The sequence below is a fragment of the Mesoplodon bidens genome (assembly GCF_964165515.1).
Source record: "Mesoplodon bidens genome assembly, chromosome: 5".
Lineage (NCBI taxonomy): Eukaryota > Metazoa > Chordata > Mammalia > Artiodactyla > Ziphiidae > Mesoplodon > Mesoplodon bidens.
This window is the reverse complement of record NC_138161.1, coordinates 131,851,634-131,995,812: the sequence shown is the minus strand read 5'-3', so window position 1 is coordinate 131,995,812 and position 144,179 is coordinate 131,851,634. Positions and strand designations below refer to the sequence as shown.

General features: G+C 38.7%; 1 protein-coding gene across 3 annotated transcripts; it reads left to right on the top strand.

Annotated features, from left to right (window-relative positions):
* Positions 1 to 54,826: 54,826 nt before the first annotated feature.
* AGTR1 (angiotensin II receptor type 1) lies at positions 54,827 to 100,051 on the top strand. Of its 3 annotated transcripts, none has more exons than XM_081234795.1 (4): positions 54,827 to 55,030; positions 64,416 to 64,500; positions 83,340 to 83,486; positions 98,065 to 100,051. In XM_081234795.1, the coding sequence occupies exon 4, from the start codon at positions 98,111 to 98,113 to the stop codon at positions 99,188 to 99,190; it is 1,080 nt and encodes a 359-aa protein (XP_081090921.1). In that variant the 5' UTR covers positions 54,827 to 55,030; positions 64,416 to 64,500; positions 83,340 to 83,486; positions 98,065 to 98,110; the 3' UTR covers positions 99,191 to 100,051. The 3 variants fall into 3 exon arrangements, with proteins under 3 accessions (XP_081090921.1, XP_081090923.1, XP_081090922.1); XM_081234796.1 differs by lacking the exon at positions 54,827 to 55,030 and adding an exon at positions 55,040 to 55,357; XM_081234797.1 differs by lacking the exon at positions 83,340 to 83,486.
* Positions 100,052 to 144,179: the final 44,128 nt, after the last annotated feature.

Below are 144,179 nucleotides of genomic sequence, written 5' to 3'. Positions count from 1 at the left end.
TGTAAAAGCTGTGCTATTTGTGTTCCAACAACTTACAAAGCTTTCAGGTCACTAGGTCTCTAATCTGTATAGGACTCGCCCAAGAGTCACGGTTAGGGATGCTTGAACCAGAAGATAAAGCTGAGTGGCAATTACAGTGTTTTACTCAAAAAGACTTTCTCTCTCATTCAATGTCTGGATACAGGTGCCTTTTTCTTCGGGGCAAGGGCTTCCCAAAGGAGAATCCTCAGCCACCATGAACAAAGGCTTCTGGTGAGTTTGTCCAATTTGTAACATGTTCCCAAAAGAGTCTCAGAATTTAGCTCTGGAGGTTGGAAGGAAAGAATGTATGTGAGCTGAAATTCTGGTAATCACTATTTTTTTCCTTCCCCACCATTATTGTAATTGATCTTCATCCACTTGTGGTCCCTAAATTTTAACTTCAAAAGTCATCTTTTCCCTCGTGTGTCAAGTAAATCAATGATCATTGCACGCCATCACCTTGACTTTTAAAAGAATTCCTTGCTGAACTGATTTTATAAAAAGAAAGACTAATTTATTGTAGTACAATTCACCCCTTACTTTGTTTCCCACTCAACTATTCCCATGATCCATTTTCTAAAAGTGGCAGCCCCATGCACATGTTCTCTACTGCTGCTTTGAACCCCAAGTGGCAAAAATAGGTACATAGTAAATGACTAAAAGACATATTTGTACTCTGGGGAAATGTGTGAAAGTTGCATGCTGTAAATAGTTCATATTTTCTAGAAGAGTACATTCCTATCAAAAAGATAAGTTCATTCAGATATAGCCCCCATTAATTTTCATGTTTTTGAAGCAGATACTATCGTTTTCCCTGTTCCAGCTAAGAGATAAAGCATCCTTCCAGGAAGAGGCAGGGACTAGGCAAATAAAACAGCTGTGTCAAATGGTTGGATACCAAGATATCTCAGGTACTGATATTTCCTTTATAACAAAGTTGGCAATATGTTATAGGCACCCTCAGAATTTTGGAGATTGGATAGCCAAATAGCAGAGGGGTCTGGGGGAGTGAGAAAAAGACATTTTCTCAGCCTGAATATGTGGCAAAGCCCCACAGGCCTGACAGACCTGTCCACAGTCTTCTCAGAAAATACAGAACCCAATCTGTTGCACCATTGAGGCCCCTGCCACCCTGAGGTCAGGCACCCACTCAGCATTCTGGGAGAGGAAGCTGAGGGCTAGAATGACTGAGCAAAGATTGCACAGGCACTTTCATGGGGCCTCAGTGTACCCGCATGGACACAGAGGTGCTCGCACACATAGTATTTGACAATTGCACGCATATGATTCTAGGTGAGCATGCTTCACTTGAAAAGACAGAGACATCAGTCTTCTCCCACTGTGCCTTCTTTCATTCCTCCATTTCACTTCCCCTTTCTCCTTTCACTCCTTCTACTTCCTCCTTGCCTGCTTTCCCTTCAGGCATGCCTCCCCCTCCCCTTTCTTCCATAGTCCCTCTCACATTTTCCCTCTTTAGCTTCTGACAGGGCTGTAGAGGCAACGTCCCGAGTATGTGGGAACTCTTCTCTGGGCTTCCTACATTCATTCCACAGCTAATAAAAGTTTCTCGAAACCAAGGATGTTGTTGGAATACAGTCCCCTCATGAATAGCACAATTACTGCCTTGAGTCAAAGGCAGAGCGTAGAGGAGAAATTAGGTGTCCTGGGTCATCCATGGTCCCTTACAGACACAAAGTCACCCTGCCTCCCTCGGGCTCTCATCTCATGCTTTCCCCAGGCCTCGGACCATTCCCTGTGGATGGCACCAAGCCTCAGGAAGTCTCCTCAGATCTTAAAATCTAACCTGGTCCCAGAGCCACACTATGATTTCACACATTTCCATTATTGCTTTATCCCTGTGTCAACACAACATATTTTTCATCAGCCTCTTGCTGTTTTAATTGGCATTTCAAGGAAGAGAAAGATGTATAGGGGGTTCCGATTGGAGAACAGGTAATTTAGTTCAATATTGCCAGGGGTAAGATGAGCCTCAAATGTTAATTTGTCACTCGCATAAACTACTAAAATTATTCTACTGAAACAGTTATTCAAATGTTTAAAAAATATGTTATAAATGAATCTATAAACACCTGAACCCTGCACCTCTTCTCACATATATAAAAGGAATGCAAGATTTTTTAAATGCCTCTTTTTGCTTTAGTTTTTTTAGGCATTGAACTGCATGTTCTTTTATGGATCATTCTTATTTCTCTTCTGAGAATAGGAAAATGGAAGACACTTTAAGGGATTTTTTTCAATTAAAATGAGTTGCAGAAAACTAAGAAATGTAACACTTCATTAGCAAGCATTTAATTTCCTAAGCTTTTTATTTTTAAGGAAATTTAAAAACCGTATGCTCTCTGGTACCATTTGTGTTTTTCAACTGAAGTATACATTATAACCTGGAACAGGGAACTTTTGATAAATATGATGTATTAACAAAAGACTTCAACCAGAATTAGTAACTGTGATTTCTGCCATTTAATGCTGATGAGTATAAGCTGTTTTTGCTTGAAGAAGCAAGAAGAATGATTAAAAAGCATGTATTAGAAACTGCACACACTATTGATGTAATGTTTTAGTGTGAAAATGGTGGATGTCTAACTACAGTTACTTATTTAAGGTACCTCTAGGTAAGGAAAAAGAAAATGTTTATTTTTAATATATTTTTTAAGTAATATTTATAACAATGCCCTCTATATTATAAAAGCTTACCCAATCACAAAACAGTTCGCTTTTAGACAGCAGCTTTAGAGATTATACTATGATACTGGCAGTTCTAATGCATTCAGAACGGCTGGAGATAGGTAACAATGCTTTAATAAGCTGCCAGATTTCATGTTATATACTTTTCATGTTATATATTACATGTTATATATATATATATATATATATATATATATATATATATATATATATATATATATTCAAAATTCTTACAGGATTCAAGTCCAGTCAAAATATAAAGCCACTCAGGAACAAAATTTAATTTTTTCATGATGATGGTTCAAAAATCATTTGAAGATCTGGTAGTTTGTGGGTTATTGCTACGTACAGCCATTCTCATGGTACAATACATGCATTTCAAGTCTATCTGCTGGGGCTTCCCTGGTGGCGCAGTGGTTGAGAGTCCGCCTGCCGATGCGGGGGACACGGGTTCGTGCCCCGGTCCGGGAAGATCCCACATGCCGCGGAGCAGCTGGGCCCATGAGCCACGGCCGCTGCACCTGTGCGTCCGGAGCCTGTGCTCCGCAACGGGAGAGGCCACAACAGTGAGAGGCCCGCGTACCGCAAAAGAAAACAAAACAAAACAAAAAAACCCCCAAAGATTTCAAGTCTATCTGCTGGGCATTTTACAGAGTACAATCTGTTTGAATTCTGCACAAAGGGAAGTTTAACATAAATTCAAATTCTGCAACACGCTATCTCCTGGCTTTTGGATGTCAAGCCATTGTCCCAACATTAAGCATCTAAGAAACAGCCCCACAAGAAAAATAAAGACTATTAATAAATGTCAAAGACTGTAGTGCAGTATCCTGGAACTAAATTAATATCTCTGCATTCTCTCCTAAAGAGAACAATATAAACTCTATCCTTTTTTTCTCACTTCCTTTTCTTTCTTCTGGTCTTTAGACCAGACCAAAATTCTAGTATATTCTATCTGCATTTTGATCTTTGAATGTGACATCTAAGTATTAACAACTTTTTGTACATGACATTATATTCACTTATAATTGCACATATAATCACCACATGTTAACCAGCATAACTCCTGATCGAAGTAAGCCACTTATACATGATTTCGAAAGTTTCCTGAACTACTTCATCGAGGCCCCTTTCAAATAAGCCTTTCAAAATTACTTTTAATTAAAAAAAAAAAATCTAGAGCTCCTCTCCAGGTCGTGCTAGTCACAGTTCAGCATTTTTTCTCTTTTTTTCTTTTTCTTTTTAATTACCAGGAGAATGCCTATCTTCTATCAACTCATTCATAGTCTATTACCAATGCTAAAGATTTTAAAATACACATTCCTGAAAAATTCACAGGTCTTTTACTCAATGTTTCCTGCCTTTATTTCCTTTAAATAAAATATTTTCCATTTCACAAGTCTAAGCAAATATAATGAGCAATTTGGGACAAAGGGTGACAATTTAGAGACAGAGTATATGCATTTTACATGCTGACTACAAAAAAGATGGAAATTTCAGCTGAGCTCTTTATCTGCCACTTACCGTTCTTAGAATAATGGCTGATAATGACAGAAATCACACTGGCTAATAGCACTATTAACATCTTCCATGTTAGCTTACACTCTTGCTATACATGAGTTCCTTTTGTAAATTTTTAAAGTTCTATCTGGATTTTCTATGAAAAAAAAAAGAAACATGACAATTTGGGGAATTTAATTCATAAGCCACAAACATTCACCAGCTTGCAAGATGCCCTCCATCTTTAGTGTTCCATTGTTAAAACCAGAAGATTTGTCTTTGTATTCAAACCATAATTTTGTTTTTCACAATTCTTTGAACTTGATCTATAAAAATCTCTTATGGATCTAGTGGGTCATTAAGTGGTACAATAATCATTAGATGTATTTATCTTTCTGAACCAATGTGAGGCCAAGACACAGGGTGATAGTGATGTATATGTCTTTCCAGAGGCTGCAATTTCACAGACTCTCTGGGCATTATTTTCTAGTATTGACGTGAATACATATGCTTTTTTTTTTTTTTTTTGGCCGCATGGCTTGTGGGATCCTAGCTCCCCAACCAGGGATTGAACCCAGGCCCCTGGCAGTGAAAGCACGGAGTCCCAATCACCAGACCGCCTGGGAATTCCCCAGAGGATCCTTTTATTTATTTATTATTTTTTAATAGATTTTTATTGGAGTATAATTGCTTCACAATACTGTGTTAGTTTCTGTTTTACAACAAAGTGAAATCAGCCATATGCAGAAGGAGGGGATACACATGCATTTTTATTAAAGATACAAAACCATCATGAACAAAATGCCCTAAGTAAAATGTTGTAGTTTTTGTTTACTTGTTTGTTGTGTTTTGTTTTTGTGACTTTAAAAGAACACAATTAACTTAGAGAAAGAACACCAACTGGAAAATCCACAATTAGTTATGTAGCTCTTTTCCCTGAAGAATCTTTGCACAATTTATTTTGGCTTGTTTCTGTTTCTTATGATGAATCAAAGGGCCTTTGCAGAGAGAAAAAAACAAAACACCTAGGTCTTTTGAGCTAAGATGATTACAGCTGAAAAGACTGGATACATTTCTTGAAGATGGGGTAAGTTAAGAACACAGTTGTCATAGCTTGACTAGAAAGGGATTTTGCTGCCTAAAAGATACGGCATGTTTGCTTTCTGTAATTGTGGACACAAATAATCCATTTGCAGCAACATTTCTCAATTTATTGTTTATAAACCAGCTTCAATTTAAATCAACAGAATAAGTTCCAACAGCGCATTTGTTACTTAGTGATTGGGAGCTCAGACTGTATTTTACCATAGATGAAATGTTATGAATATTGTGTAGGCAGCTAGGCAAGGCCACAAAACTTCTTTCATATTTTCCATCATTTTGATGTGCTTATCAAGCACCAATCAGTCACAACGTAAGAAACTGGGGATGCTAATATAATAGAGAAGGCCCACCTCCCCAAGATGCTCCAGTTAAAAGAAGAGTAAAATAGCAAACGAACCCCTTCCTCCAAGAAGTGCAAGTCTCTGTAAGACTGTGACGTGGTTAGCTGTCATATCTGTTTACTAGCTATAGAAATAGCCTAGTTTGCCATTTACTGGGCCTGTCAGCACTATACAAGTCTTGATTTTGTTGGTTCTATTTTTGTTTTTAATTTGGAGCATAGGTGGAAACTCCCTGGATCTAGATTTTCAGCATAAATGCAGAACATGCAAGCAGGACCGCAGGTTCCTCCTAAACTTTTGGGTTGTGAGAAAGAGGTGTGAATTGGGAGATTGGGATTGATATATATATATTAATATGTATAAAATGGATAACTAATAAGAACCTGCTGCATAAAAAAATGAATTAAATTAAATTTTTTAAAAAAAGAAAAAAAGAAAGAGGTGTGAGAAAAGTTACCACAGTGATGTCACTCGATTTTCTAACTTGATGTAACAGTAAGATTTCATTAATATTTTAAGTCATATTTCAAATTATCATAATTCATAGTTGTATAAAATATGGTCAGTTCCAGGAGTCCTCACAGAACAAGTACCCTGTTTTTACTCTGCATGGTATGGTCTGTGATATGGGGGTTACACCTTGGACGTCACATGAGGGAAGGAGTTGGTTTTGAAAGAGGAGGAAGAGGAAATGATAGCAAGGGTCGGAGGGGAGGAAAGGTTTGTGCCCTGAAGCCTGACTGGCTTGATTCGGCAAGTGTTCTCACTTAGGCCTCTGCCCAGTAAGCTGAAACTAAGGTCAGGCTCTCATTCTGGAGGGTCCAACATGCTGGGAAACCTGGGCCTGATGAAAGTGATAGGAAAACATGCAACAGGATGATAAACTTGTAAGTTCAACACCACTTACATGCTTAAGAGCCTCTTTATTCAGTCAATTTAGTTTTGTTTGGAGAGAGTCCAATGTTCAAATCAGTATAATAAAACGTTAAAGAAAGGGTATTTATAAAAATAAGAGAAATTTGAAAATGTGATTTTTAAAGAGCTATCCCTAGAAAAGTACTGATTTGTGACCTAAACCTTTTCTTTAAGCCTTGATTGTAACTGGTACTCTTTTGTGTATCTCCTTTTCTCTTTTCAGTAAATCTTGGATTTTTATCATTTTGGTATGGCATTCTGTTTTTCAAAGCTTCATCATTTCTCTACTTTAAAGTAAAAGAATGTGTATGTGGCTTTCTCTACATAATCCCAGTGACATTTTAAAAAATCCTTTTATAATTCCCTCTACTTAAACCTGATGCTTTTATCAGTGCCTCTCGGAAATGTTCAGGGGGGTTATTGCTATGAAAACCTATGCAGAAACTTTTATGTTCTTGTCTACCAGTACCCAGAGATCCTTTTTCTCCTAAATGTTTCACAGCATATGGCTACTGACAGCACATTCCTTTTGAATTTAGTGTCTGGGATGATTACCTTACATTTCTATATATTGAATTACAGATACCACTTCTTTACATACTCTCTTTCTAGTCAGCCAATTCCCTCAGTTTTATGGCATCCTTTACACCTAGCTTCCCCCACCATCATTTTATGTCATTTGCACACTTCATCATGTCAATTCACGTTTCATTTTGCAAGTGACTGCTCCATTTATATATTTTAATTGTCTTTAGTGCTTCATGTGAGGTTCTACAAGATCCTTTTATAAAGCAGAAGTTAAAATTTTAACTAGGTGAAACTTTTATTTTTTAAATCTTTTCAGTATTTTTCATTACAATAAAAATATACACCAAGTCTCCTGAAAGTGTTAGCTTTGGGGTCTGTGACTCTTTTAACACCTTTTAATGAGTAGGTACATTTTTGGCAACTAAACTTTAGATTTTTGTCCAAGACAATGCTGCTTTAGGGAGTAACCATTGTATTTGGAACATGGCATTTACCTAATTGTATTTGGAATCCCAAAAAAACAAATTACATAAATCACTGTAACTTTCCTGTGCAGCATTTTCTGATAAAATTATTAGTATTCAATTTCCCCTGTATTTTAAAATAGTTCTTAATTATGACATTTTCCTCATTAAAATCAAGTATAATTCTATAGTGATATGGATTTATTAGACTTTTATCATCTGGACATTCTAAACCAGGGCACGAAAATGTTTAAATTGCATTTTTTCCAATTTCTAAATTCCTTTGTACTTATGTCCTTATTTTATTCTGTGATTACATTTCTAAGTTACACAATTAAAAGGTAACACTAGGAGATCCTCATTAGACTGTGGACTCCTAGAGGGAAGAGATTTCATCTTATTTATCTTTGTAACTCTGGTACCCTTTTGGAGAATAGCCCTGCTAGCAATATAAAACAGATTTATCAAACTGATTTTTTAATGCATTCATTTTTTTCCCAAACAGTTTTAGTGCATTCTTAATTTCCTATTAAATTCACTGCCATCCTCAGGTTTTTCTCATTCTGTTCTCCTACTGCATTTTGTATAATATTCTCCATTGTAGAATCAAACGTATTTTACTATTTTAAATTAAATTTTATTGTACAATATATACTCAAAGTAGAAAAGTTAGGAAATACAAAACCAAAATGTCTCTGAATTCCTCACCCAGAGACAGACATGCTGACTTAAGTGAATATAACGCAAGCCTTTTCCCCCTGCATACAAATACAACAAATATATGCTGCATGCATGTACAAAAATAGGGATCATATTACCTATGCTACTTTGCAATATCTGGAGCATCTCTATATGTCAATAAAGATACAATTATAGCATCATTTTTAGTAATGGCATTTTGTTCCACTACAGATTTTCATATAAGTTATTCGCTAAAATGTTGTATACTGTCAGCCCATAACTCAGGGCCTACAACTACTTTGACTTTTCCTGCACATAATTTTTAAAATTGGAAAATAGCTTACAAAAATATGGATTTCCAGTTTATTTTGATAAATCAAAAACTCTAGTAAGCCTGAGCCAACACCCCTACAAGAGCAACCATCTGCTAGAGCTGCCTGCATGGTTTACCACACTCCCAATTCACCACCAATCCCTATTGTCCTACACCCAGCCTACTTCACTAATTTCAGTTACCTTTCACTGGCTAATCTCCTCTGAGTAAATAATTCCCTTTCTAGGGGGATTTTTCACTATTACAAAAGCCTTATGATGAAGAACCATTTTTATACATTCATCTTTGCACATTCTTCTGATTTTTTCCCTTAGGATGAGTTCCTAGCTGTGGACCTGCTGAGCTAAAGAATATTTTTAAGTCTTGATTCCTCTCATCAAATTAGTCTCCAAAAAGTTTTTACAGTTGTACACTCCTACCGTCAGATCCTGTGAACACGTTTCAACCCGCTAGCCCTCCTCTCCTCTGTTCACATGGGCCACAGTATTCTACTTATGCTTTATTGATCTGGAAAGGATAAACAAAATGATAATACTGTCAGCAAGGGTGAGGCAGAGGGGGGCCATCCCATACTTGCATAAATCAGTATGTATCTGGCAGATTGCCTGCATTATAAGTATTCACATACTTCTCCCCTATTAGAGGATAGTTGCTAAGACATTGTTAGACATGGAATTTTCAGTCTATTCATTTTCATTAATCATAATACAAAACTACACATTTGCACAGATTCCCTGGCTGTACTTCTATTCTGTTAATCTTCTTACGTAACTGAGGAAACTTAAAGAAGAAGGCTAAGCTAAGGATATTTTGCCTTTTAATCCCTTAGCTGAAACCATATGGTGAGTTTACTTTATGTGAGAAATTCAGTTTGCATGTTATTGTCCTTTGAGGGAAGACTTCCTAATTCCATGGGTCTGGTTGATTTCTACACATCCTAGGCTATTAAAATAGTTCTGACAATGAGAGAGAAAACAATGAGGAAAAAACACTGCAATGTGTTAGATTCTGATTTATTTTCATACAGATTATGGAAGCCCCATAATTAAGCCCAGTCCTAAATTGTCACTTTCTGAGGGACCGCAAATTTATTCTGCATGTCACTACACACACCCCTCTCCCATATTCACCTTCTAGACTTACAGATGATGTTCAATACATATTTGTTAAATCCAATGAATTTCACAATTAAACAAATTAGTTCTCTTAAAAGAAAAAACTTTCCTGGTGTTTTACCCAAGTTTCCCCCTAATGAAATTAGGCCCATAATTGCTCATGTGTTCAATCAATTCTGAATCTCATCACAAGAGAAAAGATTTCAGTTTTGAAATAATAGAAGAAAGGGTGTGTGAGAGATAATGTTCTTTAGTTTTAAAAAAGACTAATAATTCAAATAATTTCAAATAATTGTTCAAGTAATTTCATCAGCTATATCTATAGCTATACACATATATTTTATATACATTTACACACAACCACATATATATATAATCACTTAAGTCATAGATAGAACTATAGTATACTCCCTGCTTTTGCAGACAACACTATTTGTAAAAGATTGTCATAATTAACAAATAAATAGCTCAAAATATTACACATCCATGAAAATTCCTAAAGAGAATAAACTTTCCACGGTCAAAATATATCTTTGGGGGTAATTATATTTCTCCTTCCCCAGTAAATCCTGGAAGCCATGGCAATTTCCAAACATCAAGAGAGACACCGAGGAGACTAGTTTCTTTTCTACCATGAGAAGATACTGATGAAAGATGCTCACATCAGCATATACTGCAGCGTTATCACCAATGAAAGTTTTCTTTTTCCCAAGAAATAATAGAAATAGAGATGAGCTAGGGTTGCTTTATAAATCATATTTTGAATTGTGAATTTTTTCAGGTGACTAAACTGAAGGGTAGAAAATGGGAAGCCATTTGCCATTTAATCCATTTCATTTAAAGGATCACTAGCTATATTTAATGACATCCAAAAGTAAACTCTTCAGAAGCAGAAATACTAGGCTAGGAAGGCAGGCAGTAGAATCAGGAAGGTTATTCTAGTTTTATTTCATTTTGTTGAAGGGCAAAGGAGCTTTTCATTTATAATAAGAAACTGGAGCGAGGGGGAAGATGGCGGAAGAGTAAGACGCGGAGATCACCTTCCTCCCCACAGATACATCAGAAATTCATCTACATGTGGAACAACTCCTACAGAACACCTACTGAACGCTGGCAGAAGACCTCAGACACCCCAAAAGGCACGAAACTCCCCACGTACCTGGCTAGGGCAAAAGAAAAAAGAATAAACAGAGACAAAAGGATAGGGACGGGACCTGCACCAGTGGGAGGGAGCCGTGAAGGAAGAAAGGTTTCCACACACTAGGAAGCCCCTTCGCAGGCGGAGACTGCGGGTGGCGGAGGGGGGAAGCTTCGGAGCTGCGGAGGAGAGCGCAGCCACAGGGGTGCCGAGGGCAAAGCGGAGAGATTCCCGCACAGAGGATCGGTGCCGACTGGCACTCACCAGCCCGAGAGGCTTGTCTGCTCACCCGCCGGGGCGGGCGGGGCCGGGAGCTGACGCTCGGGCTTCGGTCCGAGCGCAGGGAGAGGACTGGGGCTGGCGGCGTGAACACAGTCTGCAGGGGGTTAGTGCACCACGGCTAGCCGGGAGGGAGTCCGGGAAAAGGTCTGGAGCTGCTGAAGAGGAAAGAGACTTTGTCTTCCCTTTTTGTTTCCTGGTGCGCGAGGAGAGGGGATTAAGAGAGCTGCTTAAAGGAGCTGCAGAGACGGGCGTGAGCCACGACTAACAGCACGGACCCCAGAGACGGGCATGAGACGCTGAGACTGCTGCTGCTGCCGCCACCAAGAAGCCTGTGTGCGAGCACAGGTCACTATCCACACCTCCCCTCCTGGGAGCCTGTGCAGCCAGCCACTGCCAGTGCCCCGTGATCCACGAACAACTTACCCGGGAGAACGCACGGCGCCCCTCAGGCTGCTGCAACGTCACGCCGGCGTCTGCCGCCGCACGCTCGCCCCGCCTCCGTGCCCCTCCCTCCCCTCAACCTGAGTGAGCCAGAGTCCCCTAAACAGCTGCTCCTTTAACCCCGTCCTGTCTGAGCGAAGAACAGACACCCTCCTGTGACCTACACGCAGAGGCGGGGCCAAATCTAAAGCTGAGCCCCTGGAGCTGCGCGAACAAAGAAGAGAAAGGGAAATCTCTCCCAGCAGCCTCAGGAGCAGCGGATTAAATCTCCACAATCAAGTTGAGGTACCCTGCATCTGTGGAATACCTGAATAAACAACGAATCACCCCAAATTGAGGAGGTGGACTTTGAGAGGGAGATTTATGATTTTTTCCCCTTTTCCTCTTGTTGTGAGTGTCTATGTGTATGCTTCTGTGTGAGATTTTGTCTGTATAGCTTTGCTTTCACCATTTGTCCTAGGGTTCTATCCGTCCATTTTTTTTTTCTTTTTAAAACAATTTTTTTCTTAATAATTATTTTTTATTTTAATAACTTTATTTTATTTTATCCTTCTTTCTTTCTTTCTTTCTTTCTTTCTTTCTTTCTTTCTTTCTTTCTTTCTTTCTTTCTTTCTTTCTTTCTTTCTTTCTACTTTTTCTCCCTTTTATTCTGAGCTGTGTGGATGAAAGGCTCTTGGTGCTGCAGCCAGGAGTCAGTGCTGTGCCTCTGAGGTGGGAGAGCCAACTTCAGGACACTGGTCCAAAAGAGACCTCCCAGCTCCACGTAATATCAAACAGCGAAAATCTCCCAGAGATCTCCATCTCAACGCCAGCACCCAGCTTCACTCAACGACCAGCAAGCTACAGTGCTGGACACCCTATGCCAAACAACTAGCAAGACAGGAACACAACCCCACCCATTAGCAGACAGGCTGCCTAAAATCATAATAAGGCCACAGACACCCCAAAACACACCACCAGACGTGGACCTGAGCACCAGAAAGACAAGATTCAGCCTCATCCACCAGAACACAGGCACTAGTCCCCTCTACCAGGAAGCCTACACAACCCACTGAACTGACTTTAGCCACTGGGGACAGACACCAAAAAAAAAAAACGGGAACTATGAACCTGCAGCCTGCAAAAAGGAGACCCCAAACACAGTAAGATAAGCAAAATGAGAAGACAGAAAAACACACAGCAGATGAAGGAGCAAGATAAAAACGCACAACACCTAACAAATGAAGAGGAAATAAGCAATCTACCTGAAAAAGTATTCAGAATAATGATAGTAAAGATGATTCAAAATCCTGGAAATAGAATAGACAGAATGCAAGAAACATTTAACAAGGACCCAGAAGAACTAAAGATGAAAGAAGCAATGATGAACAACACAATAAATGAAATTAAAAATACTCTAGAATGGATCAACATTAGAATAACTGAGGCAGAAGAAGGGATAATTGACCCAGAAGATGAAATAGTGGAAATAACCACGGCAGAGCAGAATAAAGGAAAAAGAATGAAAAGAACTGAGGACAGTCTCAGAGGCCTCTGGGACAACATTAAATGCACCAACATTTGAATTATAGGGGTTCCAGAAGAAGAAGAGAAAAAGAAAGGGACTGAGAAAATATTTGAAGAGATTATAGTTGAAAACTTCCCTAATATGGGAAGGGAAATAGTTAATCAAGTCCAGGAAGCACAGAGAGTCCCATACAGGATAAATGCAAGGAGAAACATGCCAAGACACATATTAATCAAACTGTCAAAAATTAAATACAAATAAAACATATTAAAAGCAGTAAGGGAAAAACAACAAATAACACACAAGGGAATCCCCATAAGGTTAACAGCTGATCTTTCAGCAGAAACTCTGCAAGCCACAAGGGAGTGGCAGGACATATTTAAAGTAATGAAGGAGAAAAACCTACAACCAAGATTACTCTACCCAGCAAGAATCTCATTCAGATTTGATGGAGAAATCAAAACATTTACAGACAAGCAGAAGCTGAGACAGTTCAGCACCACCAAACCAGCTTTACAACAAATGCTAAAGGAACTTCTCTAGGCAAGAAACACAAAAGGAGGAAAAGACCTACAATAACAAACCCAAAATTATTAAGAAAATGGGAATAGGAACATACCTATCAATAATTACCATAAATGTAAATGGATTAAAGGCTCCCACCAGGGCTTCCCTGGTGGCGCAGTGGTTGAGAGTCCGCCTGCCGATGCAGGGGACACTGGTTCATGCCCCGGTCTGGGAAGATCCCACATGCCGCGGAGCGGCTGGGCCCGTGAGCCATGGCCGCTGAGCCTGCGCGTCCAGAGCCTGTGCTCCGCAACGGGAGAGGCCACAACAGTGAGAGGCCCACGTACCGCAAAAAAAAAAAAAAAGGCTCCCACCAAAAGACACAGATTGGCTGAATGGATACAAAAACAAGACTGATATATATGCTGTCTACAAGAGACCCACTTCAGACCTAGAGACACATACAGACTGAAAGTAAGGGGATGGAAAAAGATATTCCATGCAAATGGAAATCAAAAGAAAGCTGGAGTAGCAATTCTCATATCAGACAAAATAGACTTTAAAATAAAGACTATTAGAAGAGACAAAGAAGGACACTACATAATGATCAAGGGATCAATCCAAGAAGAAGATATAACAATTGTAAATATTTATGCACCCAGCATAGGAGCACCTCAATACATAAGGCAAATACTAACAGCCATAAAAGGGGAAATCGACAGTAACACATTCATAGTAGGGGACTTTTAACACCCCACTTTCACCAATGGACAGATCATCCAAAATGAAAATAAATAAGGAAACACAAGCTTTAAATGATACATTAAACAAGATGGACTTAATTGATATTTATAGGACATTCCATCCAAAAACAACAGAATACACATTTTTCTCAAGTGCTCATGGAACATTCTCCAGGATAGATCATATCTTGGGTCACAAATCTTGCCTTGGTAAATTTAGAGAAAATTGAAATCGTATCAAGTATCTTTTCCGACCACAATGCTATGAGACTAGATATCAATTACAGGAAAAGATCTGTAAAAAATACAAACACATGGAGGCTAAACAATACCCTGCTTAATAACAAAGTGATCACTGAAGAAATCAAAGAGGAAATCAAAAAATACCTAGAAACAAATGATAATGGAGACATGACGACCCAAAACCTATTGGATGGAGCAAAAGCAGTTCTAAAAGGGAAGTTTATAGCAATAAAATCCTACCTTAAGAAACAGGAAACATCTTGAATAAACAGTCTAACCTTGCACCTAAAGCAATTAGAGAAAGAAGAACAAAAACATCCCAAAGTTAGCAGAAGGAAAGAAATCATAAAGATCAGATTAGAAATAAATGAAAAAGAAATGAAGGAAATGATAACAAAGATTAATAAAACTAAAAGCTGGTTCTTTGAGAAGATAAACAAAATTGATAAACCATTAGCCAGACTCATCAAGAAAAAAAGGAAGAAGACTCAAATCAATAGAATTAGAAATGAAAAAGGAGAAGTAACAACTGACACTGCAGAAATACAAAGGATCATGAGAGATTACTACAAGAAACTATAGGCCAATAAAATGGACAACCTGGAAGAAATGGACAAATTCTTAGAAATGCACAACCTGCCAAGACTGAATCAGGAAGAAATAGAAAATATGAACAGACCAATCACAAGCACCGAAATTGAAACTGTGATAAAAAATCTTCCAACAAACAAAAGCCCAGGACCAGATGGCTTCACAGGCGAATTCTATCAAGCATTTAGAGAAGAGCTAACACCTACTATCCTTCTCAAAATCTTCCAAAATATAGCAGAGGGAGGATCACTCCCAAACTCATTCTACGAGGCCACCATCACCCTGATACCAAAACCAGATAAGGATGTCACAAAGAAAGAAAACTACAGGCCAATATCACTGATGAACATAGATGCAAAAATCCTCAACAAAATACTAGCAAACAGAATCCAACAGCACATTAAAAGGATCATACACCATGATCAAGTGGGGTTTATTCCAGGAATGTAAGGATTCTTCAATATACGCAAATCAATCAACATGATACACCATATTAACAAATTGAAGGAGAAAAACCACATGATCATCTCAATAGATGCAGAGAAAGCTTTCGACAAAATTCAACACCCATTTATGATAAAAACCCTGCAGAAAGTAGGCATAAAGGGAACTTTCCTCAACATAATAAAGGCCATATATGACAAACCCACAGCCAACATTGTCCTCAATGGTGAAAAACTGAAGGCATTTCCACTGAGATCAGGGCATGAATGAATCAATGAATTTGGTAAAGTAGCAGGATACAAAATTAATGCACAGAAATCTCTGGCATTCCTATACACTAATGATGAAAAATCTGAAAGTGAAATCAAGAAAATACTCCCATTTACCACTGCAACAAAAAGAATAAAATATCTAGGAATAAACCTACCTAAGGAGACAAAAGACCTGTATGCAAAAAACTATAAGACACTGATGAAAGAAATTAAAGATGATACAAATAGATGGAGAGATACACCATGTTCTTGGATTGGAAGAATCAACATTGTGAAAATGACTCTACTACCCAAAGCAATCTACAGATTCAATGCAATCCCTATCAAACTACCAATGGCATTTTTCACAGAACTAGAACAAAAAATTCCACAATTTGTATGGAAACACAAAAGACCCCGAATGGCCAAAGCAATCTTGAGAATGAAAAATGGAGCTGGAGGAATCAGGCTCCCAGACTCCAGACTATACTACAAAGCTACAGTAATCAAGACAATATGGTACTTGCACAAAAACAGAAATATAGATCAATGGAACAGGGTAGAAAGCCCAGAGATAAACCCATGCACATATGGTCACCTTATCTTTGATAAAGGAGGCAGGAATGTACAGTGGAGAAAGGACAGCCTCTTCAATAAGTGGTGCTGGGAAAACTGGACAGGTACATGTAAAAGTATGAGATTAGAACACTCCCTAACACCATACACAAAAATAAGCTCAAAATGGATTAAAGACCTAAATTTAAGGCCAGAAACTATGAAACTCTTAGAGGAATACATAGGCAGAACACTCTGACATAAATTACAGCAAGATCCTTTTTGACCCACCTCCTAGAGAAATGGAAATAAAAACAAAAATAAACAAATGGGACCTAATGAAACTTAAAAGTTTTGCACAGCAAAGGAAACCATAAGCAAGGCAAAAAGGACAACCCTCAGAATGGGAGAAAATATTTGCAAATGAAGCAACTGACAAAGGATTAACCTCCAAAATTTATAAGCAGCTCATGCAGCTCAATAACAAAAAATCAAACAACCCAATCCAAAAATGGGCAGAAGACCTAAATAGACATTTCTCCAAAGAAGATATACAGATTGCCAACAAGCACATGAAAGAATGCTCAACATCATTAATCATTAGAGAAATGCAAATCAAAACTACAGTGAGATATCATCTCACACCGGTCAGAATGACCATCATCAAAAAATCTAGAAACAATAAATGCTGGAGACGGTGTGGAGAAAAGGTATCACTCTTGCACTGTTGGTGGGAATGTGAATTGGTACAGCCATTATGGAGAATAGTATGGAGGTTCCTCAAAGAACTACAAATACAACTACCATATTGCCCAGCAATCCCACTCCTGGGCATATACCCTGAGAAAACCATAATTCAAAAAGAGTCATGTACCAAAATGTTCATTGCAGCTCTATTTACAATAGCCAGGACATGGAAACAACCTAAGTGTCCATCATCGGAAGAATGGATAAATAAGATGTGGCACATATATACAATGGAATATTACTCAGCCATAAAAGGAAACGAAATTGAGTTATTTGTAGTGAGGTGGATGGACCTAGAGTCTGTCATACAGAGTGAAGTAAGTCAGAAAGAGGAAGACAAATACCATATGCTAACACATATATATGGAATATAAGAAAAAAAAGTCATGAAAAACCTAGGGGTAAGACGGGAATAAAGACACAGACCTATTAGAGAATGGACTTGAGGATATGGGGAGGGGGAAGGGTAAGCTGTGACAAAGTGAGAGAGTGGCATGGACATATATACACTACCAAACGTAAAATAGATAGCTAGTGGGAAGCAGCCACATAGCACAGGGAGATCAGCTCGGTGCTTTGTGACCACCTGGATGGGTGGGATAGTGCGGGTGGGAGGGAGGGAGATGCAAGAGGGAGGAGATATGGGAACATATGTATATGTATAACTGATTCACTTTGTCATAAAGCAGAAACTAACACACCATTGTAAAGCAATTATATTCCAATAAAGATGTAAAAAAATAAAAAATAAAGAAACTGATCCCAAAGTGACAGAAGGTAAAAACTATTCCAGGCTCAAGGAACCCGAGTTGACAATTGATATCTATCCACAATAGCAGCAAACTGTTTCCTTCTATAAACATTCAAGACAGAGCCTCTGACTCTTATGAAGATAGAAACTGTAGAGGTTATTAATTCATCTAATTAATGTGAGAGTTTTATGTAGCCAAATATTAGCAGACCAGGTACTTGATTTTGTGCAAACAGTTCTTAGAGATTATATAATGCACACTTTTCAAAGGACCTGGGACTCACCATGGACCTATTTAATTGAACATTTCCAACACCCACTGTAATTGGGCCTTTTTATTCAAGAGTAGCTCAACTGCATCAGCATTGTCGAACTGCATAAGAACGTCAAGTTCTAAAACTTTTTCCTTGTATTTTTGTATCTTAAATGTGCACACTAGTATATTTTTTTCCTTTAATTTCAGGTGAAAAAATAGACGCAGATAATATCTGTCAAAAAGCTGTGTTTGGTAATTAGGTAGCTATTGCACAGTTGGGTGGTTTAGCTAGCATCCGTATGTAATATTTTTAAAACAATTCTTTATTGGGCTATAGCTGTCTTTGTTACAACACTGTATTTCCTATTGCCTTTTCTTTTTTCTAGAGCCCTTCTTCCTAACTACTAAGATCTCTGGCTGGCTTACTCATGTGGAACACCTTCAGTCTTACTGAAGTAGTAGCTGAATCTGAGAATCAGACATTATCAGTGGGACACAAGACAGGGGCATGACCTTCCAAAGACCACCCATAGTTCTTTGTCAAGCTGCATGTAGAGACATCCATCACTGGAGGTTTGGCATTGTTTCCCCTGGCAGGTGGGAATGGGAGAGAACTGCATATCCTTCAGGTTGAAAACCAGTGCCACACAGAGCCACTGTTGTTGACCATGAATATGTGGTATCCCTCATGTACACTTGCATAGAAAAAGTTGAGAACTACACTTCTAAATTCCACCCACCCAGAGGTATACTTACAGCTCTATTCCTCTTCAAGCACCATGTGCAGTATGTAATGTGTTCAAGAAATACTATTGAATAAATGAGTGAATCAGTGCACAAATGAATGCAAGCTTTTCACATCAACTTGAAACTTGAACATTTGATTGAGCCTAAAGTTCATGAAATCATTGTGGGACAGGTGATTTCACAATAAACACTGCTCCTAAATAAAACAATCTGAGATCTCCATAAGTGAACTAGTAAAATGAACATTAATTCTTTGGCGTCTCAATTAACTCAGGACTCAAATTAATCACAGGTTATAACCTTGTTGGGAGAACAAGATAGCTGTCCTTTCCACCCTTTCTGAAGCCCCTAATTTTTCCAGAGCAAGTGTGGATCCACTGAAGGGAAAATCAATTCAGAAGATGCATAAAAATGACCCTTCAATGGATCACCACTTGTTCTAGAAAACATTAGGGGTTTCAGGAAGGGTGGAAAGGACAACTATCCTTCTACCATCCATGATCCCTCTACCAGCTACCATACTTCTTCAGCTCTAGTTTCAGCCTTTAATTAAGCTGATCAGAGAGAAGTCAACATGGCTAAAGGCAAAAGTGGTTCCTCGTGGCTGAGACAGCTAGCTGTCACCACACTGGATGTTCCTTCCTTCCATAATATAAGTTGTCATTAAGAAGTGGCTGCCCAGCCAGAGACTACATTTTCTGGTCCTCCGTGCATCTAGGTGGGGGCAATGCAACTAGTTCTTGCTAATGGGCTGTCAACAGAAGTAAGCTGTGTCACTTCAGAGATAAAATATTTGAAAAAGTAAATGTGCCTTCTCCTCCCTCCCTCTTTCCTCTTTTGCCAGCTGGACACAAGAGTGACAAAGTCTTAGGGGATGGCAGAACCACAAGATGAAAAGAGTCTGGATCCTTGAATCATTGTATGGGCACAGAAGACAGGCACTTCCAATCAGAAATACACTTACTGGCTCCTTAAGTGAATAAGAAATAAATCTGTGTTCTGTTAAGCCACTGAAACTTGGAGGACTACTTATTACAGCAGCAAGGATTATATTAATAAATACAGTCCCCTACCAACTGCACTTTATGCTTCAGCAATAACAATCTATGTGCAGTCTCCCAGATGGACCATGCAGGTTCATGCCTCCCTGTGTGTATAACGCTGAACCTTCTGCTTATAATACCTCATTTTCTCCACCTACTCTTTCTCCTTTCTGGCCCTTTGTCCTTGATCAAGTTATATTAATCCTTAGAAACCCAGCTCCTATGGTTCAGTGAAGCATTATTCTGTCAATGGGCTCCATTCCTGCCATGTGCTTCCTTAGTTTGTACATAATTCCACTTTTGCACATGTCACAATATTTTAGAATTCTCTGTTTAAAGTATATCAACCATACAATATATATATTTGTCATGTTTCTACACTCTAAAGGTCCTAGTAGGGTGGTGCTACAGAAGAGCACTATATGCTAGGTTGCTATCTAATTAGGACTTTGTTTATTTTAAGTTAGTCTGATTCATGGAGGATCAGAAACAGAATCTGTTAGCCACTGGAAGATGGGGGCAGCAATGAAGGGAAGGAATCCTGGTATGTACTGCTGTTACTGAATAAGTAACACAAGCTTGCAAATAAGAAAACAAGAGATAAAGACACAGAACTACTAGAGCATGGACTTGAGGATATGGGGAGGGGGAAGGGTAAGCTGTGACAAAGTGAGAGAGTGGCATGGACATATATACACTACGAAATGTAAAATAAATAGCTAGTGGGAAGCAGCCACATAGCACAGGGAGATCAGCTCGGTGCTTTGTGACCACCTAGAGGGGTGGGATGGGAGGGTGGGAGTGAGGGAGATGCAAGAGGGAAGAGATATGGGAACATATATATATGTATAACTGATTCACTTTGTTATAAAGCAGAAACTAACACACCATTGTAAAGCAATTATACTCCAATAAAGATGTTTAAAAAAAAGAATGAATGAAAGAAAGAATGCATATGGCTGATTCACTTCAGTGTGCAACAGAAATGAACACGGTATTGTGAAGCAATTATACTCCAATAAAGATCTATTACACACAAAAAAAAGAAAGAAAACGAGAAAATCACGTGCACTTCTATAAATTTCTAAATTTGGCAGAAGTTCAAGGGAAACAGGATCCTGATATAGGGGCAAGGTCTGATTCCCTAGGTTAATAACAATAGTTCAACATAAGGCCTTTATGGCATGCAGTATTTGTATCTTAATATATGTAAATTGTTAATTTAAAAGATGTAATCTTGGCTTTTGCTGGAATTTTTGTAAGGATTAAATGAGGTAATACATGTGAAAGCATCTAGAATAGGACCTGAAAGATAGTGAGTATCCAGTAAATGTTGGGTAAATGTACCTACAGAATGATGTCAATGACTAAAACAATTGCTATTTTTTAAGCCAAATCCACGTGGTTTTATAACCTAAGTGTTGACCTGATTTTTCCTCCTCTTCATCGTTTTTTGAGGCAGGGTTGTAGGATGATACATGAGAGGAGAATAAGAAACATTGTGGATAGTCATAAGACATTACGAGGTGAGGGAGCCTATTTACAAACTTTTCAACATCCTTCATTTGGCGCAAATTTGAAACAAGTTGTTTTTCAATTTAGAAACAGAATCTCTCGTTGAATGTTTCTTTTTAAATTATATTGTATTCTAGTGACTAGTTTTACACTGGTCCCCATAAAATGTACATTATTAAAAAAAATACAAAACCTCATTTGATAAGCCTATTACCTTATGCTCATGGCTGCCAGCTTTATTCTACTGAATTCAAATTTGCCTGTGGCAGTGCTTCGTATCTAATTTGTGACTTTTACAAGGTGAACCTTGCATCATTTTCCTTTGCCTCTGCTTTCATTTATCTAAATGAAAACAGTTTCTCTTAATGCATAGGTTTGCATGATAAGCCATTAATACCACAGATGGGCCCTGAAATGCTCATTAAAAAAAGCATCACAATAAATATTTATTGTTGTTTCACCCAGACGCACAAACCCCACATATCTTTAATATGGCTGGCTACTTGATTTCTCTTTTAATAGAGCTTATTTACTTGATTTCATTTTCTCTAATAATTGTTCCTCCTCTGAGGGTTATTTGAGGGGAAGGGGTGGGGAGAAGGGGTGGAACGAATACTGAAACATGTGGGAGTTAGGCTAGTGGTACATTCAATTGATTAGAAGAATGAAATGAAATGAAGGTCAAGTGTTTTGTGCTTACATGGATGAACTTGTATGGAATTTATCTAACTCAGAAAAATATCTGTGTTAAAACACAGCATTTCACAAACACAGCTTAGGGAAAAACAAACAGACTTCTTAGCTTACTAAATTTCACAGAGAATAATTCTCAATGGGAAAAACCAATCATGGGGGAGCTAGTGGTGTTTTCTTTAGCTTCGATATCATTTATGGTTGGTGTTCAGTGTATTTTTAAATCATATTTACATTCCAAATAACTTCTACTGTGTCACAAGCAATATTTGCACAACTTTGAAAAAAATCCTTAGGACTTATTTAAAACAATACATTTCATTAAACAGCATGAAACTACTTCAAAAATTCCATATTTGTTGGCAGAACCCTGTGAAGGGTACCTCACTAGACACATAGTACCTGAGGGTCCAGAGCCCATGGTTTCACAGAAAAAGCCACACATCAAAGCACCAAGAACACAAAGAGGGGGAAGTCAGTCCAGTGTGGGTATCAGAGGGGCTTTCTTGGATGAGATGGCAATTAAACTGGGCTTAAAGAATGTGGAAGTAGCGGGCAAAAAGGAACCTGGAGAAAAAGAGCTATATAAGAGGGTAAAACATGAACCAAGTTTGCCAGGTACGACAGAGCAACACGTACAAGGGAGACTACAACTAATTCTATATTGCTAGAACATGTTTTAAATTCCTTTCCTTGATGGCATTTAAGGACACTGTTTCCTGGAATTATATTTCTTTTACTACTAGTTCTTAGGCTGGAAGTTACTTGGTTAAATCATGATTTTTTTTTAAGTACATATAATTTCAAGGATGAAAATATGGAAAACTCTTTCTAATGCCCCTTTTTACAGAAGTTTATATATATATATATATATATATATATAATTATATACACATATATAACTTTAAAATATTAAATATTTGACATTAAAATATTTACTACATATATGTACATACATGTATGACTGAGACATCTGATCAATTGTGAAAGCTGTAAAAAGAAAAAGGAGCATACTGAAAAAACAAAGGTTTACTTTAAAAAAAATTAATCATCAAAACTAAGAAAATTTGTTTTTAATTTGGAAGCATTTTACTGAGCTTTTTGTAATTAAGGGAGAACTTGGGGCAAGTGAAGAATCTTTATTTAAAAGAATGATGACTTTAAAGGAAGTTATTTGAAGAGACTGTAAATAAAAGTAAATGTAATCTATTTAAGCTTAGATTTAAGAAATCCCTGGTGCATCATTTGAGCCAAATGAAAATTACCTCCTATAGATTCCTCTAGATATTTCCCTGGAAATGGCATCTCCTGGGAACCAAAAGAGATATGACTAATATTGGGAAAGCATACCCCTGCTACAGAGAAAATTTAGTTTGTATTTCCATGGGGTTTTCCATGCTGATTGTATAAAACTTACTTGTTAACAGAAGAGGTTCATTCCTTATTACCTCATTTTTAATCCACTCAATTTCAGGAGTTATATGCATTTTGCATTTATTCCAATTCTTAGCAAGTGATTTTATGTGGCTCTTCTAATTAAAGCTGCCTAAACTGCAGAAGAAAATAATTTACATTTTGTCAGAGGAGTTGAGCATCTGAAAAGGATTCTAGTTTTATACATGGAGCACAGTGCTAGGACCAGCATTAATCTTGCAAAAGCAGATTTCGAAAATCTCATTTCTCTGAACAGAGTAATGTTGGGTGAGCTCAAAAGTACTCAGAAAATTCTTTTATGATGAATTATAGCAGGCGATCTACTTAACAGACTTCAGTAACCTTTCCTTATGTATAGATATTGATTTCATAATTGGATTGTGAACTCCTTGAAGGTAGGAATTACTGTGGTATCTACCCCTCAGAAACTGACTTTTCCTCTGAAATCCATATTTCCAATTTTTTTAATTGTCAAAAAATGCTGGCTACTGTCCAGCTTTTTTTTTATTAAGACTACCTTTTTAGAGCAGTTTAATGTTTACAGCAAAATTGAGAAGGTACAGAGATTTCTCACATACCTCCTGCTCCCACGCATGTGCTGACTCCCCCATTATCAACATCGCCCACCAGAGGGGTATATTTCATACCAATTGATGAACCTACCTTGACACATCATAGTCACCCGAAGTCCATAGTTTACACCAGGGTTCACTCTTGGTGTTGTAGATTCTATGGGTTTGGACAAATTTATAATAACATGTATCCATCATTATGGTATTATACAAAGTACTTTCACTGTCCTAGAAATCCTCCATGCTCCACCTATTTGTCTCTTCCTTTCCCATCCCCAAACATTGGCAACCACTGATCTTTTTACCATCTCCATAATTTTGCCTGAAAAGAATGTTATATAGTTGGAATCATATAGCATGCAGATGTTTCACACTGGCTTCTTTCATTTACTAATATGCCTTGAAAGTTCTTCCATGACTTTTCATGGCTTGACAGCTCATTTCTTTTTCAGCCCTGAAAAATATTCCAGTGTCTTGATGTACCACAGTTTATTTATCCATTCACCTCTGGAAGAATATCTTGGTTGCTTCCAACTCTGGGCAATTATGAATAAAGCTGCTATAAACATCTGTATGCAGGTTTTTGTGCGGACATAAGTTTTCAAATTCTTCAGGAAAATCCAAGTAGCATCATTGCTGAATCTTATGGTAAGAGTATGTTTAGTTTGGTAAGAAACTACCAAACTGCCTCCCAAAGTGGCTGCACCACTTTGCATTCCCACCAGCAGTGAGTGAGTTCCTGCTGCTCCACATCCTCACCAGCATTTGGTGTTGTCAGTGTCTGGATTTTGGCCATTCTAAAAGGCATGTAGTGGTATCACAATGTTGTCTTAATTTGCATTTCCCTGATGACATATGATGTGGAGCATTTTTTCATATGCTTACCCACCACCTGTATTTCTTTTTGGGTGAGGTATCTATTACGGTCTTTGGCCCATTTTCGATACACATTTGTTTTCTTATTGTTGAGTTTTAAGAGTTTCCAATTTTTTCATTTAAAAAATAAATCTGTAGAGTATTAGTATGAATTAGATGACTAATTCTCAAACACAGAAACTATCAACTGAAGTAAAAGCAATATCCCATAAGAAAGGAATATGCAACACTAAGCAAATATGTATAGCAGTGATTCCTCAGATTCTCCCCTGAAAGGTCTTACAGCCGCTTACTCAGATATCCATACACTGAGGAAAGGGAATATAGATCTTCCTCGACTTATTGTTTGGATTATGTCTTGATAAACCCATCGCAGGTTGAAAATATCATAAGTCAAAAATGCATTTAATACATCAAAACTATCAACGTTATAGCTTAGCCTAGCCTACCTTAAACATGCTCAGAACACTTACATCAGTCTACAGTGGTGCAACATCATTTAACACAAAGCCTATTTTATAATAAAGTATTGAATACCTCATGTAATTTATTGAATATTGTACTGACAGTGAAAAGAGAGAATGGTTATATGGGTACAGAATGGTTGTAAGTGTACTGGTTATTCACCCTGTGATTATGCAGGCTGACAGAGCGGAGGCTTGCTGCCTCTACCCAGCATCTTGAGAGAGTATTGTACAGCAATCACTAGGCTTGGAAGAGATCAAAATTCAAAATTTGAAGTACAGTTTCTACTGAATGTGTATCACATTCACACCATTGTAACGTGGAAAAACCATTAAGTCAAACCACCCTAAGTTGGGAACCATCTATACTTGCTGATTGCAGGGTCCAAGTTAATGCTGATTTAGGCATCTAATGTACCATTATGCTTCCTCTGTTACAGCAGGGACACAGGGGTGTCAAGTGATCACTAGAGTCCTAGTCTACATCTGCCTCACAGAGAGGATCCATTTTGTGGTCATTTTACCACTTCTCAAATAAATAATTGGAATGGATATGCTAAGCATTGGTAGGATCTTTACACTGGTTCTTTGACCTATAGAATCAAGAGTTATTATAGTAAGAAATCCCAAGTAGAAGCCCGCGAGACTACTCTTCTACTCCACCAAGATAGTAAAAGAAAACAAACTTGCGGGCTTCCCTGGTGGCGCAGTGGTTGAGAGTCCGCCTGCCAATGCAGGGGACACGGGTTCGTGCCCCGGTCCAGGAGGATCCCACATGCCGCGGAGTGGCTGAGCCCGTGAGCCATGGCCGCTGAGCCTGCGCGTCTGGAGCCTGTGCTCCTCAACGGGAGAGGACACAACAGTGAGAGGCCCGTGTACCACTAAAAAAAAAAAAAAAAACTTGCAACCCAGGGGAATAGCAGAGATTAGTGCCATCTTCAAGAACCTAAAAGGTGTAGAGGTTGCCATCTCTGCATTATCACTACTTACTTCACCCGTCTGGTTTTGCAGAAACTATATATATCACAGTGGATGACTGTGGACTACCACAAACTTAACCAAGTTATAGCTCCAGTTGCAACTACTGTGCTGAGTATGGATGGTATCTTTATTGGAGGAGATTAACACAGCCTCAGGTACGTGATACGCAGTTACTGAAATGACAAAAAGCATGTTTCCATAACTACTGGAAAGGAGCATGAGAAGCAGTTCTAGTGCATTTGAAATGGAGAGCAGTGCATATTCATGGCTTTGCCCTAGATCTATGTTAATTATCATAATAGTCCACAGGGAACTGTATGATTTGATCATGATACAGAATATCACTTTGGTCCACTATATTGAGGAATCATGTTCATCCAGACCTAATAAGCAAGAAATAGCAAGCACTCTGGTTGCCTTGGTAAGACACACAAGCTTTAGAGGGTAAAAGAAAAATCCTACGATGATCAAGTACCTTCAATACAAGTGAGGTTTTTAGGCATCCAGTGGTCTGAAGCATGCTGGAATATACTCTTTAAAGTGATAAATACCTCCTACCATTAAGGAAAAGGCATGATACTCAGTGGGTCTCTTTGATTTTAGGAAAAGCACATTCCACACTTGGAAATACTACAATGACTCTTACAGAAAGCTGGCTACTTTGAATGGGGACCAGAGTAAAATAGAGCTTTGCAACAGATCTAGGCAATGGCAAAGGAAACACTGTAGGAAGTCTTTGGCATTCTGGCAGAGCTGCAGTGAAGACCTCTAGGTTTCTGGAGCGATGCCAGGTCACTCCATAGCAGAGGAAAATATATCATTCAAAAATATATCATTGGTCCTGCTTCCTACTGGGCCCTGATAGAAACTGAGCATATAACCATGGGACCTCAAGCAACCATGGAGACAGAACTGTCTATCATGAGCTCCTTTCTATCAAAACACTAAAGTCGTAAAGCTGGGAGAGCAGTAGCAATCCCTTATTAAATGGAAGTGGTAGGGTCTGGTGCTAGGGTCTGATTGTGTCCCAAAAAATTCATATGTTGAAAACGTAACCCCCAAAAAGATGGTATTAAGTGGGGCCTTTGGTCATGAGAGTAGAGTCTTCATGAATGGGATCGGTGTTCTTATAAAAGAGACCCCACAGAGACCCCTTGCCCCTCCAACACTGAGCACGTGGAAAGAAGGCTCTGCCTATGAACCAGAAACCAGGCCCTTATCAAACACCGAATCTGTTGGAGCCATGACCCTGGACTTCCCAGCCTCCATACTGTGAGAAAGAAATTTCTGTTGTTTATAAGCCACCCAGTCTATGGTATTTTGTTATAGTGGCCCAAATGGACCGGTTTTGGAATTAAGTTCAGAGGGCAAAAGACAGCTGAAATAACAGGTGTCCCACATCTCATGTCACCTACCATTGTTACACCGACATCACTTCTTTAGCTCACTCCTGTGACCAGCAGATGAAGAAGGAAAAAGCCTGAGATTAATTTATGAATGGATTGGCTTGGTAAATAATACAGGACACTGCACTACAGCCCCATTCAGGGGTGGTCCTGAAAGACAGTGGTGAGGGGAAGTCCTCCCAATGGACAGCACATCTGATCTTTCACTTTGTATGGAGAGGGAAGTAGCCTAAAGTAAGAATCCACACAGATTCATGGCCAGTGTAGAATGGCTTGGGTGGTTGGTCAGAGGCCTGGAAGAAATGAGACTGAAAATCTGAAATGGACCTATGAGAGTGACCACAAAGTGTGAAGATATTCTTATTGCAATTAATGCCCACCAAAGAGCATCCACTATAAAAGAGGTGCTAAACAACCAAGTGGACTCAGTCCATAGATGTCAGCCAGCCTCTGTCCATGGCTATCCCAGTGTTTGCACATTTATCTCAAGAAAAGAGTAGCCATGGTGGCAGAGTTGGAGGTGCCTGGTCCCAAGAGCTTAGTCTCGCTATCGCCAAAGTTGATCTAGCTATTGCCACAAATGACCTCAGCAACAGAGACCAACCCTGAGCTCCCCATCTGGGTACCATCCCTCACTGGAAACATCCAGACACTTGGTGGCAAGTTGATTACATTGAGCCCCTTGTACCCTGGTTTCATGTTGACAAAGAATAATATGTATTTTAGGCATGGGTGCCTTCCTGCCAGCAGTGCCTCAGCCAGCACCACCATCTAAGGCATCATAAAGTAAAGTATCTGCTCTACCTTCATGGAATCTCACGTGACAATATTTTCAACCAAGAGACTCATTTTAAAGCAAAGGAAAGGCTGTGATGAGTAAATGAGAATGTGGTTCAATAATCCTATCACGTACCACACAGTCCAGAAGCTTCCAGTCTGATCAGCAAGGATTTGGCCTCTTGAAGGCACAGCTGAGTACCAGCTTGAATATGACTTCCTGTAAGGATGAGGTACCACCTTTCAGGATGTGACATGCACATTACCCAAAGCCATTACATGGTGCTGTGTCCTCGACTGTTAAATACATGGGTCCGGAAACCAAGAGGTCAAAGTGGGAGTGGACTACTCACCCTTGTTCCCAGTGACCTACTTGAGGAATATGTGCTTCCTGTCCCTGTGACTTTCAGCTCTGTGGGACTAGAGGTCTTGATTCCCAGGAGGGGAGGTTTCCACTAGAAGGATATCCTTAAGCTTAAATCCAGCCCAGTAGAAGCGCTAACCAAAGGGAAGGGGTTCTAGAATGAGTGATAGAGGAGGGAAATGAGAAGGATTAGTTACAGCCTGAGGATCTACTATAGCATCAGGGCTGCTGTCCCAATAATGCTCCTCTTGTAAGTTTTCAGGTTGTAACCAAACAGAATCCTGGAGAAGCTGTGCCTGGAGAGAATAAAGTTAAGGTGAAAGCAAGGGTTTCTGAGGGAGGTAAGAGGAAGTCTGTAGTGGACACTATTGATGACTATCCTCGATTCCCCTTCTGTCTGCTGCACCCCTCTCCCAGTTGTTGTGGGTGTTGGCTGCTAATGGCTCACAGCTGCCCCCTTCTGGGAGCCTCCTGATCCTGGAAACCAGAACACTCCCCAACATACCCAGAGTGGAAGACCTCAGCCAGTGACTGACGGGCAGGTATGCAAAAGGCCACCGCCCCCCTCACTTCAAGGTGAACCATCTCTGTAGTACAACTTGTACTTGAGAGCTTCCTTGAGGAATCAGACTGAAGCTAGTCTCTAAGGCCACATTCTTGCTTAGCTCTTCCCCTGACCCAACCCACTTCCCTCATTACCCTTCTGAAATTGTTCCCCCAGTAAATCACATGAACAAGAATTACTGTCTCTGGCTCTGCTTCCAGAGAACCCAGCTATATAAATTAAATATACACGTACATCAACAAGTCCACACAATTACAAGAACACACACAAATAAAAGGAAGCGTATCAAACACATTAGAGTCACTGCCTTGGGGGGGAAATACGTTTAAAAGTAAATGAATAAATAAACAAAAAAAAAAATAAGAGAGAGAGAGGGCTTGCAGGGACCAATGTAGACACTGTGACACGAATTGAGGGCTGTGATTACCTCTGCTCTATACGTCTGAAATCAAAAATAAATAAGCAAATAAACAGACGGGTAGTTAGAAGGTCCTTTTTAGCAAATTCTATCTCAAACTATGTAAATGCATTCAGGTAAGGTCTCAAATTGTTCTTTCCTCAACGTTTATTATTAGAGTGTTCTTGTACTTCCCAAGAGGTCAACCTAAAAAGATTAAGTAAAATCCCAGATGGTTTTTATGTGTCTGGGCCAACCTTATTTCTAGTATTCTAAACAGGAAATTTGTTAAGAGTGCTTAATTTATTACTTTAACTGGATCTTACTTTTCCTTCTCCCTGCTTGGCCCCCATCTCCCCCTGCCCATTCCCCACGTCTACCCTTTACCATGAATAATCTGAAAATCGTACCATCAACTTCAAAGCTACCAGAAGCATTTCAGCCTGAGTTCTTCTGTTTTGGCAAGCCCTAAAGAGTATGTTACAACATTGCAAACACAAGAACAGAGAAACACAATTTTAGCATAGGAACTGAATAACAGCTTTCCTTCTGAATGTCTTATGTGCTTTTGATAACTCCATAATTCTAGACACAACAATATGTGGCCTGCTTTATCTAATTGAATTTGCCACTATACTTTGCTCTAATTGAATTAGGTTCAACTGGGGCTTCCCTGGTGGCACAGTGGTTGAGAGTCTGCCTGCCAGTGCAGGGGACACGGGTTCACGCCCTGGTCCAGGAAGATCCCACATGCCGCGGAGCGGCTGGGCCCGTGAGCCATGGCTGCTGAGCCTGCGTGTCCGGAGCCTGTGCTCTGCAACAGGAGAGGCCACAACAGTGAGAGGCCCGCGTACAGCAAAAAAAAAAAAAAAAAAAAAACTAATTTAGGTTCAACTAATAAATATTGATTAATGATCACTGCTCTTAGTTGCTACAAAAATCATTTAAGACACAATCCATCTATTCCAGAAGTTTCTAATCAGTGTTGGAGGAGAATCCTTAAATATAGTGGGTCTTTCTTCAAATTTTCAAGGGGAAGTTTTCACACTCCTAATTTCCAAAAGTATTCTCATTTCCACACTTTTAAAATTATCTCCATGCTTTGCCTGGGAAAAAGTTGAAATTATTTTCTGATACAACCTTTCCTTTCAAATCTGCTTTGTAAAAGTTTTATATTATCCATAATTTCTTCCTTGCCCTGAGACAGCAATCTTTTGTTTACCAATTGACTTGCTAAACTACCCAGCAAAGACCTTGACAGATTCTCAACTGTCCATAAGAACACTGCTCTTTCTCTTAATAGCAGAAGTGGGTTGAGAATGTTTGGGATGGCCAAGGATTTCATCAGAAGAAGTCATTAGCCTAAGAAGCCCTTTGGTCGTTTTGGAGACAAAAGTTACTAAATCATTGCTTGGGAATATTGGGAAGGTGTTCTGTGCTCTGCTTCTTTTTCTAGAAATCCAGAGTCCTGCCAGCTCCATAGGTATCTAAGCAACCACACTGTGATGACACCTGGTATCTTCTTTATAAAGCATAGGCATGAAGTTCTGGGATGAGGACAGACCCCAGGACTAGACTCACAGTTGGGCTGCCAACCATCTTACTTGACTTATATTCCCAGTGTGACTTCTGCTCTTCCCAATAGCTCCAGGTGTCCCATGGTGTTTCACCCCTGAATGATACTATACATAGCAGTCTTCTGATGCAATGCCCTTGCCCCTTCCTCTACCTGGTGAACCAGGAAAAGGACTGATTGTCCACTTCCCACATCTCTTATGGTCTCAGAGCTACAAAAGTATTTGTGGGTAAGATACTGGTGTTCCAGAAAAGGTTTTATTCCCACTTAGTCTACATCGGATCAACAGGACTGGCTGTACAGCCCCTCACCAATACATCCTCAGCCCAGACAACTCAGGAAAAAATGCCCAGTGAATAAGAAACACATTCACTTATCCCCCTCACAGCCAGGGGTACTTGTTCCTCCTCGAAATTTCAACACCAACCCCGCACTCTTACCCCCTCTCACATCATCTTTCACTTGCACATGCTTACTTCCTCCACCCTGGGGATAGAAGTGCCCACACAGGGGAATTACTGCCCTCTCAATGTTCATGTGTCATTTTCCATTCACAAGACTTATCTCTAGTCCAAGATTAACCTGCAAAGTCAATTCGCCTTTCTAAGAAATACAGCACATGGTTGAAATTCAGTCTTACAAATCAAGGGGCCTGAAATTAGCTACTTTGTCTTACGTTCACTTTGCTTTATCTCCACAACACCCTCAAGTAAAATGTGTAAATCAAAATACTTTAACTACTAGATATAAGGGCAGTGAAGATCCTGGGATCAGCTTGATCTATACCAAGAGTTCCCAGGACAACTGGTTCACCTCAGAAGCAGCTGACCCCTCCGGAGAGGCCTGGTCCTTCTCTCCTCTCATCAGACACCAGGAGACAGCTGGGAACACTTTGTGGGAGCAGCAAAATCCTTCACGTCCCACATCTTTCCTTTGCTAAACCCCATTATGCACTGGGCTCCTGCCCCCACAGATCCACGCTTCCCCTCAGATCTTCCCGCTATGCCCTATGGAACATCTCTGGAATTATAAACAGAATGTCATCTGTCCTCAGATTCTTGACTGAACATCACATCTCCCGCCTCCCTGTATAGAAACTGGTTTTTCTCATGAGACACCACGCTCTCTGTGGCTTCACAAGGGAAGACAGTGTCACCTCACTTCCCAGTGCCACCTCTACACCTCTATACCTCTAACTTGTGTAGCAAACGTCTGCCTCTTTGAGGCTCTCCCCTGCTGGCAATATCCTCCACACCACCATCTCTCTGTGAAGACATTATAGTATCCCTATTGTTGCATTTCTCCACCCCTAGATCTGATGTCATCCTGGGTAACATCAACATCCACACAAACTACTCAATACTATGTCCTTTTTCCTTGGTCTTCTCATTGCCGGGAACCCAGATATCCAGTTCACTCACAGCCACCTTGGACTCTAAATAGGCACCCCCAAAACTAAATGAAAACATCCTGCTTTGGCACCACAAACTTCACTCCCACCAGCTATCTGCTACAGTTACTCCTTCTCCTGTTCCTTAAACTTCTGGGTTCTCCAGTCCCACAGCCCTTCCACTTTATTCCAGGCTACCAGCCCCTCCATGCTTCATCATTGACCTGTGAAGATTAGCCTCAATATTTTGGTTCTTCAACTATCACTTGCCAATATTTTCAACACCCTTGAACATTATCTCTCCACAGCACCCATGTGGCAAAAAATCAACTTTATTTTTACTATTTTATTCCATTTTTTTAACTTGGGGTAAAACATGGTATATTTATCTTACGTTTGTTTAATCTGCTAGGTTTTTTTCATTTTATTTTTAGATTATTTTTCCATATATTAAATATTAGAATTTTCTTATCCTTGTTCAGTATAAAATGCCGTGTACTTGAAAATGCTGTGCAGAGCAAAAGTCACGCTGGACATATACAAGTAAGATAGTTCAGAGCCAGACTGCAAGTCTAACCAAAGATTCTGAACTATGCACTTCCCTTGCTTCCAGCATGGAGAAAATTAGCTTTTAACCATACATTTATAATATTGTACTTTTTAGCTTCTATAAATGAAGCAGAGAAGTTGGGGGAGAGTGCAAGGTTTGGGTGACAGTCAGCGGAAAGGGAAGTCTTCTGCTTTGTGTCCCTACACTCACCCAGTCAGCCCTCCAGCTACCTACCTCCCCCACAAGTGGTTGTGCAGGTTGAATCTCCAGTCACTCTGCCTTTACTTTCATTCACGTATCTGAAACTTTACATATAAATTCAAAGACCTTATGCATTTTTTGACATAAGGACACCTGGCAGGAGGTGAGTAGGGGCTAGAACTGAGTGTTCATGCTCTGTTCTCTGACCTGTGTGCTCTGGCTTGGAGGAAGAGCGCCTTTTTCTAATTCATACAAAAAAATTATATAAACTACCCTTTTCCCATCCCTTCCAATGCTGAACCTCCAATACAAAAACGTTTAAGAAAAGTTGATCCAGTCAAACTACTGCTCACTTCACAATTCTCCCTCACTTCTCCCCTTCCCCCACTCCTTCCATTCCAGAGAAAAATTAACAAAAGAGCCAACTATGTGTAGTGCCTGCAGTCAGACATACTTGAATTTGATCCCAGCTCAAAGACTTACAGACTAGGACCTTGGACACATTACTTGACCACTTTGAGACTAGGTTTCCTCATTTGTTAAATGAATGGGTATTAAGTTTTTATAAAGATTAAATGAAATAAAGGTAGTGAAGCCCCTAGTACAGTGTATGGCATATGGCAGATACCCAATAAATATTTGCAGTTAGCCAACAAACAAGCAAGATGGATTGATGGATGGACAGATAAGACAAAACATAGTCTTTGGATATCTCCAGTAACTCTGCTTTTAAGAAGTGACATATGATCCACATGACTGGAGTGATAACATTGCAGGAGAGAATCCTAAAAAACCAACAAGGAAGAAATTTTCGATAAATAGCCTTTATTTCTGGAATTTTCTGCATTTATTTTGCCTGGCCAAGGCAGGTTTTTATTACTGCAGGACAAGAAATGATCTCGGAAACTCTCCATCATTCAAGTATCTGAAACTTCACACGCAAATTCAAAGACCTTATGTATTTTTTTAATAAATTAAATAAATTACTAGCATTGTAGGTGGCTCAGTTTTACTGATAACTTGTTTACAGTGACATGCTAGTTCTAAGAAAACACTACTTATCCAATTTATAGACACATACTACATGTGGAAAGTATTGATAAAATGATATGAATTAATTTCAAACAGAACATATCAAAAACAAAAAAATAAATGAGTTAGATTTTTTTTAATGAGAGAAACTTTCCATGTTTTATACTTGTTTCTGTGAAGGGCTTTTATAATTGCTTATTCCTTGAATTTTAAGTGCTGACTAGGTTTATATGATTAAGTTCCTAAAATCAAATACAGCAAAGGCAAGGTAATAAAATGACTTAGCAGAAATTTGTGTTAACTATGAAATAATTATGGCTGCAGTCTCTCCTTCTCTGGTGCACATACATATACACATACACATACACATACATATATACAAACATACATACACAGATGTGTATGTACATACTCAGATATACACCCACACATGGGGAACTAAAGAGAAAATGATTGAAAAAAAGGACTCTACTTTCTAAAGTAACATAATACAACGTTATTATGACTTAAAACACCTCATCAATGAAAAGAGAGTCTACTTCAATCAACAGTCTACAAAATGGCATGCTGATGCAAATATTTATCCCTATTTAATAAAATATGCAAACATAAATCCGTATTTAATAAAAGCAGTCAAAGACAATGTAATGTCTTAAAAGCCCTCAAAAGTTATTAAACAGAAAAAAAGTAGACTAAGTCTTTAAGAACCTTAAAATACTACAAAAACAATCAAATTTCTCTTTTTTAAAAAATTTTTTGACAAGTGTATCTCACTAAGATAGTCAAAGCAGTCTCATGAACAAAGTTATTCCACAAATACCTACTGAGTGCACACTGTGTGCCAGGTACAGTCCTATGTCCTGGGCAAACATCAATGAACCAACAAGTAAAATCCCTGCTCCCATATGGCTTATATTCTAGTGGGAGGAAAATGGGCACTCTTTGTTTGGCTAACTCCTAAGCATTATGAAGAAAACATTGTATAACTCCATTAGAAAACTTTTGTTTTAATATTTTAAATGTTTTTAAAAGAGAGAAAACCTTTTTTTTTTTAAGAAATAGGAATAAGTAAAGGCCCTTGGAGACTTACAGAAAATTAGAGGGGGTTATATAATAGTTTTATCTCATAGAAGAGAAAAAAGAGACAATCTGGAAGATAGTTCCCAAGGAAGACTTTCTGATTCCTCAGCCAAAACAAGTTATGCTCTATTTCCCATCTATTTATGTACCTTGAAACAAAAATTACTTATGGAAGTCATACTATATTGGAGAAATATCGGTTGCCAAAAAGTCTAGCGTCTGGTGTGGGAGACAAAGAAGTAATTGAAAATTAAAATACAATAGGAAATGTCCATAAAAAGTACGTAAAGATCCTGGCCAATCTTAAGTGATCAAAGAAAATCAACAGAGGATTCCTGAGCTGAGTCTTAAAATTTGTAAGGAGGTGAGAACATGTGATGGATTGCTAAAACTTTTAAGAACATCTGGGCCTGAGGATGTTTGCATGATAGTGAAGAGGGTTACAAATGGAGAGGCTTGCAGAAGACTAAATTATGAAGGTCTTTTCATGTCATGCTAAAGATGCTCTAGTTCACTCTGATGTCTCCAAGGAAATACCGAAGGAGAGGAGTCTTATGAAAAAACTTGTTTTGGAAAGTTCCATTTTAGGCAATGCAAAGGATGGAATCTCATCTACTCAAGGGGTGAAACTGGAGGCAAAGAGAGTGGTTTGGGAGCTGTGCTAGCTTCCAAGTGCTGTCAAAACAAATTACCACAAATTAGGCTTAAAAAAACAGAAATTTATTCTCTAACTGTCCTGAAGACTGAAGTCCAAAATCAAGATGTCAGAGCTACACTCTCTCTGAAGGCTCTAAGAAAGGATCCTTTCCTTGTTTCTTCCTAACTTCTGGAGGTTGCCAGCAATCCTGGATGTCCTACGGCTTGTAAATGCATCACTCCATTCTCTGCCTAATCTTCACATGGCGTTCTTTCTGTGTCTTTCTACCCTCACTTGGCATTCTCCTATCTATGTCTGTGTTCAGATTTCCCTCTTCTCGTAAAGACACGGGTCCTTGGATTCGGGTCTACCCTAATCTACTATGAATTAACTTGGTTACATCCATAAAGGACCCTACTTCCAAATAAGGTTATATTCTGAGGTTCTGGGAGAGCATACATTTGGAGGGAATGTTATTCATCTCAGTGCAGGAGCTATTGAAGCATAAATTTGGGGTGGGGGAACTTCCCTGGTGGCGCAGTGGTTAAGAATCTGCCTGCCAATGCAGGGGACACGGGTTCGAGCCCTGGTCCAGGAAGATCCCACATGCTGTGGAGCAACTAAGCCCGTGCGTCATAGCTACTGAGCCTGCGCTCTACAGCCCGCGAGCCACAACTACTGAGACGCTGTGCCCCAACTATTGAAGCCCACACGCCTAGAGCCCATGCTTCACAATAAGAAAAGCCACTGCAATGAGAAGCCTGTGGACTGCAACAGAGTAGCCCCTGCTCACCTCAACTAGAGAAAGCCCACACACAGCAATGAAGACCCAGTGCAGCCAAAAATAAATAAATAAACAAATTTATTTTAAAAAATGGCGGGGGGGGAATATTATTCATCCCAGTACAGGAGCTATTGCAATATCCCGGGCAAAAGATGAGGATAGGCTAAAACTAAGGTAGTGACAAGGAACCAAAAAGGAGGAAATAGGTTCAAGAGCATTTGAGAAGGTTTAATCAATTGAGTTTAATGTCTTATTAGATATGTAGGGTGATTGATTGCGTTGATGGCTCCAATTATTGGCCTTCCTGTACGTATTCTCTTTGACTTGGGCTTTTTTTTAGTCTCCTCCTACTGAGCTTGACTATCTTGTTACTTTTGACAGAGAAGGAGGAATCAAAGATAATGCCCATTGGTTTTGGTGACTAGATACATAGTAGAAAATGTTAGAGAAAATTAGGAACTAGTCTGTGGCTTTACTAATGATATTCCCTCTGTTAGAATGTTATACCCCCTTGATTTTACTTCTAACTGAATGCTCAGGTCCAGCTTAAATACTGCCCTTTCTGAGAAGTATTGTCTGGTGCCCACCCAAACTTGTGTCTCACTCTCCTTAGCATTCTTAATAAATTATTTGTGCCACAACTCACCCTCCCTGCCATCAAACCACTTCTCTGCCTCCTTTATGGAACAGAATTCTTCCAAAGAATACCATACTGTAGGTACCAAATTCTGTATTAATAAGAGTTCAGTAAGAGAAGCAGAAGCACTAGAACATATATTATATATGTGAGTTATTTTATAATTTGACCTTATGTAATTGTGGGAGTTGGTATAAAATTCTCTGTAAAGCTGTTGTCTTCACATCTGATGTTGGAGCTTAAAGTCTACAGGGCAAGCAATTAAGAAGAAGACACATATAAAATGGGGGAGAAAGAGTTATCCTCTCTTGTGGGTTACAGGGAGAGCTGTTACCCACAGGCTCAAACTGGAGCCCACAAGATAGGCTGCAACCCAATCAGACTCTCACTATCTCTGACGCTGATGACATGTGTGTCTTACCAAAAAAAGTGGTGCTCTTCATCGTGGAACTAAACACACACCTCACCTCACCCACAAGTTGAGACAGCTGAGAGAGGATTCAGAGGAAGATGAAGCAGCTGTAGGCCTGGTTACTGTCCCACACCAGCAACTGACAACATGAGCGAGCTGTAATAGCACCTGCATTGACCTTCTGAGCGTAAAAACAATATAGAGGCTGCTTCTTGTCGATCCTCCAAATCTTGCAAAAAATACCGCTTGTGGCCTATCCCAATTGGAAACATATAGTGAAGGAAATTCAGAGAAACGGAGTCTAACAAGTTGATGTATTACAAAACACCATAGTCTACCCCTTGTCAACATGGCGCCCATATGCCTTTAAATCATATTTAACATCCAAAAAACAAAACAATAACAAAGTCAAGCTTCTAGCTAACATGATACAACTATCCCATGTACACCTAAAAAGAGGATATGAAGTCCCCTCATTATCTTTGAGGGATATTCATTCAGCTCCTGATCACGGCAGGGTAAGGTTAGACTTCCCTAATCAGTCAGCTTAAAAGTCCCCAGCCCAAGGGTTTCCTCTCTTAGCACCTGGCAATGGCATATGATACTTCTAGGTCTCTGTGTGCTTCCTCAGAGTGCTGGGCTACACCTCTGCAAGGGTCCCATTGCTGTGAATTTCCTATAATAAATGCACCTCGCCAGGGCCCGATGTAAGCTCAGAGGGTCATTTCCCCTTGTCTGCTCAACAATGAGTTCTTTCAAAATCAACAAGTGATAATGAGGCAATTAAAAATTAAAATTTCCCTAAAATTATATTGTGGATAATATTTTCATGAATGTTCACTATAAAGATCTCAAGCAATTATGAAATTTCCCCCAAACTGAAGAATCTATACCTCTATCAACTCAAAAACTTTGCAAGCTGAGTTCCTGATATTACCTTTCTGCAAACTGAATTTCTTTCTCCCTTTTCAAAATAACTTTTATATGGGAAAAAAGTTTAACTAAATAAGTTACAGTGTTAAACTTTGGAGAGGAATTTACCCAGTGATCAAAAATCTTACCAGTCTGTTTAAAATCCTATTTACCTGTTACTTATTGATTCTCATTTCCTTCTTTTTCACATGCAAAGTACAAGCTACTTTACTAATCTTCACATGTTTAATTGCTCTCTCTGAAGACTAGACTCAGGCCAAAATCTGTCAGTTTTTTTCCTCTATGATTCTGGGACATGGTGCACAGCTGAGAATAAAATGAGAAATTATCATTAAGACAAATAAGGTTATAACGGTCAGTTGAGCCAAGAAATAAGAAGAATTCTAAGTAAGGATAGTTATTAGACTGATTTTTAAATAGCCATGTTCATCCTTGAGTCATCATATGTGAATGTGTTCAAGGAACTTCCTCTTTGCTTAGTTTTGACCAGTATTTCACACATTTTAATAGATGAGCTATTTTAGAATAATATTTTCCTTTCTTAGTAATTACTGTTATTGTATCATTCTATTAATTATGCAATGTAACAAGTATCAATTTTATAACATAAAACCATTTTGATGTCATTACCAATAGTGTTGAAAAATATATTGGTACTATGGTAGTTTCATGTAATTAACCAATTTAATCTTCACAAAATCTTTGAGGTAAGTGCTATTATTATATCTCTTCTACAGATGAGGAAAGTGGGGCCTGGAGAGGTAACTTCCCAATAAGTGTCAGAAACAGTGTAGTTCAAGTCATTCTCAACTGTTGATACTATGTTCTACCATGTAATGATAACACCTTGCATTATGTAATGCTTTGCAGTTTACAAAATGCTATCACATGATCGTCTCACTAAAACCAAGAGAAAATATATCCATTTTCAAGCCGAAATTGCTGAAACTCAGAAAAGTGCATCTTTCCAAAGTCAAATGGCTGAGACATGATAAATCCAGGACAAGAACTCAAGTCTTCTCCCATTCTCTATTCTTTCTTCTCTACTCTACTTTCTATAAAATAGTTTAAAATTATCAACCTGTGAAATGCATGGCAATAGTAAAAATTCTTATTTTCTCATCAAATCACACTGTTTCCTTTAAAATATCTAGAATTTATTTGTTACATTTAGTGCTCATTTTTGTATGTGTGTGAAAGACATTTGTACTCTAAAAATGTACAGGAGTATCAATTGGGGAGTTAAAACTCCTAAGAATAGTATTTTTTTTCCTGATCTATCAAAATTCTTTTAAATTTAATTCACTATTTGATGTGTGCTAAATAATAGAGCACTGGAGAGGGAGTTAGGAAATTTGACTTCTGGTCCTAGTTTTATTAGTAACAAGTGAATTTAAATGAGTTGCTTCCATGCTCTAGGCTTCAACTTCCTCATCTATACAAGGACAGGGCACTCTGAGTTCTGTATAGCTCTCTACAGCTCTAAAAATTTGATAAATCAGTATGTCTTTACAGGAGGACACTTCCTATGTGATTTTCTGAGTCTGTAGTGGGGAAAGAGAGAAATCTATACAAATTTCATTCAACAGGGAAGCTTTAAAGAATGTATGGGTGAATTGTAACATATCACATAGATCGGATATTATCCCACTAAGAGAGGGGAGATGGATGTTGCTAGTAATGCACTGAGATCTTTCTATGTCCCAGATTGTGATAAGTATTTTTATATGCACACTTTCTTGTTACACAGCTCTAAAGAACTTTAATTAATTGATTGGGTACTAATAAACCTGCTCCTTCTATTGTTAATGTTATTTATACTCTATTTCCACTTTGGCATGCTACCTTAGCACTGTTTTTTTCCATGATATGAATTGGTTTCATCTTCTATTTTTTCAAGTCTTGACCACACCCAATTAAAGTATAGCCAAGGCGGGGCTTCCCTTGTGGCGCAGTGGTTGAGAGTCCGCCTGCCAATGCAGGGGACACAGGTTCGTGCCCCGGTCCAGGAAGATCCCACATGCTGCGGAGTGGCTGGGCCTGTGAGCCATGGCTGCTGAGGCTGCGCGTCCAGAGCCTGTGCTCCGCAACAGGAGAGGCCACAACAGTGAGAGGCCCGTGTACCGCAAAAAAAAAAAAAAAAAAAAAAAGTGGGGTATATTAGAAATCCTTGAGTATTAGAGATTTAGAAAACCAGGAATAATTTGACCAGTCACCAACTTGCAGACAAGGCATATGGGCTCCAATTTGTGATCCTGGGTTAGTTCACATGCTGGATATTTCAATTCACTTTGAGGCATACCACCTGTTATTCAATTACACTAGTCAGTCTCTGGTATCTCTTTTTGTATTTGGATTGTGGTTTTCATTTTTAGCAATACTTTTCTTCTTAAACCTGAATAAAATGTGACAAATATTCAGAAAATTTGAACAGACACTGTACCTGAAGAGACACTTGCAATTTCTACTTAATAGAAATTCAAAATTCAGGTATCAGACAGGGTCCCAGTATGAAACAGAATTCACCCCGGGAGGATCAGTAAAGACTTTCAAAAGCCCTATAGAAGGCTGGGAAGGGCTAAGGAACCAAATACAGTAGAGCAAGGTGTTCAGACACAAGCAATAGTGAGAGGCCATTACCAGCCCTAGGACTAAGAAGACCGGGGGAGGAATGGTGGTCCTGGAACTCAGCGAAAACAGAAGCCAAGAAGAATGAGCCTCCCAGAAGGAACTAGACTCAAGAAGGAGTGGAAATATTGCTAGAGACTCAATGTCAAAGCTGGGAAGGAGCCAGGAAGAAATACCCCAACCTTTCACCCCTCAGATCTCCTGGCTTTGCTTCCTGTTAGCCAAACCCAACAAGATGCCTGAACCAGAATCCAAACCTAATCTCCTATAGTTCAAACCCAACCAGAAGCCAACCAGCAAGAAGACCAGGTAAAGCCCTCAGTAGGAGTCAATCTACCAAGGAATAGAGCAGGATAGAGAAGGAGAGAGAATGGATTTAGGAAGTATAGGGGTGTAGATTAATCAACATACCAGAATAGCTAAGTGCCCTTTAGATTTAAGATAGGAATTGGAAAAGTAAATAGGATACTCTTTGGGTTCACTAAGTGAAAACAGCATGAAAAGGAAAAAAAAAACAAATTTATTTCCTAAGAGAGTGGTTGTTTCAAAGCTATCACAAGATGGTCAACTGAAAGCTTATGCTCCTACTACTGGGACTTTTTCTCTGCAACAAGGCATGACCCTGTCTTTTGGAGTGAAGAATAGAAGCATGAAGTTACATTTCTAAAATAATTATACTTGAAAATTATTATTTTAACAGAGTCTGTAACGCAGTTATTCTACTCCAGGTATATACCCTTGAGAAATGTGTATGTAAGTGGAGCCATGCACAAGGATGTTCATTCCAACAATACCCATGATAGCCAAAGTGTCAACCCAAATGTCTACCCACAATAAAATTCATGTGGTAGGTATATTCATACAATGAAATACTCTATCATAATGAAAATGAACAGACTAGAGCTATGCATAGCAACACAGAAACTTCTTACCAACATGTTGAGCAAAAGTAGCAAGATAGAGACAAATACATTAACAGTATGGGTTTATCTATATGAAGCTTAACATCTATATTGTCTAGAAATACATTCATATGTGAAAAAGGTATAAAGATAAACTAGGAAATGACTACCATAAAGGTCAGCATATTGGTGACCTGTAAAAGGAATGTGATAGAAAAGAGACTCACGGGGCCTTCTGACATTGTGGCCATGTTCTATTTTTTGCTTTGGATGGTATATTAGTCTACTAGGGCTGCTATAACAAAATACCACAGTCTCAGTGGCTTAAACAACAGACATCTATTTTCTCACAGTTCTGGAGGCTGGAAGTACAAGATCAAGGTGCCATCATTGATTGAGGCCTTGCTTCCTGGCTTTTAGAGGGCTGGCTTCTCAATGTGTCCTCATATGACCTTTCTTCTGTGCTTGTGGAATAGGAGAGAGTTCTCTTGTGTCTCTTCCTTTTCTCATAAGAATACCAGTCCAATAATTCAGGTCCACTCTCATGATCTCATTTAACCTTTATCACCTTCTTATAGGCCCTATCTCCAAATACAATCACATTGGGTTTAGGCTTTCAACATATGAATTTTGGGAGGACACAATTCAGTCATAACAGATGGTGTTTACATGGATGTTTGCTTTATAGTGGTTTGCCACAGTGTATGTTTATTCTGTATATTCTTCTGTATAACATTTCACAATAAAAATGTTTTTTAAATTATTACCTGAGTTTCTTTTACTTGAAAATTTTGAATTTTGCAATGAGCAGCTTCTTAGTAATTAGATAATTCCTTTCCAGGAAACTTTGAGCTTTGAAATAATTTCCTTTGGTTCCTAATCTTTAATTATAGCACTCACGAAATATAATAAATTAGAAGGAAAAATCCAAAACTTTTTGTTTCTGAAACCTTTTTGGAAAAGACATCTTAGGTGTTTCTCTATTGATGCACACAATTTGTCCCAGAACACATGTCAAGCGTCTGCCTTTAGCAGGAAATACAGCACAGAAAATATAACTGCAGGATTTGAGCTCAAAAGAGAAAAATTAGTGTTTGGAAACATCATTAAATAATAATTAAAATAATGTTAGTGTGCCAAAAATATATATAAAGTTAGATTCTGGGTGACTTTGGACTCAGGGATTTATCAGGGTAAGAGTCAAGGTTAGTGATTAGAAAGTGATGTCCTCAGGGATGCAGCCAGAGAAGTAGAAAGAAAGCAAGTCTAGGGCAGGAGGGAACAGGCTTAATGAAATTAAATGTAACTTAAAATAGAATCCTAATTAGAACTGAGAAATAACTTAGTCAAAGGATAATCGAGTCTTAATAAAACATATTTGATTTCTATTGCTTGAAATTTAGAAAAGTTCCATTATACCTTGGCATTCTTTTTCTTTCATATGCAAGCATGTCGGAGATGTCACTTATCTTAAGTAATGAGAAATATTTAAAGCTTAGTGGGTTTGAGTATTATCCATTTCTGCCAATTTTCTTTAATGTTTTTCTATTTTTAAATGAAAATGTGTTCTGAAGCTATACGAATACTTCCTTTCCCTGTCAAACTCCTTTTTCGAACATATTTTTCTCATGACCTAAAATGTTTCCACATGTATTCTTGTTTTTATGCTTGTTCATTTTTCCTTTTCAGTGACTTTCACTGGAGCCTCCTTGCCCTTCCTGGTTAGCACACATTAAGGACTCATAGAGCTGAAGAGTTTAGGAATTGTTCCATTAGTGGGGAAGAGGGGGAGTGGCTAGCCAAAGGAAACAGTTACTTCTTTGTCAGGTGAGGTAGCATTGTCTCCAAACTCCTGTGGATCTATGGAGGCCCTAGCAAAATTCAAACTGCAGGTAGAATTTGGTTTTTAAACATCCCTGCTTGTGCTCCCTCACTATTTTTAGATTATATCTCCACAACATTCCTCAATTATTTTGAAAGTAGAGGAAAAAAGGATGGAAAAAAGAATGTGGTGAATATTAAAATTATTTCAGCACAGGTTAAATAAACTGTCTCCATTATTTTTCAACTATTTACAAACATCCCTAAGTTTTCGGCAAATTTTTTTCACCCTCAGGAATTATCCATTTGCCTGCTATCTGTCTCATGTCTAGAAAGAACTGAGGGATGGCCATGCCAAGTTAACTGTCCTCCGAATTATGTCAGCAGAGCAGGTCCCTATGCATATATATAGGAATTACCTAATTACAGTTATGTAGCTATGAGTTATAATTCAAGTTTCCTAAAAGATCTTAACAACTAGAATCCAAAACTAAAACTCTAATTTTAAAAGAAATCAATATTCATTTACTTCAGACTTCCAGAATAGAAAACTACAGGTATATGACTCCATTTTAACATAAGCCCTTAAATCAAAAGATCTCTAAATACCAGCAAATAGATAAATGTTTCATTCAAATCTTATTTAAAATACCACCACTAAACTCTCTTGTACGTTGCAAATTCGCTTAGAAGTAGGAAAGGAAGCAGAATACAGTGGAAAGAGAATTGGAGGAAGAATTAGCATGTCTAGGTTCTAATCAGCCATCTGTTAGCTAGATGTCTCTGGATACATTTACCTCTTGATCCTTGGGTTCTTCATTTGTAAAAAGTAGAATGTAACGCCGACTTATATGTCAGACAGGATTTCTTTAAGGATCAAATAGAATTCCTCTTAGCCTTCGTAGAAGCTGTTTTAAAAACACCATTCAGAACAGGGATCACAGAAACGGATATGACGGCTTAGTCCAACTTCAACCGGAGGTAATCTTCCACCTGTGCACAGAACCCTATGTCCTCCTGTCTTCCACAGGATGTTATTCTGCCAATGATCTCTTCTCTCTTAAACCAATAATCTCTCTTCTTTTTCACCTGGTGCCTTTACATTCAAAAAATGATCAAAGTGCCTAAATCCTAAAATAAGGAAACAAAACAAAACAAAAAACCTCTCTAGACATTGCCTTTCCCTTAAAAAATCACCTTAATTCTATCTTTTCTTCCTTGCCAAATTTGCTTTTAAAAAGTCTCTATACTTACTCTATCAACCTCCTAATTATTCCCCAACCTATTTCAATAGGGTTTTTGCCCCTCCACCCTACTAAAACCATTTCTGCTGGCTCATTAACTATCCCCTCTTTGCAAGATTCAGTGATATTTTTAGGGCTCATATGTCTACATCTGACACTTAACACCCTCTTTTTCTTTAAACCAAGGGATGGCAAACCACAGCCCACTCCCTGTTTTTAATATAGCCCATGAGCTTAGATTAGTTTTCCAACTTTTAAATGGTTAAAAAAGTCAGAAAAGAATATTTTTGACACACAAAAATTACATGAAATTCGAATGTCGGTATCCATAAATAAAGGTTTGTTAGAACATAGCTACATCTATTTGCTTGTCTATGGCTGCTTTTTGGCCTCAGAGGCAGAGTTGAGTAGTTACCACAGAGACAGTATAGCCCTAAAAGCCTAAAATATTTACTACCTGGCCCTTTACAGAAAAACTTCACACTTACCTACTTAAACTCCCTCCAGCCAAGGTTTCAGGATGCCTTTCCTGGAAAAGCTCCTTCTTCTCCAATAAGGCCCCCCAAGAGTTGTGAACATCACACAAGACAACATACTCAGAGTACCTAAGACAGCATCTCTCTCACAGTTTGTATTCGAATCAGTGTGAACTGTCTTGTCTGCTGACTCCTTCCCCCTCTATCTATCCCTTAGATGTGTGTTCCTCAAGATTCGACTTTACTTTTTGCCTCTCTTTTCTCTTCACACTCTTTCTCATAAACCTCATTTCCTTCCAGGGCCTCAGGCATCATCTCCATACTCATGACTCCCAAAACTACAAATCCCAGCCCAGCTCTTGCTTTACTTGGATGCCCTTCAAGAAAGCAAGCTGAGTACATCCAAAATTAAATTCACCCTTCCTCTGAAAATATGTTCCCTTTTTGTATTCCTGACCTCAGTTAATAGCACTGCCATCTACCCAGCCTCCCAACCCAGAAATCTCATCCTTTTCTTTCTATTTCTCTCTCAGCCTTCATTTCCAACTAGTCAATGAATCCTTTCCACTGCACTTCAGAAGCTTGTCCCACCATTCACAGATCCATCACTTTAGTTTAAGTCCTCTTTCTTCATTTCTTGTCTGGAATTTCTAACTCAAATCAGCTCGCAGTCTGGTCCCATTTGGATTTATCCTGTACATTTCCATCAGAATCACTTTTCATCTTCTTACATAACAAATGGGATCCCTGCTCAATGACGCCTGTAACTCTTTATCACTCACAGGATGAATCCAAACACTTGAACTTGGCCTTTCACAATCTTTCCCTTACCTCCATTCATTCCTTCTACAAATATTCATTGAGCTTATACTATGTCCCAAGTGTTATGCCAGACTATGGACACAGCAGTGAATAAGATCAGCATGGTCTCTGCTTGCTGGGGGATTCCAATCCAGCAAAAGAAATCAAAATTAAACAAAGTACCACTGCATGTCTCTTAAACCAATATTGGAAAAGGCACACTGTCATAGTGTCGTGACCTCTGTTTAGAATACCATAACTTTCAAGACAGGGCTCAAATACCTTCTCTGAGATGGGAACTTTTGGCAACTTGTGGCTCTCAGAATTAATTCTGTCCTTTTTATTATCTGAGCATACCTCTCTTATTTAAACACAATATTAAACATCCCTGCTACTCTTACCTCATTGGATTGTGGACATCTTATATTCAGGGGTTGTGTCTTATTGATGTCCCCATGCCTAATTCAGTAGTCACTATCGGTGATTTGATTAGTTAGTTGTCTCTCTTCTGTGACTCAAGGCCAAAAACTGGCTTATATCTACACTATAATAATAAGCAATATTTGAAAAAATTAAATAGTAAAAAATATTTAAAAAGACAACATATGTTGCTCATGTATAAATAATATGAATAAAATAGTACTTTATTTGCATAGTTGAGTTATAAATTTTTAAAATTTGACTTTTATGCTTTGTTCATTCAGGAAAAGCCAATTTGCCAACAAAGACATACTTAGTTGTTAATGCTTATTTTATCCTCTAAATTGTTTCTTATTTTAGTGTGTTTGAAGTATATTTTAGTGAAATATAAATCTCTTTGCTAAGAAATATTTGAGAATATTATCCTCACAATAAGATATTTGCTTTATATGAATAATGTATCTACATCCTGTAAACCTTCAAGTCATAAACAATGCAGAAAATAGAAAATGATGGATGGGCTGCAAAAGATTCAAGAGAACAATTATAATAATAACTATTCTAATCTTTAAGATGTGCCAAAGGGGAGATCCAGGAAATTACCAAGCAGTTAACATCAATACTGGGAAAGAAAAGAACAAATAATAATAAAATTGATCAGGAAGTACTCAGGCAAGAACAATTTAATGAGCAACTGGCAGCATGAGTTCATGTAGAAAGATAGTGGAATACAAACCAAACAGAAAGTGACTACAAGCAGAGTCAGCCAAAGAAACCTGAGCGTGTCTATTTAAAATTATACCAATAGCCATGTGAAAAACTGTTTTCAATTAAAGTAATCCTATAAGAATTAGTATAAAATTAACTTTTGACTGATATATTAGAAAAGACAGCATTTAATTTAAAAAACTTGCTGTTCAGAAGATCTCTTCAACTCAACCACGCCTCCACCACTGAACTCCAAATGATGCATAGGATTACCAGTGGCATTTCTTCAATAGTCACACTTCATCTCCCAAAAAACAATTGATCAAACCTTGCTAATAAGTGGTTTTCAAGCCAGCCAAATATGGACTACTTTGTGAATACCTCCAGCATGAAAACTAGTGTAGATGAAATCCTGACAAGATGACAGCTGTTAGCAATCAAGTGGTTGCATGTGAGTGCATACAGTTTTACTTTTTTTTTTTTTTTTTTTTTTTTTGCGATACGTGGACCTCTCACTGTTGTGGCCTCTCCCGTTGCGGAGCACAGGCTCCGGACGCGCAGGCTCAGCGGCCACGGCTCACGGGCCCAGCCACTCCGTGGCATGTGGGATCCTCCCGGACCGGGGCACGAACCCGTGTCCCCTGCATCGGCAAGCGGACTCTCAACCACTGCGCCACCAGGGAAGCCCCAGTTTTACTTTTTTAAACATAATTTGCTTATGTGTAAGGAAGTATTTGGACTGCAGGGTCAACCTGAAGATTCTAAATGGGCCAGGAGAAGCTTTATACATTAGTTGTCTCTAACCAAAGGAGCTCAGATCAGCTATAAACATCTCCCCTCTGTCAAAGACATCCTTTCACTGATCAGGGAGGAGCCTCCTGCTTGGACCAGGAATCACGCAGCTCAATCAGCAGGGCAGGAGTCTGCCCTCAGCCAGCAGGGGTGTTCTCAAGGTGGCCAGGTGCCAGAGAAGCGTCAGCCAAAGTGGACAGCTTGTTATCATGACCTCTGTAGTGAGTAAAGGACTGCCAGCATGATTGTGTGAATGAACTATTTGACAGTAAAGAAGGGACCACTCACCAAAATTGAACCAAAATAAGAAATATGGTGGAAAATATTTGGATTGTATTCTGAAGACAATGGGAATTTAAATAAAACTGGGACAACCTCATCTCCTTATCTTTCCTCAGCCAGTTAAATTCAAACATAATTTTGCAAATGTCACCCATTTTTCTAGAAGTTTTAATGTGAAAGTCTGCTGAGTTCTTTATATGGGTCAAAATATACCCCCTTTGCCATCCTAAATACCTACCTTGTTCTTCCCAGATACTTTATTTCTCAGCACCTCCATTTTTTAGCATTTACCGTATAAAACTTCCTTCTCTTAAAGTTAAATGTTTATGAAATTGATACAACTCTTAGTATATCAGTCCCTATATAGAGTATGATGTATTTATTCAATGTTTATTAACAATGATGTTCACAGATTTGAAACACTCACATATTACAAATTTCCAGTTGGGAATTATATTTGTGTGGTAAATAAAATGTTTCATTCTTTCCTATTATCTATCAACATTTTATTGGTGAATACAGTAACCTTGTTTTTTTTAGAAAGTGAAATTAATTCTATACGAAATTGATCCATCTTCATTTACTACATCTGACTTCATTTCTATCGTTAACAATAGCTTTTCTCCTTTTTCCTCATAAGCATTGAAATAATATTAAAATATATAACTCATAGTTAAAGCAAAATATACCTTGAATGTTTTATTCTTTTAGAGTCTTCCAAGCCTCTACAAATTTTATCACCTTCACCAGCTTATTGGACAATATCTATTGAATAATATCCTTATGCTCTGGTGAGTTATAGAACCTTGCAAATATTCATTCTCCATCTTTATAAATGGGGTGATTAAAAAATAGTAGAAATCCTGTCTGATTAATGATCTATGAAGTTTAGAACTGCTTTTTTTTAAATCAGTTAGGTTTGTAAAACAGAAAATAAGAGGGGTAAAGCAGTTGTTTTTTCACTCTACATATTAGTTTCTGCAGTATACTATATGGACAACTGAAATAAATCACCTCAGATATAGACCCTCATTATAATGCATGGCATTGTAAAACTTAGTTACACTTAATGAGGCGATGTACATGCCCCACTCAAGAATGCTCGACAATTGTTGTTTGGTTGTCATATTCATCTCTTTATATTCCTGTAAAACTATTTAAAGAAGGGATATCAATTTTGGTAAAGTATATTGAGTAAGATAAATCCCTGTCTTATTAAAAGCATTTCTTAGAATAGTGACTGTATTTGAATATTTGGACATTATACATATGTAGAATTATTAGGGTTAATTTTTTTTTTTAAAAAAAGATAACATGTATTGAGTACTAACTACAGACCAGGCACTGTTCTATTTGCTTTACATTAATTAATTTGTTTAACCCTCATCTACTCTGAATTAAGTGCTATTCATACCCACATTTTGCTGATAAGTAAGCTAAAAGATAGAAGATTAAATAACTTGCCCAAGTTCACACAGCTAGTAAACAGGATATTGGAAAACCTTTATTTTAAGGAAAGATCTAGATGTCAGCTGTCTTGGCCAAGCTCCACTGATGTCTCTAGAGACAATGGAAAATGGGCTCCGGTCTCTGAATTCCTAGTTAACATATCTTCCCATAAAATCATGCTACTTTATATATTCAAAAACAGTACAGGTATAGGTGCACTCACAGTGTTGAAGCCATGGGGTCTTCAAGTTTAGTGTCAGCAAAAACTGTCCACAAAAGGTGCCCCCTGATGTTCCTTGATCTCCAAACAGTTCCTGTGCTAAGTTCCCTGCCTTCTTGTTCATTCTGCTAACTTTTTAATGGTGATTTAATTGTTATGTAAAATTTGGATAATATAGACAAACATAAAAATAAAATATAATTTAAAAGTATCCATAATCACTACATTCTACATCATTATTATTATTATTATTATTATTATTATTATTTTTTGAGGTACACGGGCCTCTCACTGTTGTGGCCTCTCCTGTTGCGGAGCACAGGCTCCGGATGCGCAGGCTCAGCGGCCATGGCTCATGGGCCCAGCTGCTCCACGGCATGTGGGATCTTCCCGGACCAGGGCAAGAACCCGTGTCCCCTGAATCGGCAGGCAGACTCTCAACCACTGCTCCACCAGGGAAGCCCCAGTATTCTTCATTCGGAAGAAACCACTGTATACATTTTGGTGAATATACATCTAATTTTTTTTCTACCCATATGCATGTGAATGTGTGTGTATACATGTGTGTGTATGTGTGTGTGTATGTTTTAGTTAATTTGGGTAATAGTGTACATATTGTTCAATAAGCTGATTTTCACTAATTTACATATCACGAATATTTTCCATATCACTAAATATCCTTCTGCATCACTTTCAATGGCTAAGTTCTATTCCAGATGTGCCATAATTTATTTAACTAACTCTTTATTTAGGGGACATTAAGATTTTTTCCAATTATGTACTATCATGCTTAACAATGTAAATAACATCCTTGTACATAAAGCTTTGCATATATCCATGATTATTACTTAGAATAAATTCCTGGTTGATGAGGGTATGCAACAATCCTACAGTATCAAATATATACTTTTTTCTGCTTCTGAGAGTACCAACTTACCTACCACCTTGCAAAAATTGAATTCCGGTGTTATCTTTTTTCTTTAATCTCTGGTGATTTTATAGGTGAAAAATTGCACCTTGTTGCTTTAAATTTCATTTTTCCTACTTTGAAGACTAAACATTTGTTTCATGTTTATTGGGCACTGCACTTCTTTGGCATGTCCTGTCAAATTTTTATTCCAGACTGACAGTCAGAGTTGAGTCTTTCTTAGATGATCTAGAATCCGACATGAGCCAAGCCCTGGCCTCAGCAGCAGTGAGGCTCTGCATTCCTTCTGCCTTTGTTCACCTAGCCTTTCAACAGCCCACTGCCCTTTCCTTCTGTGTTCCCACTTCCAGCTTCATGGTGATGGCACACTCTGATTCTGCCTCACGTGACGCATACAGAGAGGAAAGAGAGGAAAAAAAGCCTACACCTTGGTCCACTGTATCAGAAGACTTCATTTATATCAAAATTTCAAATTTTAAATACCAGAGACAAATTTAATCCTTAGAAAGATATCAAGAAGTTTATCTCTTTTTTCAAAGCGTCAAAAAGCCAGTACACCCCTGACCAGTATGGAAAACTGCCAGTTCCTCACTAAAAATGACTGCCAATTATTAAGCACTTTACTACGTACCAGGCACAGTACCTGAAGCTTTTATATATATATATACACATATATATGTATATATATATACATATATATATATATATATATATATATATATATATATTCTTTCCCTTAATCCTGACAAGAGTTTAGAGAACATTACTACCCTATATATTAAAAAATCCACATCAGAGGGTGGGTAAATTTGTGTATGAGGCTAACAAGCAGCAAAGCTGGGTTCAGCTTAAGTGTTGGGTGTTTAAACCATACTATTACTCAGCTGATTCAGCACAATAATAATGATGCCATTAATTTCTTGGAAACTTGTCCTTCTCATCTGATTGTGTCTGATGATCTAACATCCCAGGGAGTGAACCCCACCCTTTTGAGAAATTTCACCCAAAACAGCTGACTTTGTAACAAACTTCCAGTCTTCAAAACTATTATCATTTCTAAAATCAAGGTGGAATTTAGTACAGGTGTGACCATGGTTAATGATTTCTAGCACTAAATAGGTTTAAAAATATAAAACTCTCCTGATTCTTAAATAATAATCACAGGACCATTTCCTAATATCACTCACAGACTCTGGAATTTGTCACCTACTTTTGACTTTTCTACAAAAAGTCTTGTGATAAATGATTCCAAATATCTGTGATACTATGAGGCAAGTCCTCCAACTTTGTTCTTTTTCAAGATTGTTTTGGCTATTCTGGGTCCCTTGCACTTCCACATGAATTTTAGTATCACCTTGTTAATTTCTTCAAAAGCAGCTTGTTGGGATTTTGATATGGATTGTGTTTGCTCTGTATATTACTTGGAGATTATTGCTATTTTAACAATACTAAATCTTCCAATCCATGAACATGGAATGTCATTCCGTTTGTTTAGGTCTAATTTAATTTCTTTCAACAATGTTTTCTGTTGTCAGAGTACAAGTTTTGCACCCTTTTGTTAAATTTATTCCCAAGTATTTTAATATTTTTGATCTATGGTAAATGCAGTTTTTTCTTTCAGTTTTGGATTGCTCATTGCTGATGTATAGAAATACAACTGATTTTGTATACTGTTCTTGTTTCATGAAGACTTTCTGAACTCATTTATTAGTGCTGATAGCTTTTTATTGATTTCTCAGGATTTTCTAAATATAAGATCATGTCATCTGCACATAAAATAGTTTCACTTCCTTTCTAATCTGGATGCCTTTCATTTCTTTTTCTTGCCCAAGTGCCCCAGCTAGAACCTCTAGTACAATGTTTGATAGATGTGTGGAAAGCAAATAACTTTGTCTTTTTCCTGATCTTAGATGCAAAAACATTATCTTTCAACATTAAGTATGATGTTAGTGAGTTTTCATAGAGAGACTTTACAGTTTGAAGAAGTGCCTTTCTATTCCTAGTTTGCTGAATGATTTTATCATGAAAAAGTGTCAGATTTTGTCAAATCCTTCTCTGATTTATTAAGATGATCCTGTGGTTTTTGTCCTTTATGAATATGGTATGTTATTACATCAATTGATTTTTGGTAAACTAATCTTGCATTACTTGGATAAATCTCACTTGGTCATAGTGTATTATCCTTTTAATATGTTACTGGATTTGATTTGTTAATATTTTGCTGAGGATTTTTATCTACACTCACATGGAAGATCTGTAGTTTTCTTTTCTCCTGACGTCTCATCTGGTTTTGGAATAAGGATGATACTGGCTTCATAGTGTGAGTTGGAAAGTGATACTTCCTCCTTTGTTTTTTTGGAAGAATTTATAAAGAATTATATTAATTCTTCCTTAAATATTTGGTCATACTTTGTTTTCTAACTTTTTCTATTTTTACGTTAAAAAAAATGTAACTCCAAGAGCATGTCCGATAGGAGGAAATAAATGTCCACCCATTCACTCTGTAACAACCCTGAGATTAATCTATGGATCTATGATCCACAATGGTATTGTCAAAGTTTGAGTTACTCCCAGGGAAGAGAAAGAAGTCCCCTAATTAGTCCTTAGACGTTTCCCAAGTAAAAAAAAAAAAAAAAAAATTAGAGGAATGATCTCGGTGTGAATAGCTGCTCCTACAACCGCAGCTCTCTTCCATTTCTCCACTCCCTCCCCCGATGCCGGGTTCTGGGCCTGGTACTCAGATCTAATAAATGACACTGGGGTGACTGTGGCATCATCCCGCTTCCGTCAGCATCTGGAGAGGAAAGGGGGTTGGGCCGAGAGGGTCTCCCGGGCGGGGCGGAGGAGGAGGGAGTTCAAAACACAGCCTCGCCCCTGGAACCCTCGAAGCAGCAACGCCCCTCGCTATAAATTTGTAGCTGCCTTCGTAGAGAATGATTCCAGCGCCTGTCAGCCAAGGGCCCTAGGCAGTGGGCGACAGAGCGCCTGGGCGGACGCAAGACTAGCAGCTCTGCCGGCCCGAGGCGGCGATCCATGGGGAGGAACCCGAGCGGACCCCGGGAGTGAGGGCGCACCCCGCACCAGCGCCACCAGCTCGGCCGGCCGTGGGCGCAGCGTCCCGAGTGGCGGTGAGTGGCGCGGACTGCCCCGCCAGGCTTCGGGGCTGGGGGCGAGGGTAGTCAGTTTCCTGCCGAGGTGTGAACTGCGGGCGCTGTGCCGGGAGGCTCCCGGGGACGAAGGCGAGAGCGAGCTGAGTTCCAACCGGCGCCCACCCCGAGCTGGAGGCCCTTCCCCAAATCAGAGGAGAGGCGTCTGAGTTGGGAAGAAACAATTTGAGCTTGTTTGCCGCATGCCCCAGAAATTTCATTCCGATTTGACACAAGTCTATCGAGTACAAGCAAGGAATCTGCAGAAATGGGATGCAGCCAAGTAAACTTTCTTCCCGACGCTTTTAGGTAACTCTTGTCTTTTAAATGTGACCTGAGTGTATGACTCCGCGGGGCGTCCATTTAAAAGTTGTGCCACTACTAAAAGTGAAGTTGAGTGTCCCCTGCATTCCCTGGCCTCGCACCCAACACAGCTCACCTCCCCCATACCCCTCTCTGCAAACCATATCGGTGGGTCCTTGGCACGGCATGCCGTGCCCACATCGAATTAATTGGGGAGGGGAAAACCCGGGGCTTCTCCACACCCCAATCCCCACAGCTTTGGCCAAGGCACGTTTGTAACTGAGGGGGATTCTAGGAGAAGCTCTTCTGCTTCCAAGACTGAACAGAACCTCTTGCTGGCCCCTTCCCTTCATCCACCCCTCTACCTAGCACCCCATTCTCCAATTCTCTTAAATATCCAGCCCAATCTCTCCAAAGTGCCAGATGGTTCGTCTCCAGAAGCATCTCCTGCCCTGACTTTGGGCCCCCGTTAGAGACCTGGCTATTGAACCCATCTGGGGCCTCTGTACCTAATCTTTGTTTGCTGATGGCTTCATTAAGAATCAAACACTCACTAGTGGCCCTCTGGAGCCCTCTCTTCTTGGTGAACGTTTGGGTGCTCACTTTCCCCTGGGATCACATTTTCGACCTGCTGCATTTACTTCTAGTATCATTCCTGGAAGAGAAAGTAACAATGAGGCAGGGAGGAAATCTGGCACCCTGCTGCTCTGTTTTATAACTTTTTTGAGCAACTTATATCTCCTCTTAAAGGTGTCTCATCCCCAACATGATTCTCTTCGTAGTTACCACCCAAGGATCCTGGGTCTCCAAGGTTTATTCTCCTTAGCATAAGCAGTAACACCTTTATAAGTCTTCTCAAAAAAGGAAACTGTCTGTTTCCCTTGTCCCCTGCAGTGCTTCCCTAGCTCTAAAGGCCCCACCACGTGGATAATCTTTCCTCAGGCTGTGGTGGAATCCACCACCCTTTTGGAAGACAGTGCAGGAGCAGGGAAGCACAGAGAGCTGGGAATGGAGACTCCCACTTAACTGGCCATGTGCTGTTAGAGTTATTTCACAACTCTGAACCTCAAGCCCCCGCCTGTAAGTTTCCCTCCAGTGATAAAATTCCTTGATTCCTTTTGTTTCCTAGTTATTGCTTAAAAAAATAAAAGCCTAAAATAATTACCCTTTTAGCCCATGTCTGTGGTCCTCAAAACTGTCTAAATAGCTCTCCTGGTAAATTATCTGCTCTGGAAAATCATTAGGTCCAAGTGTCCACCCCCCAAATTAGAGTTGGCAGTTCCTACAACCTGGCTTAAGGCTCAGGGAGTGGCCCCAAGTTGCTAGATCTCAACATTTGTTAAAGTTTCATGATTGTTAGTGTCAAGTCTGTTATCTACTCTTTTTCCCCCTTTTTTTCCCCTGACTTCATTCTTCTTTGTGCCCATCATGAGGCCTTGATTTCTAGCTCCGTTCTTCTTTGGTCTTAAACTGAATCAACTGCTCCATCATCCAGCTCCAGCTCGGAAGAAAACTGCTTTTCTTCCACGGATGTCAAAGGAAGACTTGTCTACCTTGAGTTTTATAAAGTGTCTTTCAGTCACTGTTGCTTTGGCAATGCTCTACATCCCAAGAGCTCTGAGCTTCAATCTCTCCTATCACTCTCTTGCCCTGCTTCAGTGTTCAAATTGTGACTTTGTGAATTGTTCAGGTTTCTTGCTTCTTTGTTTTTTTCTTTTCCTACTTTGGGTAAGAATTGTGTGTGTATACCTGTATATAATTTGGTGTGATTTTGCTGCTGCTGCTTATTTCTGTTGTTGTTGTTACTATGACTAATTGCTTGCCCTATGCTAGAGGGAAAATAATGAAAGAAAGTTTAATCTGCTCCTTACCCAAAGCCCAGGTAAAATACTTAGCTGAGAAGGAGTCTGAAACTCACAGTTAAAATGCGTGATGCACGTCTCCCATAGTTTTATCTGTGCTGCCAAACTGTCCTTTTTATGCAGCTGATAGTTGCTGTATTTTGCTCTCAAATTTGTTACAGGGACCAAGATCAAGTCCCATCACACTTAGATGTTTTGGCTGCCTGACACAGGCTCCTGTTCTTCAGTCCCAAGCTCACTAGTTTACTTGGTCCTTTTCCTGCTCAGTCATGACTGAGCAACGCCAGAGATTCTCCCGAGTGGGCTAGCAAATTAAGAAACTTATTTAGAAGTTTGATGTAAATCCAAGTGTTGTGAAAATTAAAAAGCTGTCTTGAAGACAGACTGTGGCAATAAATAAATATAGAGCCAGAGCAACAAAATATGACAAAGTATCCAAGGCTGGGTTAGGAACACTTTTCTCCCATGTTATCTAGCAAATTGGAAAAATCAGCTTTCCAACTCATCACCACTGGAAAGTACTATTATTTTCTTCAAAATGCTTATAAGCTTTCTCTTTCAAAATTGCCTGAAGTCATTGGATTACATGTGTTTCTTTTCACATAAGTGTTTATTAAGACAGTATACTAAAGCTCCCATAAGCAAAAGTAAATTTTGTTCCATTTCCAGCCTTAATTTAGCTATCACTTTACATTTTCTATTCTTCATCATGATATGAATTTTAGCTACTAAGACTCAACTTTTCAGTGGCTTAATACACAAAGCCATCTTAAATCGAGGAGTACCTATAGGGATTTAAGGTACTATTCAAATGATTTGGCAAATGACTACCATTATCCTATTAAAGCTCTAAAATACATCTAAAATAAATCACAGCAAAAAAAATATCTAAAGAGCTATAAATTTGCCAGATGTTTTGTTAGTTGGTAGTTAATGACAAATTTGACAATTAGAAAATGAAATATATATCTATAACAATCATAAAAATGATAAGTGAATCTTAACTGTGGTTGTATTAACATTAAAAGCTTTTCTATCTGATTTTGATTCTTTCTCTTCATAGTAGATGATCACAGAGGGAAAAAGATTCCCTTGAATATGAAACCAAAATTTCTTTCAAAATATTTTACTAACAAAGAATGCACTATATACTGTAAATGCTGTACAACTGCTTTATACTATTGATACATCATTTTTATAGCTCAATTTAGAAGAGTTTATTTTTGTTTGTCTGGTTCCCAAATAGGTGCATCATCTAAATGTCTTAAGTAAAAATAAGTGTCTAGAATCTGCCCGTTATGGTTTGATTTTTCTTCCCATACTCAAAAATATTTTAAATTGTATTGCCAATCTCATATTTAATTACTTTTCTAACACAAGTTGGAAAAATGGGTAAGAAATAGATATGCTTCATTTTTCATAATCTCATTGTGCCTTCACATTCCAAGTCCCAATTCTAGATGTCCTTAAAACTTAAGATCATAGAATTAATAATCATTCAGTTTGGGTCAACTTTTATGGGATTTCTCGTTCATTTTATATACATATATGCTGCTTTGTTCTTCAAATGGTGTTAAAATCTCATTTAGATCAATGAATTAAAGTACTTTGACTAGTGAACTTCAGACTAAGAATACTAGAGAATACACATTTGGTTCTGCACTTTTAAAGAGAGTTAATGATTGCTAATTTCCCCTCTAAGTTTTCTTTGGCTATTTCCCATTTTATATTAATCAAAGCTCCTCTTATCTACCTTGGAAAATGAAGAATTATATCTACGAAATATATCAACAGTAGTAGAAGATACTTAGAGGGAATTCAATGGATCTGAGTGATATTAGGCCCTGAGGCCACACGGAAGTATAAAAATGGTCTTTGCCCTAGAGAGATGTTGGTCAAGCTAAGTACATATTTAGATATGGGTCTCTCTAATCATCTCAATGCCACTGGGGTGGGAAGCCATTTAAAAACAACCCTCCTCCCTCCTACCTTTCAGACTAGGTAGAATGTCTAATGTGGTTACATTGTTTGATTCTAGCCACTTCCATAATAACCACTACAACTTTCCTTTTCCCATGGGGTTATAACTCCTTTGATTGTATGCACCACACCCAATTGCATCCTTGTATTCTGTTACTAAATGCTCCACAAGTCACTTTCTTGCCTGTTTGTTTTTGGCTAAAGCTATGGAAAACATAAAATACATTTTCAGATCCCTATATTGTAGAAGAGAAATGTTAGACAGAAACCACTTCCTATTACACACAATAAAATGACTTAAAATTGATGCTTTAGTCTTACTAATTGAGGGACTAAGTATTAATACTGGTTTTTTAGTCTAAAGCTGTAATGGCAGGGGCAAGGTAGAGAAAAGAGTAAGACAAAGAGAAATGAAAAGGAATAAAAGGTTGAAATATCAAATCAGTGGTTCTTCAGGTTTTAGAGAGCAGGTAAGGCAAGCATATGACAGTCACCTGGGGAGCATTTTAAATCTGTACATATTGTCTACACTTCCCTTTTTCCTCCTTTCCCCATTTCCCCCTATTGAGAACCACCACATCTATTACAAATTAGAACCAATCTTCCATAATTACCTCAAGTGTCCAGGTCCAGAGACTAGCATCTGGGGCATCACCTGGAAGCTTATTAGAAATGCACACTTCCAGACCCCACCCAGACTCACTGAATTAGAATCTGCATTTTAACAAGATCCCCACGTGATTCAAATGCACACTGAATCTAGAGAAGCACAAGTGGACGGTACCTCTGGCTTGTTCAGAATGATTACCTAGAGGTTCTTTCCTTGGCTTTTTAATAAACTAACAATTTTAATAAAGCTAACATTTATTGAGCACATACAATGCGCCAAACAATATTCAGCCTTTAAATACTGTGTTTTATTTAATCCTCACAACATCCCTATATAATACTCACTGCCTTATCCCCATCTTATAGATTGGGATACTGAGTAATAATGAGATAAGTAGCTTACCCAGATGTGGTAACTGGTAGAGTCAAGATTTAAACACAAATGTTGATTACTGTGCTCTGAGCAGCCACCCACACTGTCTGCTCTACACTAGGCTGCCTGCTTTTGAAGGCCAATTAATTATTTGATAATTTATTTAAAGTTATAACTGGGAATCAAGTTCTGTTTCCCTCATAGAATAAAACAAGATGTCCTCCATTTTGGTTAACATTTGCCTGTCATCTTACCTTTAACTGCAATAATGAAGAATTCTAGAAATTCCTTCTTTAGTTGGAAAATAAATATGAAAACTATGACAGCCCATTATTTAAAACTTAAGGTTTGATATATCTATTTTCCCATAACTTACCTGAAATTTACTTTTTTTCTTACCATTTTGTGTTCTGATGAACTTTTTTTTTAAAGTACTTGAATTGAACAAGTCATTTCCTACATATATAAACTGTTCATCTTTCCAACTCAAATTATATATCACTTTCAGCTTTTAACATAAACACTTATTTACCTATAGGCATAGTTTACAAAACTTTAGTTGAATATAGTTACTAATCAGTCAAGGGTGACTTATTTTAAGCCAGCGACTCCCCAAATGATTTAGTCTCTGAAAGATCCCTCCCAATGCATATAGATTGAGAGCTGTCAGTTGGATCTGGTCAAATGTCTGTTGCTTTGACAGGGCCTCACTGATGTTGGTCAAAAGATTGAGGTGAGTCTGGGCTTCCTGTGATCATGTTTGAGAGGAGAGGTGTGTCAACGGGACTGAGCAGCCATGATTTTCTCCGTGATAAAGGGACATCCTTAGGAGACAGAATTTCATCAGCTGCTGCTTAGATCTAGAACTTTCGGCTGTGCTAACAGTACAGCGTCTACCTTGTAAGTTGTGGCTGAGGGCGAAATCAACCCAGCGATGCCATAAAGCCAAGTAGCAAGGGAACTCGTGCCCAGGAGACATCCTGCACGTTAGCAGGCAGAGTTTCTTAGTGCTAATAAATGATAAAGTACTAGTGATTCTCTTATGATCCTTTACAGTCCTGCTTGTCTCACTAGCCCCAAATATCTGTGACTGTGGCTGAATTTAATCTGCACCAGGTTTTTTCCTAAATAAATTGAAAAAAAATCTCACAGCATTTCTTCTAGTAAACTTCATACGTTTACAATTTTATTAGCACACACACTTTTCTTCACTTTTTGACCCAAACTCTTCTTGTTATACAATTCAAATGCATCTTACATGCTTCTAAATTATGTGGGATGCCGCTAGAACAAGAATGTTCCATTAACCCAGCTTTAATAATCTAATTCTCTTTCCATTCAAATGATGTCACTTCACATAAAACACACTGTACCATGATGTCTTCCAGCACTTAACCTTCACACATTTAATTACTGCCACTTTATCAGGAATGGAAAAGAATCTGATATGATTCCTACGTAATGATTTCCTGAATGTGTCCTAGTGTTTGATCTACTGGGTTAACAGAATGGATTTTTGAGAGAAATACAAATCTACTCTTTTAAATTCCCATTACATTAAGCCATATGATGAAATATTATATAGTCATTATATATTTTTATATAAATATATTTTAAAACATTTAGTGACAAGGAAAGATAATCACAAGTAAATATAGCAACATATAAAATATAAATCGAGCGAGAGCCTGTGTGTGTGTATGTGTTTGATAGATTCTTGTCAAGGTGCCATTAAGGTCTTACTTGGGTCACTGGTATTCTAATGAAAATAGTTTAGTTATGTTAGCACTGATTTGTGAGTAAAATCACTGATATATTTTTTAAATGCCTGCATATTTGCGGAACAGATAAAAAACACTAGGAAAAATATATAACAAATCTTAAATGCTTGTGAGGACTATTAAGATCAAGGCTAAGCTCAAAGGTGACTTTTTTCTTTCTCCCCCTTTTTTTTTGCATGTGCTTTCAAAATTTCTTATAATGAACCTCTATTATACTTCATACTTTCTGTTTATCTTGGAATTTCTTTTCCTTTCCTTCCAACTCACTCTAGATTTCAGATCGTAGACGCTACTGTTAACCCTCTGGAGAATGATACTGGCAAGTCAGCCCTGTCTATTTTTTTTGTCCCTAAGGTACACTAGAATCCACAGATTTTACACGAGTGGTATTTTATAGGAAGAATCATCTAATGGGAAAATCTTTGCTATAACAACAAAACCACCAAAAAATTGGGATAAAAATAGATCCTTCTAATGCCAAAATTCTTCTATATCTCCTGTATCACAATGTGATAGTAAAGCTGGTGTACTTTGTTGTTTAAAAAAAAAAAAGCAACCTCTACACAGTCTTCTTGAATAACTCTTTAACTTTAAAAAATTTCCTACTTAAAAAAATCCCTAAATCTATAATGAAAAATATTGATGAATTTGGCTACATTTAAAAAAAATTGAAATGGTTGTATATTAAAAAGCGCCATAAACAAAGTCAAAAGATAAACAGGAACTTGGGAAAGCTATTTGCCACACATTACATGTAAAACTCCAATTTTCAACATGAGCTCTTTAAAATGAGAAACAATGAACAACTCAATGGAAAAATGAGCAAAGGCCATGACTGGGCAAACTAGTAGAAAAATGACTACAAAAAATAAGAAAACAAAAAGAAGCTCAACCTCATTCATAACTAAAAAAATGCAAACCAAAACAAATATATACTTTTCACTTATCAGACAGAAAATAATTTAAGATTTGATACAAGCCAGATTTTTGGTATCATAAATTCATGTAACTTTTATAGAGGACATTTTGTAAGTATCTTTCACAAACTTAGAGTGTATAAACAATTTGCATCAACAATTATATTTGGAACTTATTCTACCGATATAATCATATAAGTACAAAAATGCATATGTATAAATATGATCATTGGGCTTTATTTTAAGCATCGGAAAGGGAAATTGGAAAAAAAAAGAAAAACCTTACAGCCCATAATAGGGGCTGTTTAAATAAATTATCATATTTCAGTGCAATGAATGGAATACTATATAGCTATTAAAATGAATGAGTTAGATTTATGTATACTGATGTAGAAAGTTCTGCTAGCATATTATTAAGTTTAAAAAAAAGGAAGCAAGGCACAGAACATACAATGTATAAAATGAAAAAACATGGATATACACATTTATATGCATGTGTATACATTTTTTAAAGTCCTAGAAGGGTACATAAGAAACAATTAGTAGTAAGTATCTCTGGGAAGTGGATCTGGAGAGACAGAGTTAAGAGACGTGTACTTTTGTTTTATATGTTTCTGTAAGTTGACGCTTATATCACATGCATCTATTACTTCAATGAAAGATTAAAACTGAAAACATCTTTTTAAAAGATTCTTTTTCAAAATTATGGTACAATAACACTTGCATAAGCTCTAGAATCATAGCAAAGTTTAAATGTAAATTCACAAGTAAAAATCTAATCTATTAGGATATTTCTTATATTTAGTAGTTATGTCTACAGAAATGCCTTAGAAGATTCCACTGTTTTTGACCCAGAAACAGTTTTTTTCTCCTTCTCTAGTGCTCATGTAAAAGGGTGTGAGGGAAGATGTCGACTATAAGCAGGGACAGGACCAGGTCAGCCACTCAGCAGAGCCCAAGTCTATATAAGGAAGAATATGTTCTTGATGTCAACCAGATGGCTTCATTACCTTCAAAAACTTTCTTAAGATGTAGTGTTTTTTTATCTCACTACATCTTATGAAAGTTTTTGAAGGTAATGAAGCCATCTGGTTGACATCAAGAACATATTCTTCCTTATAAAGACACAGACCTACTAGAGAATGGACTTGAGGATATGGGGAGGGGGGAGGGTAAGCTGTGACAAAGTGAGAGAGTGGCATGGACATATATACACTACCAAACGTAAAATAGATAGCTAGTGGGAAGCAGCCCCATAGCACAGGGAGATCAGCTAGGTGAGTTGTGACCTCCTAGAGGGGTGGGATAGGGAGGGTGGGAGGGAGGGAGGGAGACGCAAGAGGGAAGAGATATGGGAACATATGTATATGTATAACTGATTCACTTTGTTATAAAGCAGAAACTAACACACCATTGTAAAGCAACTGTACTCCAATAAAGATGTAAAAAAAAAAGATGTAGTGTTAATGCTTATTTTATAAATTAGAAAATTAAAATCTGACCATATTCGGTGAATCACATTAATCTTTTTTTTCTTTCCAGATTTGATACATAATAAATTGGTCTAAAATGGCTGAGGTTTTATCTGAATAAGTCACTGAAGCCGTCCCAGAAGGTCTGCCTCCAGGTAAATGTCTTACACCTATAATGCTGTATCTGTCATCTAACGTGTCAAAAGTGAAGGTAGCACAAAAAGCCACATATGCCATTGTCAGGTGACAGAAACAGAGGAAGCAGAAAAGAATGAAGTTCCAGTCTTACCCCATCCCTTCCAATATACAGCTTAAGAACATATATATTAATATGATTTTCAATATAAACAGTGTCAGAATTACCAAGATATTCATGTATTGATGATAAACCATGTGAGAGATGTGCAAACCCTTGGCGAGGACCTCCTCATGGTCATAGGCGATTGCTCAGAGCAGTGCGTTCCATGCTACGTAGGGCTTTAGTAAGGCCAGGAGGGAAATGACTGTGCGCTCTCATCAGCCACCAAATGGGGAATTGGGGCTCTGTGATGCCCCAGCACTCACTTCTAGAGGTGGGCATATGTCTAAACACCATAAACCTTGAAACTACCTGCTCACCTTCAGAAAACCCGAATGTCTCAGAGTCTCATTCTTACAAAAGTCTCCCTTACTCCAGTGAGATATAGGAAAAGGGGCTCTGAAATTGGATATAGAGGTACCCTTTAATTCCCATGCAGGTTAACCCCCTGGTAGATATGAGTCCTGTGGAGTCACACAGTGGGGCATTACACTCAGAACCTCAGAGGGCAGCTAGAGACTGCTCTGTTGGTCCAACTCCTATCACATAGGCCTGTATGATATTTTTCATAAAAAGACTCCTGGATGTACCCGGTTAGCAGGACTTTTTTCTCCTGATGTAAATTCAGCTCAAAGAACAAGCCCTCAGCTTCCCAAATTAACAGGGGAGACACTCCCTAGTTCCTCCAAGGAGAATGAAAAGAGTAGCTTGTCCCCTTCTGAATATGTTGTGATTGCATTTTATCAAAATAGAAGGTAGATAAGATAGGTGGTGGGTTACATATGTTAGAGGCGACTAGTCTTTTTGATTGACAAGTAGGAAACACTTGCTGGAAGGCACTCCACAGTGGTGTTAGGAAACTATTTAGGACCGCTTTAATCTTGGAGACAAAATAGTAACATTCTACAGAGTTCTGCCACTGGAAACCTTTAGGGGGGTTTTTGTGAGGTGTAGTTAAACCTAGGAAGCTGAGCTGTGCATGTTTTCAGCAAAAATCCAGCTCTGGAAAACGTACATTAAAATCTATTGAATCAGTTAGGAAGACACCAAGACTAGAAGCTTTCTTTTGCACCTAAGAGTACGGATCAGAAGGAACTCTTTGTAACACCCCATCAGCCTTAGAGCAGAAGAATCGGGACAGCAATACGGGGGGCTCCTACTGGAAATGATTCTTAGACCATCCTCTCTTCTCCTGTATTTTGGAAGCCCCTCGGTTTCTGATTAACATTCCCATATTTGTAGCAAAATTTTCCAAATAACTGTGACATTTTGTTTACAAATAAGAAAACACTGAACAAAAACATTGTGTAAAATTTTAAACTTTTTCAAACCTTTAAGGTTCAAATGAATGAGCAAAACATACTTAATTCTAAGACTTTTTTTTTGTTAAAGAACTAATGCCATACCAATTCTGCCACTAACTAGCAACTTTGCCTTTGGTTTCCTGTGAAAGAATCTTCAAGGCCCCATCCCAATCCATGGTCACTATATTGAAATACAAAAAGTGTTTTCCAAGGGCCTTCTGAACTTTGTATTGTCACTTTAAAACTTTCACCAACTTACAACTACAGAACTTTGGTCTCTTATTGATTTAAACAAGTAATGTGTAAACAGCATTTCAGAGCTTGTTTTATTGAACCAAAAATATTTAGGTTGAAATCTACTTATGAAAAATGGGAAAACCTGGTTCAGACATAGAATAAAGAACATGTTCAGTGGCTTAAAATCTTTGGTAACCATTTGCCCCATGTGGCTATTAAAATTAATTATAACAAATGAAATTAAAAACCGAGTTCCTCAGTTGTACTAGCCACATTTCAAGTTCTCAACACACACATGTAGTTAGTGGCTACTGTATTGAATAGCACAGATATAGAACATTTCCATCACTATGGAAAGTTCTATTAGACAATACTATCATAAACAATTAATAATGCAGTGGACTTCCACTGTTACTTGGCAAGAAAGTTTTGTGCTCTTTTATACTTATTTGGAAATTTTAAAATATATTTTAAATTCCAGTTTCCTCAGTTGTCAGTTATCTGGTGTATAGTTAGTTCTCACAAGCCCCTTTTCCTTTTTCCTATTTATTTGCCTGTTAAAATATGTGGAATTAAATGTTTTACTTAAATATTTATTTAAATATTTTATGTACTCTTCTAAAGTTAGAGGTTTTCGTTTCCTTAAAAATTGTGAAAAGTGGTACACACAATTATGTTGAGCTAATACATGGCTGTTGGCTTTTTTACCTGAATCATTGACATCTCCAAGTAAGAAAAACTAGAAAAGATGTAGGATCATTTTTAAGGCCAATATTTTTTCTTTATTGTTGATATTCTGTAAGATTTTATTTTTCCTACAATGATAGATGTGTCTCAATTATACCGACTTAACTAAAGTTGATTTATGTTTTTTCAGCAATTGGAGAGCCAAGCAAAATAACTCTTAGATCAGTTATTTCTTTTTCTCTTTTTTATGGAAATGTGTAATATTTTGATTTCAAAATTGTATGTATCGCAGATAACAATATTTTGTTTATCATTTTAATTAATATAATCACCCCCTTTTACAGTGTATTCTTAAACTTCTTAGTCACGATTTTTCCACTAATACGATCCTGTTATTTAACATCAGTCTCAATTACTTTCCAGTCACTTATACCTAGTAGTTCAATTAAATTTGGTTCCTGGACTAACGGTTGTACGTTACACAAGGCAAGAAATTAAAAACAAATTTATCTTTGAGTTATTGAAGTATCAAGGATTTGAGATAGCTATATAAGTAGCTGTGAAAAAGGCATATAAATATCCAGCCAATAATCCCTTTACAGATTTAATAGTATCATTTTTCAGCGAAAGCGTAAATAATAGAAGTTTGGACCCAGTTTGGAACTGTTAAATATGAATCCGAGTCTTACCAATGAAAAAAAGGCAGAGTAAAGGTTAGCCACTTGTTGAGCTTTTTTTTTCAATAAACCAAAAAATAGCTTTCTTTATAGAATAACAGTTTTACTCCAAATAACCTATTATTCACAAAGTTTATCTACAGTAACATTGTTCCTAGGTTTAAATAATATAGCTAGATATGCTCAACATACAACTATGTAGGAGATTCTAATTTAAATTGGATTACTATTAATACTTTTAACAATTAAAAGAGCTCAGAGAATTAGCCTCTAAATTTAGAGGTTCTGTTTTGCCGGCAGGAAGAACTTTTCACTAGTACCAAAAGTGCTGTCATCCTCTCCCTCCAACTAGCTAGTAATCCCCTTTAAGACCCTTGAGATGATTTGGATATATAGGAGTCATTTTTTTTTTAATTCTAGGAAGATCTAAGATATCTCAGAAATGTAATAGTACAGTACAGACCTGGCAGAAGGTAACCAGTTATCTGGAACTAGGTCTTTGGCATCTTTCCAGATTTGGAACAAAATACTGGACTCTCCCTGGGCATCCGTGAGACAACAGGAGCAATGTCATACCGCAAGTCCAAAATCCAATCAGGAGCAGCCTTGCTTCTCCTCTTATCCAGGCGAAGCCAAGATACTTCTGCACACAGCATGGGCCACCATAAAAAGCAAACAAAGCCACTGTAGATAAAACCAAGCAGTGGGTAAGGCTGTCTTTTGACCTAGAGTCTGAACCCCGGCTCCTCAGTGATGCTCCAGGCCAAAGAGCAAGAACACGATGGGCATTTTGCTGCCTCTTGGTCCCTCCAGTGCAGTCAGTGTACAGAGCAGGAGGATAAAACAACTCAGTATCCCCCTTAACAATGCAAAGAAGGAAATCCAACCTACTTTGGCAGTGTGAAAGCAATGCAAATTTGAGTCACTGATGACCATAGCTTCTTATGTGATATAGAAGTTTATTCTGTAACACTAATGGCCCGGCCATATTTTATTCAACTCTAAACCATTAATGAATGCTCATCTTCATTTTACATAGAACATATTTATCTATACCCAACTGAACAAATAGGGAATGTTGGAAATGGCCCTGAGAAGTATTGGCCCACAATGCATCTGCTTGGTTTGGGGCATTTGAAGTAGTTAGTATAGGCTCCCTCTGGATTTCTGCTAGAATTCTGATTTAATTAGATCAATGAATTAGACACATAGCATCTGAATTAAAGAGTGAGAAATACAATATGAACCAATTAAGTGAAGGAAAAATTTACTATGAATAAAATAATAAATGTCAATAAATTTAAAAATTGATTTTAGTTTCCTTTATATGACAAATGTAACAGACGTAATTTGACATCTTAAAATGAAGAGATCTATGTGTAAGCTATTTTGTGATTTTTGTCTTCTTAGGAGTATGCTTTGATATCTTTAACCTTCATATTTAATTTTTTTTCCTTTTATCAGTTTCTATGGTGTAAACATCCATCAATCCATATTGGTTGACATTATATATATATATATATATATATATATATATATATATATATACACACACACACACATATATATATATATATATACACATATATATATATATATAAAATATATATCTCAAGATAAAGTAATGCTGCAATCCTTCTCAGCAATTTATTCTAACAATTAAGAACCCTTGGGGCTTCCCTGGTGGCGCAGTGGTTGAGAGTCCGCCTGCCAATGCAGGGGACACAGGTTCGTGCCCTGGTCCGGGAAGATCCCACATGCCGCGGAGCGGCTAGGCCCATGAGCCATGGCCGCTGAGCCTGTGCGTCCGGAGCCTGTGCTCCGCAACGGGAGAGGCCACAACAGTGAGAGGCCTGCGTACTGCAAAAAAAAAAAAAAAAAAGGAACCCTTAAGCTAAATAGAATAATTCATTTCACAGGAAACTCTTATTCAATATGTATAATTGGTTTTAGTTAACTTTATTAATGAAATGTTGCAAATCAATTAGGTTTGCAATAATCAGATCGTGAGGACCCAAGAGGGGCCGTTTCCCTCACAAGAGGGGAAGGTGATATACAATTTAGTTGGGAAGCAAATGTAATTAGATTTGATCAGTTGAGTATTCCTGTCCTGATGTGGAATTAGGCACATAACCAAGCCTGAGTTTATAGTTGGAAAGAGGTAGAAAAAACATCATGGCTTAGAAAATGTCTTCATGGTCCTATTGACCACAAACTAACAGCCAAAGTGGGCCTTTGAAACCACAGGTAGTCAGGTTTTCTTCCTCGGACAGGGCTATGTTTACATTTGTTTTTCAAATCTGAATGCCTTTAAGTAGAAGAGTACATGAACTCAACTATTTGTCACTCCTTAATGGGGCTTCACGCATTTATCTAACTGCCTAAATCCTGATGGCATTTCAGTTTGCAACTATTGTGACCTAGAAGTTTATTATTGAACAGGTGTGGGGTAACCCTAAAGTTTCTTTCTTCTGACTCTAAAATAAGAATATCAAAGGAATGTCATGACAGTACAAAAGTCTTCTGAATGAAAGTTATATTAAACACAAGGTATTCCTATTTAGGGCTGCAGTTTGCAACAGATTCTGCTGCTATTCACTCAATAAGTATTTTTATTGGACACCTACATGCCAGTCACTATTTTCAGCATTAAGGACAAAGTGTGAGCAAAGCAGACCAAAATGCCTACCCTCATAGAACTTACGTTCTAGTGCATGTAGACAGAAAAATAAGTAAAGTATATATGTTGGATGGCATGAGTAAGGGCAATAGAACGTGGAAGCAGTGAGGGAGAAGGGTGCAGTTTGTAAAGGGAGTTTAGGGAAAGCCTGCTTAGTAAGAAGGAAGGAACTATGTGGACATCTGGAGGAAGATGACTGTATGGAGAGAGCAGAGCAAATGCAAAGGCCCTGAGGCAGCACTATACTGGCATATTCGAGGCACAGCAAATAGGCCAGTATCCAAAAAGCCAGTATTGAAGGGTATAAACTGACAGGTAGACTAGAGACATATTTAGAATGGATGCTAGAAGAGGGGAACAAATGAAATTTTTAAACTGAAATGGTTTAAATATTGAAAATGCTTTGAAATATAGTGAAATATTTTCACACAAGAGATTTTAAAAAGAAGTCAGGTCCATGATTCAATCCCCAGTGACTGGTTCAGTAGCCATCATGGTCAGGGGCTACGTCTAGAACTCTTATCACTAAAAACCTGCATTTGATGTCAGTTCCTCCTGGACAACCAAATGACTTGTTAGGCACCTGTGGTATACCCCTAAAACACTTTGCCTATCACTGACCTGTAATCCCATGTCTCTGGGCCTGAAAATAAAACTCCCTGTAACAGAGTTAGTGGTGCATGACATTGCCATTAGATTATTTTTAGTGAAAGCTTTGCCCCCTGACACAAATGCACTGATGAACTTAATAATTCCTGGGGCTACCACTGAATGCAAAATGACTTCATATACTGGTTATTCCATTTAAATTATTTTATCTTCAAGTCCAACAAAAAGAAAATTCTAAATAAAAAGATACATTTGGGATTGTATATGCGGCATCCATCCACATATAACTGAAATAAAATTATTTAATGGAAAATTTCAAATTCAGCCACCTCTAAATATGTAAGATAGTCTGAATGAGAAGGAACAATTCTGACTTTGCATTATTTTTTAGTGGTATGTTTTCTCATAATCCCATGCCTTTTTCCTGTCCTGCTATTCTTCAAGATTTCCTAATGAGAATTAGAGAACAGGCATATTTAACAATCTGTATTTGCAGGTTGTAAACAAGAAAATGAAGACTAATAGTTTCTCTCCTGCTAATTTGATTTTCTACAGCTCCTCTCCTACCAGCTTAGGCAAAGGACTTAGTTACTATTTCCAGCAGATCGGGCCAAGGAAAAGACTCATCTGTGATGTCATGCTTCCCCCAAATAGGCCAGCTGCCTTTCAGGCCTCGGTTAGAGACTTCCCCAAAGTAAGAAATGAGAAGTGATCATGAATAGAATGAGGAAAAAAATGCAATTTCCTTTATTCTAGAAAAATAATACTCAGTGGCTGGTTCACAATGCTACAGTAAAACATTTTCATACATTTCTCCTGCACATGTGGAGAGTTATAAGGTATGCACTTAGAAGTAGAAATGCTGATTTGATTTCCAGAGTGGTGGTGATAGAAGAAAGCTTCTGGAAACGGGGTTGTGCTGAGTTGACAGAAAGATAAAGGATTCAGTCCTTAACTGGTAATATGTGACTGGCTCTCTAAACTGAAATATAACCCAAAAAGAAGTTCTTCTGGTATAATTCCAGGTCCCAGGGCTAGTTAATGGTACAAATAGCTATTTATATACAACTATACAGGAATGTATTTCCCAGGACCCCTCTTATCATTGACATCTCATAAAATCAGTCCTGCAAAAGAACTAGAACATTCTGAGAACATACAACACAACTTTAAGGGAGGAAATTTCCTTTTCTCATGCAAAAGCATGAAAGTTGGTTTGAATTGACATGGACTTCTGTCCAGGCGAGGGCCTGTGATTTCAGGAAGCATGTATCTCTTTTGAAACTCTAGTGTGTCCTTGGAAATTGCTGCGTAAAGGCCAAACTGCCAAAGTCTAGTCCTTCTCCTCTGAGTAAAAACCTTTTAGTTGCCTGTCAGTAGCTGGTCTTTGTTCTCCTCAGTGCTTGTTGCAAAATACCGCAACTTTCATTCTAAACCCCAATAGTATTCAGAAGACAAGTTGAGTTAAAATAATGCCTGTAATTTAATAAGTATTCTGTCCCTAATAAAAAGCTAGTTAGTCACAGCTTGCTTCAAATCCCTCTCCCCCAGATTCTTCTCCTGAAAGGAGATACTAGACAGCATTTTAGGGAAAACAAACTTTTGTCAATAGCTAAGGATAAGGTAATAAAAGGGTTGAAAATAGCATTTTAAGCATCATGTTTTTTCTTTAAATTCCCTGAGGTTGAACAGATTCTTAAACTTCATTTTATTAACTGCCCTGAAAATAGTTTGTCTCTAGTTGACTCTTATTCAGGGCAATGTTATATCTCTTAATCTAGTAGAGTCACAAGTTTAAGTCATCATCCTGAGCAAGTAATTGAAATGGTACAATCTTCTCACTCAAAAAAAAATAAAAAATCCAGGAATGAATCATCCTTAAAACTCTCCCAACCTGCAGTCTAGTTTCATGGGTGAAAAGTTTGGGAGACCAGTTTGGGAAGCAACCAGAGCCTGGTAGTTTCATACACTTGATCTTATCACCTTCTCACAACAACACTTAAAAGTAACTAGGATTAAAAAAAAAAAACTTGTTATTTAATATGGTAATAAAGTGTTTTTATGTGGAAAAATAAATAAATAAAATAAAGTATACCTCAGTAAACCTGAAAAAAAAAGTAACTAGGATTATTGCCATTGTATTATACTGCTATTTTTTTAAATGCAGACAAAGAGAATGTAATAGTTAACATCTATTAATTGGACACTTAGTTGGTCAGGCACTGGGTTAGTCACTTTATCTCCATTTTCTTACTTAATTCACAAAAACAAAACAAAACAAAACTACAAGCTAGGTTTTCTTATTGGCTTCATTTTTTCACACAGTGAGTCTAAGGGACCCATCTTGCTAACTAATACCAAGACAAGAACTGGAATTTTGGACTCCAAAGCCCTAGTTCTCATTTCTCTCCCAGATGTAACCCAGCAAATTCTTCAAAGCCTGAGATCTTCCTTTTTTTCAATTAACTCCTACACTAACAGCATTTTTTTATGTATATGTATACAAGCGAACACTGTGCTAATATTTAATTATAGGTTTATACTGATGTTGGATACAAGTATAAGCTAGCATCATTTTGAATAATAGTATAAGAGTCAGGAGATCTGAAATAATGTTCAGGATTGGGTAAAGCAGATATTTTTTTGTCACATTTCAGTGAGAAAATTAATTCATATGCCACCAGCCATACGCAGAAATGCAACAGGAAATGAAAAACTTAACTACTGTAAATAATGTGGTCTGCAATACAAATTATTGCACTGTGAATTCGTTTCCTTCTTCTGTAGAACTGATCATTTGGATTATATAGGCAAGCGGTGTAAGACATTACTAAAATTATCCTTGAATCCTAGCTTTGAGATCTATATGAAACACTAGGCAGTTTGCCTGAGAATACATAGAAAACACTTTTTTAAAGGATTGGGATGGGTTATTTTCCCTTCTGTTCAATATTAGCCTTTGAAATGAACTCAGCTGATCTGCTAAATAACATTTGCAAATTGTTGTGTTTTAATAAAGTGACAGACTGAGAGAGAAGCCACACTAGACCTGCTTATGCTTCTGGAGGCGTTACAGACCAGGAACATTATGCAATAATGCCTTTTAAAAGAAGGGAGCCACTTAGCTTTACACCTTGCCTGGCAACAAATGTAGACACTTACTCCAAACTCGGGGGTAATTAGAATCTATGAAAATCCAGCATCTAAATCCCAAACCCCTGGTGCAATACATACCCAGTAAATTACAGTTTTTTACCTCTAGTATTTTCAACACATCCATTTAAGTATGTGAACATATGAGCGTGTGGTGTTTTAGGAGGCCTGCTCTATAATGCTATGGAAAGGTTTCATCACTATTAATCAGGTATGCAGTAAATGGGATACCTCATTTTTTCGATTTCTGGAAGGCTCAGAGCCTTTGCTGCTGCTGGCAGAAGGCAGACCCAAATGCACTATGCTAATGAAAAATCCCCGGCAAACATGGAACCCAGGGAAAATTTGGGAGACGCAACTTGCAGTCGCTACCACTGGCAGTCATCGCCACTATTACAGCTTTAATCAGGCAAGCCCAGGCTCATGCATTTGTTTATAAAGTTGCAGCAAAGCCTTATAAATTAAGCCTGAAAGAACATTAAGTTTTAGTCTAATCTTGGATCAACAAGAAATTCTTATTTAAAAACCTTCATAAAAATAGTCAAATCGGTGTTTTAAGAACTAAACAGAATTACATTGCTTTAACTTTTCTTTTGTTGCAATAGGAAAATTAATGCTTTAAAAATTAAAGTTAAAACACAGAGATCTTAAAATATGTTGGGGGAAAAACTATTTTACAGAAAATAAATTTGTTCCCTGGATTTGTAACTGGCTGTTGATTTCCGTGTTTCTGAGTGTGAAGGTGTACTGTCTCCTAGACAGAGCAGGGAAGACTTGGTACCCTTCTGAACGAAAGGGTGCCTATTAGCTTTTCTCCTTCATTTCCTAAAGTGCTGTGATTTTTATTCCCTGGTGTTATGTTTTTAAAAGATTTTAAATCTTAAAACATAGAAATAGGTGTTGAAATTGAGAGCTGAAAGTCTCAACCAGTTGGGTATGATTTTTTTAAATAGGTAATACAGACCTCTAGTGGTTGAACGGTTTGAAAGCCTCTGCAAGAAGAGGAAATTGTGCATCAGGTGCTTGCATTTTAAAGAGGGAAAACTGTTTCTATTTACAATTACAATGCAAAATTCACATAGTTCATACAAATCAAAACAAGGTAATACTGTGCAGCAAGGGAAGATGGAGCACTTCCCATCCTTTTAGGTGCTCTCAATTCTCCCAAAACAAGAAGGATCCCTCCCATCAAAGTCCCAGCAAGACGTCTGGATCTGTATTGGTTTTCCTCTGAAAGATTAATGTCCAATTCACTTGTTATATGAATGGAGCTGGCAGATATTTGCGTTATGTAAAAATAGATTTTATTTTCCTTGGCACACAGTTTTGCCTCCATGAGACTCTTCTTCCTCTAAACTCCAAGGGCTCCCCATGAAAATGCAAGAGACTCTCACACAGCCACTTCTAGCCTGTCCTTTCCCAGGTTATCTCCATGGGGACAGCCACACTCCACTGGACTGGGGCTCAGTGTCTAGGGTGTTTCTCCATCTTTGTGAGGGGCAAACTATTGGATCTGTGCACAAGTTCGGTGATTATTAAATGTCTCTCTAGACCAGCGCTTCTCAAACATGAATAGCTACACAAACCACCTGGAGAATCTTGTTGACATTCAGATTCTGACTCGGTAGGTGTGGAATGGGGCCTGCGATGGCTTTACTAGAAAGCTCCCAGGTGATGCTACTGCTGGCATCCAGGACCACAGCCCGGAGCAGCGAGGAGATGCTCTTAACATCTCTAATTTTGTGTGTGTGTGTGTGTGTGTGTGTATGTGTGTGTGGTACGCGGGCCTCACACTGTTGTGGCCTCTCCCTCTGTGGAGCACAGGCTCTGGATGCGCAGGCTCAGCGGCCATGGCTCATGGGCCCAGCCGCTCCGCGGCATGTGGGATCTTCCCAGACTGGGGCACGAACCTGTGTCCCCTGCATCGGCAGGCGGACTCTCAACCACTGCACCACCAGGGAAGCCCCATCTCTAATTTTTTATTACACTTTGTGTTTCACTGATTTCTTCATCTTTCTCTTCTTTTTTACTTCAATGGCACCTCAAAATTTAATTTTTGATATTATATAACTTTTAAAGTTCTCTTTCACTTGACTATGTACAGAAATTTCTGGGAACCTGTTATTCAAGTATTGTAAAGTTGATCTTACATTTTAAGAATGGATTCAGAGTCATCTGTTTAGTTTGGTGAGTTCATGGTGGTTGTGAGCACCTCTCTAGCACTTGAAATAATTAGGCATTTGTAACCACAATTAAATACCTGATTAGCCATACTGGGAGAGTGGGTGAGATCAGGTTTTGTGCATGCTGAAAAACTACTAAGGGCCCAAGGTAACATCCACATCGTAAAATCAGGCAGAAGAAAAAGCACAAGCTGAAACCCTTAAGGGTCAACAGATCAGAGTAAAATACGGGAAAAACATTTCTCAGGCAAAATCCATCATCTAAATAAGTTCCTATCATGGCATGTTATCAAGCTTAATTTTGAAATCCATAATTTTAGAACTTATGTCATGGGGTAGTTTTGAAAAGCCTCCTGCAAACTTTTAACATCCAGTTTCAAATCAAAAATAGTATATTAACAGGCTGTAGCATGGAGAGAGTACATAAATTATCATCATTGCCCTGCATGAACAGTAATTCACAGATTTGGCTCAGACACGACTTAGATGAAATAATTAACTATGTATAGTACTTAACAGTATAAAAGTAATTAATCTAGCTGCCTCATACTGGTTTGGCCTAAATAAACATGTAATAAGAAAAAACCATACGATTTTATTATTTTTTCACTCAACGTTACTACTTTAGTAAGTTGGAATTTTAATATGGCAGAAGAAAGATATCTTTCCCTTAAAAAAATAACACTTTCTTTTCAAATGTTAAAGTACTAACTATAAGCTGAATGAGTTGTTTATAATTGTGCACAGATGTTCTCAATTAATAGTATTATGCATTCTGCTTCGCAGGAATTTGGCGAACATGATTATTTTAAATTATGGTGTAAATAAGAAAAAAAATCGATTTTTTTAAACCACAAATCACATAGACTGTTGAGTTACTACAGTTGTGCGGCGGTGTAGCTTTGGCAAAATGTTTCAGATAAACTTGTTTTTTGCCCCATGGGTTCTGAGAGGAGACAAGTGGCCTTTGGCTTATAGACCCTTCATCAGCAGGTCCACAGGGTAAAGGGCAGGGTCATTAGTTGGTATGAGGGCAAAAAAATAAGGCAAGTATCCCTGTTTGGGCAAGAGAAAAGAGCTCGGGTGACTTCTGCAAGGGAGAAAGAGGTGCACCCCATGCAGGTCGTTTTTTAAAGTCCACTCTCAACGTATGGCTGCTCTTTTGCCTAATCTTTTTTTTTTTAATATTTATCTATTTATTTGGCTGCTCTGGGTCTTAGTTGCAGCACACTGGATCTTCATTGTGGCACATGGGATCTTTAGTTGCCGCATGTGAACTCTTAGCTGCAGCATGTGGGATCTCGTTCCCTGACCAGGGATAGAGCCCAGGTCCCCTGCATTGGGAGTGCAGAGTCTTAGCCACTGGACCACCAAGAAAGTCCCTCCGTTGCCTAATCTTATAGACTATAACATGTTCTATATGACTCCATTGCCTAATCATTATATTATTATCCCTATTTCATAAATAGACAAAGAAGAGGAGGAAGCTAAGTAATTCTTCCAAAATTAAATAGCACACAAGATGTAGGTCAAATTCAAACCCAGAGACTTCCACTTCCAGCCAAGATGGAGTGAGAGAGATTTACTGTCTCACCAAAAACAACTACTAAAATATTATATATATATATATGAATATATATATGAATATATAATGAATATATATATGTATATATATGAATATATATATGATATATATATGAATATATAATGAATATATATATATGAATATATATGAATATATATGTGAATATATATGTGAATATATATATATATATGAGAAACAATGATTTTCAAGACAGTGGACACCAGGCAACAAAGGACAGTAGTCTCTGAGGGATAGGAGACAAATGAAGTGAGCCCCACATCACTGCCTGGAGAAAGCTCCAAGCCATGGCTCAGAAAGGATAATCCAGAAGGAGCTCCCAGGTCTCCCTGAGCTGAGGAGACAGAGCTGGGGGTCCAGAGACCACGGAGCTAGAGTTCACAGAGCAGAGTACCAGACGCTAGAGAGCTTTACAAAGGAAGAGCATGGAAATCTGAAAGGTGCCCCCTGTGTTTCAGTGCACGTGAGTGAGTAATCACCCAGAAGGATTAGAGGGCACACTCCGCAGAGATCATCCAGAGCCGGAAAATAGTTGTTGCTCCCACGAGCCAGAGGGGTAAAACTCCTAATTCATGGGACATCAGGTAGCATATTCAGAAGGGTTTTGCCTCAAGAATAGGAAAACATTAGACTAGATGCTTCTCTGGTCCCACCTAACAAAGCTTAAAAGCCAGATCTGAAGGAATCAAACTGTTTGCAAGTAATTTAACTGCTTCCCAGAACAAAGCTGGAGAATTTATATAGGAATACAAAAACATCCAATATCCAACAAGGTAAAGTTCACAGTGCTTAGCATCCATTCAAAAATTACCAGGCATGCAAAGAAGCAGGAAAATAAAATCCATAAAAAGAAAAAAATCAATTAATAGAAACAGACCTAGTAATGACACAGATGATAGAATTCATTTACAAGGCCATGAGATGACTATAACTGTATTCCATATGTTCAAGAAGCTAGGGCGAAAGTCTGAACATATGGAAGAGACATGGACAATATTCAAAAGTCTGAAATAGAATTTCTGGAGCTGAAAACTCAAACCAAGACTTCAGACACTATGACCATGTTTCTTCCACTGCCCCCACCATATTCTTCCCTGGATCATGAGTTTGATCCCAGTGGCCTCATACTTACTACTTGCTTAATACTGAAATTCCCAGATGAATACTTCCTTTTAAGAGGGGTTTAGCATCTGAAGACAACAGACTTCCTGAAGGGCTCCACATGGGCCCTTTCCCATCCCACTTTGACTCCCCCACCCCCGAGGCCCTTCTCTGGCTCGTGGAAGCAGAGGGCACCACTGTCCATGGACTGACATTCCACTCTGGCATGGACTCCTCAGTAGAGTAGCTGCTAGCAGTCCTCAACATGGCACCTTCTGAATTATAAGAAAGTTTATATTATCAGACCACCATGTTCCATCTCGATTTTCCATCTCATTTGAAAACTCTATAGTTTGAAACAGCATGAAATTTGTTCTCTTCACCCAGAATACAATTAAAATGGAAGTTAGTATTGATACTTTTGAAGCTCCCCACCCTTCCCATCCAAGGCACTATGTATAAAATCATGAACTGTGTTCTTCCAGCCAATGAGGCAATTAACCAAAATGTACATGTTGTCCTTTTACAGAATTCAAAATATGCTCATGAGAATTAAACTATTTTTCCAACCAAGCTAAAAAAAAATCAATTTACTTGTCTAGGAAGTTTTATTAGGGCTAGAATTCCAAGAAATGTATATGCTAGCCAAATATTACTGTTCATCAGAAATGCTCCATATTCACCCAGTATTAATCCTGTGTAATTCCCTCAGTCAATGTACCCACTTAACAGCAGATATATTCTCTCTATGTATTGTGTGTGTGTGTGTTCCTAAACCTGCAGTGAATGAATTTAGAAAAAAAGTATCAAAAACACAAACGTAGCCTTGCAACACAAATATGTAGATAATTTCATGCTTGGAGCATCACAGTTCACTTTAGAAACACTTTACTTGACAATGAAGCTTTCAAGAATAAGTATTTTTCAGCACTTACTGAAAATATTTTAAAATCTCACCTCATCACTAGTTATATAACCAGGGCCATGTGGTCATTGTGGCTCTATGAAATGGCATCAGGCCCTTTCACTACTGATCGTCTTTTGGGCACTAGATGATACTTTTTGAATAGATGTTAAAATAATGTGCAAGAACCAAATATCACAGATTGTGTGCTGTATTCACCCACATGGAGACATCACTTTAGTGAAATGCAACAACAGCTCTAGAAAACATACCGGTATCTTTACCAAAATATAAAAAGGAAAAAGGAAAGATAAGTTGCTGGCAAGATCAAAGAAGCAGGGAGGTGCGGTCCCAGCTGCCATTCTGAGGCAGTTCTCAGACTCTGCACCAGGCTAGTCTCATGAGAGCAGCGGTGGGTAATACCTCATCCCATCATATCTCTTTGTTTTCCCACAACCTGCTACTCCTTGGTCATGGATTATTGTTGAATGTGGAAATGGAATGGGGGATGTCTAACAACAGCCCACTTCAAGTATTTAGTGTATTATAAAAACACTGGAATGGGGGTCTGCAGCATCTTGCTGGGGCTTGAAGTCTGTTTTCTTTTTTTTTTTTTTTTTGCGGTACGCAGGCCTCTCACTGTTGTGGCCTCTCCCGTTGCGGAGCACAGGCTCCAGACGCGCAGGCTCAGCGGCCATTGCTCACGGGCCCAGCCGCTCCGTGGCATGTGGGGTCTTCCCGGACCGGGGCACGAACCCGTGTCCCCTGCATCGGCAGGTGGACTCTCAACCACTGCACCACCAGGGAAGCCCAGGTTCCAGTCTTTTTTGTCAATGGTGTTCAGCAGTTTGTTGTGATCTTGGTGTTTTCGTGAGAAGAGGTGGGCTCAAGTCCTTCCACTCCACCATCTTGTCTCTGCCTCCCCTGGTGTCTCTGAGGACGTACATATATATATTCCTGTATTTCTCTCAAGAAGAAAAGCAATAAATATGACCCCTAAATTTCCTTCTATAGCAGAAATTTCTATGACTTCCTGATCTACACTGAGACAAAGCTACACTCCAAACCTAAATCGAAAGTCCATAGTTACAGAATGACTTTTTCTGTAAAGAGAACATCTTAATTTGTTGATGTAACATGAACCATGTTATTTATCTAGAGAATGGCTTTTAAGCAGATCACTGGCCTACTGAAACAGACTGATTACTAAACATATTTTCTCTGTATTAGAACCTCTTCATATCCAAAATTATTAGCATACTATGTTATTCTCACCAAGTTCTAATGAACGTCACAAATCTGCCTGCTCTATTCTGAGTACAAAAATATTTAGCCTAATTTGTTTTTCCATTATTTTATATAGTAATAAAGTAATATCAAAATGTTATTACCAGAAATAATACAGTGTTTTATAATTATTAGAAAGTGAATCTCATGAAGTCATATTAAAAAACAATTACCACATGTTAAGTCAGATAATTCAAGGAAGAGACTTATATGAATACTAGGGGGGCTGTTGGCAAAGGTATTTTTTTCTCTGAATCCTACGCTTTGAAGGAAATTTTTGCCATTTAATTAGTTTAGGTATGCTTCATCAACCAAAGGTCTATAGGATGGTATTTTTCCCCCTCCAGCTTAAAGTAATCTTAAAATCATCTACACTTTAGGTGTTCATACTTTCACTTCTTTTAAAAATGGATCCTTCCTGGATCCTTTACATTGCTTTATGGGATTAACAACAAATTGTATCACCATACGGTATTGTACTGACAGAGCTCTAACGTCATTCCAATCTATTCCTTGGCCATGTGTAATAATGTGACAACTTATACATATATATATAAATTTATGGGGTATTTCACTTAGTATTTGGTGGGGACATATGAATATATATTGAGAATATATAAAATGATAGTAAAAATAGATAATATTTATTGAGTGTTTAATATATGGCAATCTTTTTTCCCCCATGTTGTATTTAACCCTCATGTTAACAGTAAGTTTTTTTTTTTTTTTACATCTTTATTGGAGTATAATTACTTTACAATGGTGTGTTAGTTTCTGCTTTATAACAAAGTGAATCAGTTATACATATACATATGTTCCCATATCTCCTCCCTCTTGCATCTCCCTCCCTCCCACCCGCCCTATCCCACCCATCCAGGTGGTCACAAAGCACCGAGCTGATCTCCCTGTGCTATGTGGCTGCTTCCCACTAGCTATCTATTTTACGTTTGGTAGCGTATATATGTCCATGCCCCTCTCTCGCTTTGTCACAGCTTACCCTTCCCCCTCCCCATATCCTCAAGTCCATTCTCTAGAGAGAGAAAGACAAATACTGTATGCTAACACATATATATGGAATCTAAGGAAGAAAAATGTCATGAAGAACCCAGGGGTAAGACGGGAATAAAGACACAGACCTAACAGCAAGTTTTTATCCTGTTTTAAAAGATGAGGACACTAAGGCTCAATAAGGATGAGTAAATTAGCCAGTTACAAGATTAGTCAGAGGCTGAGCCAGGATCTTACCTTTGTGACTGCACAGCTTACGGTTTCTTTCCCATGATGCCTGCCAGCCACCAGACTCTGCTAACATTAATTAATGTTCCCTTTTAAAATTCTAAGTACTGAATATATACCTCTTGATATATAGATTAGCTTTCCACTTCAGCCATATATTAAACTTGTTTTTATGGTATATGGTCTGTTCACACTGAATGAGTATAATAAATTATCTTTTGAGGAAATTATTTTAAACATAGAATCTTACAACGTTCTTACAAGGGCGAGGTAGAGGCTTTATCATCTCATTCCCATTGGTCAGAGCAATGTCCAGTGAAGGTTTAATGATTTGCCTAAGGTCTCAATTTCTAGAATGGCAAAGAAAAAGCCGCCAAGTCCTCCACCCCCTAGTTCCAGACTACTGTTTGTTCTCAAGTCTTTTTTCCCCCTCTGTTAAACCCTGCAATCAACTGATTTCTACTCTTCAACTTCTTAAATTATGTTGCCTTTTTACTCACCACTATTGGTTTTATATATTAAGATTCGGCATCAGCATTTACCATATCTTTTACTTCCTAATTCTGAGTGTTTCCATCTGATTGCTTATTTTTGAACCTTATGGGCTTTTTCTTTATTTCAGTTTTATCCCAATTATCCAGGAAAGGCTGCCTGAGTCGTCTGAAAGCTCTGATGTTCTCAATGAAAAGACCTTCTGCATGACCTTGTTTGTCTCCCATGGAGTTGCATATCACAACTTCAAATGCCCCACTAAAATGTTACCCATTTGGCATCAGTATACAGAAAAGGCTGCATTCTGTGATAAGAAGTACAGCGGTGTTTTCCTAGTGAGAGAATAGAGTTCTCAATTGGGAAAAGGGGAAGTATAATTTCCTCAGGTTTAGCTGGCATTTCAAACACAATGGTGCTTTTCTTCTAGAACTAGTCAGTAAGAAATTTGTAGGGAAAATACCACAGGAACCAATAAACAATTAAAATTTTGGTCATAGAACTCTATTAATATTGGTCCTTTAGAAACCCTTTTTTTTTTTTCAGAAATGTTCTTCGGCTACAAAAACAACTACTCATTGCCCTTATGGATCAGTAAAGCAGTTGGGCAGAGAAGACAAGTAACAGAGCCTCAAACTAAGTAACTGAAACTCTTTGGTTGACAAACTTGGAGAGATTATCATTTGTAACTAGGTATGTTTATCCCTCTCTAACTAGGTATGCTTATCCCTCTCTTACTTTTCTCTACTTGGTTTAATTCTCATTAGAGCCTTGATGACAGGCTACATCCAATGTGTTGATCTACAGAGAAGAAAAGCCTAATGTAAATGCAAAGATGAATTTACATTCAAATATTGTACAGTCAGTTCAGACACTAATGACTCAGATTGACACAGCAGTTGCCTATGGCAGTGATGCCACCAGAGGGCAGGGTTTGACTTCCGGACCTGGTGGCTGCCTTCCTCCAGAGGCAACCTTGGAGTTACTATAAGAGCCATCAAATCCTTAGAAGCCCTTATAATGAATCTAAGCTCAAATTCTCTCTTCCATTGTTCTTATACAGAATCCTAGAATTCTGGAAAATACTTAGAGAGGATAATTTCTAGAATGATCTGACACAACAGATATTTAGTCAACTCACAATTTTAGAGCCCCTACTAAGTATTCAGCATGACCTTGAACATTTAAAGGCTACCTGACAGAATTTTACCTTTTGAGGGATCTATAGTTTCCCTGAGAAGATATGAATATAATACCACCACTAAAACAGACTGTATAAGTTAACTTATTCCACGAAAGATAAGAACTACAGGTTATCAAGAATTGAAAGGGGAAAAAACAAAGTCCAGACCAGAAAGATTTCTCAACAACAGTACCACTGACATCTTAGAGTAGATAATTCTTTGCTGCAGGGGTCTATCCTGTGCCTTGTAAGATGATTAGCAGTATCTTTGGTCTCTACCCACTAGATGCTAGTAAAACCCCCTCCTCCCTTTCCCCCTGTTATAGGAACCAAAAATGTCTACAGACATTGCAAAATGTCCCTGGAGGGCAAAATTACCTGATAGAGAAGCACTTAACCAGAGTATAAAGAGATGACCTTACCAAAAAAAAAAAAAAAAAAGAAAGAACTGAACCTTGAAACTTTAAAATGTCAGAAATGTGAGGACCTGCTCTCTAAGCCTCAGTTTCCTCATCTGAAGAGTGGGAATAATGGTGCCTTCCCTCATAGGTCTTGTATTAGTTTGCTAGGACTGCCATAACAAAATAACAATAGAAATTTATTTTCTCCCAGTTCTGGAGGCTAGAAGTTCAAGATCAGGTTGCCAGCAGGGTTGGTTTCTGGTGAGACCTTTCTTTTTCACTCGAAGACAGCCACCTTCTCACTGTCTTCACATGGTTTTTCCTCTGTGCAAGCACATTCCTGGTGTGTCTTCCTCTAATAAGGACACCAATCATACTGGATTAGGGCCCCAACCCTGTGACCTCATTTAACCTTAATTACCTCTTTAAAGGCCCTATCTCCAAATATAGTCACATTGAGGATTTAGGCTTCAATGTATGAATTTGGGGTTGGGGGGGACACAATTCAGTTCATAACAGGGCTCTCACAGAGATGAAAGCAATTAGCACAAAACTTGGCATATAGTAAGCATTCAATTAATCATAAATGTTCCTATTGTTAATATTAAGCCACTATTATTATAAGTCCTCCATGTGAATCAGATACCAGCTGAAACACAGAAGAGTATAAAACAATAAGTTTATTTGAACACTTGTGTGTCACTTTGTGCTGAAGTTATGCAGCTAAAAAGTTTAAATTGACATTTTCCCCATTGACGTAGCTAATTATTTCAAAGATGTTCTGGCTTCCTTTATGCAAAGGTCAAAGGGCAGTAGATCCTGCATCCCCAGCATCTGATGAGTAGTAAATGACCCAGAAATAAGCTTTTAAGTGCTTTGGGGAATTTATTTGTGTAAAGAAATTCTGTGTAAATATTTCTTGAGAGTGTGGGTGATTAAGTTCACCCTCTTAATTTGATTTATGTTTCACCTATCTCACAGGAGATAAGAACAAAAATAAACTAGGGAGGAAAAGAAATAAACAGCTTTGAACAGTCGTGGCCTTTAGTTGGAACCAGAAAACCGTGGAGATTTTGAAATTGCAAAGGAACATGGGCCTTCTTCTGCCAAAAAACTTGTTTATAAAAACTAGAGAGTGTTACATATTTCTACCACACTGGCTTATCATTTGAAATTTCTGCTGGCTCAAGTGAAAGTGTGCTGTCCGATATCCTACTGTGGGATTTCCTCCTTAACCACAGTTGCTTTCCGATCAGAGGCTTGTGACTTTGAGGACCAGAACACAGTCGGCTTAGCCAGCCAGAAGAACAAGAGGAGAGGTTTCATATCTCATGAAAAAAAAGGAAGCATTAACAGGGAAAAAATGGAGTCAACGTTGACAGCTGCTGAGTTGAACAGTTTTATTGTTGGTAATAAAAGCAGAAATTGCTTGCTGAAAGTGAAGGTGAGAAAAGACAGAAATTGCTATGGCAAAGTTAAAAACAAGAGGAGATGGTGTTCTTGGTGTGGCCTAGAATGTTTGAAAACATTCACCTTGCCCTTAAAGAGCTGTTGCTGTATGAGTAATGTGCCATTTCACTGCATAACCCTTGTATGCAGAAATGCTCTATTTCCCTTGTACAAACCAAGGGATGCATTTATTCTACATTTAGAGGAAAAACAAACAATCGAAGGCAAAGAGGTGCATTATCTTATGCAGCTCTCTTGGAAAGAGTTCATTTTTTTGTCCTGCTCAGACTGCACACAAATACTGGGAATATATTTTAATTTCAAATCTGATAGGTGACATCTGGTAACTCATTTATTGCTAATGAAGTTTTCACAGGAAGCAGCAGTCACCAGTATCTCATCGTATTTTTCAGTTGGCAAAGTGTTGTTTACCTTTAATTGGCCCAGCATCCGTGCCTCTTATCACAGGATGATTAATTAGAGAACACAAGTAGCCCCACATAGAAATGAAGGGAGAGGTAAATAATGGGAGATAGAATGGTCTAAACTTTTTTTTATTAAAATCAGTGGTGTAGTATCATTGTAATTTATATTTTAAAATTATATAGGTATTCAAGAACATGATTAGAGCTGGAAAAACTGGTCAAGAAGCTCATTAGCAGTGCCTCCAGGCCCCTCTCTGAGCCTTTCCACCCGTTTCTGGTCCTTTAGCTTCTTCTCCTTCCAGAATCACATGCAGTTTTCCAATCCTTCTTATCCATATTCGCTTGCAAGGGAAAAATTGGTCATTTACACCACAGTGGATTTTAATAACACTAACAAAAGTCTTAAAGCTACAGGACCTCATAGCATCTCCACATACATGATCTCATTGGATGTTCACAATGGTATTGTGAGCCAGACTGGACAGATATTTTATCACTTCATCATTATCATGAACTTCATCATCATTATTTTCCAGATGAATAAGATGAGTCGTAGGTTTGGTGAAAAGCTAAAAACTTCATAGCTCATGAGAGGTAAATCGTGTACTTGATTCAGGTCTTTGGTTCCCAGCACCATGCTCTTCCACGACCTTAACTCTGGCTCTCACCTGTGTCAGCGTGTCTTCTCCTGCAGGTAGATCTTGGTTCTAATGGGTGTATAGATGTGGGTATCTTCCACCCCACCCCAGTTAAAGAAATTCCAGATATCTAGGAGTAGGTGCAAGGGTTATTTGACTAGATGACTCCTGTTCGGCTCCCCTTAGCTACTCCAGTCCTGAGTGTTTAAAAGAAATACAGAGTTTAATGTGTAACTCTCAAGCTGCATTTAGGAATTTGTCCTATTTCTTCAGGTTTTAATGCCTCAAAGGGGCCAAATGAAAACATTTTAGCTGATGGCACTTTTGTTGTTTGCTGTATTTGGTTTTGCCTATGAATCGTGACAGGCACAGAGCACATAAGCAAGGGTTACAAATGAAGATGCCAGTAGGGCAGTGGTTTTTAAATGTTAGTGTGCATCAAAATCACCTGGAGGGCTCATTAAAATTTTGTTGGACCTCACCCACAGGGTTTCTAATTCAGTAGGTCTGCGGTGAGGCCTAAGATTTGCATTCCGAAGGAATTCCCAGGTGATGGTGATGCTGCTGTTCCAAGGGACCACATTTTCAGGACCATTGCTAGAAGGGCTAGGAAGGGCTAGGTAGGTGACTTACATGAGGGAAGCACATATGCTGTGCTGTCCAGTTCAGTGGCCTGCCCCAAGTGGTGACTGAGCACTTGAAGTGTGGCTAGTTTCAACTAAGATGTGCTGGAAACAAACTATACTCTGGCTTTTGAAGACTCGGTACAAAAAAAAAAAAAAAAGTAAAATATCTCAATAATTGTTATATTGATTACATGTTGAAATGACAATATTTGGGGTATATTGGGCTAAATAAAATATATTACCAAAATTAATGTCACCTGTTCCTTATTTTTTAATGTGGCTACTAGAAAATGTTTAATTACATATGTGGCTCACATTATATTTCTTTTGAACAGCACTGACCTAAAGAATCAGAAAATAGAGAATGGTGGGGATTAGTGAACCACAGAGTATTCAAATTCCAAAAGCTGTAAACATTTTGGGGGCCAAAGAAAATATATCTGTCAATCAGATTTAGCCTGAGGGTCCCACGTTGTACACAAACATTTGCTGCTACAATGTAAATGTAGAAGCTATACAATATCTTATCATTTTACCTTTCAGCATTAATCAAGTACCTTGTTATAATTCTTGAAGTAAAAGCATTAGATTACAATAATCAAAAATATTTCTGCTGAATTTCTGAATGAAAAAATTCCATTAATCTTTTGAAGTTCTGAGTTTTCTTTCATGAAGTTCATTTCATTTATCCTTGCATTATAGAAAGCTTATATTTTCAAAGTGCCTCCATACCTTCCAAAGACCTCACTTTTTAACTTTAACAATCTATGAAATAGAGGTGAGAACAGGTATTGGTATTCCCATTCTAAATACTTTGTAATATTTAAGGTATAACAAAGTAAGAGATTAAATTACCTATGTATGATTTCAGTGACAAAACAAGCCATTGGACAGGACTCTATTCCAGTGCTTTCTCTGTCAAACCATTCTAATACCTCTCCATTTAATGACATTTTAATGTAAAAAATAAAATTAAAAGTAGCATACAAAACTGTATTTGAAAGAAAATGTAACTCTGTGATAAAAATCAAATGGACATAACCCTTACAGAATTCATTTTCTTGGCACAAAAGTCCATTTAGCTCATCAAAACACTGACAATATAATACTTCAAAGTATTATTCTAAATAGTATATTACTGTGAGGTTCCTCTGCCCTCACCTCTATGTTTTATCTGGGCAACTGAACCACTCTGAGTATATGCTAAACTTTAAAAAGTTGTATTTTCCCCACAGAGAATCTGAGAAGAGGTTCGTTTTGAATAAGTTATTTTAACAATAACATATTGTGCCACCTTTTTCATAGGATGATACTTTTAATTTTGACTTGCAGCCATGAATCAATCTGTCTTTATTTACCCTTTCACCTGGAATTGCCAGTGAATAACACAAGGGATGCCTGAGAGGCTCACAGTCTTTGACCATAAATGGAGTGAAAAGAGCTAGTCTAGATGGGGTCCAAACCTATAATCTTGACCTCATCAACCTGGAATCACAACCAGCTATCCAAATGCTCTGCTGGGGAAACATTTCTTTGGGTTAATAGTTAATCTAAAAAATGGGGTGGGGGGAACGCATTGTCACTATAACATAATGATCTTAAGTAGAGTTTCTTTATTCATCTTCAGTAAGAGGTAAAATTCTTTTCATTTCATTTTAAATAAAAAAGAGTTTGTATATTTAATTACAGAATGTTATTAACTCATTGTGAAACTAATAATATCTGTATCAATAGACAAATAGCTGGCTGATTTAATGATTTATTGGGTAATTTCTACTTGTCGAGCCATTATTGTATACCTTTTGTATATCTACCTAATATATATCTTTGTATATTGTATACAAAAGATGTATACCTATTCAGAAGAGAGATTATGAAATTTCAGTGTTTCAGGAGATTTTCTGAGGCATGTACCAGCTCCCCGACAATAGAGAAACCTAGAGAAGCTAAGTGACTGGTTCAAGGTCACATTGCTAGTGAGCGGGAAAGCCAAAATTAGAACCCAAGTCTCCTTACACATTGTGCAGGACCAATTCATAAACTATCATTCAAAGAATATTTCTGCTTCAATTAGGACACTGGGTAATTTGGGGAAACATGTACAATATACTGAATATTTAATCCTTCTAGCTTCATTTAAAATTTATGGTTATCTGATTTGCATAACATTAAAAACTTTAATCTGAAATGAATTGCCATGTCATATGCCATATATGGTTATATGCCATAACCTCTAACATAAAACTCATAATACATACAAATTCTATAATATTATCATCATTTCTTAAGGGTATAAATTAATTAGTGCATCCTTTCCTTCCCAAGAACTTTCCTCATACCCCTTAAAGTGGAATTTGAAATGAAATAAGCAGTGTCTGCTCCTGATTTAAAGTCTCAAAGAAGCAAATGTGGAGTGGCTTCACAGATGAAATCCGGGCTTTTGTTCACAAGTTGGATAAAGCAGCTGTTGTTGGCTGAGATGCCCACCTAGGAGCTGCCTCTTCCATCTTTAGAAAAAGAAAAGCTTGTAAACAGTCTCCGAAAGCCATATATTAAAAATGAGGTTTCCTCCACCTTGATGGCCAAGATACTGATCTTTCTAAAGGTGGTTATGATTCCTTCAGGGAGATTCTATGAGTCCATAAATTTGAGGAAGTTGGAAGTAGTAAAGGACAGGGGTTCATGTATGTAAAAGCTTTCTTCCAAGTTAGATATTATTTTCCTTTTCTCCTAGTCTCTGGAACACTACTCTTTCTAAGCTAACCGAAAAACCTTCCATTGCCTTCTATGTTTAACATAAGAAGAATATTTTCTACTAACACCAGTGTGTCAAAGGAAGATTATTAAGCACCTGATTAGACTTAATCACATATCTTTCATCCCTATCTTTCCTTTCTGAAATTAAAAAAAAAATCATACTACAGAAATAGCCAAGAGTTTAGGACAGACAAGAGTGGGAGGAAATAGCATAGGAATGAAGAGAGTTGTTTGGGGAGCTTGGGATATTCATCACAACCGACTTGTTTAATCTATAATCTATGATAAATTGGAGCTTCTCGAGTGGAGAGAAATTTAATTGTAGTTTAGTGTTATATTATTAGATATTAAAGTACTGAATAATTTCCAAGAAGCAAAAATTTAGGATTAACATTTTACTTTCCTTGAAATTTATACCCTAACTTGGAAGGAACTTCTGAATTTCCTTTCTTAAAGCTGAGTTCTTTAGGTTCTTGGGCTATTTTGGACAAAGCAAAGGGGAGGACTGGTTGAGGATGACAGAATATTTAACCACCATCACTACAGTTGGTTACATATGGTATGAGCAGAAATTAAAAAGTAGCTTGCGCTGTTTTCATTTCTTGTGAGGGCAGGCCATGGTGGAATGATATTGTCTTAGGAAGAGGGCCAGACACCACTACTTACCACTTAGACATACCACACTTGCATTCATTAAGTTTGAAGAGATTGAATCTTAAGTATGTAATTAGTATGGCATTAATAATTTTAATGAAATATCTTTTGTATTAAGAGAAAGATTAATCTAGGAATTGCAGAGGCAAACAAAATCGTCTCCAAGAAAAGTATTTAACATAGAGAAGTTAGGCTGGGATTGCTGACCAAAAGCACTGCATTCTCCTGCGGATCTGACTTGAGAGTAATTCTGGTCACTTGCCTTATGATGCAGGCTCTTTGCCATGCTCCCTTCTTCATGGCTGCCAGGATTACCAGCCTGGAGGAGAGTGTCACCCAGAAAGGCCTGGATGCTTCATCAAAGGTCATGATGGGACAGGGAGAGCAAGAAGAGGGACAAGACTGTATTTCAAAGCTTATTGGATCCAAGCAACTTAACTACTATCACCAAATAATGTGTAGGGCAACTTCCAGTCAAGATGAAGATAATGGATTAAGCAATCATGGATATTACCTTTTTTCTCTAAATACATAAAATATCACATTACAGCTCCATATAAGAATTGAGACTACAGGGGCCAGAGAAGAACCAACACCAGATACACAGCTGAGATAAAGTTCTAATGACTTTACCAGAATGGAAGTAAAGGCCATTAAGCTCATGTACTGAAGGCAATGGACACTGGCTTTCCTGGTTAAAGCCAGGACTGGAAAATTACTGCCCATTGTGACCAAAGACTAAGATAACTTCTGTAGGCGAGCAAAAATCTGAGAAAGGGTAGAGGGCCAAATATGCAGTATCTGCAAAGTCAGGGGTTGGAAACTAGGCTGAGAATTGGCATTAAAAGCTTTTCCAGGGCTTCCCTGGTGGCGCAGTGGTTGAGAGTCCGCCTGCCGATGCAGGGGACACAGGTTCGTGCCCCGATCCGGGAGGATCCCACATGCCACGGCGTGGCTGGGCCCGTGAGCCATGGCCGCTGAGCCTGCGTGTCCGGAGCCTGTGCTCCACAACGGGAGAGGCCACAACAGTGAGAGGCCCGTGTACCGCAAAAAAAAAGAAGAAAGCTTTTCCAGATCAAGTGAGTGTTGTATGACCAAGCAGAAATTTTACCACCACTGCCATCCACTCAGGCCTCCTAAAGAAGTTAATTCCCACTAGAGATTAACTCGCAAAGATTATGAAACCTAAAATGAAGGCAAATGCCAAGAAAGAGCGTCTATAGATGAAACAAATAGAATTTATTCCTGAAGAACTACAAATAGTAAAGCAATTGGATAGGGGCTCTTCACATACAGATGTTCAGAATGGTTATGGAGATAAGGGTAGAAATAGACCCCATAAAATAAGAACAGAAGGTTAAGAAATAAGAACAAGTGGATTTGAAAAAGTAACAAGTAGAAACCCTAAAAATTTGAATGCCAACTTCTATGATTCAATGAATTCACAAATGGATACTAATAGTTGTTCCCTGTAGAATGCCTCATTCATTACTAGGGGAAAAACACACAGGAGCAGAAACAGTTGCTTTCTAATGTCTGAATTATAAAATAGGAGCAATAAAGAGAGTGCCTTTTGAATAGGATGGTGTATTGAGCTGTCCAGCACTACAGGCAAATAACAAACACTGGCGTACTCTTTTTGATATTTAAGAAAGATACTTTGGGGCACAGTGGTTAAGACTCCATGCTCCCAATGCAGGGGGCCTGGGTTCGATCCCTGGGCAGGGAACTAGATCCCACGTGCATGCCACAACTGAGAGTTCACATGCCACAACTAAGGAGTCCCGGAGCACAACTAAGGAGCCCGCCTGCTGCAACTAAGACCTGGTGCAACCAAATAAATAAACATTTAAAAAAATAAATAAAAGGAGATAATAAAATTAAATAGAATTGTTAAAAAAAGAAAGATACTTTGATAGATTATCCTAAAATATAATTATTTGGTTGTTTAGTTCTCTCTTTATTATCATAGGAAACTTTGGGGTATTTTTTTTTCTTCAGATTGCAAACTCATTAAAAAAGGAGCTTGTAATGAACAATTTAATTAGATTGGTTTTGGCTTGCCTAAAAGCTTAAAGAGGTATTAATATTCTAATCAAAAGTCTTGGGGAAATATTCTTAGAATTAAAAAAAAAAGAAAAAAGAAAATCTTCTTTCTTAGGTTCGTTTTTAAGAAACAGGGAAGCTGTCAAGGAATGAAAGGTAACTCCTAGTAAAGCAAGCAGTAGATAAATGTGGTGTGGCCACCATGAACCAACCTTGTGTTTGTAGCAGACTGAAAGTTCCCACCTGACTCATGGCAAATTTATTCATCTGCTTAAGATTATTTTTTACTCATACTTTGAAAGAAAGATAGCTTGGTATTTTTAGCCTTTTAATGGCAAGACAAAGAGCTTACCAATGATAAACCTTTTTTTTAAACCTCTCATGCTTTTTTGATCCATGGCTGAGTCAGCACTTGCCTTGCATTCAAAAAATTAATAGTAAAGATTCAAATAAAACACATTTATTAAACACTTACTATTTGAAAGATAGGCCCAGTACTTTCAAGTTATTGCATTTAATTACTACAATAATTAAGCACAGTAAGAATCATTGCTCCCATTTCTTACAGATGAGGAAACTGAGGCTTATGTTCAGAGAAAAATTGGGTGACTTATCCAGAGCCATACAGATTTGTAAGTGGTAAAGGAAGATTCCATTCCAAGCATTTTGACTCCAACTTCCATCTTGTTTACCCCAAGAGGAAATGATGTTGTGGAATTCATATAAACCACAGAGCCTGAGCAAAAGCTACAGTGAGACCCAGAAATAGAGAGAGGTGGGTCCTCCTGTGTTTTTAATCAGTATCCTACCTGCCTATAACCCTACTGGAAGAAGAAGCAGGATGAAACAGAAAAGTAGCTGCTTTCTGGGACTCAAAAGTTTGGTGTCCTAGGAGATCACATGTCTCTCTCCTTCAGCTGCTCACCAAAATAGCATACTTTCAAGCTTCAAAGAGAAAAACAGCCTACTCTTTACCACTTATTTATCATCAATCTAAGGTGACTCCAATCATAAGAGTTCCATTTTCTCTCTTTCTCAAGAACCAAGTTTCTCTAGGGAAGCCTATGAGTGGCAACAGTGCAGACTAAGAGAACAATATTTCTTACCTACCAGTATGGCCTGTGTCACCGTCCAATCCAGTACACATTCAGACTCCACACCCCTGCCTGGAAGGTTGTACAATATCTGTAAATTTACAAGAGCAGTTTCCCATAGATGAAGCTTCAGACATTTATAAGGAGGGAAAAGTTCAAGCAATAACGAAATCTCTACTCCACCTTAGCTGGCCGGGTGGTTGCCTTTAACTTCTAACCACTCTGTTTCCCATACATCCTCCCAAGTCCAAGTGCCATCTCTGGGAAATGTGCCTGATAACTCCTGGATGTTCCCACCATCAAGCTGGGTCAGTGAAAAATACAGAACATTCCACATGCCTCTGGTATGGTATAGTATCCAACACAGTGGAGATAATTTTGGCTTTAAGGCTCCTGTTCCCCCAGCTAGACTCAAATCATCCAAAGCAGGAGAAGGACTGTGACTTCATTCACTTTGCATCCCTGACCCCAGCACATAGTAGGTGTTTAGTGGCTATGGAACGAATGGATGACTGCCTGCTGAATACACTATTTGCATTTCTGCTTTCTTGTACTTGCTTCTGCTATTTTCATCCCCTGAAATTCCTCTCCCCAACGCCTTACTACATAGGAAGTTTTGGTCACTGCTTATATAAACATTTATATAAAATGCCCTTCCAGCTAGTATATTCAATGCTATGCCCAGAGTTTCTCAAATAATATACTCATCAAAATAATATGGACCTCATTCAAACTTCCAGGGATGTTCCCCTAGCTGTTCAGAGCAACCTTTTACATTTTAAATATTAGTCAATATGGATCGATGGAAACTTAAGAAAAGGCTGACCTCAGAATGTGAAGGAATTGGAGTCCAAAACCATGTTTATAAATTGGTCCTTTCAAATGCAAATTTTTCCACTGAAATTCTTTTATCAATGATGGTTATAGTTCCAGCCTAGTCAATAAAGTTCTACCCCCTCTAGATAAAAAATGGGACCAGGGCTTCCCTGGTGGCACAGTGGTTGAGAGTCCGCCTGCCGATGCAGGGGACACAGGTTCATGCCCTGGTCTGGGAAGATCCCACATGCCATGGAGCGGCTGGGCCCGTGAGCCATGGCCGCTGAGCCTGCGCATCCAGAGCCTGTGCTCCGCAACGGGAGAGGGCACAGCAGTGAGAGGCCCGCGAACCGCAAAAAAAAAAAAAAAATGGGACCAGCAAGGGTTGTGTGCCCTCAAAGTGAGGTCGAGAGAGGAAAGAGAATTTCCTCCCTGCTCTTGTGCGCTCAAGCTCAGGGCACCCAAGGAATCCTAATGAATCCAGTTTATTCCTTCCTAACATTTAGTGCCCTTATGCCCAAACTGAAACAAATATTTAACTCTGCCGTATTTTCAGTTCAACCCAGGCTACTTTTAATCTTTGAGATTCTTTAACCTTGACATTTCCAATGTTTTCCTAGGCAAAAATCCAACTTATCACAACTAGATGTTAGAAGGAGAGCAAATAAGTAAATTAACCCACTTTAAGGTATGAATGACTGCTAGCTCCTAAGCTTTTTAAGAAGCATTTAATTTTTAATAGAGAGTATTTGTTTATCTAAATGAATTTCTACTTTTAAATTGGCATAATTTCAGTAATGATGACTTTTTTAAAAACTGAAAAAATCAGGAAAGTGTAGAGAAATCCTTCTGGGTAAGGAAGAAGTAGGTCAAACCTTCCTGAGAGCCTAGCCCTGTTTTCTACTAAGTTATTCCTTATTTTTATCTTCTTCTGTTTTGTAAACTACAGATTTCTAAAAGTGCCAAGGGTTTTTTTTTTTTTTTTTTCAGTTTGGTTTGGTTTGGTTTGGGATTAGATTTGGGTTTGGGTTTTGGCTTGTTATCCAAGGTGAAGCCCAGGTTGACACTGAGTATTTTCTGTCAGATTCTTTGGGAGCAGAATGTAAATTGATTTCGTTGGCCCCTAGAAATTAGTCTCAATACTCTCTACTTGTAGCTTTAAGTTACATAATATTCACTCATTCGTTTGTCCACTTGCTCTCTTATTTATTAGATATTTATCATCTGCTTCCAGGAAGGTGTCAGGGCCTATACTAATGAACAAGATGCTTCGAACAGGCCTTACCCTCAAGCCATTGACAAACCAGTGGAGAAGACAGATATGTCAACATACCATTATAATATATAGGTCAAAACCTACATCAAGAGTGCCAAAGCAGCACAAAAAAATGGAACAGCCAATTGCCCAGACAAGTCAGGAAGGCTCCACAGATGATGTGACATTTGCCTGTTGGTGGATGCTGATGCCCCCATGAATGATAAGAGAAGAAAGGGATTTAGATTATATAGTCTTGAGTACAAAAGGAGAAGATGACGAGGGCATAGAGCCAAAAACTTGGGTAGGGAGAATAACTGCCTCCTTGGGGGAGGCAAAGAGGCCACTTCAGAACCTCTCTTTCCCAGTGTTACCTCTTAAAATCTGGCTACTTGAGACTCATCCTTCTCATAGCACCACTTTGCACCAAGATGGACACCACCTTAAGTGCACGAGTTCATCCAGCTCTCCCGGATGCCAAGCACAGCTATCCCGGGCAGACTATTCATGTCTTATTCCTGCTTCTCTTCTTACCCGGGATGATTTGCTACAAGTGGAATGCATGCCCATGCTCACCTAGGGACCCACTCCTGGTGGAGTAATAGGGTCTTTACCCAACACCACTACACTGCTTGGCCAGCCTCGCCTGTGCCTAGGGCTGGCCTTCACCTCAGAGCCTGCCTGTGCCACACCCTGCCATGTTATCCTCAAAGCATCTTCAGCTTCCCTTCCAAGGGTTTTCTTTTCTTTTCTTTCTTTTGCGGTACGCAGGCCTCTCACTGTTGTGGCCTCTCCCGCTGCGGAGCACAAGCTCTGGACACACAAACCCAGCGGCGTGGCTCATGGGCCCAGCCACTCCGCGGTACGTGGGATCCTCCCGGACCGGGGCACGAACCCGCGTCCCCTGCATCGGCAGGCGGACTCTCAACTACTGCGCCACCAGGGAGGCCCCCAAGGGTTTTTTGATAGACTCTTGTCTAGGGCAGAATATGATGCTTTTCTAAATCACATAAATGAATGGCTTGATTGTTGATTATGTAAAATATTGGAGCAAATATTTGCAAAAGTCTTTATGGAGCTCATTCCTTAGCATCTGATTCTTCCTAAAATCCTAAAGAACCACTGCTATCTTGAGCCTCTCCAAAATACATGTTTTATTGATAATCCTGACCTAATCTATTTATTTGACATCCTTGTTAGACAAGCGGTTAACCTCAGAGTTAACTCCAGAAGTGGCTTGTGGGCACAAAAGTTAGGAAATTCAGGCCCTTTTGCTAGACTGCGGTGGAAGTTAAAGAATAAATGGTAACTGCCTGTAGTGACCTGGAAAACCATGGAAAGAATGCTGTTCCCCAAAGCGTTGAGCGCCCTCCCTTTTATCACCTCTTAAATCAATTCCTCAGAACCTAGAGGCAGCTATTCAGACCACTTAAGGGAGGATGCTAATAATTTTTATACCTAAGATTGTGATATGAAAGAAATGGTTCAAACAATAAGATACGGATGTGTCACATTTCCGAGGTTAAGGACAAATTAATTAGCCTCAGGAAAAACTCAAGTCTTTCTGAATAACTAATTTAATTCAGTAGTATTTTCTGAGATTTAGATTATGTTTTTCTAATCAATTTGGAAGCTAGGATTTACTCCTAGAAAAAAGGCAAAGGACCTAGATGAGTATTCACATAGGACCTCACGTCTACTTGTCTGAAGGATTTTATCGTTTCCTAGAAAAGCAATATGTTCTAAAACTTAATTTAAATATGCAATCTTAGGTTTTATCAGTCCACAGCTTTTCTCCAGAAAATATGATCTAATTTTTTTCCTAAAAACTAAAGTTGAGTTGCTGTATTAATGATTGAGAAATAAAACTATTCATTTACAACTAGAAGTTAAAATTTTTTTACCTTTTCATTTTTATTTTTTCTAGGTGCATTTGGCATAGTGTCTGAGACCAACTAACCCAGGAGGTCAAAATGATCCTCAACTCTTCCACCGAAGATGGTATTAAAAGAATCCAAGAGGACTGTCCCAAAGCTGGGAGGCACAATTACATATTCGTCATGATCCCCACTTTATATAGTATTATCTTTGTGGTGGGAATATTTGGAAACAGCTTGGTGGTGATTGTCATTTACTTTTACATGAAACTGAAGACTGTGGCCAGTGTTTTTCTTCTGAATTTAGCACTGGCTGACTTATGCTTTTTACTGACTTTGCCACTATGGGCTGTCTACACTGCTATGGAATACCACTGGCCCTTTGGCAATTACCTATGTAAGATCGCTTCAGCCAGCGTCAGTTTCAACCTCTATGCCAGTGTGTTTCTACTCACATGTCTAAGCATTGATCGCTACCTGGCTATTGTGCACCCAATGAAGTCCCGTCTTCGGCGCACAATGCTTGTGGCCAAAGTCACCTGCATCATTATTTGGCTGCTGGCTGGCTTGGCCAGTTTGCCAACTATAATCCACCGCAATGTATTTTTCATCGAGAATATCAATATCACAGTTTGTGCTTTCCATTACGAATCCCAAAATTCAACCCTCCCCGTAGGGCTGGGCCTAACCAAGAATATACTGGGTTTCTTGTTTCCTTTTCTGATCATTCTTACAAGTTATACTCTTATTTGGAAGACCCTAAAGAAGGCTTATGAAATTCAGAAGAACAAACCAAGAAAAGATGATATTTTCAAGATAATTATGGCAATTGTGCTTTTCTTTTTCTTTTCCTGGGTTCCCCACCAAATATTCACTTTTCTGGATGTATTGATTCAGTTGGGCATCATACATGACTGTAAAATTTCAGATATTGTTGACACCGCCATGCCCATCACTATTTGCTTAGCTTATTTTAACAATTGCCTGAATCCTCTCTTTTATGGCTTTCTGGGGAAAAAATTTAAAAAACATTTTCTCCAGCTTCTGAAATACATTCCCCCAAAGGCCAAATCCCACTCAACCCTGTCAACAAAAATGAGCACGCTTTCCTACCGCCCCTCAGAAAATGGAAGCTCATCTACCAAGAAGCCTGTCCCATGTATTGAGGTTGAGTGACACACTTGAAACCTGTCTGTGAAGTCATCTTGTTGAAGAAGGAGCAAGAGAAACATTCCTCTACAACACCTCACTACCAAATAAGCACGAGCTACTTTTCAGAATTAAAGAAGAAAATTGATTATGTGTACTGAACTGACTTTTCTAAAGCTCTGAACAAAAGTTTTCCTCTCCCTCTGCAACTAAACAAAGCAAAGCCACATTTTGCATCAGCTAGACGATGTCCACTCAAAGAATGATGTCAGAAACTGGATGAGTGTGTTGATCTGGAAAAGTTTACTGGTAGAAATGCCATCTCCCCAGTCTGCTCTTGTTCCGTTATTTTTGATTTCCACATAAAGGTACTTAGAATATGTTAAAACTTGAGAGGAACAACAGGAGATCAGAGCTCAAGACTGCTCTGCCCAACTTCCAAAGGGCAGCAAAGCTTTTGTGCCTATTTACCTATTAGCAACTGTGGCCCACTTGTACCTGGTACTGCACATTTTATACAAAGACTTGCTAAGCAGTAGTTGTCAGGTTGCAGAAGTTTATGTGAAATTCAACCAGTGTCTTATAGATTCACACTGCCAAAACATGCCTGCTAAATGGCTTATTTGTATAATGATGTTACTAAAGTCACGTATAAAAATGAAACTACTTGTAAAGGTGTTATTCTGGTCCCAGGTAGTAGTGTCTTCCTAGTCATATTAGTTTTATTTCGTATCTGAGAAGTATATATATTTTGTGGTAAAAAGATTATATATCATAAAATATGCCTTACTATTTTAGAAAGTATATATTCTACCTATATATGTATATCTCTCAACTGTTGTTATTTTATTAAAATCTGGCAAAGTTATATTCACATTAAAATAATGTTATTGTAATGTATTTAATCTTCATTACTTAAAATAGATGCTGATTTATTTTTAAAACAACTGTGAATAAGTACAAACATATTTCTATTTAAATTTTGATACAACTGATAGTTTAACACTGTTGGTTTTAGATTTTATATCCTGCCATAAAAAGATAAAGAACACACTTTATTCCACTGCACAACATGGAGTAAATACACCATTTTGAATTTTCCAAAGTTTTTCATACAACAAAGAAAAAACTCATTCCTTTTAACACTAAAATAATATATTATTTTACACAGAATTTTTAATAATAGGATTTTTCTATTCACATACATGATTATTGTAAGAAATATAGGAAAGCAGTAAAAAAAAAAGTCATATTTAGTTCTCCTGCTCAAAAATTACCATTTTTAACATTTAGGTGCAATGTTCTACTTTTCTTTTATTCATTATACACATGTACATGTATAAATCATGATACTGGAGTCATAAAGTATATAGTATTTTGTATACAAATTTTTCACTTAATGTCATAGCACAGTAGTTTGCTATGACATTAAATGTTTTTCTAAACATTTTAATAATTGTATAACATTACAAAATACAGACACATCATGATACAGTTAGCTAATATTCAAATTGGAATATTTAGCTTTTTCCTGATTTTTCAGTATCATAAATTGCATTGTACATGAACATTCAAGTACATGAATCTGATAAGTCCCTCATGAAACACTCCTAGAAGTGGTACAAGTGCATATACAGATATGAATGTTTTTAATATTCTTAAGACGTATTTCCAAATATTTTCCAGAAAATAACAATTTACAATACTACCAACTATGTATGACATCTCACCACAGCCTCAGCAGCCTGGAATATATACTAGATTTAAGCAGAAAAGGAAAACTTACTGTAAGAATTCAGGGGCCACATGCAAGAGCAAGGATGCAACTGCACTGAAGAAAGTGCTGTTGTGTTCCTGCTCCCCTTGGAGCATCCTAGAGGCCTCTGCTGCTTTGCTCCGCACAGAGCAGGCAGAGGTACTCATCTGACTCCATAAACAGTGGCCAAGGATTGGGGTGATGTATAAAGGAGCTGATGGGAGGCGTGGGTAAGGGGGAGCATTCAGAGAGGCCTTGGTAGACTGGACAGAATCTCCACCAAGCAGCCTATTATCGTTCACATTCCCAAGGATAGAGTTATTTTGTGAATAAATGTGGTTACATGTGCCTCGTTTTCCTTTTATATTATTTTTAATTTCACTGATATAAAATGCCAGCCACTAACTCCAAAGGTCCTTTCCTATTTTCACAATCACCTCCAAAAAATAAATTCTAGCTTGTCTCAAATTATAGTGTAAACTTACCCTATCTGAAATCCCTCCGAGTCAGCTGTATAACAATTCATTTTTTATTCAGTAATCATCTTAAACCAAGTGATTACAAGTACTTCAAACTTGCTGAAACACTTAATAAGTTATAGCTGATAAGATTTCTGGTAGACAATTGTACTTAGATACCCTCTATCTCATGTATTTATTAACTGGTATGAATAACAAGCTCCAAGCCTTGTTTTCATTTTAATTTCATCAAATTATACTGTGATTTTTCCCCATCCCATTTTGTGAAATAGATACTGATAACTTCATGATTAATCTTGCTTTATCAGTGAGACCAACTTAATACTGAAGTTGAGACTCTACTTACCAAAATGTTAGGATGGTATGCCATGATTTATTCTTCATGAACATATTTAGAGGTTAGGTGGATTCCTTATTTTTTGGAATATTTTCAAAATTAATCAGAAAGGAATATTTACCATGAGGATCTAGATGCCCAACAGAACTCAAGGTCTCTCTCTCTCTCTCTCTCTCTCTCTCTCTCTCTCTCTATATATATATATATATATATATATATATATATATATATATATATTTATATTCCAATCCTTGTTTCCCCTATGAAAGATTCATCTTTTCAGTCAGTAATTCATTAATTCATGGATTCAATAAATTTTGTATTGCTTACCTATTCTGTGCTGGAGGACTAGAGTTATGTAACATACAGCTTAAAATGCACAGTAAACTTTTCAACCAGCTGCTGTGGGGAGTATGAAAGCAAGCCAAGTGAGAAGTAGCTTGACTGCCAATCCATGGAAAGGCTCACAAAGGTTTGACGCCACAGGTTCTCAGTTTTATAACTCTGTATACCAGGCCAATTTTTTTCCAACAATACACGTCAACCTGGAGGACCAGAGATGGGAAAGTAGATTCGGACAGGTCACAAAAGTGAGGTGAAGTGAGTGAAGAAAAGGAGTCCCAGGGAGTTTTGAATACTGGTATGAAGGGTGATTTCCCTGAGAGCCGTGAAGCAAATAAATCAGGAGCAGATGAGATACAGAAGACTGAGGAGTGGTAGAGGCCAGGGGACAGCGACACACTGCCTCAGATGTCAGGGTGCAAACCCCCAGGAGAGCTGAATACAGATGTTTAGGCCCCCAAGGCCATGTTGGATCCACTAGACCCAGACCAACCAGAGGAAGAAAGAACCTAAATATCAGGAAGGGAAGCAAGTAATAAACAGTAGACAATGGTATGCGGCAAAACTCAGCCATTTTTATATATTTCAGGTTGCATTTTGGGAAAGAAAAAGTCCTCTGAAGAACTATCCATACTGGAGATTTTGATGAGATTGAAGAATAAATGTAAAAGGAGTAAGGAAATGGAAGAGGTAGAATATTGGAGCTAATGATCATAGAGTCAGACATTCACAATTTAAAACTTTGATTGAATCAGTTGAAATATGACATCTGTAACTACAGCCACTCTTATCTGATGGATATGTGTAGTGGACACCTGTGGAGCTATCTGCATAGTGTCCCCTCTTCTCTTATCATGGGGATTTCCCAACTCACCGAAGAACACAACCACCTTAGAATGAGCAATTTTCTTACCTAACTCTATCCCCAGGCCACAGTTAATCAAACCAGGCTTGAACTGAACCATTCACAGCTTTTTTCCTAAGGATTTTTTAAGCATATACTGATGAAGAGTTGGCCCAACTCCAGTGCTGGAAGGTGTTGGGAGAGAAGTTGTGAGATGTGAGCTTGGAATCTATTAGCAACCATGTCTTCATTCTGGATAAATCTAGCCTGTACTGCAAGTGAAGTTAACAGAAAGGCAAGAAAGTCCAGGGGCTACCTGAGTCCTTGATTCTATCTGTGTCCAATGCCCAGCTGTGTCCCTGCCCACCTTATACTTGGAACCAGCATCCATGTCTCTAATCAGGGGACAGAATATAATGATCTGTAGCTGAGATCTGCATGTGTTCCTTCCTGCTTGACCAATAAGAATTTCCTTTCTGTAGTGGTCAACACATCACCCACTGACCATCCAGCAAGAATAATACCAGTCTAGGTCCCAAAATATCTTTATCTTAATAAGGGATCATGTGGACCATCCTTTTTTCACATGTCTCCTTATCAAAGGGTGAGGACCAGGACATCTAGGATTGTGTGTGGTAGAGCGGAAGAGGGGTGCTGATAGAAAAGGACCCATATTTAGATGAGACTGAAGGTACTACAGTACCTACTATTGTAAACTATTATAAACTGAGATCTTCCCCTGAGGTGGCACACTGGTAAAACACTCCTCTGTTGCCCAGGAAATTATGATAAGTATTATCTGAACCATTAAATATAAGTAAAGAGAGGTAATGAGCACCCTGCACTCCCCTGAGAGTTCAAATACATGGTCCACATGCTGTCTGGACCCTCCCTTCTCTCCATGACCTGGATGTTCTCTAGATCCCACAGACCTTGTGAGCACTGCATCCTACCCTGCCCAAATACAACAGAAAAGGCCTTCGGTCAACAAGTCCATCCACCTTACTTGAGAAATGAGATAACTGAATTTTCACAATTAGAAAGAGTCAGAATCGGATTATTGTCTTTTTTATTTCAAAAGACAATAACTTAGAATGAGAGAATTTAGCTTTATTATTATTTAATTCTGTCACTCATATACAAAGAAACTTTGTATAATAACCTCTACGAGCTTAAATACCCTGAGGTTTGCCCTTCAAACAGCACGATACTTTGCTTCAAATATCAAAATGATGATGACCTATATATGTCCTGGGGCCCATTTCTTGACTCACTTTATGTATTACAAAGGTTCTTTTGAAAAACTAAACAAGATGAGAAATAGGAATCCTGGCTGAACATCCCAATGAGTTGGGCTATATCTCACAGAACCTCTTTTCCAAGCCTGATAAAGTTCTGCTATGCCATACTGGCACACAGAGTTGCTAAACGATAACTTGCAGAAAATAAGATGCACCTCAATTTCAATCTCTGGAGATATGCAACAACAAAAAGAGAGAGAGAGAAAGGATCCCCAAGCATATAATCTGATGCCCTTACAAATAAGTAACTGTTATTTTCATTCATTCATGTAGTAAATGGATAGTAGGAAAAAAAAAACTTTTCACTGATATCACCTTTATAGTTGTTCCTTGAGTACCCATATCTGTTTAACCTTCCCCAGAAATAGCCCCCTATTTCCATTTTGGTGCCCTCTCTGTCCCACATTTAGTGTGGAGTCTAGATAGGGCTCTACCCCTAGTCCAAACACATGCAATGAGGGATGTGAGAAGACCTAAGCAAATCAGCCCATATATTCCCCTGACTGCAATGGAATAGGCACATAACCTAAAAGGACCCAATCAAGGTGAATTTCCTAATTTTGCCAGAAGCCACCAGACAAAATGCTTATTCTTTCTCATCATACAGAACTTAAGTAAATGTGAGAAGCAGATGCAGCATTTGGTCACTCCAAAGGGAGAGGCAGAAATTTCCTGGAGTCTTCACAGAAAGCATAAGAGTAAAGTCAACATATGAAACTAAAATAATGAAAGGGTAGACCAAGAATTGGAGAGGAACCAAGCCTTTATGATATCATTCAAGAATTCACTTTCTGTGCCAGACTTCCCTTTTTCTTAAGCTGGCTGAGGATGAGTTTCCTGTCAAAATTATCCACTAAAATCCAATCTTCAGCAAAATCATTAGAGCCACCATTTATCAAATTCTTAATATAGGACAGAGTTCTCTGCTTATATGCATTATATTATGTAATCCTCACAACAACCAATCTTATCAGTTCTATTGTTAACCAATGAGACAAAATGAGGCTTAGAGATGTTGTATAACTGGTCCAAGGCAACGTGACTGACAAATGCTAGAGCTGAAATCTGAACCCAGACATTCTGAATCCAGAATCTGTGCTCTTATTTACTAAACTATGTTGTCCCCTTCCAAAAAACAGCATCACAAAATGTGAATCAGGGGCTTCCCTGGTGGCGCAGTGGTTAAGAATCTGCCTGCCAACGCAGGGGACACAGGTTCGAGCCTTGGTCCAGGAAGATCCCACATGTCACGGAGCAACTAAGCCCATGCACCATAACTACTGAGCCTGTGCTCTAGATCCTGCAAGCCACGACTACTGAGCCTGTGCGTCACAACTACTGAAGCCCACGCACCTAGAGCCCATGCTCCGCAGCAAGAGAAGCCACCACAATGAGAAGCCCACACAATGCAATGAAGAGTAGCCCTGGCTCACCGCAACTAGAGAAAGCCTGCACACAGCAACGAAGACTCAACGCAGCCAAAAATTAAATAAATAAATTAAAAAGAGAGAGAGAGAGAACCCCATTTTAAAAAAATATATGACTCATGTAGGTACCTTCCAAAATATTGCCCAAGTCTATTTATTCAAAATCAACATGAGTATTATTTTGGATGAGCTTATATTGGGTCTAGCAAATAAACAGGCTATGACTGGTAACTATCACAGTAATTAGTTCAGTGCTCTGGTCCTTTCTGCAGCCAAGAATTTAGACAGTATTTACTAAATGGGAGAGGGAAAGAAATTCCTAAATTAATTTTTCATGTCAAATTTTCTTCTTACAACCTGATGGAATGATGTTCTTTTGAGAAAACATTGTGGAGAAACTATATTACATTCTGAGAGATTTCCTTTTAAGTTATACAGTTCAGATTTGGCAATAAATTTAGTTGAAGAATATACCTAGAATAATGAAAACAAAAGTGTGATTTATCTCACCTGTGTCCAGAGACCAAAAGAATAAAGGCAATAAGATCACAGCCATGAGTCCTGAGGAGAGTTCTAGCAGCATCATTGAAAATCACCTCAAAATGGATACTATTTGAAACAGTGAGAGCTAAGAAGAGAGTTGCAACATATCAGGCAAAACATGCTCACCGCTTCACCTCTGCTTCAGGGTGCAGAAGAGGTAGAAAGGAGTGGTTGCACAGGAAACACTTAAAAACAAGGTGATTCAGCCATGGGCTGAGAGGATGACCACGACATGATGGAAATTCCAACAACCAATGTGAATCAGAAAGTAGTAATGGAGGGGGGCTTCCCTGGTGGCGCAGTGGTTGAGAGTCTGCCTTCTGATGCAGGGGACACGGGTTCGTGCCCCAGTTCGGGAAGGTCCCACATGCCGCGGAGCGGCTGGGCCCGTGCGCCATGGCCGCTGAGCCTGCGCGTCCGGAGCCTGTGCTCCGCAACGGGAGAGGACGCAACAGTGAGAGGCCCGCGTACCGCAAAAAAAAAAAAAAAAAAAAAAAAAAAAAGAAAGTAGTAATGGAGAGATCGATAGAGATGGCTGAGTAGGAGGACATGGAACTCATCTCCCCCCCATGAACACCCCAAAAATACATCTACATATGGAACAATTCTCACTGAAAACTAAATAGAAACTAGCAGAAAGACTCCTGTACAGTGAAGTCTATAAGAAAGATCCACAAGGAATTGGGCAGGAAGGGAAGAGAAACAATCAGGTCAGGACCTGCGCCCCTGAGAGGGGACTCAGAGAAAAAAGGGAAATTATCAACACATGGGCAAAGACGCACCCTGGGGAGTAAGCAGTTTTAGCCACAGACTGGGCGCCCCAGTTCTGGGATCCTACACAGGGAGACGAGCCCCCTTGGCTGATTTAAGGACTGCTGAGACTAACAGGCGGGCTAAGAGAATCCTGGACTCCACTTATGCAGAGTGCACACCCACTGCTGTGGCCCCAAGGCAGGGCAGAGACAGCAGATAGGAGATCGCTCCAACGGCTGCCGGGTTTCCCACAACCAACTCGGGAGCACCCCAGCTCAAGCTGAGGGAACGCTCCAGCCCCGCTTACTCTATGTCACAGCATGGCAATGGATCTATGGCTGCCACCACAGGAAGAAAGCTCAGATGTCGGACACAGAGGCGACTCGGTCCTGGGGCAACATTTGAGTAGGGCAATGGTAGCCACTGCTGGTGCTTACTCAAGCAGCACATCGGAAGCAGCCCAGGACTCTGACAGCTACCAGTCCACCACAGCTCATTTGCCAATACACACCAAGACTCCATGTAGGACCCCTGCCCTGCAGTGTGGCTCCACAACAAGGCAGGGATGTCAGAGGCTGGGGGAGCGATTGGCTATGAGGGCCAAAGGGGCTTGGACTCGAAGCTACAGTTCAGCGGAGTGAGGTAAACAATTGCTGGCACCAGCACAGGCAGTGTACTGGAGACAGCTTGGACCTCTGTCTGTTACAACACGAGCTGGGAGCCCACACAGCCTCCCCTTGTTTCAGCACTCTGCCACTCTGGAGCAAGGGTCTCTGTGCTTGGTGAAGGGAAAGCACACACTCAGAGGGAAGAAAGCCAGCTAGGGCCCGACCCTCAGGGCTTCTCCTCCATCAACCTGGGATCAGACCCCACTCCTCATAGGGCAGTGATGTCCACTGAGCAGAGGGGAAGCCCCACCTCGCACCTGGCTCCAGCTCTAGCCCCTCCATCGTCAGTCCCACCTCCTACCAAGATAAGAGCTGAGTACAACCTGAGGAAAGACGTGTCTTGTGTCCACGTCAAATCTGTCTCTCCCACCAAAGGCACTGGGCTCACACAGTCTGTATAGGGACACTCCCACGTAAGGTCACATCTTCAAGACCACAATAGGTAAATGTTTCACCTAAATTCACAGAGGCAGAGAAAGTTAAGCAAAATGAAAAGGCAGAAGAACTGGTCTCAAGTGAAATAGCAAAAGAAAACTCCTGAAAAAATAAATAATGAAAAAGAAATAAACAACTTACCAGATAAATAATTTAAAGCATTAGTAATAAGAATGATCACTGAATTAGGGATAGCAATACATGAACACAGTGAGAATTTTAACAAGGAACTAGAAAATATAAAAAAGACCCAATCAGGGGCTTCCCTGGTGGCACAGTGGTTGAGAGTCCACCTGCCGATGCAGGGGACACAGGTTCGTGCCCAGGTCCAGGAGGATCCCACGTGCCACGGAGTGGCTGGGCCCGTGAGCCATGGCCGCTGGGCCTGCACGTCCGGAGCCTGTGCTCCGCGGCGGGAGAGGCCACAACAGTGAGAGGCCCGTGTACCACAAAAAAAAAAAAAAAAAAAAAAAAAGACCCAATCAGAAATGAATTCAATAACTGAAATAAAAAACACACTAGAAGGAGTAAATAGCAGACTAACTGATATAAAAGAATGAATAAGTGATCTGGAAGATAGAATAATGGAAAATCACTCAATCAGAACAACAAAAAGAAAAACAAATTGCAAAAAATGAACAGTGTTTAAGAGATCTCTAGAATAACATTAAGCATACCAACACTGATATTACATGGAGCCCAGCAGGAGAAAAAAGACAGAAGGGGATCAAAAATGCATTTGATGAAATTAGAGCTGAAAACTTCCCAAACCTGAGAAGGGAAACTGATATCTGGGAACAGTAAGTACAGAGGGCCCCAAACAAGATGAACCGGAACAGATCCACACCAAGACATATAATAATTAAAATGACAAAAGTAAAAGATAAAGAGAGAATTATAAAGACAGCAAGAGAAAAGCAAACAGTCATATACAAGGGAATCCCCATGAGGCTATCAATTTATTTCTCTGAAGAAATTTTGCAGGCCAGAAGGGAGTGGCATGATATATTCAAGGTGTTGAAAGGGAAAACCTGCAACCTAAGATAATCTACCTAGCAAGATAATCATTTAGAATAGAAGAGATAAAGAACATCTCAGACAAGCAAAAACCAAAAGAGTTCATAAATATTAAACCTACCCTAAAATAAATTTTAAAGTGTCTGCTCTAAATGGAAAAGTAGTAAGAGTCTATAGGAAACAGAAAAGCCCACTAGGAAAGGCAAATATATAGTAAGGGCTGAGGATCAACCATTTAAATAAGTTAATACAAAGATTAAAAGAAAAAATTATATAAAAGCAACTACAACTATGATAAACAGTTGAGGGATAAACATGAAGATATAAAATGTGATATCAAAAATGCAAAATGGGGCTTCCCTGGTGGCGCAGTGATTGGGGGTCCGCCTGCCGATGCAGGGGACACGGGTTTGTGCCCCGATCCCGGAGGATCCCACATGCCGCAGAGCGGCTGGGCCCGCGAGCCATGGCCACGGAGCCTGTGTGTCCGGAGCCTGTGCTCCGCAACGGGAGAGGCCACAGCAGTGAGAGGCCCGCGTACAGCAAAAAAAAAAAAAAAAAAAAAAGCAAAATGTGGGGGAAAGAAGTTTAAAAATGTAGACTTTTTAGAATATGTTTGAACTTAAACGATTACCAGTTTAAAACAAATAGATATAGGTCAACATATATGAATCCCATGGTAACCACAATTCAAAAACCTACAATAGATAAACAAAAATGAGAAAAAAATAAAGAACACAAGCATACTACTAAAGAAAAACATGAAATCACAAGGGAGGAAACAAAAACAAGACGAAATGAACACAGAAGAACTACAAAAACAACTGGAAAACAAGTAAGAAAATTGCAATAAGTCATACCTATCAATTATTATTTTAAATGTTAATGCATTAATGCTCCAGTCAAAAGACATAGGGTGGCTGATCGGATAAAAAAACAAAACCTATCTATATGCTGCTTACAAGAGACTCACTTCAGAGCTAAAGACATACACACAGGGTGGACCTTCAAGACGGCGGAGGAGTAAGATGTGGAGATCACCTTCCACCACAAATACAAATACATCAAAAGTACATCTACATGTGGAACAACGCCTACAGAACACCTACTGAACGCTGGCAAAAGACCTCAGACGTCCCAAAAGGCAAGAAACTCCCCATGTACCTGGGTAGGGCAAAAAAAAAAAAAACACAACAGAGACAAAAGAATAGGGACGGGACCTGCACCAGTGGGAGGGAGCTGTGAAGGAGGAAAGGTTTCCACACACTAGGAAGCCCCTTCGTGGGCGGAGACTGCGGGTGGTGGAGGGAGGAAGCTTCGGAGGCACGGAGGAGAGCGCAGCAACAGGGGTGCGGAGGGCAAAGCAGAGAGATTCCCGCACAGAGGATCGGTGCCGACCAGCACTCACTAGCCCGAGAGGCTTGTCTGCTCGACCGCCGGGACGGGCGGGGCTGGGAGGTGAGGCTCGGGCTTCGGTCGGAGTGCAGGGAGAGGACTGGGGTTGGCGGTCTGAACACAGCCTGAAGGGGGCCAGTGCGCCACAGCTAGCCGGGAGGGAGTCCGGGAAAAAGTCTGGAGCTGCCGAAGAGGCAAGAGACGTTTTCTTGCCTCTCTGTTTCCTGGTGCGAGAGGAGAGGGGATTAAGAGCGCCGCTTAAAGGAGCTCCAGAGACGGGCGCGAGACACGGCTAGCAGCGTGGACCCCAGAGACGGGCATGCGACGCTAAGGCTGTTGCTGCTGCCACCAAGAAGCCTGTGTGCAAGCACAGATCACTATCCACACCTCCCCTCCCAGAAGCCTGTGCAGCCTGCCACTGCCAGGGTCCCGGGATCCAGGGACAACTTCCCCGGGAGAACGCACGGCACACCTCGGGCTGGTGCAACGTTCCAGCGGCCTCTGCCGCCGCAGGCTTGCCCCGTATCCGTGTGCCCCTCTCTCCCCACGGCCTGAGTGAGCCAGAGCACCCGAAGCAGCTGCTCCTTTAACTCCGTCCTGTCTGAGCGAAGAACAGACTCCCTTAGGCGACCTACACGCAGAGGCGGGGCCAAATCCAAAGCTGAACCGCAGGAGCTGTGCTAACAATGAAGATAAAGGGAAATTTCTCCGTGCAGCTCAGGAGCAGCCGATTAAATCCCCACAATCAACTTGATGTACCCTGCATCTGTGGCATACTTAAGTAGACAATGAATGATCCCAAAATTGGGTAGTGGATTTTGGGAGCAACTGTAGATTGGAGTTTGCTGTATGCGACTACCAGTTTCTGATTTTTATGTTTATTTTATTTTAGTTTTTCTCATTTAATTTTATTGGAGTATAATTGCTTTACAATGGTGTGTTAGTTTCTGCTTTAAAACAAAGTGAATCAGCTATACATATACATATGTTCCCATATCTCGTCCCTCTTGCATCTCCCTCCCTCCCACCCTCCCTATCCCACCCCTCTAGGTGGTCAAAAAGCACCGAGCTGATCTCTCTGTGCTATGCGGCTGCTTCCCACTAGCTATCTATTTTACATTTGGTAGTGCATATATGTCCATGCCACTCTCTCACTTCATCCCAGCTTACACTTTCCCCTCCACATGTCCTCAAGTCCATTCTCTACATCAGCGTCTTTATACCTGTCCTGCCCCTAGGTTCTTCAGAACCATTATTTATTTATTTAGATTCCATATATGTGTGTTTATGTGTTTGCATACGGTATTTGTTCTTCTCTTTCTAACACACTTCATTCTGTATGACAGACTCTAGGTCCATCCACCTCACTACAAATAACTCAATTTCATTTCTTTTAATGACTGAGTAATATTCCATTGTATATATGTGCCACATCTTCTTTATCCATTCATTTGTCGATGGACACTTAGGTTGCTTCCATGTCCTGGCTATTGTAAATAGAGCTGCAATGAACATTGTGGTACATGACTCTTTTTGAATTATGGTTTTCTCAGGGAATATGCTCAGTATTGGGATTGCTGGGTCATATGGTAGTTCTAGTTTTAGTTCTTTGAGGAACCTCCATACTGTTCTCCATAGTGGCTGTATCAATTTACATTCCCATCAACAGTGCAAGAGGGTTCCCTTTTCGCCACACCCTCTCCAGCATTTATTGTTTGTAGATTTTTTGATGATGGCCATTCTAACTGCTGTGAGGTGATACCTCATTGTAGTTTTGATTTGCATTTCTCTAATGATTAGTGATGTCAAGCATCCTTTCATGTGTTTGGTAGCAATCTGTATATCTTCTTTGAAGAAATGTCTGGTTAGGTCTTCTGCCCATTTTTGGATTGGGTTGTTTGTTTTTTTGATATTGAGCTGCATGAGCTGCTTGTAAATTTTGTACATTAATGCTTTGTCAGTTGCTTCATTTGCAAATATTTTCTCCCATTCCGAGGGTTGTCTTTTCATCTTGTTTATGGTTTCCTTTGCTGTGCAAAAGCTTTTAAGTTTCATTAGATCCCATTTGTTCCTTTATGTTTATCTTTCCATTTCTCTAGGAGGTGGGTCAAAAAGGACCTTGCTGTGATTTATGTCATAGAGTGTTCTGCCTGTGTTTCCTCTAACAGTTTTATAGTATCTGGCCTTATATTTAGGTCTTTAATCCATTTTGAGTTTATATTTGTGTATGGTGTTAGGGAGTGTTCTAATTTCATTCTTTTCCATGTAGCTGTTCAGTTTTCCCAGCACCACTTATTGAAGAGGCTGTCTTTTCTCCACTGTATATTCTTACCTCCTTTATCAGAAATAAGGTGACCATATGTGCATGGGTTTATCTCTGGGCTTTCTATCCTGTTCCATTGATCTATATTTCTGTTTTTGTACCAGTAGCATACTGTTTTGATTACTGTAGTTTTGTAGTATAGACTGAAGTCAGGGAGCCTGATTCCTCCAGCTCCATTTTGCTTTCTCAAGATTGCTTTGGTTATTCGGGGTCTTTTAAGTCTCCATGCAAATTTTAAGAATTTTTGTTCTAGTTCTGTGAAAAATGCCATTGGTAGTTTGAGAGGGATTGCACTGAATCTGTAGATTGCTTTGGGTAGTAGAGTCATTTTCACAATGTTGATTCCTCCAATCCAAGAACATGGTGTATCTCTCCATCTGTTTGTATCATCTTTGATTTCTTTCATCAGTGTCTTACAGTTTTCGGTATACAGGTCTTTTGTCTCCATAGGTAGGTTTATTCCTAGGTACTTTATTCTTTTTGTTGCAATGGTAAATGGGATTGTTTCCTTAATTTCTCTTTCGGATTTTTCATCATTAGTGTATAGAAATGCAAGAGATTTCTGTGCATTAATTTTGCATCCTGCTACTTTACCAAATTCATTGATTAGCTCTAGTAGTTTTCTGGTAGCATTTTTAGGATTCTGTATATATACTATGATGTCACCTGCAAACAGTGACAGCTTTACTTCTTCTTTTCCAACTTGGATTCATTTCTTTTTCTTCTCTGAATGCTGTGGCTAAAACATCCAAAACTATGTTGAATAATAGTGGTGAGAGTGGACAACCTTGTCTTGTTCCTGATATTAGAGGAAATGCTTTCATTTTTTCACCATTAAGGATGATGTTGGCTGTGGGTTTGTCATATATGGCCTTTATTATGTTGAGGTAAGTTTGCTCTATGCCTACTTTCTGGAGGGTTTTATCTTAAATGGGTGTTCAATTTTGTCAAAAGCTTTTTTTGTATCAAGATAATCATATGGTTTTTCTCCTTCAATTTGTTAATATGGTGTATCACGTTGATTGATTTGCATATATTTATGAATCCTTGCATCCCTGGGATAAGTCTCATTTGGTCATGGTGTATGATCTTCTTCATGTGTTGTTAGATTGTGTTTGCTAGTATTCTGTTGAGGATTTTTGCATCTATGTTCATCAGTGATATTGGCCTGTAGTTTTCTTTCTTTGTGACATCCTTGTCTGGTTTTGGTATCTGGGTGATGGTGGCCTTGTAGAATGAGTTTGGGAGTGTTCCCCCCTCTGCTATATTTTGGAAATGAGTTTGAGAAGGATAGGTGTTAGCTCTTCTCCAAATGTTTGATAGAATTCGCCTGTGAAGCCATCTTGTCCTGGGCTTTTGTTTCTTGGAAGATTTTTAGTCACAGTCTCAGTTTCAGGGCTTGTGATTGATCTGTTTATATTTTCTATTTCTTCCTGGTTCAGCCTTGGAAGGTTGTGCTTTTCTAAGAATTTGTCCATTTCTTCCAGGTCGTCCATTTTATTGGCATATAATTGCTTGTAGTAATCTCTCATGATCCTTTGTATTTCTGCAGTGTCAGTTGTTACTTCTCCTTTTTCATTTCTAATTTTGTTGATTTGAGTCTTCTCCCTTTTTTTCTTGATGAGTCTGGCTAATGGTTTATCAATTTTGTTTATCTTCTCAAAGAACCAGCTTTTAGTTTTATTGACCTTTGCTATTGTTTCCTTTCTTTTTCATTTATTTCTGACCTGATCTTTATGATTTCTTTCCTTCAGCTAACTTTGGGGATTTCTGTTCTTCTTTCTCTAATTGCTTTAGGTGCAAGGTTAGGCTGTTTCTTTGAGATGTTTTTTGTTTCTTGAGGTAGAATTTTATTGCTATAAAGTTCCCTCTTAGAAATGCTTTTGATGCATCCCATACATTTTGAGTCATCGTGTTTTCATTGTCATTTGTTTCTAGGTATTTTTTGATTTCCTCTTTGATTTCTTCAGTGATCTCTTGGTTATTAAGTAGTGTATTGTTTAGCCTCCATGTGTTTGTATTTTTAACAGATTATTTCCTGTAATTGATATCTAGTCTCATAGCATTGTGATCAGAAAAGATACTTGATATGATTTCAATTTTCTTAAATTTACGATGGCTTGGTTTCTCACCCAAGATATGATCTATCCTGGAGAATGTTCCATGAGCAGTTGAGAAGAAAGTGTATTCTGTTGTTTTTGGATGGAATATCCTATAAATATCAATTAAGTCCATCTTGTTTAATGTATCATTTAAAGCTTGTGTTTCCTTATTTATTTTCATTTTGGATGATCTGTCCATTGGTGAAAGTGGGGTGTTAAAGTCCCCTACTATGATTGCATTACTGTATATTTCCCCTTTTATGGCTGTTAGCATTTGCCTTATGTATTGAGGTGCTCCTATGCTGGGTGCATAAATATTTACAACTGTTATATCTTCTTCTTGGATTGATCCCTTGATCATTATGTCGTGTCCTTCTTTGTCTCTTGTAATAGTCTTTATTTTAAAGTCTATTTTGTCTGATATGAGCATTGCTACTCCAGCTTTCTTTCGATTTCCCTTTGCATGGAATATCTTTTTCCATCCCCGTACTTTCTGTCTGTATGTATCCCTAGGTCTGAAGTGGTTCTCTTGTAGACAGCATATATATGGGTCTTGTTTTTGTATGCATTCAGCCAGTGCATGTCTTTTAGTGGGAGCATTTAATCCATTTACATTTAAGGTAATTATCGATATGTATGTCCCTATTACCATTTTCTTAATTGTTCTGGGTTTGTTATTGTAGGTCAAAGGAGACCATAGACAAGATGAAAAGACAACCCTCAGAATGGGAGAAAATATTTGTAAACGAAGCAACTGGCAAAGGATCAATCTCCAAAATATAGAAGCATCTCATGCAGCTTAGTATCACAAAAAGAAACAACTGGAAACTGTTAACACTAAAGACAAATGGAAAGGTGCATAAATACTGTACTTAGATTGATAAAGTGGTTTCCTGTGGAGGTTAACAATTCTGAAAGTACTCTACATATATACTGAGATTGAGCAAATAAGTAAAGGCAGGACAGTTGTTGGGAGCCAGGTTTCTCCCTGTTGGGAAAGGAGGCTACAGACTAACAAGAGGGGCAGGCTAGAATGAACCGTGTGGGCTTGGATTAAATTTGGCAACATCAGCATGAACTCATGTTTAGCTTAATATAGATACAGACTGATAGATACATGAATAACTATAGATATGTGTGTATACATATGTGTACATGTATGTTAATACACATACATATATTTCCTATCTCTGTGCACTGAAAAGGCTTAGGAGCAATGACACTCCCATAGCAACAGGCACAGCAAAGGCCCACATGTTGCTTTGTGTACCATTCTTCAGTTAAAGAACCAGTGCTCTCTGGAGAAATGGCTGATTCTAGGGCTGGGGCAGGGAATATACCAGATGAACCTGGAGTGTTTTGTAGTGCCAGAAAATAAGGAAACGCTGAAAAAATAAACGATGTGATCATGTCAGAAGGACACAGGAGCCAATATGAAGAGCTTCCAATGGCCAAAGCTGAAATAATTCAAGCAATAAAATAAATAATATGGTATTGGGTTATAGCCCAAAATATAAAATAAATATTCAAGAGTCTATGCTGATATAAATGAATGACAGAATAAATAAATAAATGGGAGCTCAATATCACAAAAACAAACAACCCAATCCAAAAATGGACAGAAGACCGAAATACACATTTCTCCAAAGAAGATATACAGATTGCCAACAAACACATGAAAGTATGCTCAACATCACTAATCATTAGAGAAATGCAAATCAAAGCTACAATGAGGTATCACCTCACACCAGTCAGAATAGCCATCATCAAAACATCTACCAACAATAAATACTGGAGAGGGTGTGGAGAAAAGGGAACCCTCTTGCACTGTTGGTGGGAATGTAAATTGATACAGCCACTATGGAGAACAGTATGGAGGTTCCTTAGAAAACTAAAAATAGAACTACCATATGACCCAGCAATCCCACTACTGGGCATATACCCTGAGGAAACCATAATTCAAAAAGAGTCATGTACCACAATGTTCATGTAGCACTATTTACAATAACCAGGACATAGAAGCAACCTAAGTGTCCATCAACAGATGAATGGATAAAGAAGATGTGGCATATATATACAATAGAATATTACTCAGCCATAAAAAGAAATGAAATTGAGTTATTTGTAGTGAGGTGGATGGACCTAGAGTCTGTGATACAAAGTGAAGTAAGAAAGAGAAAATCAAATAACGTATGCTAAAACATATATATGGAATCTAAAAAAAAAATGATTCTGAAGAACCTAGGGGCAGGACAGGAATAAAGACGCAGATGTAGAGAATGGACTTGAGGTCATGGGGAGGGGAAGGGTAAGCTGGGACGAAGCGAGAGAGTGGCACTGACATATACACACTACGAAATGTAAAACAGATAGGTAGAGGGAAACAGCCGCATAGCACAGGGAGATCAGCTTGGTGCTTTGTGACTGCACAGAGGGGTGGGATAGCGAGGGTGTGAGGGAGGCTCCAGAGGGAGGGGATATGGGGATATATGTATATGTATAGCTGATTCACTTTGTTATACAGCAGAAACTAACACAACAATGTAAAGCAATTATACTCCAATAAAGTGGTTAAAAAAAAAGACACACACACACACTGAAAATGAGAGGATAGGAAAAGATATTTAATGCAAAAGGAAACAACAAAAAAGCAGGGGTAGCAATACTCATAACAGACAAAATACACTGTAAAACAAAGGCTCTAACAAAAGAGAAAATAGTGCATTATATAATGATAAAAGTGTCAATAAAAGAAGAGGATATTACACTGATTAACATATATGCACCAAATACAGGAGCACCTGTATACAGGTGCAAATATTAACAGAAATAAAGGGAGAAATTTATGATAATACAATAATAGTAGGGGACTTTAACTCCACACTTAACATTAATGGACAGATCATCAAGACAGAATATCAATAGGCAACAGTTGTAGGAAATGACACAATAGACCAGTTAGACTTAAGAGATATCTACAGGACATTCCTTCCCAAAACAGCAGAATACACATTCTTTTCAAGTGCGCATGGAAATTCTCCAGGATAGATCACATGTTAGGCCACAATACAAGGCTCAACAAATTTAAGAAGATAGAAATGATATCAAGCATTTTTTCTGACCACAACAGTATGAAACTAGAAATCAACTACAGAAAGAAAAATGGGAAAAGCACAAACATGTGGTGACTGAACAACATGCTACTGAAAAACAAATGGATCAATGAAGTAACCAAAGGGGAAATCTTAAAGTACCTTGAGACAAATAAAAATGAAAACACAGGGGCTTCCCTGGTGGCGCAGTGGTTGGGAGTCCGCCTGCCGATGCAGAGAGCGCGGGTTCGTGCCCCGGTCCGGGAGGATCCCGCGTGCCGCGGAGCGGCTGGGCCTGTGAGCCACGGCCGCTGAGCCTGCGCGTCTGGAGCCTGCACTCCGCGACGGGAGAGGCCACAACAGTGAGAGGCCTGCGTACCGCAAAAAAAAAAAAAAAAAAAAAATGAAAACACAGTACTCCAAAATCTATGTGATACAGCAAAAGCAGTTCTAAGAGGGAAATGTATAGCAATACAGTCCTTCCTTAAGAAACAAAAAAAATCTCAAACAACCTAATCTACTGTCTAAAAGAATTAGGAAAAGAAGAACAAAGAAAGCTCAAAGTCAGCAGAAGGAAGGAAATAATAAATATCAGAGAAGAAATAAATAAAGTAGAGACCCAAGGAAAAAAAAACAATAGAAAAAAATAAATAAAGCCAAGAGCTGGTTTTTTGAATAGATAAAAAAAATTGAAAAACCTTTAGCCAGGCTAACCACAAAAAAAAAAAGAAGACGCAAATCAACAAAATAAGAAATGAAAAAGGAGAAATAACAACTGATACCACAAAGACACAAAAAAATCATAAGAGAATATTATAACAACCTAAAAGAAATGTACAAATTTCTAGAAACATACAACCTGCCAAGATTGAATCAAAAAGAAACAGACAATTTGAAGAGACTGATCATTGATAGTGAAACTGAATTTGTAAAACAAACAACAAAAAATAATTGCAAACAGAAGTCCAGGACCAGACGGCTTCACAGGAGAATTCTACTAAACATATAAAGAAGAGCTAATACCTATCCTTCTCAAACTACTCCAAAAAAAAATGAAGAGGATGAAATACTCCCAAATTCATTCTACAAGGCCACCATTACCCTCATACCAAAACCAGACAAAGACACTAAAAAAAGAGAAAATTACAGGACAATATCTTTGATAAATATAGGTGCAAAAATCCTCAACAAAACATTAGCAAATGAAATAGAACAATACATAAAAAGGATCATAAACCATGATCAAGTTGGATTAATTCCAGGGTCACAAGGATGATTCAACACATGCAAATCTAATCAATGTGATACACCACACTAACAAAAGGAAAGACAAAACCCACATGGTCATTTCTATAGATGCAGAAAAAATACTTGACAAAATTCAACATCCACTCATGATAAAAACTCTCATTAAAGTAGATAAGGACATATCCCAACATAATAAAGGCCATTTTCTACAAGCCCATAGCCAACATAATACTCAACAGTGAAAAGCTAAAAGCCTTCTTGCTGAATTCAGGAACAAGACAAGGATGCCCACTCTCACCATATCTACTCCACATAGTATTGGAAGTCCTACCCACAGCAATCAGACAAGAAAAAGAAATAAAATTTATCCGAATTGGAAGGGAAGTGGTAAAATTGTCATTATATGCAGAAGACATGATACTCTATATAGAAAACCCTAAAGACTACACACAAAAATGATTAGAACTAGTAAATGAATTCAGAAAGATAGCAGGATACAAGATTAATACACAGAAATCTGCTGCTTTTCTTTACACTAACAATGAAATATCCGCAAGAGAAGGTAAAAAAAAAAATCCCATTTAAAATCACATCAAAAAAATTAAAATACTTAGAAAGAAACCTAACCAAGAAGGTGAAAGATCTATACACTGAGAACTATAAAACACTGATAAAGGAGACTGAAGACAATTCAAAGAAATGGAAAGATATCCCAGGCTCTTGGATTGGAAGAATTAATATTGTTAAAATGCCCATACTACCTAAAGCAATCTATAGACTTAATGTAATCCCTATCAAAATACCCATGACATCTTTTACAAAACTAGAACAAATAATCCTAAAATTTATATGGGCCTTCAAAAGACCCTTAATTGCCAAAGCAATCTTGAGAAAAAAGAACAAAAGCTGGAGGTATCAAAATCCCTATCTTCAGACTATACTACAAAGCTACAGTAATCAAAATAGCAGAGTACTGGCACATAAACAGACACAAAGATCAATGGAACAGAATAAAGAGCCCAGGAATGAACCCACTCACCTATGGTCAATAATATGTCATGAAGGAGGTAAGAATATACGATGGAAAAAAGATAGTCTCTGCAATAAGTGGTGCTGGGAAAACTGGACAGCTATGTGTAAAAGAATTAAATTAGAACATTTCCTCATACCTCATACAAAATAAACTCAAAATTGGTTAATGACCTAAATGTAAGACCTGAAACCATAAAACACCTAGAAGACAACACAAGCAGGACACCATCTGACATAAATCGTAGCAACACTTTTTAGATCTACCCCCTAAGACAAAATAAAGAAAAGCAAAAATAAACAAGTGGGACCTAATTAAACTTAAAAACTTTTGCACAGCAAAGGAAACCATCAAAAAACCAAAAAGACAACCAACTGAATGGAAGAAAATATTTGCAAATGAATTGATCGACAAGGGGTTAATATCTAAAATATATAAACAGCTCAAACAACTCAATATAAAAAAAAAATCAAAAACTGGGCAGAAGACCTGAATAGACATTTTTCCAAAGAAGACATACAGATGGCCAACAGGCACATAAAAAGATGCTCAACATCACTAATCATTAGAGAAATGCAAATCAAAACTACAATGAGGTATCACCTCACACCAGTCAGAATGGCCATCATCAAAAAATCTTTAAATAACAAATGCTGGCAAGGATGTGGAGAAAAGGAAACCCTTGTACACTGTTGGTGGGAATGTAAATTGGTGCAGCCACTATGGGAAACATTATGCAGGGTCCTCAAGAAACTGAAACTAGAACTACCATATGACCCAGCAATTCCACTCCTGGGTATATATCTGGAAAAAATGAAAACAGTAATTCAAAAAGATACATGCATTCCAGTGTTCATAACAGCATTATTTACAATAGTCAAGCCATGGAAGCAACCTAAGTGTCCATCAATAGTGGAATGGATAAAGAAGATATGGTGTGTGTACATATGTGTGCATACACACACACGTGCGCACACACACACACACACACAATGGACTATTACTCAGCCACAAAAAAGAATGAAATTCTGCCAATTAAAGCAGCATGGATGGACCTAGAGAATATTAAGCTTAGTGAAATGTCAGACAAAAAAAGACCAATACTGTATGATATCACTTATTTGTGGAATCTAAAAAAATAAAACAAATGAATGTATATAGCAAAAAAGAAACAGACTCACAGAGATAGAAAACAAACTAGGGGTTACCTACCAGTGGGAAGAGGGAAGGAGGAGGGGCAATATAGGCATATAGAATTAAGAGAAACAAACTGTAAAATAGATAAGCAACAAGAATATATTGTACAGTACAGGGAATTATAGCCATTATTTTGTAATAACTTTTAATGGCATATAATCTATAGAAATACTGAATCACTATGCTGTATATCTGAAACTACTATAATATTGTAAATCAACCATACTTCAATAAATAAATAGACAGAACTTGTAAATACCAAAAAAAAAGGTAGTAATGAAGAGAGTAGTAATGTAGCATAGGAAAGCTGGGCATAGAGGTAGACCAGTGATTCTCAACTGGGAATGATATGCGATGTCTGGGGACAGTTTTGAGTGTCACAACCTGGGGGAGGAAAGTGCTACTGCCACCCAGTGGGTAGAGACCAGGGAAGCTGCTAACCATCCTATAATGCACAGAACAGTCCCACACAGCAAAAAACTTTCTAGTTCAACATGTCATTAGGGTCAAAGCTGAGAATCTCTGGGGTCCAGAAGGAAGGGAGAAGCGCCTTTTAAGCAGTGTGAATTAGCTGCCATGTATGGTGGTAAATAAGAAAGCGCTGGTCTCCTGATTTTTATTACCCATAAAGTGCCTTTTCCCCCCTCTCTTTTCTGTGCTCCCAGTCACCTTCTCAAATGTCACTGCATGTGAACTTCATCCAAATAATATATTTCATGGAAAATTGCATTAGAAAGAGCAGTGTCATTTGGGAGGGGGGGGTGTAAATAGGCAAATCTACCAGAATTGTACAACAAGCTGTATATTTTAAATTCACTCATGAATGTTAGCAACGAAGACAGCTGGTAGCATGACGTAAAGCCAAATGGTTACACCCCCACTGCCATGGAGAACAAAATGAAGGTGTGGGTTCCCCCGAGCAGCTAATCCTCAGAGAAGACACTAAATGCAGAAATGAAACACTCAGGCATGGCGGTGCAGCTGGCAGCTCCACCAGGACACTCTATAGTATTTCTAGCAGTTCCTGTGATTCTAACGGAAATGTTGATTGAACAAAATCAAAGGTCTCCTTTATTTTTGCTCTAAGTATCTCCATAGAGGATTTGAGCGGCTTCCATTGAAGAACACTTTAAAACAGAAATAAAGACTGCAGGAAGGAAGAAGCAAAACCACTGATAATGCAGGTTAACAGAGTAGTTGTGACTGAGGAGAATATTGAGTTCTGACCTTCTTGGGATGAACATCACAACATCTCCAGCAACTTTTATCAAAGCAACAACAGACCAGGTTCCCAAATGGCGCAGAGTCTTCTTGACACTGAATTCCTGACGGAGTTTCTCACAAAGAATTGTGGAGATGTAGAGCAACCTAATAGATCCCTGTTAAGCAACATGTTTCATTTAGGTCTGATTCTCACATCGTTGTTCTTGTAATGTTCTTCTGTAAAAGCCAAGAGCATGACAATTCAATGAAGGTGATGATGTGAGGGTATCCAGCACTGTGATACGAGAGTCAGCCAGTGGTGTACTTGACAGAAGTAGTGATGTACTTGTGATGTCAATGGAGCCTCTAGGTCCATTAAAATCTGAGATGAGATTGACTCAGACTCCCTGAGAAAGTCCAAGGTGTTCAGAAATTTCTGCCAAAGCCTGAGAAGTTTATAGTCCCATGGTCTAATTATAACCATCTGCTTCCCCCAGTTCACTTTAGACATCATCTCCCTATTCTACACAGACTGTAGGATGTCCCTGTTCCATGGGATATAGAGGTGAAACAGCTACAATTACTTATACACACACACACACACACACACACACACACACACATCTATAAGCACTGAGGGATACCCTTGAATCAAAAAAGCCTCCATCACTCTGCACGTTTCTCCCTAGACCCCATGCAGTCCCCACCTTCACCCTATCTCACACATCAGCCCCTTCCTTCTCTGCACTCTTTGCTCCTTTATCACCACCTCCGTTGGGGGAAGCAAATCCAGTTTCTCTTATTTTCTCACATAAAACAACCTAGTCATTCATTTCATTAGCTCCCCAGTGCTGAATAGCAACCATGCCCGAGACAGAGACTCACCTTCTCCCCAAAGCAGACTGTCAGAATATGTCCTTAGAGAAATTCCAGCACACACCACTAAGATAAAGAATTGTTCACCCAGTTACTGACAGTCCAATGGTCCTCAAATAGTAGTAGTAGTATCAGTCCTATTGGTGGAAAACAGAAAAATTTCTCATCATGGAATGGAGGATCCCATAATTTTATTTATTCAGGATTCATGCTCCATCAATCCTCACGTTTTTCTGCCATTCTGATACATCACTTCCTGATGTTCCTACTTGCCAGGGATTACCCACTGCTTTGTATATGGAAGGGTCCCCGTGATTTATGTGGACATCCACTCAAGAAGACACACTCATGGACTTCTTTCAATAATTTTTTTTTTTTTTTTTTGTGGTACGCGGGCCTCTCACTGCTGTGGCCTCTCCCGTTGTGGAGCACAGGCTCCGGACGCGCAGGCTCAGCGGCCATGGCTCACGGGCCCAGCCGCTCCGCAGCATGTGGGATCTTCCCGGACCGGGGCACGAACCCGTGTCCCTTGCATCGGCAGGCGGACTCTCAACCACTGCGCCACCAGGGAAGCCCCCTCAATAAATTTTTAAGTGGTACCACCTTTTCAACCTTTTTTCCCCTTATATCCATTTAACATATCATTGGGCTTAGTTTTTAAGAAGTTCCCATATTCCACAGTTATTTAAAAAATCTTAAACAATATCATCTTTATTTTAAAATATAAATCATTATGTAACTAATACCTAGAAGTACACATTCGAGGTAATCATTTTCTCCATTTACCACATGCAGGCATAAAAATTAGTGATATTGTTAATATAATCTCACATTTTTAAAAATCCTGGGGGGGTGATTAATTTACTGAAGTTAGAGATTAATTTTTGACAGAGGAAGGTTGCCAAAACAACAGCACAAACAGTGGACTAAAGGTCTTAGTCATTTCTTGAGTCAGAAGTTTAGTAGTGCCTGCTATTGCTGTGACCATGGCTCTCCTCTCAGGGCCCGAAGTGCTGTTGCCTGACATTCAGCAAGTGCTTAATGCTGGTTAAACAGAATTAAATAAATGTCCCTTGTACAGGAATCACTGTTGCTATAGCTAGATGGAATGGTTGAGGTTTCCAATCCAGCTGCCTCATTTTGCAGAGAAAGAAACAGAAACTCAATAGGTTAGGTCTCAAATCATATAAGCAGGCAATAGCAGAGTTTAGACTCCAAATAAATCTTCTGATTCCCAGTTCTATGCTGTTTCACCATGGCGTGCATTACCTTTAGCAAATACTGGACTCTATTTTGGAGTCTATTAATAGAAATAGCCTCTCCACTGTCTCTGCATTTGTAAAATGATGAAAATAACACTGATTTACTTAGATCTTGTACAAAGGACTGTAAAATAACGATGGCAATAAAGTACTTCATAACTTTCACAAAAAAAGAGATTAATTTCTGTTCCCTTGAACTATATGTTCTTTTCATAACCTTCTTGACTAATCTCTTAGTTACCAAATACCTTACTTTTATAAATTTTTCTTCCCCTGCCCCTTATCAAGGCACGTTTCAGTTCCATCAGAAAGACTAACAAAGTTTCATATGTTATCAATTATAGGAAAGGAAAACTTGTTGGATATGATCTTCTGTAACCTCCTCATTTTAAGGACAATGACACCACAGCCCTGGAAGGTGAGCCTAGCCCTCCCAGAGGCTTTTTTGCTTTAACACAGGACAATGGCTCACAAGGAGTGGAACTTCAGAAGTAGAATTCCAACTCTTAAATATCAGACAGAGGGGAGAGAACTTTGGAGCAGAAGATGTTTCTAGGACTCTTAAAATCACACCATAGGTCAATCCTGAGAATAGAAAAAGGCAATTAGAAGAAATGACAAGTCACCCCCAGGGAATCTGGGAAAGGAGAGAAGGGGAAGGTAGGTTTGCAGGTAATTAGTAAAAAGAAACCTAGTTCCACGCAGAAGCGGCTCTAATAAGTGGAACCCAGTTCAGTAGCAGCTTGTTCTTGTTCGTTCTTCATAGTGACAACTTCCACATGCGCCCAGGGTCATGACTCCTAGCTCCTCAGACACTGAACCCACAAAGCAAAGGGCCTGTCTCAGGGAGAAACCCAAAGCAGTGCTTCTCAAACATTAAAGTCAGGATCCAGTACAAGAGTCAGAGTTCAGCCAGAGTCGGAACTCAAATCTCCTACTTCCTAGATATGTAAGCCACATGCTCTCACCCAGGAAGCATTTCCTATATATAAAACTTGTACTAGGGGCTTCCCTGGTGGTGCAGTGGTTGAGAATCTGCCTGCTAATGCAGGGGACACGGGTTCGAGCCCTGGTCTGGGAGGATCCCACATGTCACAGAGCAACTAGGCCCGTGAGCCACAAGTACTGAGCCTGCGCGTCTGGAGCCTGTGCTCTGCAACAAGAGAGGCCGCGATAGTGAGAGGCCCACACACCGCGATGAAGAGTGGCCCCCACTTGCCACAACTAGAGAAAGCCCTCGCACAGAAACGAAGACCCGGCACAGCAAAAATAAATAAATTCAGTAATAAACTCCTACCCCCAACATCTAAAATAAATAAATAAATAATAAATAAATAAATGTTGTACTAAAATGAAATTTGGGGAGCTTCTGCTCGAAACTTAATTTTTGTTACTTCTGACATGGTCACTATGAAATATCCTTTAGGCTGCTTGAGAACAATAATAACAGAAATTTGAAAGACTAAAAGCATTCAAACCAGAAAGCACTTCCAAACCACACGCCAAGGTTACGACAAGCTGCTCCCACAGCAGCTTCTGAGTCCTCAAACATCAAACATCTGAGTCAGCAAACATCTCGGAAGTGTCTATGGCTCTTTCCTTGCCACTTAATCTGGTACTGCTTTGAGGAACAAGTTGCAATTTCTTGCCTGTTAGATGACAATGCTCAGACTTTGTGTAGATTCTAAGACTCAGTCTGTGTAGCCATGCACAATCTGAGGCTGACAGTCTGTTTAAAGATGGAGGGAGAGAACCATTATATCTCTTTCAGAGTTTTATATTCTCTCAAACGCATATGGATGCACAGCAAGCAAACAGCAATACCGTACTTCCCTGGTCATTGACTATCCTACAGTGTACTTCTTAATGAAAACCAGCATCACAAATATGATTGCTTAAGTGCCAAAAACCTGGCCCACTTAATGGCCAATCAGAGAACTACATGATCATTAAATCCATTTGGAACTACTTTTTTTTTTCCTGAGGTGAAAACAGCTCTAAATATTCTTATCGTTTTCCATCCAGTGTACTTTTAAAAATACTGCTCCTTTTTTTAGCATCACAACTTCCATTTCACTTTTGTCATCAGATTTAACCCTATGTTACAAGAGCTTATAGTTTTTTTGTCTTTTTTAGCCAGAATTTGTAGCAATGCCGGGGATTAAGGAATAATTTGAGTGAACGACATATATGATGTTGCTTAGTAACACAGGCTGATCTGTACAAAGCCATAAATTGCAAAATTTCATAGCAGCATAAAACTTTTACTGGCACTTAAGCATATTTTTCCCTGATTGAAGCAGAATTCAGGCAACAATTACAACCACAGGACAAAAACTTGTAATGATTAGCCTTCAAAAGCTGCTGTTATTTCCTAACAGTTCCAAAGCTGTTTTTGTTTGTGTCAGGAAAGAAAGCATCAAATCCTTTATGGACTAGCCACACTGACAAGGCAAAATTGAGCCTATTAATTAGCCAGTGCCAGCATTTTAACTACAGCTCCCAGTGAAGAATGGAACAGTTATGTAATAATTTACAATTCTAGTTAATTTGTGTCAACCAAAACCAGCTCTGAGTATACCCATACACACTTCAGAGGGCAGCCCTCTTTTTATGTAATATAAAGGTGGAAACACATAACCCCATAATGGCACAAACAGGCCTGAGACTATCCCTGAGAAAAGAGCTTTATGAAGATGAAAGCTGGAAGCCAGTAAGGTTGTTTTCATTAATTGTAACAAATATCTTATACAGCTATCTTAAGATATCTTCAATATTTGTAGTTATTAAGTAAGAATTGCAAAATAGTTGTTAAATTATCCAGGAGAAATTACTTTCACGATGAATTCAAGGTAGCTTATTGAGTAATATCCCATCACCAGTCCAAAGAAAGTATGGGTTTGTGGAAATAATAACTTATCTCACACACACACACAAAATTAATGAATGTTTCACTGACTCGACTGGATACTGGGTGACTTCTTTTTCTCTGAAAGATACATGTTTCTATGAATAGATTCACCAGTGTCACGGGATTTGAGGAACAAATGCTTTGATCCTTTCATAAACTTTTCATTCTTCTAGCTCTTCTATAAAAAATGGTTATAAAGATTTAACAGGTAATGCAGGCACAAAAGAATGCATCATGAAACACATGGGAAGAAGTGTGTGTTCAGGCTTAGGTTTTCCATCAATTTTGTGGCTGAGCTTCCTGGTATACATTGTGATAAGTCCTAATTTACTTTCACTCGAGCCCCATAATGTCAAATTTCTGGTTTGCTTTCTCAGAATACCCAATCCCAACATAGTTAGATACTTTGGAACTGTTAGGAAATAACAGCTAGATACAGCAAGATACTTGCTAAGATCCAGATGTCACCAAAGGAAATGGAACAAGATGGCATGAAAGCAAAGGTGGATGTCTACAAATAAAATAAAATAAGGGAATCCATCTAATCCAAAGATCCTAGATCTAAGAAAGCCCATCCACACTCCACAGAAATAACACTTGGAATGCATGAAAATGGTCCAGAACTATGATAAGCTCACAACTTAGTGACTGTGGTACCTTGAGAAAGTTGCTTAACCATCCTGCGTTCCAGTTTCCTCCTCCATAAAATTAGGGAATTGGATTATATGAGCTCTAAAATCCCTAACATCTCCAAGATCCTATAACTAAATCCAATGATCTATAAGAAAGTCCCCATGGCTTCCTACTCTATCATTTTACTATGAGCAGCAATAAGGAAACCAGCAGTCAGAGCTGAAAAACTACATATGAGCTACAACAGTCAAGGTGTCATATGCTTTCCAAACATACAAGTTCACATCTCAAAAATGAGACCTCTGGGCTTCCCTGGTGGCGCAGTGGTTGAGAGTCCGCCTGCCGATGCAGGGGACACGGGTTCGTGCCCCGGTCTGGGAGGATCCCACATGCCGCGGAGCGGCTGGGCCCGTGAGCCATGGCTGCTGAGCCTGCGCGTCCGGAGCCTGTGCTCTGCAGGGGGAGAGGCCACAACAGTGAGAGGCCCGCCTACCGCAAAAAAAAAAAAAAAAAAAAAAAAAATGAGACCTCTGTAATCACTTAGCATGCTCAGTGCATAGTGGACACTCAGCAGCAAGCCCCACACCCCCCTTCTGCCCCTCCTGTACACACACAAACCTCCAAATAAGCTTTGCTGTTTGCCCTCCTTTATGGAATGAGGCTTCTGTGATTATGAGTGTCAATGTGAAGACCGAAAAGAACAAATCTGAAAAACTTAGAAAGTGGCAGTATATTGCCTGGATTATGTATAGACTGACTGACAATTTAGTCACTAATTTCTGATTAAATTTTTAAGGCTGATCCATTTAGATATTTTGAAAATAAGTTGATATTTGTCAAATCAATTCTAATGGTAAATGGAACATGTCTTTTACACTGTGTTAGAAGGCAATAGAAACACCAAATTCTTGAATGATCATTAAATGAATTAGATGAATTATGAATATTTTGTTTCATTAAAACTAATAATTTATTCTGCAAAGAGGCAACAGAACATGGATTCAATACTCTATTGAAGCTAAGAGAAGCATAATGAGAGTAACAGAACCTCTGAAACATGTTTCTACAATCAGCCCAAGAAGAAAATATATTTATCAAATTACTACTCATTTGTTGCTAGTCAGAATAAAATAAAGCATACAAATTCCCTTATATGTTTTCTAAAATATTACTTAAGATTTCCAAAGACTTCTTAAATATAAATATTGTACAATCTTTAATAACTAAGGTAAAAATTCTATGGGTTATCATAGTCATATATAAATTTTGCAGTTTATTGAGTTTAATGGGCATTACTGAAGTGCTTTAGACACTGCATTACACACATGTAATACACTTTTATTAAAAATCTCTGTCACAAATTGACAGGTAGAAAATTTTGAAAATCTGTTTTTATTATTTAAAAAAACCGTATGCTATCCCTTAATCTCATAACTTAGGAGTAAAGTCTAATGTAGCCAAATTGGGGGAGTTAAGTTCCTAACCCACTAAAGGGAAAGTTTAGAATTAAATTTTTTGTCTTATCTACAATGTCATTTCATTTCCAAAGGAATGGAGTACTTATGCTTTTTATTATGTTCAAAACAGTTTTATTTTAACTATCATTAGTGCTCTGTTTGGGGCTCTTCCCATTTACATGAATGATGCGGACACACAAACTGCCTAATGTAAGACATCTGAGGGTTTTAAGAGAACCAGCTTTCTTAAATCTAAACTTTAAAGCAGAAACCTTCAAGATGGTGGAGGAGTAAGACATGAAGATCACCTTCCTCTCCACAAATACATCAGAAATACATCTACATGTGGAACAACTCCTAAAGAACACCTACTGAAAGCTGGTAGAAGACCTCAGACTTCCCTAAAGGCAAGAAACTCCCCACGTACCTGGATAGGGCAAAAAAAACAGGAAAAACAGAGACAAAAGAATAGGAATGGGACCTGCACCAGTGGGAGGGAGCTGTGAAGGAGGAAAGGTTTCCACACGCTAGAAGCCCCTTCGCGGGCGGAGACTGTGGGTGACGGAGGCGGGAAGCTTCGGAGCCACGGAGGAGAGCGCAGCAACAGGGGTGTAGAGGGCAAAGCGGAGAGATTCCCGCACAGAGGATCGGTGCCGACCGGCACTCACCAGCCCGAGAGGCTTGTCTGCTCGGCCGCCGGGACAGACGGGGGCTGGGAGCTGAGGCTCGGGCTTCGGAGGTCAGATCCCAGGGAGAGGACTGGGGCTGGCTGTGTGAACACAGCCGAAGGGGACAACTGCGCCACAGCTGGCCGGGAGGGAGTCTGGGAAAAAGTCTGGACCTGCCTAAGGGGAAAGAGACCATGTTTCAGGGTGCGCAAGGAGAGGGGATTCAGAGCACCACCTAAACAAGCTCCAGAGACAGTCGCTAGCTGTGGCTATCAGCAGGGACCCCAGAGATGGGCATGAGATGCTAAGGCTGCTGCTGCCGCTACCAAAAAGCCTGTGTGCAAGCACAGGTCACTATCCACACCTCACCTCCCAGGAGCCTGTGCAGTCCACCACTGCCAGGGTCCCGTGATCCAGGGACAACTTCCCCGGGAGAACGCACGGTACGCCTCAGACTGCTGCAACGTCACGCTGGCCTCTGCTGCCACAGGCTCACCCGCATCTGTACCCCTCCCTCCACCAGCCTGAATGAGCCAGAGCCCCCCAAACAGCTGCTACTTTAACCCCGTCCTGTCAGAGTGAAGAACAAATGTGCTCAGGCTACCAACATGCAGAGGCGGGGGCAAATCCAAAACTGAACCACAGGAGCTGTGCAAACAAAGAAGAGAAAGGGAAATTTCTCCCAGTAGCCTCAGGAGCAGCGGATTAAATCTCCACAATCAACTTGATGTACCCTGCATCTGTATAGACAATGAATCATCCCAAAATTGAGGCAGTGGACTTTGGGAGCAACTGTAGACTTGGGGTTTGTTGTATGCGACTGACTGGTTTCTGGTTTATTTTAGTTTAGTATTTAGAGTTTATTATCATTGGTAGATTTGTTTATTGATTTGGTTGCTCTCTTCCTTTTTAAATATATAGATATATATATTTTTTTCCTTTTTCTCTTTTTGTGAATGTGTATGTGTATGCTTCTTTGTGTGATTTTGTCTGTATAGCTTTGCTTTTACCATTTGTCCTAGGGTTCTGTCTGCCCATTTTCTTTTTTCTAAATATACATTTTAGCACTTCTTATCATAGGTGGATTTCTCTTTGGGTTTGATTGCTCTCTTCTTTCTTTCTTTCTTTTTCCTTTTTTTTATTACTTTTTAATTTTCTATATTTTAATAATTTAAAAAATTATTTTAACAATTTTATTTCCTCTCTCTCTCTCTCTCCCCCCTCTCTCCCTCTCTCTCTCCCTCTCTCTCTCTCTCTCTCTTTCTCTCTCTCTTTCTCTCCCTTTTCTTCTGAGTCATGTGGCTGACACGGTCTTGGTGCTCCGGGCGGGTGTCAGACCTGCGCCTCAGAGGTGGGAGATCTGAGCTCAGGACACTGGTCCACCAGAGACCTCCCAGCTCCATGTAATATCAAACAGCAAAAGCTCCCCCAGAGATCTCCATCTCAACACCAACACCCAGCTTCACTCAAGGACCAGCAAGCTACAGTGCTGGACACCCTATGCCAAACAACTAGCAAGACAGGAACACAACCTGACCCATTAGCAGAGAGGCTGCCTAAAATCATAAAAAGGTCACAGAGACCCCAAAACACACGACCAGACACAGTCCTGCCCACCAGAAAGACAAGATCCAGCATCATCCACCAGAACACAGGCACTAGTCCCCTCCACCAGGAAGCCAACACAACCCACTGAACTAACCTTAGCCACTGGGGGCAGACACCAAAAACAACAGGAACTATGAACCTGTAGCCTATGAAAAGGAGACCTCAAACACAGTAAGTTAAGGGAAATGAGAAGACAGAGAAACAAACAGCAGATGAAGGAGCAAGGTAAAAACCTACCAGACCAAACAAATGAAGAGGAAATAGGAAGTCTACCTGAAAAAGATTTCAGAGTAATGATAGTAAAGATGATCTAAAATCTTGGAAATAGAACGGAGAAAATACAAGAAACGTTTAACAAGGACCTAGAAGAACTAAAGAGCAAACAAACAATGACGAACAACACAATAAATGAAATTAAAAATTCTCTAGAAGGAATCCATAGCAGAATAATTGAGGCAGAAGAACAGATACGTGACCTGGAAGATAAGATAGTAGAAATAATTACTGTAGAGCAGAATAAAGAAAAAAGAATGAAAAGAATTGAGGACAGTCTTACAGACCTCTGGGACATTAAATGCAACACCATTCGAATTACAGGGGTTTCAGAAGAAGAAGACAAAAAGAAATGGGCTGAGAAAATATTTGAAGAGATTATAGTTGAAAACTTCCCTAATATGGGAAAGGAAATAGTCAATCAAGTCCAGAAAGCACAGAGAGTGCCAAACATGATAAACCCAAGGAGAAACACACCAAGACACATATTATTCACACTATCAAAAATTAATTAAAAAGAAAAAATATTAAAAGGAGCAAGCGATAAACAACAAATAATATACAAGGGAATCCTCATAATGTGAACAGCTGATCATTCAGCAGAAACTCTGCAAGCCAGAAGGGAGTGACAAGACATATTTACAGTGATGAAAGGGAAAAACCTACAACCAAGAGGACTCTACGCAGCAAGGATCTCATTCAGATTCAACAGAGAAATAAAAACCCTTACAGACAAGCGAAACTAAGAGAATTCAGCACCACCAAATCAGCTTTACAACAAATGTAAAGGAATTTCTCTAGGCGGAAACACAAGAGAAGGAAAACACCTACAATAACAAACCCAAAACAATTAAGAAAATGGTAATGGGAACATATGTATCGATAATTACCTTAATGTAAATGGATTAAATGCTCCCACCAAAAGACGCAGACTGGCTGAATGGATACAAAAACAAGACCCATATATATGCTGTCTACAAGAGACCCACTTCAGACCTACAGACAAATACACACTGAAAGTGAGGGGATGGAAAAAGATATTCCACGCAAGTGAAAATCAAAAGAAAGCTGGAGTAGCAATTCTCATATCAGACAAAATAGACTTTAAAGTAAAGACTATTACAGGAGACAAAGAAGGACACGACATAATGATCAAGGGATCAATCCAAGAAGAAGATATAATAATTGTAAATATTTATGCACCTAACATAGGAGCACCTCAATACATAAGGCAAATGCTAACAGCCATTAAAGGGGAAATTGACAGTAACACAATAATAGTAGGGGACTTTAACACCCCACTTTCACCAATGGACAGATCATCCAAAATGAAAATAAATAAGGAAACACAAGCTTTAAATGATACATTAAACAAGATGGACTTAATTGATATTTATAGGACATTCCATCCAAAAACAACAGAATACACTTTCTTCTCAACTGCTCATGGAACATTCTCCAGGATAGATCATATCTTGAGTGAGAAACCAAGCCTTCGTAAATTTAAGAAAATTGAAATCATATCAAGTATCTTTTTTGATCACAATGCTATGAGACTAGATATCAATTACAGGAAATAATCTGTTAAAAATACAAACACATGGAGGCTAAACAATACACTACTTAATAACCATGAGATCACTGAAGAAATCAAAGAGCAAATCAAAAAATACCTAGAAACAAATGACAGTGAAAACACGACGACCCAAAACGTATGGGATGCATCAAAAGCAGTTCTAAGAGGGAACTTTATAGCAATAAAATCCTACCTCAAGAAACAAGAAACATCTCAAAGAAACAACCTAACCTTACACCTAAAGCAATTAGAGAAACAAGAACAGAAAACCCCAAAGTCAGCTGAAGGAAAGAAATCATAAAGATCAGGTCAGAAATAAATGAAAAAGAAAGGAAACAATAGCAAAGATCAATAAAACTAAAAGCTGGTTCTTTGAGAAGAAAAACAAAATTGATAAACCATTAGCCAGACTAACCAAGAAAAAAAGGGAGAAGACTCAAATCAATAGAATTAGAAATGAAAAAGGAGAAGTAACAACTGACACTGCAGAAATACAAAGGATCATGAGAGATTACTACAAGCAACTAAATGCCAATAAAATGGATGACCTGGAAGAAATGGACAAATTTTTAGAAAAGCACAACCTTCTGAGACTGAACCAGGAAGAAACAGAAAATATAAATAGAACAATCACAAGCACAGAAATTGAGACTGTGATTAAAAATCTTCCAACAAACAAAAGCCCAGGACAAAATGGCTTCACAGGCGAATTCTATCAAACATTTAGAGAAGAGCTAACAGCTATCCTTCTCAAACTCTTCCAAAATACAGCAGAGGGAGGAACACTCCCAAACTCATTCTACGAGGCCACCATCACCCTGATACCAAAACCAGACAAACATGTCACAAAGAAAGAAAACTACAGGCCAATATCACTGATGAATATAGATGCAAAAATCCTCAACAAAATACTAGCAAACAGAATCCAACAGCACATTAAAAGGATCATACAACATGATCAAGTGGGGTTTATTCCAGGAATGCAAGGATTCATCAATATACACAAATCAATCAATGTGATACACCATATTAACCAATTGAAGGAGAAAAACCTTATGATCATCTCAATAGATGCAGAGAAAGCTTTTGACAAAATTCAACACCCATTTATGAAAAAAACCCTCCACAAAGTAGGCATAGAGCAAACTTACCTCAACATAATAAAGGCCATATATGACAAACCTACAGCCAACATCAACCTCAATGGTCAAAAACTGAAAGCATTTCCTCTAAGATCAGGAACAAGACAAGGTTGTCCACTCTCACCACTATTATTCAACATAATTTTGGATGTTTTAGCCACAGCAATCAGAGAAGAAAAAGAAATAAAAGGAATCCAAGTAGGAAAAGAAGAAGTAAAGCTGCCACTCTTTGCAGGAGACATCATACTATACATAGAGAATCCTAAAGATGCTACCAGAAAACTACCAGAGCTAATCAATGAATTTGGTAAAGTAGCAGGATGCAAAATTAATGCACAGAAATCTCTTGCATTTCTATACACTAATGATGAAAAATCTGAAAGAGAAAATAAGGGAACACACCCATTTACCATTGCAACAAAAAGAAAAAAATACCTAGGAGTAGACCTACCTAAGGAGACAAAAGACCTATATGCCAAAAACTATAAGACACCGATGAAAGAAATTAAAGATGATACAAACAGATGGAGAGATATACCATATTCTTAGATTGGAAGAATCAACATTGTGAAAATGACTATACTAGCCCAAAGCAATCTACAGATTCAATGCAATCCCTATCAAACTACCAATGGCATTTTTCACAGAACTAGAACAAAAAGTCTTAAAATTTGCATGGAGACATAAAGAACCCTGAATAACCAAAGCAATCTTGAGAAAGAAAAATGGAGCTGGAGGAATCAGGCTCCCAGACTTCAGTCTATACTACAAAGCTACAGTAAGCAAGACAGTATGGTACTGGCACAAAAACAGAAATATAGATCAATGGGACAGGATAGAAAGCCCAGAGATAAACCCATGCACATATGGTCACTTTATTTTTGATAAAGGAGGCAAGAATATACAATAGAGAAAAGACAGCCTGTTCAATAAGTGGTGCTGGGAAAACTGAACAGCTACATGGAAAAGAATGAAATTAGAACACTCCCTAACACCATACACAAAAATAAACTCAAAATGGATTAAAGACCTAAATATAAGGCCAGTTACGAGGAAACACAGGCAGAACACTCTATGACATAAATCACAGCAAGGTCCTTTTTGACCTACCTCCTAGAGAAATGGAAAGATAAACATAAAGAAACAAATGGGACCTAATGAAACTTAAAAGCTTTTGCACAGCAAAGGAAACCATAAACAAGATGAAAAGACAACCCTCAGAATGGGAGAAAATATTTGCAAATGAAGCAACTGACAAAGCATTAATCTCCAAAATTTACAAGCAGCTCATGCAGCTCAATATCAAAAAAACAAACAACCCAATCCAAAAATGGGCAGAAGACCTAACCAGACATTTCTCCAAAGAACATATACAGATTGCCACCAAACACATGAAAGGATGCTTGACATCACTAATCATTAGAGAAATGCAAATCAAAACTACAATGAGGTATCACCTCATAGCAGTTAGAATGGCCATCATCAAAAAATCTACAAACAATAAATGCTGGAGAGGGTGTGGCGAAAAGGGAACCCTCTTGCACTGTTGATGGGAATGTAAATTGATACAGCCACTATGGAGAACAGTATGGAGGTTCCTCAAAGAACTAAAACTAGAACTACCATATGACCCAGCAATCCCAATACTGGGCATATTCCCTGAGAAAACCATAATTCAAAAAGAGTCATGTACCACAATGTTCATTGCAGCTCTATTTACAATAGCAAGGACATGGAAGCAACCTAAATGTCCATCGACAAATGAATGGATAAAGAAGATGTGGCACATATATACAATGGAATATTACTCAGTCATTAAAAGAAATGAAATTGAGTTATTTGTAGTGAGGTGGATGGACCTAGAGTGTGTCATACAGAATGAAGTATGTTAGAAAGAAAAGAACAAATACCGTATGCAAACACATAAACACACATATATGGAATCTAAATAAATAAATAATGGTTCTGAAGAACCTAGGGGCAGGACAGGTATAAAGACGCAGATGTAGAGAATGGACTTGAGGACACAGGGAGGGGGAAGTATAAGCTGGGATGAAGTGAGAGAGTGGCATTGACATATATACACTACCAAATGTAAAATAGATAGCTAGTGGGAAGCAGACGCATAGCACAGGGGGATCAGCTCGGTGCTTTGTGACCACGTAGAGGGCTGGCATAGGGAGGGTTGGAGAGAGATGCAAGAGGGAGGAGATTTGGGGATATATGTATATGTATAGCTGATTCACTTTGTTATAAAGCAGAAACTAACACACCATTGTAAAGCAATTATACTCCAATAAAGATATTAAAAAATAAATGAACAAAATAAACTTTAAAGCAAAAAACTGTTCAAACAATGTAATTCTCTTAGAGGAGTGAACTAAAAATGTTCTACCTTTTAAACAAGATGCAACAGATAGTAACATTTTCACCCTTTATTCTAGGATTTGTATTGGTAGGACCATTAAAAGGTAGCAGTGAAGAATGAGAAAAAATGAAGCAGGCGTTTTGTTTTGTTTTTTACTTTTACTTGAAATAGTTGCTTCCTGAAACCTCATGGAAGACTAAAAAGTAGTTTCCAAGTTGGAGACACAGTAAGCAACATAGGTCAAAGTCCACTGCATCTATTTTCAATTATTGAGACATACAGTCCTCAAGCAACCAGAGTCAGCCAGAATTGCCTGAGACCTGGCGATCATAATGAAAATATCCTATAGTAAAATGTATTCCCCATAAGTTTAAATTCAAACTGAGAAACCAACTTTTTATTACTCGTTAAATGAAATGTGCAGTCTTTTACCATTTTAAGGTCAAGTATGCAGTATTTTGGAAAACAAACCATAAAAACATGATTAGAGAGAACAGAGGAAGTCATTATTTTCTCCAGTCATAAAGAATGCAGCATCATTCTATCAATCTAATGTATCTCTGTAACAGCAGTGGCAGCATGTGGCAGTGCTTAAATTGCAAATACAGTATTTAAGAAAAAGCTTGGATTAAAAGATCACCAAGATGAGCTAGAAAATATCTACATGGATTAGATTATTTTTATAAATGCGATTTTCTTCCCAAAGACCCACTCAACGTTATATATTGCCATATTATCTACATACCTGGAAATAATATATTCATCAGGCCAAAAATCATAAGTTAAATCCAAATGTACATAGTTAATATCTATTGAGAATACAGTCTATGTTGTGATATATGGTGTAGGAAACAAAAATATCTATGAAATCAGTGCAGAAAATGCTGAACCTGAACTGATAAATGTATATAACATCTCTTGGTTTACTTTGCTTTCTTGGAAAGATTTATGATTCAAAAACTGAAGATAGCAGATACACCTTCTCAGTTTACCATCAGGAGAGACCTCATGCAAAAGCTTATCACAAAGACAAACATTTCAGAGCATGTGGCCTTTGCAAAGCACAACTTTGCTGTTGAGAGGGTTCCAACGCAGCATCAGTTTCTCAACAACAGCTGCTAGCTATCTGTCATATTTAGGGCAGTTATGCTTTCGATATACTCTGCTAGAGGCAGCTGGATCAACATGAAACCAATTTGAAAAACATGTTTAGAAAAGTAAAGGAAATGACCTTTAATATTATAAACACAGCATATTGTACTTGAGATTCTCACCAGTCTAGCTTTATCGAGTCAGGTTATCTAAGAGGGGATGAATTTTTAAGCCACTGTTCAGGCTCAGGATTTCATGTTTCGGGGCTTAGTGATGGCTTCTATTTCCAACCTGTCTTCTTTCAAATGATGTACGACATTTTCTACAGGACCTCGTTCTCCATAAAATAAAAAAAACAAGAAGGTAAATCCTACGGAAGCTTCACTGTCTGCAATGCATGATGAGCAGAATCGGTCTGACTGAAGGGGAGAATAAGACAAGTTGGAGATTCTGCAAAATCCATAGAAGAGGACTTTTTGTTTGCTTGGTGGGTTGGTTTGGAGCTTCTTTGTTTTGCTTTTTGTTTTTTTGTAAAGAGTGGCGATGTTGCAACTTTGTCTCATATGCTAACATGAATTAGGAAGGTTGCCTCTGTCCCGACCAGTTTGTTTCTCATCCCAACGTTTGTTAATGTAATGAATGAGATAAACAGTCTGTGCAACAAATAAAACTGACCTTCTGGATAGGCTAAGGAAATGTCAGGCCCCACTTGTTACAGAAAACTCAGCAGAAACCTACACAGACCCAGAATAATTGGAAGGAAGCCAAAGGTGCAGCCCCAAGCTTCAGGTTCTTTATCTTTTCTACACGTCTCATAGTAAGATTTAGCTAGGCACTGCTAAGTAAGAATGCTGAGCTCATCAGAAAAATTGGCATAAAAGAAATCAAGATTCATTATTTTTTTAAAGCAGTCTTTTTTCTTACACTCTTAAGATAGATGTTCACCAGACTCAAATTTGGTGGCCAGACTGAAAATTTGAACATTTATATCTTCAAACAAAATGTTCCTTCCTAGTTGGCATTTCAGAATTACTAACAATAGGATTAATCCCTCTTCAAAGCACATTAATAGTTCCAGCTCTCCCTTTGAGCCATTCCTGGCTCACAGATCAGTAATTCATTTTTAAGGGGAGATGCAAATGAGAAGATAGGACACCAGCTAAGGTATCTGGGTCCATAAAAATGCATGTGCGAAATACATGCTGAGAAAGACTCAGCACACCCACCCACATCTCCAGCCATAGCTCAGCATCTGCATTTAGCAAAGTAGTCTAGGGCTGAAATAGCCACATAAATGAGCTGGTCTTCATAACAATACTATGTGCTGCAGGAATCAGTGTTTTCATTTTGCATGAGATCATACTCCAACATATAAAATCTTGGCAACTTCGGTAGACAGTTCTAATATCGTGCATTTTGTTGGCTTAAATATTGTTCTCCTGTGTTCCAAGTGCTATTGGAATCTGATTCCTCAAGTTCATTTGATACTGAGATTAAATAAAATGCACCTCAGAAGCCTCGTTCAATGTGCTGGGTGACTAATATATGCAAACAAAGCTCAAGGCTGATGAAAACAAGGATCTAAGGACTTCAACCATTCCTCTCTCTTTGTTAATGTCAATGACAAAATAGATTCACAACTAGACATGAATTTAAGATTCATTCAACAAATATATTTGAGCACCTGGTACTCTTAAAATTTTTGTATATATAGCACTTAAGAAACATTAAAAAATAACCTCTGCAATCCTAGAAATTACATTCTAGAAGAAGGAAGAATATAATGAATGGGATAGATAAATAAGTAAAATATAAGTAATAAATAAAATATATAGACTGTAAAGGTGGTAAGTGTTTAGGAGAAAAAAAGCAGGAAAAAGGACAGTGATTTTCAGGTTTAGGGAAGGGGGCAGGAATTCAGTTGAAAATAGGGTAGTATCAGAGAAGACCTCATTGTGACGGGTGACCTTGAACAAAGGTGATGAGAAGTCAGCCACAGTAATATCTCGGAGAAAAGCATTACAGGCAGAGGGAATGGCAAACACCAAGTGGGGAGGATGTGCAGATTTTGCAGTGATTAGATAGGTTATTGTAAGACTTTGTTAATGTAATGAATGAGATAAATAGTCTGTGAACAAATAAAACTGGCCTCCTAGACAGGCTAAGGAAATTGATTCAGAGACAAGATTTACACTTGTCTGGATTCATTCAGAGACAAGATTTATGCTTCTACACAAATAAGAAAAAATCCTATAGACAATACATCAGTTTCCATGTCTCTTATCTTCACAGAATATTAGAAATAGCAGTGAGTTTGGGATGCTCACCAAACTCCCTTATTTTTAAGTCAGAGAAAAAGATGTTCAGAGAAATTAGATGGTTTCTCAAGGTCACAGCCTTATCTGGTGGCACAGCCAGGGCTAGGTCCAGAACGCCAGTGCTCCTCATACCAGAATTTTTTCTTACTTGAATTTTCATAGTAGACACTCAGTATTCATTCTGAATTGTGGTAGGAAATCATTGAAGTATTTTAGGGAGAAAAGTTCATGATTTCCTTTACTTTTATAAAGGCTCGTTTTGGCTACCATGTGAAGAATAAATGTTAAGGAGGGCACAGGTGGACACAGAAAGACCAGTTAGGAAGCCACTGAGGTGTCCTCCACACCTAGAAAAACATCTGTCAAATGAACGGATGAATGCAGATAAGTGCCTCACAAGAGATCAAATATTGTTTCCTAAAAAGTGCTTGGTACTTTGTATACGCATTTAGAACAGTTAGAGATACCAAAGGAATAATAAAAATAGAGCCCCTGGGGATTTCCACTTCTGTAAAGAGAGAGCAGAGGTACTTTTTCATATTCTCCCCACTGAGTACAACTAAAACCCTGAACATTATATATAAAATAAAAACAAGAAGACTCTGAAAGATGGCGAGAAGGTGGCAAACTAACTAGGGACCTTAGGACCCTAGGACAGACAATGGTGAGTTTCTGGGTTTTCTTTCTGCTTCATACATACGCGACTCGGAGTTAAATAATATGACAACCCCAGGACTTCCCCAGCGGTCCAGTGGTTAAGGCTCCATTCTTCTGCTGCAGGGGCACAGGTTCGATCCCTGGTCAGGGAACTAAGATCCTACATGCCACATGGCACGGTCAAAACATAAGAAGAAGAAAAATATGACAACCTAGAAACACCAATGGTCACAAACAAAAATAAGCCCCAACAAAAGCCTGCTCTCTCTAGCCAAAGGACAAGGGAAGGTGCAACCTAAAAAGACAGAATACTTTTAGATAATAACTGCTCCATTGTAGACAAATACCACAGAAAAAATTGTGGCCTCACCCATACCCACACCCACACCAGCAAAATCCAAGAGTGGAGCCTAGATTTCTACCCTCATGAGGCTGTAATGAGGTGCCCCAACACCCCTGTCAGGGTGGCGTCAGACAGTATCAAGTACTGAGCTGGGACTTTCATCTCCCCTGGCCGGGAAAAAGCTTCTCCTGCAGTGTCGGTGAAGACCACTGGGCGCTTGGAATTCCACCGCCTCCCAGCAATAACGAGGCACCCCTCCTCCTTTCCACTGCAGTAATATCAGAGGGGGCCTGGTAGAAGGTCAGGAGTTTCACTATGTCAAGACCGCCCCTACTGTGGTCTCAATAGAGACTACACAGTAAGCCAAAACTCCCACCCTTGCCTAGCAATAAGAAAGAGTCTCCCCACTCAGGTGTCAAAAGAGCCTTAAGAGGAACCTGAACTTCTAACTCCATCTGGTAGCAATTGGTGCAATCCCTTCCCCTGCCACAGCAGTGTCAAAGAAAGCCAGATAAAACAGAAGGCTTAAATAAGAGCCAGAGTTTCATAATATAAAATGCAAAATGTCCAGATTCCAATCAAAAAAATCACTCATCACACAAAGAATAAAAACATTTGGAACTGAATTTTAAAAAATAGTTGCCAACATTGAGATGATAAAGATAACAGAATTATCTGACAATGGTTTTAAGGCAGCCTTGATAGAAATGCTTCAATGAGCAGTATGGAGAGGGAATGGCCAAGAAGGTGGAGTAGGAAGATACTGAGCTCACCCTCTCCCATAAACACCAAAATTACAAATATTTACGGAGCAACTGTCCATGAGAACAATCTGAAGACTAGCAGAAAAGACCTTCTATAACTAAAGATATAGAAAAAGGAACCACAATGAGATGGGTAAGAGGGACAGAGATGTGATATAGTCAAGACCCATACTACAGGGTAAGCAACCTACAAATGGGAAAATGATTACAACTGCAAAGGGTCTCCCCAAGGAGCAAGGGGTCCAAGCCCCACATAGGGTACCCAGCCTAGGGGTCCTGCACCAGAAAGACAAGTCCCCAGAATGTTTCACTTTGAAGGCCAGTGGGGTTTACTTTCAGGACAGCCAGACAGCTGTGGGAAATGGAGATTTCACTCTTAACAGATGCACACAAAATTTCATACACTCTAGGACCCAGGGCAGATGCACACAAAATTTCACACACTCCATGACCCTAGCTCAGGCTCCCTTGCTGATCTTCGAGATCCTCCCAGAAAGGCAGGAGGCAACTGGGACTCAGAATGGGGATACAAACACAAGTAGCAGCCATTTTGGAAAGCTCATCTCATCAGGAGGACACAGAGGAAAGAACCAGAGAAATGGAAGGTAGAATAATAGAACTTGCCCAGGATGAAAAACAGTGAGAAGTTAGACTGAAAAAAATATTAAATAAACAGAGCCTCAGGGGGCTGGGAGACTATTACAAAAGATCTTAACATCTGTGTCACCAGAGCCTCAGAAGGACACAAGAGAGAGAGGGCAGAGCTGAAAATGTACTCAAAGAAATCATGGCTGAAAACTTTCCATATTTGGCAAGAGTTATAAACTTATGGGTTCAAGAAGCTGAGCAAACCCTAAACAGGATAAACCTAAATAAATCTATGCCAAAAAGCATCATTAAACTTCTGAAAATTAAAGACAAAGAAAAATCCTTGAAAGTAGCCATAGGGGGGAAAAAAACATACCTACGGGAAAAACAATTTGAATGATAGCAGATTTCTCATCAAAAACCATAGAGGCCAGAAGGAAGAGGTACAACGTTTTTCAAGTGCTGACGGGAAAAAACTGTCAGCCTAGAACCCTATGCCTATTGAAAATATCCTTCAGAAATGAAGGGGAAATCAAGGCATTGTCAGATGAAGGTAAACTAAGAGAATTTGTCACCAGCAAGAAACCTACTCTAAAAGAATGGCTACAGGAGTTTCTCTAAACATAGGGGAAACATAAAAGGAGGAAACTTTGGAAGCTCATGATAGAAGAAAAGACACAATAAGCAAAAATATGGTAAATACAATAGCTTTCATTTCTCCTCTTAAGTTTTCTAAATTATGATTGACTGTTTAAAGTAAAAGTGTAACACAATCTGATGTGGTTCTAAATTTATGTAGAGGAAATATTTAAGACAATTATAAATGGAAGAGGGTAAAATGACAACAGCAGTAGACTGTGAGAAGTAAGGTATACATAGTAAAATACTTAGAGCAATCACTAAAAATGGCTATCTAACATGGTACTCTCAAAAACACTTTATACACATAAAATGCAATTCATAAAAAGTATTCAAATAACCCACAGAA

Bases quoted from the DNA above. Each gene is read 5' to 3' on its own strand.
- AGTR1 (XM_081234797.1), top strand. From the start codon at position 98,111: ATGATCCTCAACTCTTCCACCGAAGATGGTATTAAAAGAATCCAAGAG.